The 144,179-nt window shown below is 45.6% G+C and overlaps 1 protein-coding gene across 1 annotated transcript; it reads right to left on the bottom strand.

The window, feature by feature from the left end:
* Positions 1-48,990: 48,990 nt before the first annotated feature.
* On the bottom strand, positions 48,991-123,504 carry LOC137355636 (asialoglycoprotein receptor 2-like). Its single transcript, XM_068021010.1, has 13 exons — positions 123,391-123,504; positions 122,833-122,923; positions 122,107-122,226; positions 116,882-116,956; positions 107,199-107,350; positions 99,213-99,322; positions 75,128-75,240; positions 74,348-74,467; positions 69,643-69,717; positions 57,188-57,259; positions 53,850-54,001; positions 51,453-51,562; positions 48,991-49,431 (listed from the first exon to the last, which is right to left on the bottom strand). Exons 1-13 carry the CDS (start codon positions 123,502-123,504, stop codon positions 49,302-49,304), a joined length of 1,434 nt encoding a protein of 477 aa, XP_067877111.1. The 3' UTR covers positions 48,991-49,301.
* Positions 123,505-144,179: the final 20,675 nt, after the last annotated feature.

Genomic DNA, 144,179 nt, shown 5'->3' with positions numbered 1-144,179 from the left:
CACTCTGTGCACATGAGGAGATTGTCTCCACTCCCTGTACATGTGGTGATTGTCTCCCATCTCTGCACATGAGGACATTGTCACCACTCCCTGTACATGAGGAGATTGTCTCCACTCTCTGTACATGAGGAGTTTGTCTCCACTCCCTGTACATGAGGAGATTGTTTCCACTCTCTGTACATGGGGAGATTGTCTCCACTCTGTGCACATGAGGAGATTGTCTCCACTCCCTGTACATGTGGTGATTGTCTCCCATCTCTGCACATGAGGACATTGTCACCACTCCCTGTACATGAGGAGATTGTCTCCACTCTCTGTACATGAGGAGATTGTCTCCACTCCCTGCATATGAGGAGACTGTCTCCACTCTCTGCACATAAGGACATTGTCACCACTCCCTGTGCATGAGGAGATTGTAGCCACTCTCTGCACATGAGTAGATTGTCTCCACTCCCTGTAGATAAGGAGATTTTCTCCACTACCTGTACATGAGGAGATTGTCTCCACTCCCTGTAAATGAGGAGATTGTCTCCACTCTCTGCACATGAGGAGATTGTCTCCACTCCCTGTACATGAGGAGATTGTCTCCACTCTCTGCACATGAGGAGATTGTCTCCACTCCCTGTACATGAGGAGATTGTCTCCACTCCATGTACATGAGGAGATTGTCTGCACTCTCTGTACATGAGGAGATTGTCTCCAATCTCTGCACATGAGGAGATTGTCTCCACTCTCTGCACATGAGGAGATTGTCTCCACTCCCTGTACATGAGGAGATTGTCTCCACTCCCTGTAGATGAGGAGATTGTCTCTACTCCCTGTCCGTGAGGAGATTGTCTCCACTCCCTGTCCGTGAGGAGATTGTCTCCACTCCCTGTCCGTGAGGGGATTGTCTCCACTCCCTGTCCGTGAGGAGATTGACTCCACCCCCTGTACATGAGGAGATTGTCTCCACTCCCTGTCCGTGAGTAGATTGTCTTCACTCCCTGTACATGAGGAGATTGTCTCCACTCCCTGTCCGTCAGGGGATTGTCTCTACTCCCTGTACATGAGGAGATTGTCTGCACTCTCTGCACATGAGGAGATTGTCTGCACTCTCTGCACATGAGGAGATTGTCTCCACTCCCTGTACATGAGGAGTTTGCCTCCACTCCCTGTCCGTGAGGAGATTGTCTCCATCCCCTGTACATAAGGAGATTGTCGCCACTCCCTGTACATGAGGAGATTGTCTCCACTCCCTGTACATGAGGAGATTGTCTCCACTCTCTGCACATGAGGAGATTGTCTCCACTCCCTGTACATGAGGAGATTGTCTCCACTCTCTGCACATGAGGAGATTGTCTCCACTCCCTGTACATGAGGAGATTGTCTCCACTCCCTGTACATGAGGAGATTGTCTCCACTTCCTGTACATGAGGAGATTGTCTGCACTCTCTGTACATGAGGAGATTGTCTCCACTCTCTGCACATGAGGAGATTGTCTCCACTCTCTGCACATGAGGAGATTGTCTCCAGTCCCTGTACATGAGGAGATTGTCTCCACTCTCTGCACATGAGGACATTGTCTCCACTCCCTGTACATGAGGAGATTGTCTCCACTCTGTGCACATGTGGAGATTGTCTCCCATCTCTGCACATGAGGAGATTGTCTCCACTCCCTGTACATGAGGTGATTGTCTCCACTCTCTGTACATGAGGAGATTGTCTCCACTCTCTGCACATGAGGAGATTGTCTCCACTCCCTGTACATGAGGTGATTGTCTCCCATCTCTGCACATGAGCAGATTGTCTCCACTCCCTGAACATGAGGAGATTGTCTCCACTCTCTGCACATGAGGACATTGTCACCACTCCCTGTACATGAGGAGATTGTCTCCACTCTCTGCACATGAGGAGATTGTCTCCACTCCCTGTACATGAGGTGATTGTCTCCACTCTCTGTACATGAGGAGATTGTCTCCACTCTCTGCACATGAGGAGATTGTCTCCACTCCCTGTACATGAGGTGATTGTCTCCCATCTCTGCACATGAGCAGATTGTCTCCACTCCCTGAACTTGAGGAGATTGTCTCCACTCTCTGCACATGAGGACATTGTCACCACTCCCTGTACATGAGGAGATTGTCTCCACTCTCTGCACATGAGGAGATTGTCTCCACTCCCTGCATATGAGGAGACTGTCTCCACTCTCTGCACTAAGGACATTGTCACCACTCCCTGTACATGAGGTGATTGTCTCCACTCTCTGCACATGAGGAGCTTTTCCCCACTCCCTGTACATGAGGAGATTGTCTCCACTCCCTGTACATGAGGAGATTGTTTCCACTCTCTGTACATGGGGAGATTGTCTCCAATCTCTGCACATGAGGAGATTGTCTCCACTCCCTGTACATGAGGGGATTGTCTCCACTCTCTGCACATGAGGACATTGTCTCCACTCCCTGTACATGGGGAGATTGTCTCCACTCTGTGCACATGAGGAGATTGTCTCCTCTCCCTGTACATGTGGTGATTGTCTCCCATCTCTGCACATGAGGACATTGTCACCACTCCCTGTACATGAGGAGATTGTCTCCACTCTTTGCACATGAGGAGATTGTCACCACTCCCTGCATATGAGGAGACTGTCTCCACTCTCTGCACATAAGGACATTGTCACCACTCCCTGTACATGAGGAGATTGTCTCCACTCGCTGCACATGAGTAGCTTGTCTCCACTCCCTGTAGATAAGGAGATTGTCTCCACTCCCTGTAAATGAGGAGATTGTCTCCACTCCCTGTACATGAGGAGATTGTCTCCACTCTATGCACATGAGGAGATTGTCTCCAGTCCCTGTACATGAGGAGATTGTCTCCACTCTCTGCACATGAGGAGATTGTCTCCACTCCCTGTACATGAGGAGATTGTCTCCACTTCCTGTACATGAGGAGATTGTCTGCACTCTCTGTACATGAGGAGATTGTCTCCACTCTCTGCACATGAGGACATTGTCTCCACTCTCTGCACATGAGGAGATTGTCTCCACTCCCTGTACATGAGGAGATTGTCTCCACTCCCTGTACATGAGGAGATTGTCTCTACTCCCTGTCCGTGAGGAGATTGTCTCCACTCCCTGTCCGTGAGGAGATTGTCTCCACTCCCTGTCCGTGAGGGGATTGTCTCCACTCCTTGTAAGTGAGGAGATTCACTCCACCCCCTGTACATGAGGAGATTGTCTCCACTCCCTGTCCGTGAGTAGATTGTCTTCACTCCCTGTACATGAGGAGATTGTCTCCACTCCCTGTCCATGAGGGGATTGTCTCCACTCCCTGTACATGAGGAGATTGTCTGCACTCTCTGCACATGAGGAGATTGTCTGCACTCCCTGTACATGAGGAGTTTGCCTCCACTCCCTGTCCGTGAGGAGATTGTCTCCATCCCCTGTACATAAGGAGATTGTCGCCACTCCCTGTACATGAGGAGATTGTCTCCACTCCCTGTACATGAGGAGATTGTCTCCACTCTCTGCACATGAGGAGATTGTCTCCACTCCCCGTACATGAGGAGATTGTCTCCACTCTCTGCACATGAGGAGATTGTCTCCACTCCCTGTACATGAGGAGATTGTCTCCACTCCCTGTACATGAGGAGATTGTCTCCACTTCCTGTACATGAGGAGATTGTCTGCACTCTCTGTACATGAGGAGATTGTCTCCACTCTCTGCACATGAGGAGATTGTCTCCACTATCTGCACATGAGGAGATTGTCTCCAGTCCCTGTACATGAGGAGATTGTCTCCACTCTCTGCACATGAGGAGATTGTCTCCACTCCCTGTACATGAGGAGATTGTCTCCACTCTGTGCACATGTGGAGATTGTCTCCCATCTCTGCACATGAGGAGATTGTCTCCACTCCCTGTACATGAGGTGATTGTCTCCACTCTCTGTACATGAGGAGATTGTCTCCACTCTCTGCACATGAGGAGATTGTCTCCACTCCCAGTACATGAGGTGATTGTCTCCCATCTCTGCACATGAGCAGATTGTCTCCACTCCCTGAACATGAGGAGATTGTCTCCACTCTCTGCACATGAGGACATTGTCACCACTCCCTGTACATGAGGAGATTGTCTCCACTCTCTGCACTTGAGGAGATTGTCTCCACTCCCTGCATATGAGGAGACTGTCTCCACTCTCTGCACATAAGGACATTGTCACCACTCCCTGTACATGAGGAGATTGTATCCACTCTCTGCACATGAGGAGCTTTTCTCCACTCCCTGTACATGAGGAGATTGTCTCCACTCCCTGTACATGAGGAGATTGTTTCCACTCTCTGTACATGGGGAGATTGTCTCCAATCTCTGCACATGAGGAGATTGTCTCCACTCCCTGTACATGAGGAGATTGTCTCCACTCTCTGCACATGAGGACATTGTCTCCACTCCCTGTACATGAGGAGACTGTCTCCACTCCCTGTACATGAGGAGATTGTCTCCCATCTCTGCACATGAGGAGATTGTCTCCACTTCCTGTACATGAGGAGATTGTCTACACTCTCTGTACATGAGTAGATTGTCCCCACTCTCTGTACATGAGCAGATTGTCCCCACTCTCTGCACATGAGGAGATTGTCTCCACTCCCTGTACATGAGGTGATTGTCTCCACTCTCTGTACATGGGGAGATTGTCTCCACTCTGTGCACATGAGGAGATTGTCTCCACTCCCTGTACATGAGGAGATTGTCTCCACTCTCTGCACATGAGGAGATTGTCGCCACTCCCTGTACATGAGGAGTTTGTCTCCACTCCCTGTACATGAGGAGATTGTTTCCACTCTCTGTACATGGGGAGATTGTCTCCACTCTGTGCACATGAGGAGATTGTCTCCACTCCCTGTACATGTGGTGATTGTCTCCCATCTCTGCACATGAGGACATTGTCACCACTCCCTGTACATGAGGAGATTGTCTCCACTCTCTGCACATGAGGAGATTGTCTCCACTCCCTGCATATGAGGAGACTGTCTCCACTCTCTGCACATAAGGACATTGTCACCACTCCCTGTACATGAGGAGATTGTCTCCACTCTCTGCACATGATTAGATTGTCTCCACTCCCTGTAGATAAGGAGATTGTCTCCACTCCCTGTACATGAGGAGATTGTCTCCACTCCCTGTACATGAGGAGATTGTCTCCACTCTCTGCACATGAGGAGATTGTCTCCACTCCCTGTACATGAGGAGATTGTCTCCACACTCTGCACATGAGGAGATTGTCTCCACTCCCTGTACATGAGGAGATTGTCTCCACTCCATGTACATGAGGAGATTGTCTCCACTTCCTGTACATGAGGAGATTGTCTGCACTCTCTGTACATGAGGAGATTGTCTCCACTCCCTGTACATGAGGAGATTGTCTCCACTCCCTGTACATGAGGAGATTGTCTCCACTTCCTGTATATGAGGAGATTGTCTCCACTCCCTGTACATGAGGAGATTGTCTCCACTCTCTGCACATGAAGAGATTGTCTCCACTCTCTGCACATGAGGAGATTGTCTCCACTCCCTGTACATGAGGAGATTGTCTCCACTCTCTGCACATGAGGAGATTGTCTCCACTCCCTGTACATGAGGAGATTGTCTCCACTCTCTGCACATGAGGAGATTGTCTCCCATCTCTGCACATGAGGAGATTGTCTCCACTCCCTGTACATGAGGAGATTGTCTCCACTCTCTGTACATGAGGAGATTGTCTCCATTCTCTGCACATGAGGAGATTGTCTCCACTCCCTGTACATGAGGAGATTGTCTCCACTCTCTGCACATGAAGAGATTGTCTCCACTCTCTGCACATGAGGAGATTGTCTCCACTCCCTGTACATGAGGAGATTGTCTCCACTCTCTGCACATGAGGAGATTGTCTCCACTCCCTGTACATGAGGAGATTGTCTCCACTCTCTGCACATGAGGAGATTGTCTCCCATCTCTGCACATGAGGAGATTGTCTCCACTCCCTGTACATGAGGAGATTGTCTCCACTCTCTGTACATGAGGAGATTGTCTCCATTCTCTGCACATGAGGAGATTGTCTCCACTCCCTGTACATGAGGAGATTGTCTCTGCTCTCTGCACATGAGGAGATTGTCTCCGCTCTCTGCACATGAGGAGATTGTCTCCGCTCTCTGCACATGAGGAGATTGTCTCCACTCCCTGTACATGAGGAGATTGTCTCCACTCCCTGTACATGAGGAGATTGTCTCTACTCCCTGTCCGTGAGGAGATTGTCTCCACTCCCGGTCCGTGAGGAGATTGTCTCCACTCCCTGTCCGTGAGGGGATTGTCTCCACTCCCTGTCCGTGAGGAGATTGACTCCACCCCCTGTACATGAGGAGATTGTCTCCACTCCCTGTCCGTGAGTAGATTGTCTTCACTCCCTGTACATGAGGAGATTGTCTCCACTCCCTGTCCGTGAGGGGATTGTCTCTACTCCCTGTACATGAGGAGATTGTCTGCACTCTCTGCACATGAGGAGATTGTCTGCACTCTCTGCACATGAGGAGATTGTCTCCACTCCCTGTACATGAGGAGATTGTCTCCCATCTCTGCACATGAGGAGATTGTCTCCACTTCCTGTACATGAGGAGATTGTCTACACTCTCTGTACATGAGCAGATTGTCCCCACTCTCTGTACATGAGCAGATTGTCCCCACTCTCTGCACATGAGGAGATTGTCTCCACTCCCTGTACATGAGGTGATTGTCTCCACTCTCTGTACATGGGGAGATTGTCTCCACTCTGTGCACATGAGGAGATTGTCTCCACTCCCTGTACATGAGGAGATTGTCTCCACTCTCTGCACATGAGGAGATTGTCGCCACTCCCTGGACATGAGGAGTTTGTCTCCACTCCCTGTACATGAGGAGATTGTTTCCACTCTCTGTACATGGGGAGATTGTCTCCACTCTGTGCACATGAGGAGATTGTCTCCACTCTCTGCACATGAGGAGATTGTCGCCACTCCCTGTACATGAGGAGTTTGTCTCCACTCTGTGCACATGAGGAGATTGTCACCACTCCCTGTACATGAGGAGATTGTCTCCACTCTCTGCACATGAGGAGATTGTCTCCACTCCCTGCATATCAGGAGACTGTCTCCACTCTCTGCACATAAGGACATTGTCACCACTCACTGTACATGAGGAGATTGTCTCCACTCTCTGCACATGAGTAGATTGTCTCCACTCCCTGTAGATAAGGAGATTGTCTCCACTCCCTGTACATGAGGAGATTGTCTCCACTCCCTGTACATGAGGAGATTGTCTCCACTCTCTGCACATGAGGAGATTGTCTCCACACCCTGTACATGAGGAGATTGTCTCCACTCTCTGCACATGAGGAGATTGTCTCTACTCCCTGTCCGTGAGGAGATTGTCTCCACTCCCTGTCCGTGAGGAGATTGTCTCCACTCCCTGTCCGTGAGGGGATTGTCTCCACTCCCTGTCCGTGAGGAGATTGACTCCACCCCCTGTACATGAGGAGATTGTCTCCACCCCTGTCCGTGAGTAGATTGTCTTCACTCCCTGTACATGAGGAGATTGTCTCCACTCCCTGTACATGAGGAGATTGTCTGCACTCTCTGCACATGAGGAGATTGTCTGCACTCTCTGCACATGAGGAGATTGTCTCCACTCCCTGTACATGAGGAGTTTGCCTCCACTCCCTGTCCGTGAGGAGATTGTCTCCATCCCCTGGACATGAGGAGATTGTCTCCACTCCCTGTACATGAGGAGATTGTCTCCACTCCCTGTACATGAGGAGATTGTCTCGCATCTCTGCACATGAGTAGATTGTCTCCACTTCCTGTACATGAGGAGATTGTCTACACTCTCTGTACATGAGCAGATTGTCCCCACTCTCTGTACATGAGCAGATTGTCCCCATTCTCTGCACATGAGGAGATTGTCTCCACTCCCTGTACATGAGGAGATTGTTTCCACTCTCTGTACATGGGGAGATTGTCTCCACTCTGTGCACATGAGGAGATTGTCTCCACTCTGTGCACATGAGGAGATTGTCGCCACTCCCTGTACATGAGGAGTTTGTCTCCACTCTGTGCACATGAGGAGATTGTCACCACTCCCTGTACATGAGGAGTTTGTCTCCACTCTGTGCACATGAGGAGATTGTCACCACTCCCTGTACATGAGGAGATTGTCTCCACTCTCTGCACATGAGGAGATTGTCTCCACTCCCTGTACATGAGGAGATTGTCTCCACTCTGTGCACATGAGGAGATTGTCTCCCCTCCCTGTACATGAGGAGATTGTCTCCACTCTCTGCACATGAGGAGATTGTCTCTACTCCCTGTCCGTGAGGAGATTGTCTCCACTCCCTGTCCGTGAGGAGATTGTCTCCACTCCCTGTCCGTGAGGGGATTGTCTCCACTCCCTGTCCGTGAGGAGATTGACTCCACCCCCTGTACATGAGGAGATTGTCTCCACTCCCTGTCCGTGAGTAGATTGTCTTCACTCCCTGTACATGAGGAGATTGTCTCCACTCCCTGTACATGAGGAGATTGTCTGCACTCTCTGCACATGAGGAGATTGTCTGCACTCTCTGCACATGAGGAGATTGTCTCCACTCCCTGTACATGAGGAGTTTGCCTCCACTCCCTGTCCGTGAGGAGATTGTCTCCATCCCCTGGACATGAGGAGATTGTCTCCACTCCCTGTACATGAGGAGATTGTCTCCACTCCCTGTATATGAGGAGATTGTCTCCCATCTCTGCACATGAGGAGATTGTCTCCACTTCCTGTACATGAGGAGATTGTCTACACTCTCTGTACATGAGCAGATTGTCCCCACTCTCTGTACATGAGCAGATTGTCCCCATTCTCTGCACATGAGGAGATTGTCTCCACTCCCTGTACATGAGGTGATTGTCTCCACTCTCTGTACATGGCGAGATTGTCTCCACTCTGTGCACATGAGGAGATTGTCTCCACTCCCTGTACATGAGGAGATTGTCTCCACTATCTGCACATGAGGAGATTGTCGCCACTCCCTGTACATGAGGAGTTTGTCTCCACTCCCTGTACATGAGGAGATTGTTTCCACTCTCTGTACATGAGGAGATTGTCTCCACTCTCTGTACATGTGGCGATTGTCTCCCATCTCTGCACATGAGGACATTGTCACCACTCCCTGTACATGAGGAGATTGTCTCCACTCTCTGCACATGAGGAGATTGTCTCCACTCCCTGCATATGAGGAGACTGTCTCCACTCTCTGCACATGAGGACATTGTCACCACTCCCTGTACATGAGGAGATTGTCTCCACTCTCTGCACATGAGTAGATTGTCTCCACTCCCTGTAGATAAGGAGATTGTCTCCACTCCCTGTACATGAGGATATTGTCTCCACTCCCTGTACATGAGGAGATTGTCTCCACTCTCTGCACATGAGGAGATTGTCTCCACTCCCTGAACATGAGGAGATTGTCTCCACTCTCTGCACATGAGGAGATTGTCTCCACTCCCTGTACATGAGGAGATTGTCTCCACTCCATGTACATGAGGAGATTGTCTCCACTTCCTGTACATGAGGAGATTGTCTGCACTCTCTGTACATGAGGAGATTGTCTCCACTCCCTGTACATGAGGAGATTGTCTCCACTCCCTGTACATGAGGAGATTGTCTCCACTTCCTGTACATGAGGAGATTGTCTCCACTCCCTGTACATGAGGAGATTGTCTCCACTCTCTGCACATGAGGAGATTGTCTCCACTCTCTGCACATGAGGAGATTGTCTCCACTCCCTGTACATGAGGAGATTGTCTCCACTCTCTGCACATGAGGAGATTGTCTCCACTCCCTGTACATGAGGAGATTGCCTCCACTCTGTGCACATGAGGAGATTGTCTCCCATCTCTGCACATGAGGAGATTGTCTCCACTCCCTGTACATGAGGAGATTGTCTCCACTCTCTGTACATGAGGAGATTGTCTCCATTCTCTGCACATGAGGAGATTGTCTCCACTCCCTGTACATGAGGAGATTGTCTCCACTCTGTGCACTTGTGGAGATTGTCTCCCATCTCTGCACATGAGGAGATTGTCTCCACTCCCTGTACATGAGGTGATTGTCTCCACTCTCTGTACATGAGGAGATTGTCTCCACTCTCTGCACATGAGGAGATTGTCTCCACTCTCTGCACATGTGGAGATTGTCTCCCATCTCTGCACATGAGGAGATTGTCTCCACTCCCTGTACATGAGGTGATTGTCTCCACTCTCTGTACATGAGGAGATTGTCTCCACTCTCTGCACATGAGGAGATTGTCTCCACTCTCTGCACATGAGGAGATTGTCTCCACTCCCTGTACATGAGGTGATTGTCTCCACTCTCTGCACATGAGGACATTGTCACCACTCCCTGTACATGAGGAGATTGTCTCCACTCTCTGTACATGGGGAGATTGTCTCCACTCTGTGCACATGAGGAGATTGTCTCCACTCCCTGTACATGAGGAGATTGTCTCCACTCTCTGCACATGAGGAGATTGTCGCCACTCCTGTACATGAGGAGTTTGTCTCCACTCCCTGTACATGAGGAGATTGTTTCCACTCTCTGTACATGGGGAGATTGTCTCCACTCTGTGCACATGAGGAGATTGTCTCCACTCCCTGTACATGAGGTGATTGTCTCCCATCTCTGCACATGAGCAGATTGTCTCCACTCCCTGAACATGAGGAGATTGTCTCCACTCTCTGCACATGAGGACATTGTCACACTCCCTGTACATGAGGAGATTGTCTCCATTCTCTGCACATGAGGAGATTGTCTCCACTCCCTGCATATGAAGAGACTGTCTCCACTCTCTGCACATAAGGACATTGTCACCACTCCCTGTACATGAGGAGATTGTCTCCACTCTCTGCACATGAGGAGCTTTTCTCCACTCCCTGTACATGAGGAGATTGTCTCCACTCCCTGTACATGAGGAGATTGTTTCCACTCTCTGTACATGGGGAGATTGTCTCCAATCTCTGCACATGAGGAGATTGTCTCCACTCCCTGTACATGAGGAGATTGTCTCCACTCTCTGCACATGAGGACATTGTCTCCACTCCCTGTACATGAGGACATTGTCTCCACTCCCTGTACATGAGGAGATTGTCTCCCATCTCTGCACATGAGGAGATTGTCTCCACTTCCTGTACATGAGGAGATTGTCTACACTCTCTGTACATGAGCAGATTGTCCCCACTCTCTGCACATGAGGAGATTGTCTCCACTCCCTGGACATGAGGTGATTGTCTCCACTCTCTGTACATGGGGAGATTGTCTCCAATCTCTGCACATGAGGAGATTGTCTCCGCTTCCTGTACATGAGGTGATTGTCTCCACTCTCTGTCCATGGGGAGATTGTCTCCACTCTGTGCACATGAGGAGATTGTCTCCACTCCCTGTACATGAGGAGATTGTCTCCACTCTCTGCACATGAGGAGATTGTCGCCACTCCCTGTACATGAGGAGATTGTCTCCACTCCCTGTACATGAGGAGATTGTTTCCACTCTCTGTACATGGGGAGATTGTCTCCAATCTCTGCACATGAGGAGATTGTCTCCGCTTCCTGTACATGAGGAGATTGTCTCCCATCTCTGCACATGAGGAGATTGTCTCCGCTTCCTGTACATGAGGAGATTGTCTACACTCTCTGTACATGAGCAGATTGTCCCCACTCTCTGTACATGAGCAGATTGTCCCCACTCTCTGCACATGAGGAGATTGTCTCCACTCCCTGTACATGAGGTGATTGTCTCCACTCTGTGCACATGGGGAGATTGTCTCCACTCTGTGCACATGAGGAGATTGTCTCCACTCCCTGTACATGAGGAGATTGTCTCCACTCTCTGCACATGAGGAGATTGTCGCCACTCCCTGTACATGAGGAGTTTGTCTCCACTCCCTGTACATGAGGAGATTGTTTCCACTCTCTGTACATGGGGAGATTGTCTCCACTCTGTGCACATGAGGAGATTGTCTCCACTCCCTGTACATGTGGTGATTGTCTCCCATCTCTGCACATGAGGACATTGTCACCACTCCCTGTACATGAGGAGATTGTCTCCACTCTCTGCACATGAGGAGATTGTCTCCACTCCCTGCATATGAGGAGACTGTCTCCACTCTCTGCACATAAGGACATTGTCACCACTCCCTGTACATGAGGAGATTGTCTCCACTCTCTGCACATGAGTAGATTGTCTCCACTCCCTGTAGATAAGGAAATTGTCTCCACTCCCTGTACATGAGGAGATTGTCTCCACTCCCTGTACATGAGGAGATTGTCTCCACTCTCTGCACATGAGGAGATTGTCTCCACTCCCTGTAGATGAGGAGATTGTCTCCACTCTCTGCACATGAGGAGATCGTCTCCACTCTCTGCACATGAAGAGATTGTCTCCACTCCCTTTACATGAGGAGATTGTCTCCACTCTCTGCACATGAGGAGATTGTCTCCACTCCCTGTACATGAGGAGATTGTCTCCTCTCTGTGCACATGAGGAGATTGTCTCCCATCTCTGCACATGAGGAGATTGTCTCCACTCCCTGTACATGAGGAGATTGTCTCCACTCCCTGTACATGAGGAGATTGTCTCCACTCCCTGTACATGAGGAGATTGTCTCTACTCCCTGTCCGTGAGGAGATTGTCTCCACTCCCTGACCGTGAGGAGATTGTCTCCACTCCCTGTCCGTGAGGGGATTGTCTCCACTCCCTGTCCGTGAGGAGATTGACTCCACCCCCTGTACATGAGGAGATTGTTTCCACTCCCTGTCCGTGAGTAGATTGTCTTCACTCGCTGTACATGAGGAGATTGTCTCCACTCCCTGTCCGTGAGGGGATTGTCTCTACTCCCTGTACATGAGGAGATTGTCTGCACTCTCTGCACATGAGGAGATTGTCTGCACTCTCTGCACATGAGGAGATTGTCTCCACTCCCTGTACATGAGGAGTTTGCCTCCACTCCCTGTCCGTGAGGAGATTGTTTCCATCCCCTGGACATGAGGAGATTGTCTCCACTCCCTGTACATGAGGAGATTGTCTCCACTCCCTGTACATGAGGAGATTGTCTCCACTTCCTGAACATGAGGAGATTGTCTCGACTCACTGTACGTGAGGAGATTGTCTCCACTCTCCGTACATGAGGAGATTGTACCCACTCCCTGTTCGTGAGGAGAATGTCTCCACTCCCTGTACATGAGGAGATGTCACCACTCCCTCAACGTTTGGAGAAAGTCCATCCACTCCCTGAACATGTGGAGAATGACTCCAATCCCTGTACGTGAGGAGATTGCCTCCACTCCCTGTGCATGTGGAGATTGTCTCCACTCCCCGAAAGTGAGCAGTCTGTCACCACTCTCTGTAAATGAAGACATTGCCTCCACTCCCTGAACATGAGGAGATTGTCTCAACTGCCCGAGCGTGTAGGAATTGTCTCCACTCCCTGTTCGTGAGGAGATTCTCTCCACTCTCAGGACGTGAGGAAATTGTCTCCACTCCCTGCAAATGAGGGGACTGTCTCCACTCCCTCAACATAAGGAAGTTGTCTCCACTCCCTGGACATGATGAGATTGTCTAAACTCTGTGGACACGAGGAGACCGTTTCTGCTCTCTGGATACAAGGAGATTGTCATCGCTCCCTGTGCATCACATCTATTCTCTTGAATCCTAAATCCTGTCTAGATTGACTCCCTGGATTCTTGTTATGACAGCTCCTCACCTGACGCCTGTTTTTTCTGGTGCTGCAGGGACATAAGCTACTTGCCTCATCAGTCTTTTTCAGTTCCTTCTGCTCAGTGTTGTTCTGTGATTTTCCTCACAATTTACACTAAATGTCACTTTAAACATCTTCCTTCCCAGTGTTATGACTGAGGTGGGAGTAATGCACTGTCAATTCAGTCCCATTCAGGTCACAGTTTATTATGAAAGTTTCCCATCTCCTGTAAATTAGCCAAATTAAGCACTTTATTAATCCCCAGAATAAAATGCACTAAACCAGGTATCTTTAAACAACAACAAATTAATTATTTATTATTAAGCTAATTCTTAAACAATCCAGAGATAAATCTACGTTTGAAAAGACTTTATAACTTCTTATTCCTCCTAATCCTCATGCACGCACACTTACATTCAAAAACCAATGGTTAACTGGTTCAAAAATGATGTTTTAAATTAGAATTGTTTCTTTGGACTAATGAAACAACTGGGTTGTACGTCCTGGTTGGTTACTTTCCTGGACCAGTGCAGTCCCAGAGCTGAATAGTCAGATGCCACTCCAGGTCTCCAGGCGAGTTTGAGGAACAATCTGGAATGGATATGCATTCATAGCACTTTGGCTGCAGCAGGTGTCACACAGATCTTTCAACAAGGAGTGTAACAACAGGTCTATTTAGATTTTGAATTCTGCTGAGAGAGAGGCAAATCCCCACTTCCTTCAAGGAGAGCACTCTTCGCTGCTCTGCCAGATCAAACTGGCTCTAGTCAGTCTTACACACAGTCAAACTGATAAAGTAGGGCATGTAATTGCCACACTCATGCTGTTGCTTAGGAACAGGCTTGCTGCTCGCACACTTTTCTCAGAAAAATACAACTCTCAAAGGCATAGAGACCGCCTGTGAGAACAGAATTTTCGAGAACAGAATAATATGGGGACATTTAAGGTGAAATAATTAATCAATCATGTATTATTAACAAACTAACCTCGGAGCTGCACAGACATCTTATCAATGGAAATAGACTAACAAGCTAAAAACTAACAGGATAGCTGCAGCCTGCCGTAGAGTAGCCTATTGTACAACAATCAGCCCAACATTCCAAGGAAATAGGAGGATGAGAAACTGCTAGAGTAAGGAGGTGCCAATTGACAAGGCAGTACCCCAATCAGGCCATGACACCAAGAAACTGCAGAGTTTGTAAACCAATTGGGAACATAAAGGGGGTGTCAATTATTTGTAAGAAGAACTATAAGAAAGGCTTGAATACCCTGCTCAGGCAGGAGGAGACAAGGGAGAGCCCAGGTGTTGTTGTTGTTTGCTTTGCTGATGATGTAACCAAGAAGTAATGCAATAAAAGTTTCTTAAAGCTACAGTCGGACTTCATCTCTCTTTGTGTAACTAATGGGATCCAACAACTTGGCGTAGTCGGCAGGATCGCTGGAGGATAAAGACTGAAGCCACAGACATCGGACCTATCGGCGCCCCCAGAGGTAAGGACTCCTCTTTATGTTAAAAGTCCTTGGTCGTTGTCTAAATTTCGGTTCCCTGCCACGCGATCCCAAACTTGGCGGTATTTGATGGAAATACCCTTTCTTGTGCGGCTTGAGACCCCCTTTCTAGACGTCTAACTTGGCGGTATTTGACGAAATACCTATTTGGCGAAAGGCCTGATGGCTCGAGACCTACTTCCCTACCTGAATGGATAAAATGACAGACGAAGGCAACCGACAGTTACCAACTAACGTCAAAGGTGGGCGAGCCCCACCTGACGTTCCCGAAGATGAAATACTTCGGCAGTTGAAAGAATATGTAGAGCAACAGTTAAATCTGGCTGAAGCGTACACCGAAATTGGGCAAAAATATGGCAACTCCACGGGACAGTGGTCCCTGGAAGATATAAAGAGAGTCTGGGGAAAAACAACCCGTTTAAAGGATAAAGAACGGACCCAATGGTCCCTAGCCGTAATGGGCCACATTCGGCAGCGCAATGAGATTATGCGACAAGCCCAATGTGATCGCGACCTAACGGATGCAAAGGATCAACTGAAAGCGGTCTGCGAACAACTGAAAATTGAAAAGCTTGAAAAGGAAAAGCTGGAGATTGAAATTAAAGAGCTTAAAAAACAACTACAAGACCAGCAGACGACCCAACCGAAGGAACTGGGACAGCTCTGCAAACCCCGCCGACCACCTCCAACTAACTTGTATCCGAGTTTGAAGTCGTTACAAACGGAACAACGGAAGATGCAACTGCGTGAAGCAGGTGTAGCCGAGTCTTCCAGTGAAGAAAGTAACAATGATGATGGGTTACCGTTTCCGCGACCAGCTCCCCTTAAACAGAAATGCGTTAAGGTCAAGACGGAAAAGAAGACTGTGAACGGTCGCGAGGTCACCACGGCCGAGCACAATGCGTACTGGACACACGTCCCGGCTTCCCCTGAGAAAATCGACAAGTGGTCCACAAGATTGCCCGACCCGAAGAAAGGGGGTCTGAAAACGTGGGAGCAACTGGAACGATTGAAGGGAATTTACGATCTCCACCCGTGGGACGGGGTACAGATTCTAGCCCTAATGGTGCCCGGGCGAGCGAGCCGAAAGCTAAGGAGAGAAGTCCAAATTGCTTTGGGTGAAGATGGACAGCTACTTGACGCCGGATGGATTGTGATTAACACGTGGTTGCAAGAGTTTTGTCCTGTAAAAACGGACTGGGGCAAAGTTGCAGCCTGTCAGCAGAAGAACTCAGAGGAAGTGCGGGAGTATGAAGAGAGGTTTAGGTCCACCTGGGTGGAATACTCAGGGATAGTAGACCCTACTCCAGAGGATCTGGACGACACCAGTTTTGGACCCTTAAAAACCGCTTTTGTTGATGGACTAAAGCCAGAACTGTCTAAAATACTGAAGGCCACTCTACCGGAGTGGGACGCGGTAAGAGTAAAATACTCAGAGTTAATTGACAGATGCGCTCAGCTGGACAGGGATATGGGAGTCAAACTTCGAGCCGTGCAGACGGATCCAGTACCGAAAGAGCCTGACAAAGAGCAAGTTAGGCGACCCGGCCCCTGTTATTACTGCGGGAAGGAAGGCTATTGGGCTAAGTCGTGTAGAGCGAGAGGACGAGGCAGAGGACGCCAAGGACGCAACTCGGTACCCAAACCAGCTCCCTCCACTGATGCCAACGACCTCTTTGAGAAGGTCAAACGGTTGACGCCCCAGCAACAGAAGGAGATGTCCTCCTTACTCGATGCGACAAAAAACTAGAGGAGCCCTCCCTCGCCCTTTCGGCGCCTCTCCTAGCGCTAGTAGAAAATAGAAAAGATGGATTGTATGTTACTGTGAGGGTGGGCGATCAAGACATTGACTTCTTATTGGATACCGGAGCCGAATTAACATGTCTACCTCAACAATACGGAAACTCCCTACGGTAAGACGAAAAGAGCTTCCGCAGCTGGGGGCAATGGGTTGGTAATTAAGAGGACCCAGCCCGTACGCATTAGTCTTGGTCCGCATGAATTGATAATACCAGTCTGGGTAGGTCCGGTGGACCAAGCACTTCTCAGTATGGACGTTCTCACTCAGCTGGACTCTTCGTTGCATTTCGAAGGCGGCCAGGTAACTTGGTCTATCAGAAGTCTGAAGAAAGAGCAGCTGAGGGAGCACCCAATATGGGCCCAGGATAAGAACGATTGTGGGCTACTTCAGATGGAACCGGTAACGTTTACGGGATCTGCTCCGCCCTGTACTAAGCAATACCCCATCAGTCAAACATCTATTGCAGGAATCCTGCCCGTGATTAGACAGCTAGAGGAGCGAGGCGTGCTGGTTAAAACACACAGTACCTCAAACAGCCCTGTGTGGCCAGTACGGAAGCCAAACGGGACCTGGCGGCTTACTGTCGACTATAGAAAGGCTAACCAGTGTATTGATCAAAAGGCCCCTCTGGTAGCTGACCCCTCTACGGTAGTTAACGCCCTGAAGCCGGAACACGAATGGTTCTCTGTTATCGATATGGCCAACGGATTTTGGTCGGTGCCACTGGCACCCGAAGTCCAACCGTGGTTTGCCTATACTGTACAACAACAACAGTACACCTGGACTCGCCTGCCACAGGGTTTCCACAACAGCCCCACGGTATTTCATATGGCCCTACAAAACCATTTGAGGGAGTTACCTTCCATGCACTCCACGGTCATTCAGTACGTGGACGACATTCTGTTAGCCTCTGAGACAGAAGAACAGCACGAACAAGATCTGCGTACCCTGCTGGACCACCTTCATCAGAGAGGACACAAAGCCAGTATCGACAAAGCACAGATAGCAGAAGGAGAGGTCGTGTATCTGGGACAAAATATTTCGAAAGGAAAAAGGGAACTCACCCAGGACAGGACTGCCGCTATTCGAGCTGCCAAACTGCCCACCACTATCCGGGAGCTTAGGTCCTTTTTGGGTTTAACTTCAACAGAAACTGGATCGACTCCTACACACAGCTGGCTCAACCATTAACCGATCTCTTGAAGGGAAAGCGGGCCTCGAAAGAATCAGTTACCCTAACCAAAGAACAACAAGAAGATTTTGAAAACTTAAAGAGGGCTTTGTGCTCAGCGCCAGCTCTGGGAATCCCCGACAACGGGAAACCGTTCACCCTGTTTGTGCACGAAAAAGAGGGATATATGACTGCCATACTGACACAGGAGCACGGGGACAAACAGAGACCTATTGGGTACTATTCGAAAAGACTGGACACCGTCGTCCTAGAACGGGGCCGTTGTTTAAGAGCTGTGGAAGCGACATGCCAAGCAGTAATGGCGACTGCAGGTCTGGTGTCAGATCAAAAGTTAACTGTTAAGTGTCCGCACACAGTCCACACTTTGCTATCTATGAACAGAGTATCCCAAGTGACAGCAGCCAGATGGACCCGATGGACAACAATGGCTCCCAATCTCCACATTATCCGGGCCAGCCCGGTAAATCCAGCGACTATGCTCCCGTGGTCTGAAGAGATGGAGGAAGAAGAACATGATTGTGTGGAGATTATGGAAGAAACAGAGGAGCTAACCCTAGCGGCAGAGGAAGCATTGCTCAACCCAGATTTAATCCTATTCACAGACGGCTCATCCTTTGTTGACAACGGTATATGGAAAGCAGGATGGGCAGTTACAACTCAACATGAAGTTGTGGAAGTGGGATGCCTGCCTTCAGGGACATCAGCCCAACAAGCCGATCTGCGAGCCCTGTTGGAAGCGTGTCGAATAGCAGAGGGGAAGACAGCTAATATTTACACAGACTCGCGGTATGCTTTTGGAGTCGCTCACGACTTAGGTCAGCTGTGGCGTAAAAGAGGATTTTTCACGGCTGCTGGTACACCTATTCGAAATGGGAAAGAGGACTGACTGGAGGCCATGCAATTGCCACCAAAGGTATCCATTTTGAAATGTAAAGCCCATACGAAAGACAACACCATAGAGGCAAAGGGGAATGCCCTAGCCGACAAGGCAGCCAAGGAAGCCGCCTCGCAAGGTGATCCCCCGGACGCACGGACGCAAATATGTAAACTGAATGCGTCCCGTCTGACACAAGATCTACAAGTGATGCAGAGTGAATGTTCCAAAGAGGAAAAATGGACCTGGATAGAAGCAGGGATGAAGATATGTGACGACGGCATATGGAGGCAAAGGGACACCGGGAAACCCGTCGCACCACAGGCGTTGATGCCCTTTTTAGCCCAGCAAATTCACTCCTGGGGACACCTGGCCCCGCAACATTAGAACATTACAGCGCAGTACAGGCCCTTCGGCCCTCGATGTTGCGCCGACCTGTGAAACCATCTGACCTACACGATTCCATTTTCATCCATATGTCTATCCAATGACCACTTAAATGCCCTTAAAGTTGGCGAGTCTACTATTGTTGCAGGCAGGGCGTTCCACGCCCCTACTACTCTCTGAGTAAAGAAACTACCTCTAACATCTGTCCTATATCTATCACCCCTCAACTGAAAGCTATGTGCCCTCGTGTTTGTCATCACCATCCGAGGAAAAAGACTCTCACTATCCACCCTATCTAACCCTCTGATTATCTTATATGTCTCTATTAAATCACCTCTCCTCCTCCTTCTCTCCAACGAAAACAACCTCAAGTCCCTCAGCCTTTCCTCATAAGACCTTCCCTCCATACCAGGCAACATCCGAGTAAATCTCCTCTGCACCCTTTCCAAAGCTTCCACATCCTTCCTATAATGCGGTGACCAGAACTGCACGCAATACTCCAGGTGCGGCCTCACCAGAGTTTTGTACAGCTGCAGCATGACCTCGTGGATCCGAAACTCGATCCCCCTACTAATAAAAGCTAACACACCATATGCCTTCTCAACAGCCCTATTAACCTGGGTAGCAACTTTCAGGGATTTATGTACCTGGACACCAAGATCTCTCTGCTCATCTACACTACCAAGAATCTTCCCATTAGCCCAGTACTCAGCATTCCTGTTACTCCTTCCAAAGTGAATCACCTCACACTTTTCAGCATTAAACTCCATTTGCCATCTCTCAGCCCAGCTCTGCAGCCTATCTATGTCCCTCTGTACCCTACAACATCCTTCGGCACTATCCACAACTCCACCGACCTTCGTGTCATCCGCAAATTTACTAACCCACCCTTCTACACCCTCATCCAGGTCATTTATAAAAATGACAAACAGCAGTGGCCCCAAAACAGATCCTTGCGGTACACCACTAGTAACTAAACTCCAGGATGAACATTTGCCTTCAGCCACCACCCTCTGTCTTCTTTCAGCTAGCCAATTTCTGATCCAAAGCTCTAAATCACCTTCAACCCCATACTTCCGTATTTTCTGCAATAGCCTACCGTGGGGAACCTTATCAAACGCCTTACTGAAATCCATATACACCACATCCACGGCTTTACCCTCATCCACCTATTTGGTCACCTTCTCGAAAAATTCAATAAGGTTTGTGAGGCACGACCTACCCTTCATAAAACCGTGCTGACTATCGCTAATGAACTTATTCTTTTCAAGATGATTATAAATCCTATCTCTTATAACCTTTTCCAACATTTTACCCACAACCGAAGTAAGGCTCACAGGTCGATAATTACCAGGGCTGTCTTTACTCCCCTTCTTGAACAAGGGGACAACATTTGCTATCCTCCAGTCTTCCGGCACTATTCCTGTCGACAATGATGACATAAAGATCAAGGACAAAGGCTCTGCAATCTCATCCCTGGCTTCCCAGAGAATCCTAGGATAAATCCCATCTGGCCCAGGGGACTTATCTATTTTCACACTTTCCAAAATTGCTAACACCTCCTCCTTGTGAACCTCAATCCCATCTAGCCTGGTAGTCTGAATCTCAGTATTCTCCTCGACAACATTTTCTTTCTCCACTGTAAATACTGACGAAAAATATTCATTTAACGCTTCCCCTATCTCCTCTGATTCCACACACAACTTCCCACTACTATCCTTGATTGGCCATAATCTAACTCTAGTCATTCTTTTATTCCTGATATACCTATAGAAAGCCTTAGGGTTTTCCTTGATCCTATCCGCCAATGACTTCTCGTGTCCTCTCCTTGCTCTTCGTAGCTCTCCCTTTTGATCCTTCCTGGCTAGCGTGTAACTCTCAAGCGCCCTAACTGAGCCTTCACGTCTCATCCTAACATAAGCCTTCTTCTTCCTCTTGACAAGCGCTTCAACTTCTTTCGTAAACCACGGCTCCCTCGCTCGACAACTTCCTCCCTGCCTGACAGGTACATACTTATCAAGGACACGCAGTAGCTGCTCCTTGAATAAGCTCCACATTTCGATTGTGCCCATCCCCTGCAGTTTCCTTCCCCATTTTATGCATCCTAAATCTTGCCTAATCGCATCATAATTTCCTTTCCCCCAGCTATAATTCTTGCCCTGAGGTATATACCTGTCTCTGCCCATTGCTAAGGTAAACCTAACCGAATTGTGATCACTATCGCCAAAGTGCTCACCAACATCTAAATCTAACACCTAGCCGGGTTCATTACCCAGTGCCAAATCCAATGTGGCATCGCCCCTGGTTGGCCTGTCTACATACTGTTTCAGAAAACCCTCCTGCACACACTGGACAAAAACTGACCCATCTAAAGTACTCGAACTATAGTATTTCCAGTCGATATTTGGAAAGTTAAAGTCCCCCATAACAACTACCCTGTTACTCTCGCTCCTGTCGAGAATCATCTTCACTATCCTTTCCTCTACATCTCTGGAACTATTCGGAGGTCTATAGAAAACTCCCAACAGGGTGACCTCTCCTCTCCCGTTTCTAACCTCAGCCCATACTACCTCAGTAGACGAGTCCTCAAACGTCCTTTCTGCCGCTGTAATACTCTCCTTGATTAACAATGCCACACCCCCCCTCTTTTACCATCTTCTCTGTTCTTACTGAAACATCTAAATCCCGGAACCTGCAACATCCATTCCTGCCTCTGCTCTACTCATGTCTCCGAAATGGCCACAACATCGAGATCCCAGGTACCAACCCATGCTGCAAGTTCACCCACCTTATTCCGGATGCTCCTGGAGTTGAAGTAGACACACATTAAACCAAGTTCTTGCTTGTCAGTGCCCTCTTGTGTCCTTGTAACCTTATCCCTGACCTCACTACTCTCAACATCCTGTGCACTGGAACTACAGTTTAGGTTCCCATTCCCCTGCTGAATTAGTTTAAACCCCCGCCGAAGAGCACTACCAATTCCCCCCCCCCCCCCCCACCCCCCCCCAGGATATTGGTACCCCTCTGGTTCAGGTGAAGACCATCCTGTTTGTAGAGGTCCCACCTACCCCAGAAACAGCCCCAATTATCCAGGAAACCAAAACCCTCCCTCCTACACCATCCCTGCAGCCACGTGTTCAACTCCTCTCTCCCCCTATTCCTCGCTTCCTTAGCACGTGGCACGGGCAACAACCCAGAGATAACAACTCTGTTTGTTCTCGCTCTAAGCTTCCTACCTAGCTCCCTGAATTTCCGCCTTAAATCCCCATCTCTCTTCCTACCTATGTCGTTGGTGCCTATGTGGACCACGACTTGGGGCTGCTCCCCCTTCCCCTTAAGGATCCCAAAAACACGATCTGAGACATCACGAACCCTGGCACCTGGGAGGCAACACACCAACCGTGAGTCTCTCTCGTTCCCACAGAACCTCCTATCTGTTCCCCTAACTATGGAGTCCCCAATGACTAATGTTCTGCTCCTCTTCCCCCTTCCCTTCTGAGCAACAGGGACAGACTCTGTGCCAGATATCTGTACCCCATTGCTTACCCCTGGTAAGTCATCCCCCGCAACAGTATCCAAAATGGTATACCTGTTGTTGAGGGAAACGGCCACAGGGGATCCCTGCACTGCCTGCTGGTTCCCTCTCCTTCCCCTGACGGTAACCCATCTACCTACTTCTTTTACCTGAGGTGTGACTACCTCCCCATAACTCCTCTCAATAACCCCCTCCGCCTCCCGAATGATCCGAAGTTCATCCAGCTCCAGCTCCAGTTCCCTAACGCGGTTCTCGAGGAGCTGGAGTTGGGTGCACTTCCCGCAGATGCAGTCAGCAGGGACACTCTTGGCGACCCTTACCTCCCACATTCTGCAGGAGGAACATTCAACTGCCTTAACCTCCATTCCCACTATTCTAAATTCCCAACAAATCTACTGAAAAACCAAAAAAAAAGTCAAAACTTGTTCGCTTAGCAATCCGACGGACAGAACTTTTTAAATAACAGATGGCAACACGGTTCCAGAAAAGCTGGTGGGGTTGAGGGTTCACGAAACACGCACAGCTGGTAGCTGACCGCTGTGTGGTCTGTCAGAAAAACAATCCAGGACCCACTACAATAATATAAAAGCAAAATACTGCGGATGCTGGAAATCTGAAATAAAAACAAGAAATGCTGGAACCACTCAGCAGGTCTGGCAGCATCTGTGGAAAGAGAAGCAGAGTTAACGTTTCGGGTCAGTGACCCTTCTTCGGAACGAAGACCCTTCCGAAGAAGGGTCACTGACCCGAAACGTTAACTCTGCTTCTCCTTCCACAGATGCTGCCAGACCCACTACAATAATGCCTCAACTAAAAGCCCCTGCTCCAGCCGGCCCATTCCAGTGCTTCCAAGTTGACTATATCACTCTCCCACCTTGCCAAGGATACACCAGCACTTTAGTCATTGTCGATAAATTTTCTAGATGGGTAGAAGCCGTCCCAGCCAGAAAAGCCACGGCCAATCACACCGCGAAGGTCCTGTGTAAGGAGTACATCCCCAGATGGGGAGTACCGGTCAGCATTGACTCTGACCAAGGAACTCATTTCACAGGCGCGGTTTGTCAGGAAGTCAGTCGACTACTAAACATTACGTGGGATTTACACTGTCCTCATCATCCCCAGTCATCAGGTCAAGTGGAACGAATGAATCAGACACTAAAACAGCGACTATCCAAGTATCACCAGGAAGGAATAAAGTGGCCTCAGGCGTTGCCGATAGTTCTGTGTAGTATCAAAGTGACCCCGAACAGAACTACAGGCTTGAGCCCATTTGAAGTAATAACAGGGAGACCCATGGCTTTCCCGGGAATAATTGACCTGCGTAAAGCTGATAGTCACTTGATGAGTAACGCTTTACTAGAATATTGCCAGAACTTAACAAATGCTGTCAGTTCTGCTTCCTCGCAGGTTGGGGTGACCCACCAGAAGGGGGCACGACATCATCCTGGGAATCTGGGTCTACGTGAAGAAAATACACAAAGAACCTTTGGGCGCCAAGTGGGAGGGACCTTTCCAAGTGTTACTGACAACCCAGGCAGCAGTTAAAGTCGAAGGAAAGAAAGCCTGGAAACACGCCTCTCACGTAAAACGAGCGACCCGTGATTCAACGCCGAATTGTTAATTGCTACCATGTTTAAAATTTGTATTATCTTCTTTGCATGTATTGTAAGTATTTGCTCATTTTTGTCTTACCAAACCTGTTCACATGAGGAAACGAATCGAGTGTCCGGAGAATTACATGTTAACTCTTTCCTTTACATGACCTTTACTTATGCCAAAGAAGCTAACCTCTCCCGCTGTTGGATATGTGCACATGTGCCTATCCAGTCCAGGGGAGGCATCCCCTTACGTCCCATTCCGTTTAATGCATCAGAGTCGGCGGAATGGATCGCAAGAGGGTCTCGGAACAGACGAGCCTTCATGGGGTGGTACCGGCCCCATTACAATCGGACCCAAGAACCTCCGTTCTTGGTCCTTACTAACACCTCAGGTGTGGGAAGACCACAGGGATTCATAAGCCTGGTTAGAGACCAAAGGGGTGGACGAGAAGTGGGACGAAGTAACTGCTCCCACTATTTCAATGCAACTCCAGGCGCCAAAGCTATTCTCCTGCGGGACCTTGAGGAACGAAAAGGATCGGGACGCCACCTGGCAGGTGGACCCCGAAACAACTAGAAACCCCATTGCCTATAATGGTACTTATTTTATTTGTGGCAATAAAGCCTATCCCTGGTTACCGAAATTCTGGACAGGATCATGTTATTTAGGTTATGTTACACCTTATATCCATCATTTGACCTCCCTGTATAAGCCACCTCAGGGACAAAGAAGGAAACGAGCTATCACTGAGACTGAGAGATTTTTCTCGATCATGTTCCCGTGGTATGGGTAAGAGAGCCAGGGAATCCATCAATATTGCTTCTGTCCCAGAAAATGTGGCCAATGACACCGCCGAAGCCCTTGATAAAATAAATGCAGAAATGGTAGCTACCTGCACCGTAGCACTCCAGAACCAAATGGCCTTAGATTTTGTCCCTGCAGAAAATGGGGGTACATGTGCCCTGATAGGACCCGAGTGCTGTACTTACATTCCAGATAGCTCCGAAGAAATTTCTGATCTGGCAGCACACATCCGAAAGGAGGTGGAAAAGCTAAAACAACCCCCAGCTTCCACCTTATGGGGCTGGGCGACCAGTTGGTTGGGCTCGATAGGGACTTCAGTGGTACAGGGTTTGGTCTTATTTCTAGTTATAGTTGTAATTCTGTATTTGATGTTTTTGCTTATTAAGTGCTGTTGTAAACAAGTAACTGAAGCCCCTGCAAAACTTATGCCTTTACAGAGCTCCCGCGGGCCCCTCCTGCGGCACAAGCAGACAACGTATTGAATGTGACTCCTCCGGGTGTTGAAGGCTGTTTCTAAACAAGTAGAGACCATTAAAGGCACCTAGGTGGGATCAAGGGAATGATTCTTAAAAGTGTTTTGAAGAATCAAAGGGGGGACTGTGAGAAATGAATTTTCGAGAACAGAATAATATGGGGACATTTGAGGTGAAATAATTAATCAATCATGTATTACTAACAAACTAACCTCGGAGCTGCACAGACATCTTATCAAAAATAACTTCATAGCTTCAGGGCTGCACAGACAGCTTATCAGTGGAAATAGACTAACAAGCTAAAAACTAACAGGACAGCTGCAGCCTGCCAAAGAGTAGCCTATTGTACAACAATGAGCCGAACATTCCAAGGAAATAGGGGATGAGAAACTGCTAGAGTAAGGAGGTGCAACAAATTGACAAGGCAGTACCCCAATCAGGCCATGACAGCAAGAAACTGCAGAGTTTGTCAACCAATTGGGAACATAAAGGGGGTGTCACTGATTTGTATGAAGAACTATAAGAAAGGCTTGATTTCCCTGCTCAGGCCGGAGAGGGCAGGAGGAGACAAGGGAGAGCCCAGGTGTTGTTTTTGTTTGCTTTGCTGATGATGTAACCAAGAAGTACTGTAATAAAAGTTTCTTGTAGCTACAGTCGGACTTTGTCTCTCCATTCCCAGGCTACTGACTCCATCACTTTCTCTGGCAACTGTCTGAGGCTGAACCTGATTGTTTGCAACCTCGTTGTCATATTTGACCTTGAGATGTGCTTTCAACCACCTATCCAATCTGTCATTAATTCTGCGTATCTCCGCCACCATAAAATGTCTTGACCTCCAGACTTGCCTGTTCAGACGTACTCCTGGCTAGCCTCCCACGTTCTACCATCCATCAACTTGAGGTCATCCAAAACTCTGCTGTCTGGGGTATAACTCGCATCAAGTGCCATTCACACATCACCCCTGTGCTCACTGTCTTACACTGACTCCCAGTTAAGCAACACTTCAATTTTTCACAACCCTCCTTGGCCTGCCCTTTTCCGATCTCTGTAATCTCCTCCAGCCCTACAACTCTCCATGACATCTGCACTCCACTAACTCTGACCTCTTGTGCATCCCCAATTTTAATTGCTCGCCACTGGTGGCTGTGTCTTCAGCTGCCTCGGCACTATGTTTTGGAACGCCCTCCCTAAATCTCTCCACCTCTCCACCTCACTTTCCTCCTTTAAGACATTCCTTAAGATCTTACCTCTTTCACCAAGGTTTTTGCCCTTTGCCCTAATACCTCCTTTTGTGGCTCGGTATCATATTGTGATGGAATCTACGGCTGTGGAACCAGTGGGAGAACGTGTGTGAACTGTTGTCTGGACAGGTGACTTATTGAATGTTCTGTTAGGTACAATTTCAAAGCTTGTTTTCTTTTTAGACAGACCCTAACTGAAAGAGAAACTAAAATTTCAGGTTTCTGGGGAAACAGAAGCTGGTTGGAACCAGATTAAAAGACAGAGCCATCAGGCTCTCATCATGCCGGTGTGGAGTCCAGGCAGGCTGAAGAAAGTAAAGCACAGATCCAGGAGCTGGCCACAGGCAAATACAAGTTGCTGCAGCTGTTTCTGTTACATAAGGTAATACTGGTAGATCCACACCATCAAGACTGTCTTGAGCTGAGGTGTTTCTCGAGAACAGTACAATTTTGGCAAATTCTGTACCCATGGAGCTCAGGGAGAAAAGGAAACTCGTGTCAGATGAGAATCAGTGGCTGCATCTTGGAAGAAAGGAGCTGGAGATAGATTGAGGAAGGTCAGAGCTTTGTAGAACTTTGTGACTCTAATTGGTGCCATTTATGCTGAATGGACTGTCCAGTAAATCAGTGAGATCTATCTTTGTTGTATCTGATAATTAATGTGTAACTGGTGTCACGGAACCATATTTATTTTCTCCTCTGATTAAAACAATTTGCCTTTCAGACTCTGCTAAAAACAGTGTACCTTTAGGACAGGGAGAAAAGTTTTGGATTTCAGAGGCACAGTGTGCCAGCTGCACCTGCTCCTCGGCCACAGCAGGAGAGAGAGGTCACATGGTGTATTGTAACAATTTAACTGTGTATAAAAATCAGCTGACACCAGTTTTGATAGACTCAACAGCAATGCATGCTGCTAAAGAAGAGCTGTCTATTTCTCTCAGCAAACATTTTACAAGGAGCTACAGACCGAGTTAATTGCCTAAGAATGAAAAAATATCTGAAGTAAAGTTTCGACTGAGAGACTGTCGGTTTTAAAATTCAAGTAGACCTATTGCTGTGCTCATCGTTGAAAGAACTGTTTGATGCCTGCTGCAGCCATAGTGTTTTGAATGCCTATCTACTGAGAGGCTATTTCATCAAATCCGCATAGAGACTTCGAGTGGCATTTGATTATTTTCACATTAGAATACCTCACCCATCAGAAACATAACCCATAAAGACTTATATGCCAGTTATTTATTTATTCTTAAGAAACAACTAATATTTAAAACATAATTCTTTTTTAAAAAGGAAGCCAGTTAACCATAATTTTTGAGTGTATGCGTGTGAATGGGGGAGGTTGGTTAAAATAAGCAGTTATAAGGTCTTTAGACAGGTTTATCTTAATAGTGTTTAAGATTTAATTTTAATAAATAGTTAATTTGATGTTGTCTAAAGATACCTGGTTTGGTCTGTTTTATTCTGTGGGCTGCTGGAGTGTTTAATTTGGCTGCTTTCCGGTTGGGTGGGAAAACTTAAATATTGTGCTACGACCTGTGGAGTGATGGGACTGAATTGACAGTGCATTGCTCCCGCCTCAGTCGTAATATTGGTAATACTTGGTAATAATTGTCCATGATTTGTCTGTTCATTCATGTTTAAACTATGTTGATTTTGGTTTGATTGTTAAAGTAAAGATTATAAAAGTGAATATTTTTCCTTTTTTTACTGGGGAAATGAGACAATTCAAAATAGAGAACATGAAATTGGAAAGGGAAAGAGAAGAAAAGGAAAAAGAAAGAGAAATGCAAAACCTTGAATCAAAATGAGAAAGAGAAAGGAAAAAGGAAAATGTAGAAAGAGAAACAAAAAAATGAGAAATATGAAAACTTGACTTAGAATAAGGAAAAGGGAAAGGGAGAACTTAGAATTGGCAAAGGAAAAGCTCAAAGTCTGTGAAGGTGCATTGGAGATGAAAAGTAAGGATCACCCAGAACAACCTCATCATAGTTACGATTTGGCAAAGAATATATACTTGGTGGCCATTTTTCGGAGGGAGTAGAAATGTACTTTGGGCCATTTGAGAAGGTGCCACCTAGAACATACAGTTTGTAAGATAAAGGTAGACACAGATGATTACGAATTGATTCACAGGAGCTAGTCACAGGCCCCAATTTGGAAACTTTCAGAGAATTTGAAGAGATAGGAAGTTTGATAATGAATAGAGATCTGGTTCTATTGAGAAATATGGCAAAGGTAAAGACACAAACACTCCTCAGGTTGGTAAAAGAGAAAGTCCGGCGGACAAGCTTGGTTCGAGGGGACCGACCTGCTATTTTTATCATAAAAAAAGACATGTGAAAGCTGAGTGTTGGAAATGGAAAAACGAGCCCGTGGCATGTTTGCAGTCAAATGGTGTCCCCCAGGATATACTATCCTAATAGGGTGACATTCATGACAAACAGATAGTTTCTCTCCCATTCCTTGACAGAATGAATCAGTTTGCTGGAAATTATAGATGTTTTCCGTTTGAGGGTGAAGTATCCCCGTGTTTGTCTGGTGAGACAGGGAAGTCAATTGTTATTCTTAGCGATACAGGGGCGGTACAGTCACTGATTTGTCAGGTGCGATAAATTTCCGTACCCCGCCCCCCCCCCCCCCCACCCCACCCCGATAGTTTTCTGAATGCGAAGGTGTTAATTCAGGGTATTGTTGGAAATTTACTGATATAGGGTTGATTTGAAATGTGACTTAGTCTTGTGTCTTGTGTCCATTGGTGTTGATCCTAGTTTGCCGACTTAAGGTTGGATTTTTTTTGACAGGAAATAACCTGGCTAGGGATAAGGTATTGGTGTCTCCGATGGTTTTGGGGAAGACAGCTGAGGCTGCGGAAACTGAGGTTTTGCAGGAAGAATTTCCTGGACTATTCCCGAATTGTGTTGTGACTGGGTCCCAGGCTCATAGGGTGAAACAAAATGAATTGGATACAGTTGTTGTGAAGGACAATTTGGATGTCTGGTTGGCTGAAGACTTTTTCAAGTACTTGGATGAGGATGTTGGTTTTAAAGGTTCCAAGGTTACCAATAATGAATTGTTTAGAAGATCTGATCTGTGAGGTGTGGAAAACATCTGGAAAACTCGACATCTAGATCTTCTTTGAAACTTGGCTTCAAAATTCTGGACTTATCTCAACATTGAGAAGAAGTTTTTGCTCTGGACTACACTGGTTATAATGCAAGGCCCAACTTTGTCTCTGAATTGCTGCTGTGTTGCGATATTTAAAGTAACTTTGATCAGTTTACTGTCCTTCCCCCACCACTGCTGCAATTGAGAGACTTCAATCTCTGGCTGAGCCTGTGACTGGCTACTGATTATACTGGTTTTTCTGCTTCAGCTTGGCCAGAAAATTGCCGGCGCTGAGTTCACTCCTAAGTGACCCACAGTGATCTCAGATTGACCACCTGAAGGCGTAGTAGTTGTAGAGTTCGGGGGATGGAGGTGGCAACCTGGAGGTGGGAAGCAGGGACCTGCAGCTGCTCCTTTTGCACACCAGGAGGACAAGATCACACCTACTTGTGTGCTGATCTTGGGCCCTGCTGGTCAGTGACTTCAACATTAACAACATCAAGGGCTAAGGGAGTAATCCTGACAAATTCTGGAGTGGAGTCCCATTCGGTGGTTAGTGGCTCCCTCAAGGGAGCACCTTCCAGCAACTCCTGCACCCGAATAGGCCCCAGATGTTTAGGCTTTCGTCTTTCCTCTGGGCACCGGCCACGAGGTTCGAGAGGGGGTTGAAGATGCTAGGCAAGTCTGCGCTTCCTGAAACCATGCATAGACTACACAGCAAACAAAGAAAGATAACCTTTCAGCTTGGAAGCTGGAACAAAGAACAAAGAACAAAGATAATTACAGCACAGGAACAGGCCCTTCGGCCCTCCAAGCCTGCGCCGATCCAGATCCTCTCTTTAAACATGTTGCCTATTTTCTAAGGTTCTCTATCTCTTTTCTTCCTGCCCATTCATGTATCTGTCTAGATACATCTTAAAAGACGCTATCGTGCCCGCATCTACCACCTCCGCTGGCAACGCGTTCCAGGCACCCACCACCCTCTGCGTAAAGAACTTTCCACGCATATCCCCCCCTAAACTTTTCCCCTTTCACTTTGAACTCGTGTCCTCTAGTAATTGAATCCCCCACTCTGGGAAAAAGCCTCTTGCTATCCACCCTGTCTATACCTCTCATGATTTTGTACACCTCAATCAGGTCCCCCCTCAACCTCCGTCTTTCTAATGAAAATAATCCTAATCTACTCAACCTCTCTTCATAGCTAGCGCCCTCCATACCAGGCAACATCCTGGTGAACCTCCTCTGCACCCTCTCCAAAGCATCTCCATCCTTTTGGTAATGTGGCGACCAGAACTGTACGCAGTATTCCAAATGTGGCCGAACCAAAGTCCTATACAACTGTAACATGACCTGCCAACTCTTGTACTCAATACCCCGTCCGATGAAGGAAAGCATGCCGTATGCCTTCTTGACCACTCTATTTACCTGCGTTGCCACCTTCAGGGAACAGAGGACCTGAACACCCAAATCTCTCTGGACATCAATTTTCCCCAGGACTTTTCCATTTACTGTATAGTTCACTCTTGAATTGGATCTTCCAAAATGCATCACCTCGCATTTGCCCTGATTGAACTCCATCTGCCATTTCTCTGCCCAATTCTCCAATCTATCTATATTCTGCTGTATTCTCTGACAGTCCCCTTCACTATCTGCTACTCCACCAATCTTAATGTCGTCTGCAAACTTGCTAATCAGTCCACCTATACTTTCCTCCAAATCATTTATGTATATCACAAACAACAGTGGTCCCAGCACGGATCCCTGTGGAACACCACTGGTCACACGACTCCATTTTGAGAAACTCCCTTCTACTGCTACTCTCTGTCTCCTGTTGCCCAGCCAGTTCTTTATCCATCTAGCTAGTACACCTTGGACCCCAAGCGCCTTCACTTTCTCCATCAGCCTGCCATGGGGAACCTTATCAAACGCCTTACTGAAGTCCATGTATATGACATCGACAGCCCTTCCCTCATCAATCAACTTTGTCACTTCCTCAAAGAATTCTATTAAGTTGGTAAGACATGACCTTCCCTGCACAAAACCATGTTGCCTATCACTGATAACCCCATTTTCTTCCAAATGGGAATAGATCCTATCCCTCAGTCTCTTCTCCAGCAGCTTCCCTACCACTGACGTCAGGCTCACCGGTCTATAATTACCTGGATTATCCCTGCTACCCTTCTTAAACAAGGGGACAACATTAGCAATTCTCCAGTCCTCCGGGACCTCACCCGTGTTTAAGGATGCTGCAAAGATATCTGTTAAGGCCCCAGCTATTTCCTCTCTCGCTTCCCTCAGTAACCTGGGATAGATCCCATCCGGACCTGGGGACTTGTCCACCTTAATGCCCTTTAGAATACCCAACACTTCCTCCCTCCTTATGCCGACTTGACCTAGAGTAATCAAACATCTGTTCCTAACCTCAACATCCGCCATGTCCCTCTCCTCGGTGAATACCGATGCAAAGTACTCATTTAGAATCTCACCCATTTTCTCTGAGTCCAAGCATAACATTCCTCCTTTGTCCTTTAGTGGGCCAATCCTTTCTCTAGTTACCCTCTTTCTCCTCATATATGAATAAAAGGCTTTGGGATTTTCTTTAACCCTGTTTGCTAAAGATATTTCATGACCCCTTTTAGCCCTCTTAATTCCTCGTTTAATATTGGTCCTACATTCCCGATATTCTTTCAAAGCTTCGTCTTTCATCAGCCGCCTAGACCTTATGTATGCTTCCTTTTTTCTCTTAGCTAGTCTCACAATTTCACCTGTCATCCATGGTTCCCTAATCTTGCCATTTCTATCCCTCATTTTCACAGGAACATGTCTCTCCTGCACGCTAATCAACCTCTCTTTAAAAGCCTCCCACATATCACATGTGGATTTACCTTCAAACAGCTGCTCCCAATCTACATTCCCCAGCTCCTGCCGAATTTTGGTATAGTTGGCCTTCCCCCAATTTAGCACTCTTCCTTTAGGACCACTCTCGTCTTTGTCCATGAGTATTTTAAAGCTTACGGAATTGTGATCACTATTCCCAAAGTAGTCCCCTACTGAAACTTCAACCACCTGGCCGGGCTCATTCCCCAACACCAGGTCCAGTATGGCCCCTTCCCGAGTTGGACTATTTACATACTGCTCTAGAAAACCCTCCTGGATGCTCCTTACAAATTCTGCTCCATCTAGGCCTCTAACACTAAGTGAATCCCAGTCAATGTTGGGAAAATTAAAATCTCCTATCACCACCACCCTGTTGCTCCTACATCTTTCCGTAATCTGTTTACATATTTGTACCTCTATCTCACGCTCGCTGTTGGGAGGCCTGTAGTGCAGCCCCAACATTGTTACCGCACCCTTCCTATTTCTGAGTTCTGTCCATATTGCCTCACTGCTCGAGTCCTCCATAGTGCCCTCCTTCAGCACAGCTGTGATATCCTCTTTGACCAGTAATGCAGCTCCTCCACCCCTTTTACCTCCCTCTCTATCCCGCCTGAAGCATCGATATCCTGGGATATTTAGTTGCCAATCATGCCCTTCCCTCAACCAAGTCTCAGTAATAGCAATAACATCATACTCCCAGGTACTAATCCAAGCCCTAAGTTCATCTGCCTTACCTACTACACTTCTTGCATTAAAACAAATGCACCTCAGACCACCAGTCCCTTTATATTCATCATCTGCTCCCTGCCTGCTCTTCCCCTTAGTCACACTGACTTCATTATCTAGTTCCTTACAGGCTTTTGTTACTACCTCCTTACTGTCAACTGACCTCAATTGGTTCCCATCCCCCTGCCACATTAGTTTAAACCCTCCCCAACAGCGTTAGCAAAAGCACCCCCAAGGACATTGGATCCAGTCCGGCCCAGGTGTAGACCCTCCAATTTGTAATAGTCCCACCTCCCCCAGAACCGGTCCCAATGTCCCAAAAATCTGAACCCCTCCTTCCTGCACCATCTCTCAAGCCACGCATTCATCCTGACTATTCTTTCATTTTTACTCTGACTATCACGTGGCACTGGTAGCAATCCTGAGATTACTACCTCTGAGGTCCTGCTTTTTAACTTGGCTCCTAACTCCCTAAACTCTGCTTGTAGGACCTCATCCCGTTTTTTACCTATATCATTGGTGCCTATGTGCACAATGACAACTGGCTGTTCACCCTCCCCCTTTAGAATGTTCTGCAGCCGATCTGAGACATCCCTGACCCATGCACCTGGGAGGCAACATACCATTCGGGAGCCTCGTTTTCGACCACAGAACTGCCTATCTACTCCCCTTACAATCGAATCCCCTACGACTATAGCCCTTCCACGCTTTTTCCCGCCCTTCTGAACAGCAGAGCCAGCCACGGTGCCATGGACCTGGCTACTGCTGCCTTCCCCTGGTGAGCCATCTCCCTCAACAGTATCCAAAACGGTATACTTGTTTTGGAGGGAGATGACCGCAGGGGACTCCTGCGCTGCCTTCCTGCTCTTTCTCTGCCTTTTGGTCACCCATTCCCTTTTTCCCTCAGCAATCCTAATCTGCGGTGTGACCAATTCACTAAACGTGCTATCCACGACCTCCTCAGCATCGCGCATGCTCCAAAGTGAGTCCATCCGCAGCTCGAGAGCCGTCATGCGATCTAACAAGAGCTGCAGTTGGACACACTTCCTGCACGTGAAGGAGTCAGGGACATCAGCCATGTCCCTGAGCTCCCACATTGAGCAAGAGGAGCATGACACGGGTCTGAGATCTCCTGCCATTTTTAATCTTAAGCTTAACTTAGTTAAATGAAAAAGGAACGAAAAGTTTTTACCAATCACGATAAAACCAGAGAAATAGAAAAAGCATAACCTTATAAACACCCCACCGATTCCTTTTTTTTTGGTTAGAGGAGGAGGGCGGGTGGGAGACACGACAAGTGTGGTGTCTCAGGTTCAGAAACCGCCCAAATATATAGTGTTTTACTTACCCAGCAGCCCCCTGGCCTCCGCCGAAAACAAAAGGAAATTAAGTTTACTTTCAAATTGACCTTCCCAGCTGCTCACTCGCTCACACTCTGCTCCCGAAAAAGCTGATGCAATGAAAGGAAAGTTATTTTAAACCGCCCAAATATATAGTGTTTTACTTACCCAGCAGCCCCCTGGCCTCCGCCGAAAAACAAAAGGAAATTAAGTTTACTTTCAAACTGACCTTCCCAGCTGCTCACTCGCTCACACTCTGCTCCCGAAAAAGCTGCTGCAATGAAAGGCAACGTGAGGACTATGTGCCCTGGAATGAACAACAAACTGCGCTCCACAGCTAGTGTACACGTGACAGCCTGATTGACCGTGAGCTGCACAGGTTTGGTGTCAACATTGCCACTCTCAAAGAAACCAGATTAGCTGACACAGGCTCTATTCGGGAGGCTAATTACTCCTGTTTAGGGGCTTTGATCATTGCAGATTCTCCAGATATTGCTGCTCCTTCAGTCAATGGAATTCTCCCTTGTGTTGCAGGTCTCGCTCACTCCCTCGGACCTAATCGATCTGCTGTGCTTCTGGGCATGTAACCTGTGTCAACCCTTGAACTGCAACAGCTCAACCTAATTCTTCGCCCTCCCAGTGACTGAGCCTCAGTCAGCAGCATAATATCCACTCTAAATCAGCACTGTCATTGCAAATGTGGTAAAGTGCCAGTGGGATTAGGTGGATAGGTGAAGGGGGAAAAAAATTGAATGGGAATAGACACTCAATGGAATGGAAATACACGCTCAATGGAATGCGAATACACACTCAATGGAATGGAAATACATGCTCAATGGAATGGAAATACATGCTCAATGGAATGCGAATACATGCTCAATAGAATGGAAATACATGCTCAATGGAATGGAAATACATGCTCAATGGAATGCGAATACATGCTCAATAGAATGGAAATACATGCTCAATGGAATGGAAATACACGCTCAATGGAATGCGAATACACGATCAATGGAATGGAAATACATGCTCAATGGAATGGAAATACATGCTCAATGGAATGGAAATTCATGCTCAATGGAATGGAAATACACGCTCAATGGAATGGAAATACATGCTCAATGGAATGGAAATTCATGCTCAATGGAATGGAAATACACGATCAATGGAATGGAAATTCATGCTCAATGGAATGGAAATACACGCTCAATGGAATGGAAATACATGCTCAATGGAATGCGAATACACGCTCAATGGAATGGAAATACATGCTCAATGGAATGGAAATTCATGCTCAATGGAATGGAAATACACGCTCAATGGAATGGAAATACATGCTCAATGGAATGGAAATTCATGCTCAATGGAATGGAAATACACGATCAATGGAATGGAAATACCTGCTCAATGGCATGCGAATACATGCTCAATGGAATGCGAATACATGCTCAATGGAATGGAAATACATGCTCAATGGCATGCGAATACATGCTCAATGGAATGCGAATACATGCTCAATGGAATGGAAATACACGCTCAATGGAATGGAAATGCATGCTCAATGGCATGCGAATACATGCTCAATGGAATGCGAATACATGCTCAATGGAATGGAAATACACGCTCAATGGAATGGAAATACACGCTCAATGGAATGGAAATACATGCTCAATGGAATGCGAATACATGCTCAATGGAATGGAAATACACGCTCAATGGAATGGAAATACACGCTCAATGGAATGGAAATACATGCTCAATGGAATGCGAATACATGCTCAATGGAATTGAAATACACGCTCAATGGAATGGAAATACACGCTCAATGGAATGGAAATACATGCTCAATGGAATGCGAATACATGCTCAATGGAATTGAAATACACGCTCAATGGAATGGAAATACACGCTCAATGGAATGGAAATACATGCTCAATGGAAAGCGAATACATGCTCAATGGAATGGAAATACATGCTCAGTGGAATGCGAATACATGCTCAATGGAATGGAAATACACGCTCAATGGAATGGAAATACATGCTCAATGGAATGGAAATACATGCTCAATGGAATGCGAATACATGCTCAATTGAATTGAAATAAACGCTCAATGGAATGGAAATACACGCTCAATGGAATGGAAATACATGCTCAATGGAATGCGAATACATGCTCAATGGAATGGAAATACATGCTCAATGGAATGGAAATACATGCTCAATGGAATGTGAATACACGCTCAATGGAATGGAAATTCATGCTCAATGGAATGGAAATACACGCTCAATGGAATGCGAATACACGCTCAATGGAATGCGAATGCATGCTCAATGGAATGGAAGTACATGCTCAATGGAATGGAAATACATGCTCAATGGAATGCGAATACATGCTCAATGGAATGGAAATACATGCTCAATGGAATGTGAATACACGCTCAATGGAATGGAAATTCAAGCTCAATGGAATGGAAATACATGCTCAATGGAATGGAAATACATGCTCAATGGAATGCGAATACATGCTCAATGGAATGGAAATACATGCTCAATGGAATGTGAATACACGCTCAATGGAATGGAAATTCATGCTCAATGGAATGGAAATACATGCTCAATGGAATGGAAATACATGCTCAATGGAATGGAAATACATGCTCAATGGAATGCGAATACATGCTCAATGGAATGGAAATACACGCTCAATGGAATGCGAATACATGCTCAATGGAATGTGAATACATGCTCAATGGAATGCGAATACATGCTCAATGGAATGGAAATACTTGCTCAATGGAATGGGAGTACACATTCCAGGTTGTGATGTACCTGCCATGAGCTTCTTCATTATCAGAGGAATTATGAATGAGCTGAAAACTTTGAAATCATCGATGAACAGTTTCACTTCTGAACTATAAATGGAGGGAGAATCATTGTTGAAGCAACTGAAAATGGATAGGCTGAGGATGCTGCTGTGAGGACCACCAGCAGTGATGCCTTGGGTTTGCAATGATTTGCAATGACCATTTTGATGTTGTTCAGATATCAACCAAGCCATAGGAACAATAGGAACAGGAAGAGGCCATTCGGCCCCTTGGACCTGCTTCGTCATTCAATTAGATCATGACTGATCTACACCTCAACTCTACTTCTCCGCCTTTGCTTCATTTCCCTTGATGCTATTCCCTAACAAAAAAATCCTATCAGTCTTGGAAGCTGCAATTGCCCAGCATTCAGAGCTTTTGGGGAGAGCGAGTTCCAAATTTTTACCCTTTGTGCCAAAAAGTGCTTCCTGACTTCGTTCCTGAATGGCCAAGTTCCAGCATCCACCCGATCAAATCCTTTTTATATTTGAAACGCTTTGATTATTTCACCCCTCAATCTGCTATAATCAAGGGAATTCAATGCTTGCATAATGTCCTCTCCTTCATATTCCAGCCCTCTTTGAAATAATGATCTTTGTGTGCATTTAAGATAGTATTCTGGTGCAATATGTTCTCGAACCAACATGACAGCAGGTCATACTAGGTTTTGTAATGAGCAATCAGCCAGATTTAGTTAATAATTGTACAGTTAAGGGAGCATTTATCAAACAATGATCATAATATGATCAAATTCAATGTTAGGTTTAAAATGGAGAAATATAACACAGTTACTAAGATTCTAAAATTTACGAAGGTATCTTTAATGGGATGAGGCAGAGATCAATGACAGAAGATTGGTCAAAACTGTTATCGGGTAAAACTACAGATGAGAAGTGTTCGAAACAGAAGTTAGCTTAATACAGGATCTGTACATACCTCGAAGGGGCAAGAACTCTAATTACAGAATATAACAGCCGTGGTCAAGAAAAGAGGTGAGAGATAATATAAAACTAAAGGGAAGAGGATATAAAAGTGCAAGAAGAGTGTTAATCCAGGGGTTCTGCAGAAGGGTCACTAACCTGAAACGTTAACTCTGCTTCTCTCTCCACAGATGCTGCCAGACCTGCTGAGTATTTCCAGCATTTCTTGTTTTTATTTCAGATTTCCAGCATCTGCAGTATTTTGCTTTTATTTTATGTTAATCCAGGGGACTGGGGGAAACATAAAGAACAGCAAAGGAAGACAAAAATGGTTGTAAGAGCTGTGAGAAGGGAATACAAATCGAAATTTGGGAAATTAACCATGGTTAACATTGGAGGCCAGTGACCAGTGGTGTGCCGTAGGGACCGGTGCTGGGCCGTCTGTTGTTTGTCATATATATTAATGACTTGGATGAGAATGTAGGGGGAATGATTAGTAAATTTGCAGATGACACCAGAATTGGTGGTATAGTGGACAGTGAAAAAGGTTATCTAAGGTTACAAAAGGATATAGATCAACCGGGAAAGTGGGCAAGGGTGTGGCAAATGAAATTTAACACAGACAAGTGTGAAGTGATGCATTTTTGGAAGTTAAACCAGGGCAGGACATATACAGTGAATGGCAGAGCCCTGGGGAGTGTTGTTGAGCAGAGAGACCTTGAGGTGCAAGTACATAGTTCCTTGAAAGTGGCAACACAGGTAGACAGGGTGGTGAAGGCATGCTTGCCTTCATCGGTCGAGGCATTGAGTACAAGAGTTGGGACGTCATGTTGCAGTTGTACATAATGTTGGTTAGGCTGCACTTGGAGTACTGTGTGCAGTTCAGGTCGCTGCACTACAGGAAAGATATGATTAAGCAAGAGAGGGTGCAGAAAAGATTCACAAGGATGTTGCCTGGTTTGGAGGGCTTGAGTTCTAAAGAGAGATTGGATAGGCTGGGTCTGTTTTCCCTGGAGTGAAGGAGGCTGAAAGGGGACATGATAGAGGTATATAAAATTATGAGAGGCATAGATAGGGGTAGATAGCCAGAGTCTGTTTCCCATGGTAGGGGTGACTAAAACTAGAGGGCATAGATTTAAGGTGAGAGGGAGGAGGTTTAAAGGGGATCAAAGGGGTAAATTTTTCACACAAAGAATAGTGAGTATCTGGAATGAGCTGCCTGAGGAGGTGGTGGAGGCAGGAACAGTAGCGACATTTAAGAGACATCTGGACAGGTACTTGAATGAGCAAGGCATAGAGGGATATGGAATTAATGCAGGCAGGTGGGATTAGTATAGATAGGCATTATGATCGGTATGGACGCGGTGGGCCGAAGGGCCTGTTTCTATGCTGTATGACTCTGTGACTCTATAACATAAAAAAAGTTAATCACAATTATATAGGAAGTAAAGAGACAGTCAAGGGTAACGTGGTCTCTTTAAAAAATACTGTGAGTAATATTGCAAATGAAAATAAGGAAATGGCAGAATTACTGAATCATTGCTTTGTGTCAGACTTCACAGTAGAGGACATTCCGGGGAAACTAATTACGTGGTGAAGTGGTGAGGTGGTGGTTTGTGGTATTGTCACTGAACTAGTAATCTAGAGGCCCAGGCTAATGTCCTGGGGACATGGCTTCAAATCCCACCACAGCAGCTGTGTGGAATCTCGTTCCACTATTGGTGTCTGTAACATTTGCTGCTGTTACCTTGTTGGCTCTCGACGCCGTCGGCCAGGGGTTGAACAATAGAATTTGGCGTCCCTGTGTTGTCGCGGATTGAAGGGTTAACTCGAATTTCCAGAGATCCCACCGTGTCCGAAACCTAAAACAGCTGTTTAAATATACCAATTATGCAAATAAGAAGGGGCCCAAATGGATGGACTACTATGCGGACAGTTTTGCGAGTCCAGGATCCATGTCCGAATCAATATGGACGAAGGTCCATGGGAATAACAGGAAAAGGAAAGCTGCGAAAATGCGAAAGTTTGCAGCAATTACTTGTTGCCTGAACGAATTAGAAGAAAGAGAAGCAGAAACAGTAGTTTTAAAATGTTGCCTGGAACAAATGGAGAAACAGGCTGACGAGTGGAAGGAAAAGGCCCAGCGCTGGGAAGAGCAGTGAGCCAATTATACGTTGCATGTGAGTAGTTTTCAGACTCAGGCCGAGCAGGCGGAGTCCAGTCACTGTAAAGCAGAACGAGACCCACACAGGCACGAGAAGAAAAATGGAAGGGAGAGCAGAAATGTACAGACCTCCAAGCTGCACTCCAAGCAGGGCTCACAAGGAGGCTCGACAGACTAAATGTCAGAAAGAAATCGACAGGCTAAGAAATCAGTTATTGGTCCAAAGAGGGATCATTTGTGCCTTTGGAGATAAATCTAAGGGGAGAGATTCGGGTAATGATACACCCGACAGGGGAGGATTAGGTGAGGAAGCCTGGCGATATGGCCAGGGCCATGATGGCTATGATTACGATAAACCACCCCCAGGAGACTCCCCCAGAGGACGCATCCGGCCCGCCTCCACCGCTTACACCAGAGCCGATGCATCCTCTGGTGACACGACGTGCAGCGGACCAACCCGCCAGTCAGAATCAGGGTGCAGGAGGGCAGGGAGGAGCTCAGGCTGTCCCAGTCTCACGAGGACAGCAACAACAACCACAAGCCGAACAGCCAGAGGCAGTAACGTATTCCACCCCACATACAATCACACAGCTGTCCAAAATGAAAAACGATATACCCAACTAAAATGGTACGGGAGACCCATACGCCACGTTTGGCACTTTAAAAAAAATTCATTTATGGGATATGGTCGTCACTGGCTATGCCAGCATTTACTGCCCATCCCTAATTGCCATTGAGAAGGTGGTGGTGAGCTGCCTTCTTGAACCGCTGCAGTCCATGTGGGGTAGGTACACCCACAGTGCTGTTCGGAAGGGAGTTCCAGGATTTTGACCCAGTGACAGTGAAGGAACGGTGATATAGTTCCAAGTCAGGATGGTGTGTGACTTGGACGGGAACTTGCAGGTGGTGGTGTTCCCATGCATCTGCTGCTCTTGTCCTTCGAGGTGGTAGAGGTCGCGGGTTTGGAAGGTGCTGTCTAAGGAGCCTTGGTGCGTTGCTGCAGCGCATCTTGTAGATGGTACAGACTGCTGCCACTGTGAGTAGGTGGTGGAGGGAGTGAATTAGATTAGATTAGATTAGATTAGAAATACAGCACTGAAACAGGCCCTTCGGCCCACCGAGTCTGTGCCGACCATCAACCACCCATTTATACTAATCCTACACTAATCCCATATTCTTACCAAACATCCCCACCTGTCCCTATATTTCCCTACCACCTACCTACACTAGTGACAATTTATAATGGCCAATTTACCTATCAACCTGCAAGTCTTTGGCTTGTGGGAGGAAACCGGAGCACCCGGAGGAAACCCACGCAGACACAGGGAGAACTTGCAAACTCCACACAGGCAGTACCCAGAATCGAACCCGGGTCCCTGGAGCTGTGAGGCTGCAGTGCTAACCACTGCGGGGGTGCCAATCAAGCGGGCTGCTTTGTTCCGGATGGTGTCGGGCTTCTTGACTGTTGTTGGAGCTGCACCCATCCAGACAACTGGAGAATATTCCATCACACTCCTGACTTGTGCCTTGTAGATGGTGGACAGGCTTTGGGGAGTCAGGAGGTGAGTTACTCGCCTCAGGATTCCTAGCCTCTGATCTGCTCTTGTACCCACGGTATTTATATGACTACTCCAGTTCAGTTTCTGGTCAATGGTCGCCTCTGGATGTTGATAGTGAGGGATTCAGCAATGGTAATGTCTTTGAATGTCAAGGGGAGATGGTTAGATTCTCTCTTGTTGGAGATGGTCATTGCCTGGCACTTGTGTGGCGCAAATGTTACATGCCACTTATCAGCCCAAGCCTGGATATTGTCCAGGTCTTGCTGCATTTCTACACGGACTGCTTCAGTATCTGAGGAGTTGCGAATGGTGCTGAACATTGTGCAATCATCAGCGAATATCCCCACTTCTGACCTTATGATTGAAGGAAGGTCATTGATGAAGCAGCTGAAGATGGCTGGGCCTAGGGCACTACCCTGAGGAACTCCTGCAGTGATTTCCTGGAGCTCAGATGATTGACCTCCAACAACCACAGCCATCTTTCTTTGCCTAAGTATGACTCCAACCAGCAGAGGGATTTCCTCCTGATTTCCATTGACTCCAGTTTTGCTGGGGCTCCTTGATGCAGATGCTGCCTTGATGTCAAGGGCAATCAGTCTCACCTCACCTCTTGAGTTCCGCTCTTTTGTCCATGTTTGAACCAAGGCTGTAATGAGGTCAGGAGCTGAGTGGCCCTGGCAGAACCCAAACTGAGCGTCACTGAGCAGGTTGTTGCTAAGCAAGTGCTGTCACTCAATTAAAATCTCTGCACGGCTTTGATGATGCAGAGGAAGTGAAACTGCTTGACATGAGCAAAAGTTCCATCCTATTTTCCATCCTATCACAAGATAAATACGAGAGGAGGGCCCCTGAGACAAGCTATTCTAAATGCAGCTGGCCTCAACAGAGGAGAGCCCGATGCTTATTTGAAACGGTGCCAGCAGGGACCACAATTTGCCAATCGCCTGTGGAATAATTTTGATTGGGTGTACAGGCCTGGCCTGGTAAGGGCAAATCTGCCCGTTGAAAAGCAAAGTACATGGAAGCGTACTGTCATAGTCCATGTTTTTTACTTTTAGCATATGAGATTTATCTTTGGAAAGAAAAGGGGTGATGTATGATGGTCTTTAAGAGGATATCCCGTTAAGATCTTAGTATGCTTATAAGCTAAGTGCTGAAAATAGTCATGTGACTCAAAGCCGGAGTCACTCTGAAACTGTAACACCTCGGGTAAGGTTCTATAAATAGTTAGCTCTGTACTGTATATAATAGTTTAGCTGTAATAAACCAATTTGAGATCTTCAACATAACTGGACTACACGCATCTCATTTATGGTGCATCAGACAACATAAAGAATGCATTACAATGCTATTAGCCTTTTTTGTATAGCTTAATTTACACATTTTCACAGAATTGTGTATTTGAATCTCCAGGTCCTTTCTGTTCATCCACAAACTTTCAGCATCTTTCTATTGAGTGTGTACTCCAATTCCTATGAGTGTGTACTCCAATTCTATTAAATGTGTACTCCCATTCCATTAAGTGTGTACTCCAATTCCACTGAGTGTGTACTCCAATTCTACTAAGTGTGTACTCCAATTCCACTGAGTGTGTACTCCAATTCCACTGAGTGTGTACTCCAATTCCATTAAATGTGTACTCCCATCCCATTGTGTGTACTCCAATTCCATTAAATGTGTACTCCCATTCCATTAAGTGTGTACTCCCATTCCATTAAGTGTGTACTCCAATTCCATTAAATGTGTACTCCCATCCCATTGTGTGTACTCCAATTCCATGAAGTGTGCACTCCAATTCCATTAAGTGTGTACTCCCATTCCATTAAGTGTGTACTCCAATTCCACTGAGTGTGTACTCCAATTCCACTGAGTGTGTACTCCAATTCCACTGAGTGTGTACTTCAATTCCACTGAGTGTGTACTCCAATTCTATTAAGTGTGTACTTCCATTCCGTTGAGTGTGTGCCCCCTTTCCATTAAGTGTTTAATCCAATTCCACTGAGTGTGTACGCCCACTTCATTGCCTGTGTGCTTTTATTTCACTGTGTGCATTCCTGCTCCATTGAGTGTGCACTGGAGGTTTTAGACAAATGTTAATATAAAATGGTGAAATACATTGACATAAAATGGCTGATATTATATGTCTTATGAGAAGTAGAAACAAGCCTGGGTTAGACAGACAGGAACTTCAGTGCAGATAGTTCATCGGGGTAACACTGATTAAACACCCATTGTGGTCAGTAAACAGGAAAAATTTAATGGGATAAAGAAATAACAGGAACTTGTCCATTATTAGGCACAAAACAATCTTCAGCCAGAGTGACTAATCAGATAGATTAGATTATAAAGTGGGATGTTTATAACTGTACTTGTGAAACTAAGATAAATAATATATTTAACAGTTGGCAAGTTGGTTTAGGAATAATGAGAAAATCACTGAAGGAAATTAATGAAAGGCCGCTCAATACCAAGGAATGTGTCCTCATAAAGCACAGATAAGAAATGGGACTATTTCCAGCTACAGTTTTGCTCTGTAACAAAGCATGTGGTCTGGGATGTCCTTGGGACTTGAGCAAGGTTTCGCCGAGTTTAGTATAAGATATGAGGCAAAGATTGAGAAACAAAGACTGCAGCAGCTGAACATAAAGGCTTCTCCTTTTATCCTGTTTCAATTTCACTTTCACTTTCACTCCACTTTGTTAGCATTTGTGTTCTTCAGCAGCTCCAAGTGTACACAAAGCAATTTCAAAACACTGCAACACTGCATCCTTCCCCTTCTTAGTAAATGAGAGACATAGCATGTTTCTAAAAATGGAAGCATTAATCTTCAACATGAATAGTTCACTTTGTAACAGAGCAACTTATGTATGGTGGACATATTCTCTCACAAGTCGAATATTATCTGACATCAGGTGTAGTCTTGTTTGAATTATGTTCTTCATCTGAGGTGTCAATGTTGGAATCAGATTCAATGCTTGTGTTTGGTGTTTTCAGTGTTTTGAAGAATGACTGGTTTCTTATGATGATTTGTGAACCGGGCTTTGCATTAATCATTGATTCTTTTGTGTGGTCACAACAAATGGGTGGACGTCATAAAGGTTTGTTTATTTTCCAATACGACCATCACGTTTCACAAGTACTTTATCTCCTGGTTTTAATGGTGTAGCTCTAAGTTTCACATTTCACTCTGCATGTATTTTCATTCAATCCTTCTGTTCTCGATCGCCTTCACGTACACATTGATCACTAGCTCCGCAGGGTAGCTCAGGTAAACGTGTGCACGTAGGATGTGCAAAGATGATTGTAGCTGGAGGTTTTCCAGTAGTCGAGTGAGATATTGCTCTGTAATTATGTTGTTTCCATGACTTGTTCTCAGCTCGAGCTGTACGTTATCATTTTTATCAAGGTTTGCATAAATTTCTCAACTTCTCCATCAGTTCTTGGCCAAAGGGGTGTGATTTTCCCATGAGTGAACCCGAGACAATTGACGAATTTACTGAACTCATGGCTGTTGAATGGGGACTTACTCTCTATGGACTGAAACATGACCTGTTGCACAAATCATTCTGGATTGTAGGACTCAGGGTAAACAATGAACCCCTTGTACCAATCAGATGGACTTTAGGGATAGCAATAATCACACTGTACCCTCCCAATATCTCGAACTGCTGATAAACAACACACGAACAGACCATGAGAAACCAACATTACATACCATCTTTGTGAAGAAATAAATTTACAAAAAGCACGATGAAAGCAAATGGCAGATTTCACTCGATTATAATATTTAAAGTTCTGGAAAACAATCTTGGAGTTTTGGAGTTACAGACCCAGCAATCTAATTAAATGGTCCAGGTACCAGAAAGCAAGTGGGCAGGAGAGGTGGGGCAAGTGGGAGGTGGGAAGCAGGTGGCGAGGTGGGTGGTGGAGGGCTGGGCGGAATGAAGGGTATTTGGGGGCAGAAAGTGGGTGGGTCATGGGGGTGGCTAGGGCAGAGGGAGTGGTGGGAGGTGAAGGATGATGGGAGTGGATGGGCAGGTGTGAGGTTGAGGAGGAGGTGGGGGGGGAGGTGAACATTGCAGGGCAGGTGGGAGGGGAACGGGCAGAAGGGGAATGAGGATGAGTCTGGACTCCAGTCGTCAGCTGAGATAAGATTTAAGTGAATTTAAGGCCATCGATTTTTCTGTCTACACTCTGATTGCTGAAGGGAGCAGGAACTGTTGAAAGCCCATTACATCCCTCGAAGGAAGAAGACACATGTCACTACAAGTTTGAGATTCCCAGAGCAGCTTTGTTCCAATGGGCCTGGGCTGGAGGGATGTGAGGAAGCAGGACATGCTAGTGTACACAGGGGTCCGCAAGATGGAGAAAGATGGATAGAGAGGGAGAGGGAGGGAGTGAGAAGGAGGGAGGGAAGAGAGAGGGAGAGAGGGGGCAGAGAGAGAGGGGCAGAGAGAGAGGGGCGCAGAGAATGGAGGGCAGAGAGAGGGGAGCAGAAAGACGAGGCTGAGAGATAGAAAAGGGTGGAGAGAGAGAGGGAAGGGGCAGAAGGAGAGAGAAGGGCAGAGAGAGAGAGAAGAGAGACAGAAAGAGGGAAGGGGCAGAGAGAGAGAGAAAGGGGGCAGAGAACAAGGGGGGAAGACACAGAGGGAGGGGGATTGACACGGAGAGGGGAGGATGACAGAGAGGGGGACACATAGAGCGAAAGAGACAGACAGACACAGAGGTCTGGATTTTGCCAGCCCCCAGACATCAAGGGTCATGGCAGGGCAGTCCAGAAAATGCCTCCAGGAGAGGCCCGCCATGGGCCACGATGCTGGGAAGGCCCTGACCCATATTACCAGCAGAGTGAGTCCTCTTGGCAGCACACCCGCCACTTGGTGACGGGAGCAGGATTTAAATATTTAAATTGGAGAATTAATGAGGCTACCTGCTCCCGTCGGCCGTCCCACTGACCTTTTCCGGTCAGTTGTCCAGACTCCTGCACATTCGTATCTCCGTTTGGAAATCCAAGGCGGCACACTTTTTGGGAGTGGGGAGCAGGTAAGTTTTCAGGTGGGGGTATGGGGAGAGGGGAAAACGATTGTGATTGTTGGAAGGGATGGTGGGAAGGAGTTAAAGGTAAAAGATAATAAGCTTTGGGAGGGAAAGGACGGGATCGCAAAGGAAGTTTTTGGGGGGAGAAGGAAATTAATAAACTGTTTAGTCATTAGGGGGTGGGAGAGGGGGCTTGAATTTTTTACTAAATGTTTTAATTTAACGTTAACATCTATTTAACTTTAAAAATTCAAATTACATGTAAGGCTTGAAGCCCTTTAAAAATAGCACTGCTGCCTGCGCAGTGGCACCGGACGCCATTTCCGGGGACTGAGCACTCGCCCCCTCCACGTCATCGGGGCGGGGGGCGGTCCGCCACAGCCATGTAAATCAGCTACCGCGTCTAATATCGCAGGAGCTCCATGGAGTCAAACATAGTGACCAGAAAGTAAGTCAATAAATTAGTCTTCTCATTTCAAGCTTCTTCTCAAAAATGCACCTTTGCTTTTTGTTTTTATTAATGGTAAGATACATTTTTAATGCCTTTATCTTGTTAAGATTGTCTCACTGGACCTCTATGTAAGATAAAAATTGTAATGTAGCCCCACCCCACCCCCCCATGAGAAAATGTTGGGCACCCCTGATTCAAGCCTTGTGTTTTAAAACAACCTCACAGCAAATGTAATTCGCATTGGCATTGTATACTATTTTGCTTGCTAGCTAGCTAATACAGTCGTGCTGCTCTCCATTGATATTTGCATCCTTAGCTACTTTATTTATAGGGAGAAATGTGTTTTAAATCGGACTGTGTTTTGATTGCATTAGATTGACTGTATACTTTATGTAAAGATTACTTGCCCCCATGTCCATGGCTGAATCAATAATTTTGTCAAATGTCCATGGTGCAACATGTTGGTGCCTAATCCTGGGTGTACAAACACTGACTGGCACATTTCAACATTCCGGAAAATTGGATTTGCTTCAAAACAGTACAGGGCAATAGGGATATTCTACCATAATAATATAAAAGCAAAATACTGCGGATGCTGGAAATCTGAAACAAAAACAAGAAATGCTGGATTCACTCAGCAGGTCTGGCAGCATCTGTGGAAAGAGAAGCAGAGTTAACGTTTCGGGTCAGTGACCCTTCTTCGGAACTGACAAATATTAGAAATATTAGAAATATTTTTCTAATATTTGTCAGTTCCGAAGAAGGGTCACTGACCCGAAACGTTAACTCTGCTTCTCTTTCCACAGATGCTGCCAGACCTGCTGAGTGAATCCAGGGATATTCTACCATGTGGGTCTTCATATTTCTGGATTATCATAAAATGGCAGAACAAAGTGTGTCGAGTTGGCTTTAGGACAGTTGCAGACAGGAGAGAGAGGGTGGGAGGGAGAGCCCCAGCCACACACCCACCATACCAATATCAGCTCAGGGCTGATTGCCCAGTGTACATGGACAAAATGTTGAAAAATAGTTTCACTTTCTACTTTGCACTGACTGTAACATTCAGGAAAATAATCATTGTGCTGACTTTTCACAGATCCAGTGTAGCTGATTACCACACGGCATATCATTCCACTTTCCAGAACCGAGCTCCTCTACACAGTCTTCATTGTTGGAATTATTGGGCTCCCCCTGATTCCAAAGTCTAAACACAAAAACATGATGAGAATAAAATTCTTTATAAGAATTCCAACTTCAAGCTGAAACTCAACAATTAACCAGGTCATGATATTCCAGTGAGAGTCAGGTGGAGCTGTTTAACTGCAGTGTAGTAATGTAACCAGAGATCATACAGCACCTGTTTGAGAGAAACCTGTTAGAATTGACAGATCCATGGTCGTTCAGTAAACTTGTATTTTTCTCGAGAATAAAGGGTTCATTTTACAATTGCACGTTTTGCTGGCAGTGTTTGCTGGAAGCTGTGCACACCAGAAAATGGGCACAGAGTCTGTAATGTCCCATTAATGTGCTGATAAGCAGCACTGATAACAAAGAATCTCAGCAATAACATGCTCCTGTAAACTGCTCCTTAAATCCTACTCCACTGTTAAATATCAAGCAGTGGTTCTTAATTTGAAAAATTGCTTTGCTAGATGTGTGGAAGCTGAAGAATTGACGGACGGAGAGTGAGTTCTATTCCTCCACATAGAACATGCCGGAATGGGACAGACTGGCACTGATTCAGGGGCAAAACATTAGACTTTGTGACATTGTCAGCTTGGCAGAGTGTCCCATGTGACCAACCACAGACTCAGCTGACAGAAAAAGGCAGTCTGCCCAGGGCAGCATTATGCTTTCCCAGAACTGGTACAATACATGGAATAGTCACCACACTCTGTGAGGGGGAGGGAAGGTGATGGTGGAGGAGAGTGTGAGAGTGGGAGGGGGCAATGGAGAAGGGGAAATTGAGGAGGCAATGCGGGAGGTGATAATAGACAGGGAGGGGCGATAGAGGTGGAGATGATGGCGAGGGAGGAGGCAATGAATTGGAATGGCCAGTGGAGTGTGAGGAATGATGGAGAGGGAGGGAGAAATATGGATCGAGTGCAAAGGGCGACGGAGAGAGAGAGAGTGCATATGGAAAGGGATAAGTGATGGGGGGAGGGGGGGTGGAAGGGGTCATCGACAGGATAGGGGATGCAATAGAAAGGAGAGAAGTTGTGTCCCAAAGTTGGGTCACCTTAGAGTTGTGTGTGATTGATCACATGATATTTCTTTACCACATCTGCAGCATTAATTTGACACACGTAAACTGCCAACATCATTAAACTTTGTCAATTATACTGACATCACCCTTTGAAATCACAACATTTTGAGATTTTGGGTCATTTGAAGGGGTTTATGGGAAGACAGGAGGACAGTGGAATTGCTCTTACACAGCTGACACAAGCATAATGGTGATAGTGTAAAATGGACAATTGTGCAAACGCGGGATATTGTCAGGACCCATAGCCCTTTGCAAGTATCCAGTGCCTTCAGCCATTCCTTGATGTCACGTGAAGTATCAACATCCTGGGGGTTACCATTGACCAGAAACTGAACTGGAGTAGCCATATCAATACCGTGGCTACAAGAGGAGGTCAGAGGCTCGGAATCCTGCAGCCAGTAACTCACCTCCTGACTCCCCAAAGCCTGTCCACCATCAACAAGGCACAGGTCAGGAGTGTGATGGAATACTCTCCACTCGCCTGCATATGTGCAGCTCCAACAACACTCAAGAAGTTCAACACCATCCAGAACAAAGCAGCCCACTTGATTGGCACCCCAGTCACCAACATTCACTCCTTCCACCACCAACACACAGTGGCAGCTGTGTGTACCATCTACAAGATGGACTGGAGCAACTCACCAAGGCTACTCTGCCAGCACCTTCCAAAGCACAACCTCTCCCACCTAGAAGGACAAGGCCAGCAGATACATGGGAACACCACCAACTGCACGTTCCCCTCCAAGCCACACACCATCCTGACATGGAACTATTTTGCCGTTCCTTCACTGTCGCTGGGTCAAAATCCAGGAACTACCTTCCTAACCGCACTGTGGGTGTACCTACCCCACATGGACTGCAGTGGTTCAAGAAGGCAGCTTGAAAACAAATCCAGCTTCCTCATTAATGTTCAGTGTCACTGATATTGTCCAGAATGTACAACTGAAAAGAGAACTCACTTTACAGAGGAAGTATAATCCGTTCCATCCACCCAGCGCCAGTCACCTTCAGAGATCGAATCACTGAGGCCAATCCAGGAACGTTTTGCAATCAATGTTCCAATAAATGCCTGTCATGTAAATAAAGTGTCACGACTGTATATGGAGCAATATAGATTTTCACAATATTCGTGACAAACCCTCCAGTTGACAATCTTCTGTCTGAGGCCTTTACCCATTTATTTTAAACCAGCTTCCCTCCCAAATGAATATGGGACAGAGGAATGTGTGATGATTGCAGTTTCAGCTTGGCTCAGTTGCACTTTCGACTGAGTCAGAAGATCAAGAGTTCAAACCCCCGCCAGGACTTTAGTCCATGTTCTAAGATGAGACTTCAATTCGACAGTGAGAACGTGCTGCCTTTTGGATGAGACATTATTGTAGTTGTTACTGTATTCGTAATCCAGAGATTTTGAGATCAAATCCCTCTATAGTAGGTTGAGAATTGGAATTCAGTTTAAAAGATCTTGAAATAAAACATTGCATTCATATTCTCTTTTCCCTTTATTAGTTTCTTCATTATCTGTTGCTGGATTCTAAATTGCTCCCAATCCTCGGACTTACTACTTTTCCTGACAATCATATAACCCACTTCCTTTGATCAAATGCAATGTTTAACTACTTTAGCCATGGTTGATTCATATTGGGTTTTTGTGTCTTACAGGAATGCATATTTGTTGCAGACCATGTAATATTTCTTTAAATACTAGCCATTGCCTGTCTACTGTCAAATCTTTTAGTGTATTTTCCAAATCCACCATAGCCAACTTGCCCCTCGTACCTTTGTAGTTTCCTTTCTTCAGATTTAAGACACTAGTTTCAGAATGAACGATATCATTTTCAAACTTAATGTAAAATTCTATCATATTATGGTCACTATTTCCCAAAGGCTCCTTTACAGAAAGGTTATTAATTAGCCTTTTCTCATTACATAATATGAAATCAAAAATAGCCCGATTCCTAGTGGGTTCTTAAATGTACTGCGCCCGAAACCCATCTCGCCCGCATTCCAGGAATTCATTCTCCATGGCATTCCTGCTGATTAGATTTACCCAGTCTATAGATAAATTTAAATTGCCCATTATTACTGTATTACCCATGTTAAATGCACCTCTAATTTCCTGATTTATACCATTTGGTGGTCTATAAACAACTCCCACCAATGTTTGCTGCCCATTGCAGTTTCTTAGCTCCACCCAAATTGATTGTACATCTAGATCCTATGATCTAAGATCCTCTCTCACTAATGAACTGATCTTGTCCCTTATTAAGAGCGCTAACCCACCTCCTTTTCCTTTTTGACGATCATTCGTAAATGATGAATATCATTGAATATTCAGTCCCAGTCTTGGTCACCCTGCAACCACGTCTCTGTAATGGCAGTTCAACCATACCCATTTATCTCTATTTATGCCTTCAAATCAACTACCTTCTTGCAAATGCTATGTGCATTCAGATAGAGTGCCCTTAACTTTCTCTTTTTATCATTCCTTCTTCTGATCCTATTTGATGTTTTCCTTTAGTTCGTCTGAGTTCTAATTTTGCTTACTATTTTTCTATATCCTGTTCCCAATTTTGCTTTCTTCCAAGCTTCGCTTCTTACCACTCTCAGATTATCAATTACCATATTTCTATATTGCTCTCCTGCCTTCTCCTCTCTCTCTAAATTATTACATCTTCTCGCACTTGATCCCACACCTCCACTATTTAGTTTAAAGCCCTCTCTACCATCCTAGTTATACAACTCGCCAGAACACTGGTCCAGCACGGTTCAGGTGAAGACCATCCCAACGTTACAGCTCCCATTTTCCCCAGTACTGGTATCAGTGCCCCATGAAACCCATTTCTCCCACATCAATCTTTGAGCCATGCATTTAACTGTCTAATCTTATTTACCCGATGTCAATTTGCTCGTGGCTCAGGTAATAATCCAGAGATTCTACTTTTTAATTTAACCCCCAGCTGCTCGTATGCAGAACCTCTTTCTTAGTCCTATCTATGTCGGGGATCAGAGGGGATCGAGCAGCTGAATGTATGCTGTCAGGGGAATGAAGTACAATGTTTTCATTCTAAGGCAGCAGAAGGTAGAATCATGATTTGGAACCCCAGAGATGCTGTGTGGTCAGAGATTATAACAACAATTAAAAAGCAATTAGAAAAATATTTGAACAGGAATAGAAAAGCATTTGATGAAAGGGCAGGGTATTTGTTTGGAGTAGATCGAGTTGAAGGGCTAATATCAGCACAGGAGTGAGAGCTGAATGGCCTTTGTCTCTGTCCTTCAGCTTTTATATCACCACTGAACATGCTGACAAATGATCAGCCATTGGTGAATTGGAAATTATAATGATCTCCTACCTGTTCCACAGCACTGTTGATGACAACCAGATTGGCGTCCATTAATGCACAGGATTTCTGGGCATCTGTCCAGTTTTTTTTGTTTGGTGAAAAGTAATAACAGTTTTGCCGGAACCATATCCATTGGGCAGGACACTGGAAATGAGGCAGATCTGTAAAGACATTTGAATAAATGTTAGAGGCAGCTGGGACACTCACAAACTTCCTTATTCACCGAGTTTTTACCCAGCATTGTAAAACTGCTGGTTACAGATCATCAAGTGTCTGACCCCAGGAGTTATCCAACTCAGAATATCACACTCCAGGGTCTGGTAATTGGATCTGGCCTGAACCAGACATAATTCCAATGGGCGGCACAGTGTTGCAGTGGTTAGCACTGCAGCCTCACAGCTCGAGTAGCCCAGGTTCGGTTCCAGCTACTGCCTGTGCGGAGTTTGCAAGTTATCCCTGTGACTGCGTGGGTTTCCTCCCACAGCCAAAGACTTGAAGGTTGATAGGTAAAATTGGCCATTGTAAATTGCCCCTAGTGTAGGTAGATGGTAGGAGAAATGGTAGGGAATGTAGGATTAGTATAAATGTGTGGTTGATAGTCGGCACAGACTCAGCGGACCAAAGGGCCTGTTTCAGTGCTGTATCTCTCTATGATAATGTGGCAAACGCTGCACGTGGATAAAAAGGACCATGGGAAATCAGTCCGCTGGGCCTAATGTTTTATTACCAGTGGACTTCAGACCCCAGTCATAATCGCAGAGGCAGCTCCACAGACCCAGGTACCAGACTCCAGAGACAGCTCAATGGACCCAGGAGCCAGCAAGATCATCTGGCCCAGCAGAGGCCTTTTGGAGAATCCAGGGAGGGGAGAAAGTCGGGGCAACAGACATGGGGGTGCAGGGAGCGGGGAAGGGGAGGTAGTTGACAGGGAAAGTAGTCAGTGATGAAGTAGAGGTGTTGGGGGAAGGTGGAAGGGATACAGTCTGGGAAGGGGAAGCAGTTGGATGGAGGACGAGAGGTGGATTGTGCAAAGTTGCCAGACTTTCTATTTGCATCTGCAAAGTGTCAAATGTATGTTTCAGCTGCATGTCCTTTCACAATCTGGGAAGCGCCGCACTTCCAGCACAGAATTAATGAACTCACCACCCACCATATTGGATCCTTCGGCACCTGTACAACAGGCTTAGCGCAATTCAATTTCTAGGCCAAGATTTCTTGAGTCACTCCCTAGCAATGAATAACTGAGGTGTTTGCTGTTGCCTTCCACACAGATGAGTGACCATAATATGATAGAATTCTCCATCAAGATGGAGAGTGACGTAGTTGATTCTGAGACTAGGGTCCTGAATCTTAATAAAGGAAACTACAAAGGTATGAGGTGCGAGTTGGCTATGATGGATTGGGAAATGTTACTTAAAGGGATGACGGTGGATTGGCAATGGCAAACATTCAAAGAGCGCATGGATGAACTGCAACAATTGTTTATTTCTGTCTGGCACAAAAGGGAAATTAGAGATAGCGTTAGATCCAAGGAAGAGGCATACAAATTCACCAGAAAAAACAACAGACCTGAGGATTGGGAGCAGTTTAGAATTCAGCAAAGGAGGACCAAGGGATTGATTAAGAAGGGGAAAATAGAATACGAGAGTAAGCTTGCGGGGAACATAAAAACTGACTATAAAAGATTCTATAGGTATGTGAAGAGAAAAAGATTGGTGAAGGCAAATGTAGGTCCCTTACACTCAGAAACAGGGGAATTTATTATGGGGAACAAAGAAATGGCTGCCCAATTAACTGCATACTTTGGTTCTGTCTTCACAAAGGAGGACACAAATAACATACCAGAAATGTTGGAGAACACAGGGTTTAGTGAGAGGGAGGAACTGAAGGAAATCAATATTAGTAGAGAAATGGTGTTGGGGAAATTGATAGGATTGAAGGACGATAAATCCCCAGAGTCTGATAATCTACATCCCAGACTACGTAAGGAAGTGGCCCAAGAAATAGTGGATGCATTGGTGGTCATTTTTCAAGATTCTATGGACTCTGGAACAGTTCCTGCAGATTGGAGGTTAGCTAATGTAGCCCCACTATTTAAAAAGGGAGGTAGAGAGAAAGCAGTGAATTATAGACCAGTCAGCCTGACGTCTGCAGTGGGGAAAATGCGAGAGTCCATGTTCAAAGATTTTATCGCAGAGCACTTGGAGAAAAGTGGTAGAATCAGACAGAGTCAACATGGACTTAAGAAAGGGAAATCATGCTTGACTATTCTACTAGTTGGTGGCACAGTGGTTAGCACCGCAGCCTCACAGCTCCAGCGAGCCGGGTTCGATTCCGGGTACTGCCTGTGCGGAGCTTGCAAGTTCTCCCCGTGACCGTGTGGGTTTCCGCCGGGTGCTCCGGTTTCCTCCCACAGCCAAAAAACTTGCAGGTTGATAGGTAAATTGGCTGCTGTAAATTGCCCCTCGTGTAGGTAGGTGGTAGGTGGTAGGAGAATGGTAGGGAATTTGGGATTACTGTAGGGTGGTTGTTGGTCGGCACAGACTCGGTGGGCCAAAGGGCCTGTTTCAGTGCTGTATCACTATAACTACTAGACTTCTTCAAGGATGTAACTAGTAGAGTTGATGAGGGGGAGCCAGTGGAGGTGGTTTAATTGGACTTTCAGAAGGCTTTTGACAAAGTCCCACTCCTTTCTGGAGTTCTGGGTTCTGGTCATTAACAAGGCCCTGACCCCAATACAGGCCTGGCCCCAGGCAGCAGTGGGGACCCAGCAGTGGAGTCAGAGAGCTGATGTAGGCAAACAGCACAGTTATGTATCTGGCTGCGAGGCCTCGTGTCCACTATACAAAAAGAGCCAAAGGATCTGATGGTTCCCTGTGGGGGATGAAGGCCACTGACTACTTGCTCCTGCTGCCTGTCTCCTGAAAGTTCCAGGCCCAAGGACAGGCCACATTATCTTTAAACACTCCGCACGCAACTTGTATTCAGAGAAAACTCAGACTCCGGGCTGGTGACCCCTCCCTTCAGATCCACACGATTGCAATGCCTGCACCTGTTATAGACACAGGAGCTCTGCCCCACCCCATTCCCCTACCGGGGTAGCTGGAAACCCTGGGGTAACCTTTCCCCTCCTGTCAGTTGGGGAATTCAGCATCTCCAGGAGCAGAGAGAGGAGGGAAATTGCTTGCTGATGTGATCACACCAGATACAAATGTATATAGTAACTGGAGTCAGTGATGAGTAGCTGTGCAGTATTATCAATCAGCTGATTCCAGTGTCAACATTCAGATAGTTTCCAGTATGAATAATTGGAGATTAAAGGTCTCTCTGATGATTATTTAACTTACTCTGCGGAAGTTGTGAAATTTTAGACCCGAGTTCAGTGAGGGAGCTTCTTGTCTCCTCAGACATTCCTGTAACTGAAAGAGGAAAACACTTTAGATCATGTGATACTGTTTCTCCAGAGATCATTATCACCTCTCTAGGCTTACTTTGAAAGGGCAGTGATACTCCTCAACACATTATCAATCTTTATATAAAAGTATAAAAACCTTGTGTTCAGCACATGTACATCACACTTCAAACAATCAGAATAGGCAAAGAGAGAAAGACAGTCACTTTATGCTGATCTTTTCTATCCAGGAAGCAGACATTTACAAGCATCTGCCAATCTACATGTTCTCTTGACCAAGAGCAATGATCTGCTGATGGATCTCAGGATATCCCGATGGTCAGTAACTAGACTGCAGCCTTAAAGGGACAGACCATTGAAACACAGAGCCACTTTTGCAGCAGAATATTACATGCCACATTATAAGTTACAGTGTTCCTGTGGTTATATCCAGAGTATGATCTGGCCTGCGATGCGCAATGCTACAGGAGGTCAGCTAGTGACATATTAAATGTCTCACCTGAAGCACATCAGATTAAATGTGCCCCTGGCAGTAATATCTGATTGGCTCAAATTTCCCAAAGACCAATCAAAAATGTTTTCCCTCTATCCACTTACTTCACTATTTCATGACATCTCAGCCCCAGGACATCTCTGCAAGAGTTCCTCACGGGAGCATCCATCTTCAGTCATTTCATCAAACTGACCTGACTTGACATCCGTCATGGTTCCCAAGTTGGTGGTCAATATCCTTGAATTCCCTAATGAACCCCATAGTGGGAAAACCATTGCTACGGGAATTGCACAGTTCAAGGAGGAAGTCCACTCTCACCATCTCAGGACAGCTAGTGATGGTCAATAAGAGTGCTTGCTCAGCCACTGAGAGGGAAGTTCAGAGTCAACCATGTTGTTATGGGACTGGACTCACATATAGACCAGAATGGGTAAAGACAACAGGTTTCTTTCCTTGAAGGACATTGGAGAACCAGTTGGTATATTTTGACAATTTGACAGATCCATGACCATGTTTACAGATTCCATATTTTTATTTGCAGATTTTCGAAACTGAAGTTAAATTTTCAAAGTGTCACACTAGGATTTCACCTCACACTCTGTGAATATTAGTCCAGGCCTCAGGATTATTGTCCAGTAAATACCAATGTTCTCCTCTTGACCTTGTCCTCATCCTGTTGCAGATGCATCTGTCCATAACAGCATTGGTAGGAGTGACCCTCGCACGGGCCTTGTGGAGGTTAATTCCAGTGCTCACACTGCGGGTACTCTCCATTGTGTCATGTGCAATGCCACCTTGCTAAGTAGGGTATATGTATAACAGAGCGAGAAGCTCACATCTGGGCATCCATGTGACTATGTGGGTCATCAGCAGTAGTGGATGTGTTTTCCATCACAATCTGTAAACTCAGCATCCAGCTTATCCCTCACTCCTCTACCACCATCAGCCAGATGGCCAATCCTATTTCAGTAAGGAACCTGGAAACACCTGTCAGTAGCAGCACCAGGGAAATCTGAGAATGTGTTCCTAGGATAAGCAGAGAGATCCTGGTGTCCATATACACAAATACTAGAGCCCCTATAAATAGATACAGACTGAATCTGCAGTGGCTGGGTTAGGAGATGTATACTTATCATGTGTAACTCTGTAAATGAATATAAAAGTGTGCAAAGATTGGCTCCAGTTCTATCCTTCACTAACTGACTTTCTGGTGTTAGAATATAGTAACATAAGATGGTTGCTTAAAGGTGAAGGTTGGAAAAAAAAGAAAAAATCAGACAGAAAACTACAATGCCAGTAATCATTGTGAAAAATTGCAGAAAGCAAGTATAAATTGTTGGGCTATCATTACACTCGGATGTTCTCTGAGGCTGAACAGTGTGACTGGTGAAGAATGAAGTGGATATATTGACACAGGTGACCTCCCTACCAAAGAGGAAACAAGGTATGGCTTTGGCATTGTCGCTTCCTGCCAGAAGTAAAATCAGAAATAAAGTATTTTGTGAGCTGGATGCCCATCAACTGGATAGTGATGAAGGTTTGGACCTTCTATTCGAGTGCTTGGGCAAAATGTACAAGAAAGATGATTTGTTAAATATCTATGAAGCACGGTCAGAATTTGATGGATTTCCAAAAACAGATGGTCATTTCATGGAGAAATATATCATGGACTTGAACTGATTGATGAAATTCAATTTCAGGATGCCTGCAGTTTTGGTCTCCTTACTTAGAGAGGCATATACTTGCATTGGAAGCAGTTCAGAGCAGGTTCACTGGGCTGATTCCTGGGATGAAGAGGTGCCTTATGAGGGAGGATTGAGCAAACTGGGCCTATACTCATTGGCGTTTCGAAGAAAGAGAGGTGATCTTATTGAATCATATCAGATTCTGAGGGGGCTGGACAGGATAGATACTGAGAGGATGTTTCCTCTTGTGGGGGAATCTAGAATTAGGGTGCACAGTTTAAGAATAAGAGATCTCCCATTTGAGATATAGATGATGAGGATTTTTTCCCTCAGAGAGTCATCGTTGGAATTCTCTTCCCCAGAGAACAGTCAAGGCTGAGTCATTGAATATATTCAAAGCTGAGCGAGACAGATTTTTGATCAACAAGGGAACCAAGGTTTCTGGGGAAGGAAAGTGAAGTTAAGGCCACAATCAGATCAGCCATTATCTTACTGAATGGCAGGGCAGGCTCGAGTGGCTGAATGGACTACTCCGCCTCCTATTTCTTATCATCTTATGCTTCAGCACTAACATTTAAATTGCTGGATTGTGCTGAGGTGTCTAATGTACAGGCTACTGGTTATAACTGGTGTTTGGTTCTCAGAGAGGGAGACCCTGTTGGATCAGATGTCTGCTGCCTTGAATGAATTCCTGGGAAACAATCATTTCCTTCATCCTTTGTGGAACAAATGGGACATTCCATGATGGCAAAAGAATAGAGGACTCAATGATTGCCAGATTTCAAAATGGTCTCGAAACTGGACACAGGCATCAAGACAATGGAAGAGTTAAAGACAGGCAGAAGGGGGATGAAAATACTTTTTTGCAGATCGGCCATTTTTGCAGAAGACAGGATTGGAACAGCAATATGAGAGAAATGAATTCCAGTTGGATTCCATCCCAGGAATGTCTAAGAAACAGTTAATAGTTTTATCAGCATTGGCTGAAAGTAGCTTCAGGCAGTGAACTGCTCAAAGCAGAGAGGCACATGTTGAAGAGAATTCTGTGGAAGAGGATGAAGATAGTGATGAATCTGAACCATTTATACTGGTCACAAGGACATTTAGTCCTGTGATCAATGTGTCAGTTGCAGACTCATTTACCTGTGCAGTGCTAGATATATTTTGCACTTCAACAGTATCGAGAACAGATTGATCATAAGAACATTCGAACTGAAGAGCTAGGAGCAGGAGTAAATAGACTATATGGCCTTGCGAGCCTGCTCCATGGTTGATCTTCTGCCTCAACTCCACTTTCCTGCCTGATCCCCATATCCCTCAATTCCCTGGGAGACCAAAAATCTATCTCAGCCTGAAATATTCTCAAAGTTGGAGCATCCACAACCCTCTGGGATAGGCAATACCAAAGATTCACAACTCTTTGAGTGAAGAAATTTCTCCTCATCTCAGTCCTAAAAGATCAGCCCCTTATCCTGAGACTGTGCCCCCATGTTCAAGATTCCCCAGCCAGGGGAAACAAACTCTGACAGTCTGCCCTTCCATGCCCTTTCAGAAACTTATATGTTTTAATGAGATGATCTCACATTCTTCTCAACTCCAGAGATTATAGGCCCAATTTACTCAGCCTATCATCATGGGACAACCTCTCATCCCAGGAACCAATCAAGTGAACCTTAGCTGCACTACCTCCAATGCATGGAACTTATTCGTTGATGCACTATTGTCACGGAACTGAGTTTTTTTCTGTTGTTTAAAACAGTATACCTTTGAGACACTGTTTAAAAACAGTGTGCCTTTAAGAATGAGCACAGTGTGCCAGCAGCTGCACCTGTTTCCTAAGCCACAGCAGGAGAAAGGTCACATGGTGTACTGTAACTTTTATTTGTGTGGATAAAAAGGCTAAACCGGTTTGAACTGGAAGATCGGCGAAGTGTGCTTGCCTGGAACGAAGAAAATTCTCTCAGCAGAAATTCTACAATGAGCTACAGTCTGTGTTACTTGCCCAAGGAGAAAAAAAAAAACCCTTGGAAGAGAAGATTTGTATTGTTGGAGGGAGCAAAATTCCTTTTCTTTACTTCCAATTCAAGAAGTCTTTGCTTCAAGATTGACCCTCTCCTGACTCATTGTGTTTTCTGGAATTTACAGTAAAGCTAAAAGACTACCAATTTTAAAATCCAAATATAGACCTGTCATTATACTCCATGTTGAAAGAACTGTGTGACACCTGCTTCAACCGAAGTGCTTTGAATGCCTATCCGGTACGGACTGTCAAATTCACCTGGAGACTTAGAGTGGCATTTGATTGTTCGAATCTGGGATACCTCATCAACCAGGAACATAACTTACCAGGACTTAAAACCCAGCTACGTATTTTATTTCTAAGAAACACTTTTTTAAAAACTGGTTCACCATTATAAGTTTTTGAATGTATGTGTGTGTGAATGGGGAGGCTTAGGTTAAATAAGTTATAAGATCTTTAGACATAGGTTTATCTTAATAGTGGTTAAGCTTTAGTTTATAAATAAATAGGGGAGGCAGTGGCCTAGTGGTATTATCACTGGACTAGTAACCCAGAGACCCAGGGTATTTCTCTGGGGACATGGGTTCGAATCCCACCACAGCAGAAGGTGGAATTTGAATTGAATTAATAAATCTGGAATTTAAAAAAAAGCTAGTCTAATGATGGCCATGAAACCATTGTCAATTGTTGTAAAACCCATCTGGTTCACTCATGTCATTTAGGGAAGGAAATCTGCTGTCCTTAACTGGTCTGGCTGACATGTGGCTCCAGACTCACAGCAATGTGGTTAACTCTTACATGCCTTCTGTAATGGCCTAGCAAGCCACTCAGTTGTACCTAACGGCTACAAAGTCAATAAAAAGGAATGAAACCGGACGGACCACCCAACATCGACCTAGGCACCGGAAATGACAATGGCAAACCCAGCCCTGTTGACCCTGCAAAGTCTTCCTCACTAACATCTGGGGGCTTGTGCTAAAGTTGGGAGAGCTGTCCCTCAGACTAGTCAAGCAACAGCCTGACATAGTCATACTCACGCAATCATACCTTACAGACAATGTCCCAGACACTGCAATCACTATCCCTGTAGAGGTGGCGGGACAGTGGTCTACAGTGGGAAGGAGTTGCCCTGGGAGCCCTCAACATCGACGCAGGACCCCATGAAGTCTCATGGTATCAGGTCAAACATGGGCAAGGTAACCTCCAACTGATTACCACCTACCGCCCTCCCTCAGCTGATGACTCAGTACTCCTCCATGTTGAACACCACTTGGAGGAAGCACTGAGGGTGGCAAGGGCGCAAAATGTACTCTGGGTGGGGGACTTCAATGTCCATCACCAAGAGTGGTTCGGTAGCACCACTACTGACCGAACTGGCCGAGTCCTAAAGGACATAGCTGCTAGAGTGGGTCTGCGGCAGGTGGTGGGGGAATCAACACGAGGGAAAAACATGACCTTGTCCTCACCAATCTGCCTGCCTCAGTTTCTTCTGTCCATGACTATATTGGTAGGAGTGACCACCGCACAGTCGTTGTGGAGATGAAGTCCCGCCTTCACATTGAGGATACCGTCCATCTTGTTGTGTGGCACTACCACCGTGCTAAACGGGATAGATTTTGAACAGATCGAGCAATACAAAACTGGGCATCCCTGAGTCGCTGTGGGCCATCAGCAGCAGCAGAATTGTACTCAACCACAATCTGTAACCTCATGGCCTGGCATATCCCCCACTCTACCATTACCATCAAGCCAGGAGACCAACCCTGGTTCAATGAAGAGTGCAGGAGGGCATGCCAGGAGCAGCACCAGGCATACCTCAAAATGAGGTGTCAACCTGGTGAAGCTACAATCTAGGGCTACTTGCATGCCAAACTGCATAAACAGCATGCAATAGACAGAGCTAAGTGATCCCATAACCAATGGATCAGACCTAAGCTCTGAAGTCCTGCCAATCCAGACGTGAATGGTGGTGGACAATTAAACAACTAACTGGAGGAGGTGGCTCCACAAATATCCCCATCCTCAATGATGGGGGAGGCCAGCACATCAGTGCAAAAGATAAGGCAGAAGCATTTGCATCAATCTGCAGCCTGAAGTGCCGAGTTCATGATCCATCTTGGCTCCCTCCTGAAGTCCCCAGCATTACAGATGCCAGACTTCAGCCAATTCGATTCAGTCCCCGTGATATCAAGAAATGACTGAAGGCACTGGATACTGCAAAGGCTATGGGTCCTGACAATATTACAGCAATAGTACTGAAGACCTGTGCTCCAGAAATTGCCGCACCTCGAGCCAAGCTGTTCCAGTATAGCTTTAACACTGGCATCTACCCGGCAATGTGGAAAATTGCCCAGGTATGTCCTGTACACAAAAAGCAGGACAAGTCCAACCCGGCCAATTACCACCCCATCAGTCTACTCTCCATCAACAGTAAAGTGATGGAAGGTGTCATCAGAAGTGCCATCAAGCGGCACTTGCATAGCAATAATCTGCTCAGTGATGCTCAGTTTGGGTTCCGCCGGGGCCACTCAGCTCCTGCCCTCATTACAGCCTTGGTTCAAACATGGACAAAAGAGCTGAACTCAGGAAGTGAGATGAGAGTGACTGCCCTTGACATCAAGGCAGCATTTGACCGAGTATGGCATCAAGGAGCCCTAGCACAACTGGGGTCAATGGGAATCAGGGGGATAACTCTCTGCTGGTTGGAGTCATACCTCGCGCAAAGCAAGATGGCTGTGGCTGTTGGAGGTCAATCATCTGAGCTCCAGGACATCACGGCAGGAGTTCCTCAGGGTAATGTCCAAGGCCCAACCATCTTCAGCTACTTCATCAATGACCTTCCTTCAATCATAAGGTCAGAAGTGGGGATGTTCGCTGATGATTGCACAATGTTCAGCACCATTCGCAACTCCTCAAATACTGAAGCAGTCCAGATAGAAATGCAGCAAGACCTGGACAATATCCAGGCTTGGGCTGAGAAGTGGCAAGTAACATTCGCGCCACACAAGTGCCAGGCAATAACCATCTCCAACAAGAGAGAATCTAACCATTGCCCCTTGACATTCAATGGCATTACCATCGCTGAATCCCCCACTATCAACATCCTAGGAGCTACCATTGACCAGAAACTGAATTGGAGTCGCTATATAAATACTGTGGCTACAAGAGCAGGTCAGAGGCTAGGAATCCTGAGGCGAGTAACTCACCTCCTGACTCCCCAAAGCCTGTCCACCATCTACAAGGCACAAGTTTGGAGTGTGATGGAATACTCTCCACTCGCCTGGATGGGTGCAGCTCCAACAACACTCAAGAAGCTCAACACCATCCAGAACAAAGCAGCCCGCTTGATTGGCACCCCATCTACAAACATTCACTCCCTGCACCTTCGATGCACATTGGCAGCAGTGTGTACCATCTACAAGATGCACTGAAGCAATGCACCAAGGCTCCTTCGACAGCACCTTCCAAACCCGCGAACTCGACCACCTCGAAGGACAAGAGCAGCAGATGCATGGGAACACTACCACCTGCAAGTTCCCGTCCAAGTCACACACCATCCTGACTTGGAACTATATCACCGTTCCTTCACTGTCGCTGGGTCGAAATCCTGCAACTCCCTTCCTAACAGCACTGTGGGTGTACCTACCTCACATGGACTGCAGTGGTTCAAGAAGGCAGCTCACCACCACCTTCTCAGGGGCAATTAGTGATGGGCAATAGATGCTGGCCTGGCCAGTGATGCCCACATCCCATGAATGAATTAAAAAATATAGTTAATTTGTTGTTGTCTAAAGATACTTGGTTTGGTGTATTTTATTCTGGGAGTTAATAACTTGTTTAATTTGATTGTTTTCTGGTTAGATCGGAAAACTTTAATAATATGCTGTGACCTGTGGAGTGATGGGACATGAATTGACAGTGCATTACTCCCACCTGGGTCGTAACACAATTACCATGAAACTTTCTGAACCTTCCTTTCCCATTCCGATTGTCTTTACCCAAATCACTGCACTGCTCTGTTGCCTCGACTTTTCTCTTAGATTCTAAATCTCCCTTCACCTGATCCCTCACCCCCTTTTAGTTTATTGACATGGTTAAGAAATTGGTCAGATGGTAGAACACAAAGTATAAAGATTGTGGGCTTGTACTCAAATTGGAAGGAAGAGACTTTTGGGGGGACTTTGATCTTGGTGGTGGGAAATCGGCGTCCAGGAAGAATGACGCCATGATCCCCACGTTCCTATTTCTCCAAAAGGCCAACCAAATCTGGTGCTAATCAGGCACTTAAGTAGACAGCAGTGGGCCTTCCACGGGATCAAGGACCTCATCAGCAGAAATCTCACCCTTGGAGAGTTGCCGGCCAATCAGAGGTCGGCAGAAGTAGTGCCATCATGGAGGCGGTGGTTGCTTCTGGAGAAGCACTGACCAGAGGCCGAGGAGCATCACTGGAACCAGGTCTCACGCAGGTCTGGGCGAGAGGGGTCTTCCGGATGGGGGTCAGGGAAGGGGTGGGGTTGCCAGCAAGGGAAGGGGAGTGGCTCTCAGTGGGATCCCCTTTCCTGATGCTGTGCCCATTGTTCAGGCACGAAGTGCCTTTGAATGAGATCCCCCAGCCCAGCAGCTGGGAAGCAGCCCGCACGGTCTTTCGTGCCGTGCTTCCCGTGTGGCGACAAGGCCACCCGCCGCATGGGTACTTGTGGCTGTGGCGTGAAGAAGCTCTTATTTAGGGATTAATTACCCAGTTAAGAGTCTCAATTGGCAGTGGGGTGGAAAGGCCGTTCACAGGCCTTCCAAAACCTTCCCAGCCTTGACTAAATTTTGTCGGAGGCAGGCTAATGGCTGGGTTCCCTTGTCCCCGCCACCACCATCCCACCTGATTTTATGCGATCCTAGCCTCCAAGCCCGTGGTGGGAGAGAGCATAAAATTCCCCCCGTGGTCTCCCACAAGGATTTGTGCTGGGGACTCAAGCAGGAACAAAACTCATCATGAGAGGTATAGACAGGGTGGATAGCAAGAAGCTTTTTCCCAGAGTGGGGGATTCATTTACTAGGGGTCACGAGTTCAAAGTGAGAGGGGAAAAGTTTAGGGGGGATATGCGTGGAAAGTTCTTTACGCAGAGGGTGGTGGGTGCCTGGAACACGTTGCCAGCGGAGATGGAAGACGCGGGCACGATAGCGTCTTTTAAGATGTATCTAGACAGATACATGAATGGTCAGGAAGCAAAGTGAGACAGACTCTTAGAAAATAGGCGAAAGGTTCAGATAGAGGATCCGGATCGGCGCAGGCTTAGAGGGCCGAAGGGCCTGTTCCTGTGCTGTAATTTTCTTTGTTCTTTGTTCTAATTAGACAGAAAGCCAGATATGCAAATCTGGTGATGACACAAAAACTGGTGGCATTGTCTGTATTTCAGGCAGGAGCATAAATTTACAAGGAAACATTGATAGATTAAAACTATGGCAGATGGATTTCAATGCAGGTCAGCTTAAGGTCAACCATTTTGGACAAAAAAGGATAGATTTGAGTATTTTCTAAATGGTGAAAAGGTCAGAACAGTGGAATTCCAATGTGATTTAGGGGTCCACTTACACAGATCACTAATAAATAATAGTCAGGTACAAAAATTAATCAAAGGGCAGGGGAGTGGAATGGAACATTAGCCTTTATAACGAGAGGGCTAGAATATAAAGGGCAGAAAGTTCTCCGACAGCAATACAAAGCATTGGCAAGACCACACGTGCAATACTGTGTCTGGTTCTGAGCATCACACCTTAGAAAGGATGTATTACCTTTGAAAGGATGTATTGAGTGCAGTGCAGATTCACCACAATGTAACCAAGACTTCAATAATGAAGAGAGATGATAAACATCAACCCATCCCCCACCAGTGCCCCGTGGCTGCTGTCTGCATTATCTAGAAGATGCACTGCAGCAATTCACCAAGTCTTCTTCGGGTTTACCTCCCATATCCACAAGCTCCACCAATCAAACAAGGTCAAGGGCAAGGGCTGCAGGTACATGGAAACATCATCACCTTGAAATTCCTCTCCAAGTTACACATCATCCCAACTTGGACATATATCACCATTCCTTCATTGTTGCTAAATTTAAATCTTGGGAATCGCTACCTAACAGCACTGTGGGAGCACCTTCACCACACACCACGGCAGTTTAAGAATATGGCCATCACCACCTTCTCAAGACCTTCTAGGGATGGACAATACATGAGAGCGATGCTCACATTCTGAGAATGAATTTGTAAAAATCTGGTTGCTTATGGAAACACCTTTTTGATCTCTCTCAATATCTACGCTATTTAAAGGAAGAGGAACTGGATGAACAGAATGGCCTCTTGGATGCAAGGGCAGTGAGGCATCACCAAAGGTGTCGGGTATCTTTATTCCGTAACCCTATTGTCAGAATATATAATTTATGATAATGTTTTTTACACCTTACAGAGGAGCTGTCTGTTCACAGGCTTTGGTTCAGCAGGAAGATAGCCCAGATCTTTGTGATGTCTAACTGCACTGTCGAACTGATATAGTGCTACCAGTGTCAGCAAAGCTCACCATATCTTGAATTTTTATTCCTCAAGGAGCCACAATCAACACAGGCAGTCAGCAATATGTCATAAATTAAAATTAATTTAATTATAATTGAATTTGATATGAGGTTTGAAAGGGAGAGTCACAAACCTGCGTTTGAAATGTAAGTGAAGCAAATTTCAAAGGGATGAGAATTGAATTCGCCACAGTAAATTGGCCTGAACAGTTAATGTTTAAACCTACAGACAGCCAATAGGAAACACAGCTCTAAAAGACAGACTCCACTCGGGTATGAAAGCAACTGTTGTCAATTAATTGAGATAAGGGACAGTATTGAGCTAAATGAAATCATTTATACAAATGGAAGGAAAAATGGAAATCCAGCAGACTGGGAGAGCTGGAAAGAGCAAGAAGTGAATACAAAGAAAGTAATAAGAAGTGCAAAAAGAGAATATGAAATAAGATCTTGAAAACAATACCAGAGCAAGCAGGGAAAGGTTTCACTGCCCTACGATTTGTTGACAAATTTCAAGATAGGGACCTTTAACATGGTACAGCCTTTAATTTCCATATTTAATATGTACACCCCTCAGGTCACAATACAGAACCTCCCCAATTCCCAATCTCCCGACACCCCCAATCCCAAAACCCCATCTCCCACCCAGCCTCACCCTGGAATCCCAGTCTGCCATCTAGACTCTCTGTTCACCCTTTCCCAGTCCAATCCATTCCAATCCCGCAAATCCCGCACTCCATCTTTCTCTCCCAGACTCCAGCTGTTCCCATTTCCTCCGACACCTTGAGCCGCATTCGTCTCCCTGTGACGGCAGGAGTGTGACATCATGCAGCCAGGATTGTGATGTCATATTGCGGGGATGTGATGTCAACAATGACAACAACTTGTATTTTTGTATCGCCTTTAATGTGGTAAAATGTCTCAAGGCACATCACAGGAATGTTATCAAACAAGAGGCTGGGATTGGAGTAGCACAGGGATCTTGGAGGGTTGTCGGCTGGACGAGATTACAGGCATAATGAAGGGCGGGGCTGTAGGGGAATTCGAAAATAAAGATTAGAATTATTAAATCGAGGCATTGCTTAACCGAGGGAGGATGTGAGGGAGTGATGTCATACAGTGGGGGGTGGGAGGCTGGTGTTGCACCATTGGGGAGGCAAGATGATGTAACACAGCAAGAGAGGTATTATCAAATTTCAAAGACCCAGCTCTCCTGGGCAGCTGAAAGAGGGCCCAGGAGATTTATAATCCATATCAGAGGAGTTGAAATCTCAAAGGACACTGTGGGTTGGATGAAACTATCCCACATGCCGTATGTTTCACTCCCCTGAGATAGAGAATAACAGCAAACTACATACCATCACATCAGTGCAGAATGGTACTAAGTTTTAGTTCCAGCCACAAACCTAAACTGGGACCAAAATATATAATTGTGTTGCAGTGACTTTCACCCAAATAGGACCATCCTCCTCAGTGGTAACTTCCACAGGAGGAGCTCGAACCCTCCAGACTTGAAAGCAGAACAAGATGGTGTCAGGGTGAGTGTCCAGAAATTGATCAGACCTTGTGAAAAACTGGAGAACTCTCTGAATTGGAGACTCAATAATTTGTCAGATTGGGATTTCACACTCACCATTATTCTTCAACTGGGAAAGTTCCATTTTCAAATCAGCATCCGACGTCTTCATTTCACTGAGCATCTGTGTAACTGAAATGGAAAGAAGGATTTGACTGTCGCACTTTAGAAATTGGAGGAGCACAGGTATCGAATGTCTGTTGAAGGGAAGTTACTGGAATCTATAATTAAGGACAATGACTGAGTAATTAGAGAAATTTGAGATGATTAAAGTGAGCCAACGATTTGTAAAGTCGAGACCATGTGCTGAATTTAATCATTGCGTCACACTTAGCGGCAGCGCACTTTGAACATGGCGGCCTTCCGAGACGCAAGCGCCACTGCAGATCCCCCGCGATATTACGCATGGGGGCTCATTTAAATGGAGGGGGTGGAAAGGCCACCCCCGATGACGTAGAGGGGACTTAAACGGCGTAAGGCGCCATTTTTAAAGAACTTCAAGCCCTTCAATGGAATGTACAGTTTTAAAGTGACATTAATGTAATGTTGATTGTAATAAATTCAATAAAATCTGGAAGCCCTTTACCCCCTGCCCCCTCCCCAACAATGACCACATTTCTGGTCTTTTCCCACCAGAAAAACCTTTATTGACAATCCGAACTTTTCCCCCTGAACTTGGCCAACATTGCCCTTCAACCCCCTCCCACCATCACCATAGCCAATGAAAAAGGTTTTTCTATTCCCCCCTCCCACCCTGATAAATCCAGTCCTCCCCCCTCCTCACCAGTGTCTCTGCACAGAGTTCCGAAGGCGTGCTAGTTGCCGCCAGCGGCCGTAAAATCGGCGTGGGGTGGCCATTGAGACCAGGTAGATTCATTTCCATAATTATTACTCTGATTTCAATATTTAAATTAAGGCCGCACTGAGACCTCACCGTCACTGGCAATATGTGGCGAGGCCTTCTCGGCATCATGGGTCATGACGGGCCTCCCCACCGCAATCCACAACATTGAGGGGCTGGTAAAATCCAGCCCCACATCTAATCAAACTAATCGAATTATTTAAGGAAGTAAATGAAGTAGTCAGCAGAGAAAGATCTATGGATGTAATTTATATGGAATTCTAGAAGGCATTCAATAAGGTTCCACATAAGAGACTGTGAGCTAAAATTAAAGCCCGTGGAATTGACAGTGAAGGGATGTGAATGAGGAAAGAGACTTCGGGGTTCAACATAATTCCTTGATGGTCAATAACTTCTGAAGATGTAGACTGAGAGGAGTACAAGGGGAATCACTAAACAATAATTTCATACAAGGCAATGGTTAGGCCATAGTTGAAGATCTGTTTACTCTTTGACCATCCCATTAATCAAAGAACATAAAGTAATGAGAGTGTTCGGTGTAAATTCATGAGGATGATGTTAGAGATAGGAAGCTATAATTATGAGGAGAAGTGTGAGATACTGAGACTATTTCCAGTGGAAATAGAGGGATATGGGCCCCGGAAGTGCAGAAGGTGTTAGTTTAGGCAGGCATCAAGATCGGCGCAGGCTTGGAGGGCCGAATGGCCTGTTCCTGTGCTGTCCTGTTCTTTGTTCTTTGTTCTTTGGAGCAAAGAAAGAAAAGATGAAATGCAATGGAGGCATTTAGAATTCAGAAGTTGAATAGCGAAAGAACATTTCCTCTGTCAGGGGACTGAGTGAAGAGCTATCATCAACTTAAAATTGGCACGCAGTCTGAGGAATGAGGAGAGAGTGAACAAAAAGGGGAGGATGGAGGGTAGGAGACGTTTCTTTATAGAGTGTTACAGCAAGGGATGATTTGGCACAGGGAGTAGTTCAGGCAGAGGCTAAGAGAAAAATGGATCCTCATTCAAAAAGAGGGGTACGCAGGGCTTTCGAGGAAGAGGAGAACAGTGGATTAGTTCTGAATTTCTCTGGCAAAGAACCAACATGAGCTGAATGGTCTCCTTCTATTTCCTTTGTCTTTCTATTGAGTTTACACTCCCTATCGCTGTATTCACCTCCAGCCATACAATCCTGTGAGATACCAGCGCTCCTCTAATTCTGGCCTCCAGAGCATCCCTGCTTTTAATTGCTCCACCACTGGTGGCCGTGCTTTCAGCTACCAAGGCCCTAAGGTCTGGAACTCCCTCCTTAAACCTCTATGCCTCTCCACTTGCATTCTCTCCAAGTGAGGCAGGTAAGGGGATAGAGAAGGCAGAATTGGAGGAGTCTCAGCCCTTGCAATTGTCCAAAAGGTTCGACGTTCTTGCAGCTTGTATGGATGAGAGTGGGATCTGCAGGGTAGGTGAGCTACCTGACCATGGCACTGTAGTACAGGAAACCATTCAAGCAGGGGGAGTAAATAGAAATTTAATGGTAGTAAGAGAGAGTATAGTCATGGGGATTGACACTGTTCTCTGCAGCTGGGAGTGAGAGTCCAGAAGGCTGTGTTGCCTGCCCAGTGCCAGGGTTCAGGAATTCTGCTCGGGGCTAGAGAGGAACTTGCAGTGGGAGGGGGAGGATCCAGTTGTCGATGCCCACATGAGCACCAATGACATAGGCAGAACTAAGAGAGAGGTTCTGCTTCGGGATTATGAGCAGCTAGGAACTAAATTAGAAAGCAGAACCACAAAGGTAATAATCTCCAGATTACTACCTGAGCCAAAAGCAAATTGGTGTAATGTAAATAAAGTTAAAAAGTTAAACACTTGGTTCAAAGACTGGAATGGGATAAATGGGTTTTTATTCATGAGGCACTGGTACCAATACTGGGGAAAGTGAGAGCTGTATTATAGGGATAGTCTTCACCTGAACTGTGCTGGGACCAGTGTTCTAGCGAGTCGTATAACTAGGACAGTAGAGAGAGCCTTAAACTAAATAGTGAGGGGCAAAGGATCAATTGATGAGAGATGTGATAAATTAAAGGGAAAGAATAAGGCAATAGTTAAAGGTAGAGACATGGGTAATGATAACCAGAGTGTGACAGGAAGACGCAGAATGTACAAACTTAAGAGTGCATCAGCAGATAAGGTCAGAATTTGCAAAAGTGGTAAAAAGACAGAATTAAAGGTTCTGTATCTGAATTCATTCAGAACAAAATGGATCAAATGACAGCTCAAATAGTAGCAGCGTAAAACAGCTAACGTTACCTGTTACTCAAACTTTTGGTCTACATTACCCATTAAAGGGTAATTGGAGGTAGACTGGGCACTGTCCAGGGCCGAGAAAGACGGCCTTCTGCCCATTCATAATTTTGTGCGATATACAGCAAGAAATGATCTGATCAGGGTAGCCATTGTCACACAGGATGTCTTTGATTCGCCCTATTTCAGCATCAAACTTGCATGGTGAGCAAATGGCTCGGGTCCTATTTATTAATTTGGGCAACGAGTAAAGCTAGCTGTTTCACGCTGCTACTGTGCAGTCGCAACACGTGTAGTGTTCACCACTAACAGGATGCTGCCATCAAGCCAAAAAGACGTCCTCCTATCACACAAATGAGTAATGTGATATATGAATTTCAATGCCGGTGTGATGCTAGGCAAATAGACCATACGTCCCAAAGAATGGTGGACCATATCAAACAACATGTCCCTTCTGCTGTTTGCAACAGGCAAGGTACAGGCCGTCCCCAACCAGCCCGTGGTTGCAAAACTCAAAACACAGTGTCCAACATTAGATGTGATTGTGTGATTGGACAACATTTACTAAATAATCCTCAGTGTGCTAGGAATTACCCTGACATACAATTTAAGATTGTCTGTAAGGCTCGCAATGCATTTGCACGGACTGGAAGATACATATATTAATACACAGGGCCCTGTTCTTTGCAGACAGAAATAATATGTACAAACATTGCACCTGTTTCAGCTGAACAAAATAAGTGACAGCAATTCGCTGGTTCATTCCTCAGGTAATGCCTTAACCAATCAGAGTCAAGCTACCTGGTTTAAATTTCAAACAAAGCTTGACAGTTAACTGTCAGTCACCGTAAACTAGTGCATTCTCCATGGCAAGGAATCTACCAATCAGAGTTCACTTGCCAACCAATCAGCACTCTCTTCTCATGCAGTATAATTTATTTTCCCTTTCATTGCTTATTCTTGTGGATTGTCCTGATGAGTATAAGACGAAAAGCTTCAAAAACATGTCTATTTTCAGCAATTGCCTGCATTATTAACATATGCTAACATAGTGACATTTCTGTAATAGCTTTGTTCATTATCAATGCTGATTTTACAACAGCGTCAGCCTCTTATACTGTTCTAATGAAGCTCAGTGTAAGTTTGAGGAACAGCACCTCATCTTTAGATTAGGCACTTTACAACCTTCTGGACTCAAAATTGAGTTCAACAGTCTGTAACCTCGCCCCCATTTTTTTGGTGGTATATTTCCTTTCCCATTTACACCTCCTCTCAACCCATTTTTTTTTCATTACTTGTCCCATTAACATCTCTTTTGTCCTTTCACCATCACCCCTTTTGTAATTTAATCTTTCATGCCTTCCACTCTATCACGCCCTTCCCTTTTGTTCTTTCCTCCCATTCCCTCCTTTCCCTGCCTTGCTTAAAAACTGTTCCATCTTGAAGTACTAGCAGTTCTGAAGAACGATCATCACCCAGAAACGTTAACTCTGTTTCTCTCTCCACAGATGCTGAGGATTTCCAGCATTTTCTGTTTGTATTTTAGATTTCCAGCATTCACAGTATTGTGCTCGTATCAGAACAATAAAATAGTTTAAAATGTCACGAAACTTACACAGTATAAATGCAGTGCCGAGCCCCACTCCAGACAGCAGAATGGAGAGAGCCAGGATAATGTAAATGACCAGAGGTGACCATTTTCCATGGACAGGCTCTGCTGATTGGACTCCAGGTTCTGTAAAGTGTAAGAGAAAATCATCAATGAAAGGATTAGAGGAAAGCGTTTTGTGAAAAAGACTGCAAACCCTTTCTCATTTGGTCCTGGAGAAGAGGCAGAGGAGCCGAGTGTTGTTGTCAGCACTGGACTATTTTAAACTTTGCACAGTTGGGCCAAACGAAGACACATTTCCTCAATTCAAGAGTATTCATTAACAGCAGGTTGAAGATATAAACTGAGCAGGAAATTGAAATGACTGCAAGTTATGCACAGTTACAAACAACGGACACAAAATATCATTTACTCCGGTAATCTGCAAAGTACAAAAATAAAAATCTCAGTCCTCATTATTTCTTCAATATTTTACCAGCCCTTATCCAGAATTTTTACTTCAAACTGTTCCTCACTGACTTCAGCGTGAGTCAGTAATGCTGGTCATGGCATTTTCCTGACTCCAATGCTTTATTTCACTACTTGTTAACATCACCATTGGTTAAAGGGATGGTCACAAAGGTTTCAGCTCTAAAATCCATCAGTTCTTCTGAAGAAGTGGAATCTCCTGACAACGAGAAATGACCTTTACACTGTCGATAATTGATCTGAAGCTCTTAAAGAATTCCTAGTCAATTAACTCAAATTGAACAGCCTGCACAGTATGATCAGATCACAGATGTGTACCTGGCTTCAGCTCTTCCTGTTTTCTTCTCTCTCCTTTGAATTGATCAGGATGCAAGTCATCAATATTTTCATAATCGTTTAGCTCCATGTTATCAGCTGGAGGAAATTTTTGACTGTGAAGAGCATGTGAGAGGTGCTTAGAGAAACAGTTCCTCTTCCTGCACTTTCAGTGCTTCTCACAACAACCACAACTATAAATTATGTTTGCTGGATGCCGAGATAATCTAGCACTTCTGTTTTTTGCAGATGAGTTGAAATGGCAATGCCCTGAACTTGAGGGGTCTGTCAGGCACTCCCGACTAAACATGCTCTCAGACTGGCAGGGGTTTTATATAGATCTCTCAGTGTTTGTAGATATTCGCTGTCGGTCGGAGCCCATGAGTGAAAGTGGTCTTCAGTATCTGGGCTGCTATTGAATACAATAAGTGTGCCATTAAAGAGAATGATTTCAAGTGATGTTAGGTTCCTGTCACAAAAACGAGCTTTATGTGAAATGATGATTTTTTTAATCCAATGTCTGGAAACCCGAATTGAAATAAAAAACAGAGACTAAAGGCGCACTGCCCTATTGGGCACCACATCATGGAGCTGCTGCGATTTCAAACACAGGGACTCATTTGCCACAGCGCCCACCCCCCTCCCCCCCATGATGACGGGGAAGGGGCAGGCGAGCCATCGCAGGCAATGGAGTCTGGCGCCAATGCGCAGTCACCGGTGCCATTTTTAAGAGGCTTACAGCCCTGACTGGACATTTAAAAATTAAAGGGTCAGGTAAGTTACGTTGCAACAAAACAGAATTACACGATCTTTGAATGCATTTTCCCACCCCATCTCCCAATGGCATTTCCGGCCATTTGTGCCTTTCCTCCCCTCAGAAGGCGAATAGAGAGAATTTTCCCTTTCCCGCCTCCAAAGTTCAGTAACTTTGACCTTTACCCCTTCCCATCAGCACCCCGACCAATAGAACATGGAACATTACAGCGCAGTACAGGCCCTTCGGCCCTCGATGTTGTGCCGACCTGTGAAACCATCTGACCTACACTATTCCATTTTCATTCATATGTCTATCCAATGACCACTTAAATGCCCTTAAAGTTGGCGAGTCTACTACTGTTGCAGGCAGGGCGTTCCACGCCCCTACTACTCTCTGAGTAAAGAAACTACCTCTGACATCTGTCCTATATCTATCACCCCTCAACTTAAAGCTATGTTCCCTCGTGTTTGCCATCACCATCCAAGGAAAAAGACTCTCACTATCCACCCTATCTAACCCTCTGATTATCGTATATGTCTCCATTAAGTCACCTCTCCTCCTCCTTCTCTCCAATGAAAACAACCTCAAGTCCCTCAGCCTTTCCTCGTAAGACCTTCCCTCCATACCAGGCAACATCCTAGTAAATCTCCTCTGCACCCTTTCCAAAGCTTCCACATCCTTCCTATAATGCGGTGACCAGAACTGCACGCAATACTCCAGGTGCGGCCGCACCAGAGTTTTGTACAGCTGCAGCATGACCGCAAGGCTCCGAAACTCGGTCCCCCTACTAATAAAAGCTAACACACCATATGCCTTCTTAACAGCCCTATTAACCTGGGTGGCAACTTTCAGGGATTTATGTACCTGGACACCAAGATCTCTCTGCTCATCTACACTGCCAAGAATCTTCCCATTAGCCCAGTACTCTGCATTCCTGTTACTCCTTCCAAAGTGAATCACCTCACACTTTTCATCATTAAACTCCATTTGCCATCTCTCAGCCCAGCTTTGCAGCCTATCTATGTCCCTCTGTAACCGACAACATCCTTCGGCACTATCCACAACTCCACCGACCTTCGTGTCATCTGCAAATTTACTAACCCACCCTTCTACACCCTCATCCAGGTCATTTATAAAAATGACAAACAGCAGTGGCCCCAAAACAGATCCTTGCGGTACACCGCTAGTAACTAAACTCCAGGATGAACATTTGCCATCAACCACCACCGTCTGTCTTCTTTCAGCTAGCCAATTTCTGATCCAAAGCTCTAAATCACCTTCAACCCCATACTTCCGTATTTTCTGCAATAGCCTACCGTGGTGAACCTTATCAAACGCCTTACTGAAATCCATATGCACCACATCCACTGCTTTACCCTCATCCACCTGTTTGGTCACCTTCTCAAAAAACTCAATAAGGTTTGTGAGGCACGACCTACCCTTCACAAAACCGTGCTGACTATTGCTAATGAACTTATTCTTTTCAAGATGATTATAAATCCTATCTCTTATAACCTTTTCCAACATTTTACCCACAACCGAAGTAAGGCTCACAGGTCTATAATTACCAGGGCTGTCTCTACTCCCCTTCTTGAACAAGGGGACAACATTTGCCATCCTCCAGTCTTCCGGCACTATTCCTGTCGACAATGACGACATAAAGATCAAGGACAAAGGCTCTGCAATCTCCTCCCTGGCTTCCCAGAGAATCCTAGGATAAATCCCATCTGGCCCAGGGGACTTATCTATTTTCACACTTTCCAAAATTGCTAACACCTCCTCCTTGTAAACCTCAATCCCATCTAGCCTGGTAGCCTGAATCTCAGTATTCTCCTCGACAACATTTTCTTTCTCTACTGTAAATACTGACGAAAAATATTCATTTAACGCTTCCCCTATCTCCTCTGATTCCACACACAACTTCCCACTACTATCCTTGATTGGCCCTAATCTAACTCTAGTCATTCTTTTATTCCTGATATACCTGCATCATTTTAACCTCACTACCCTCCACCCCCCGACAGAGAAATAATCTGCCTCCCCCCTCCCCACAGTGATCAAGGAGGCGACGAGACCCTCATTAAATCAGGTATGCAAATTTGTTTGCATATTTAAATGGGGGTCCCATCACTGAGCGGCGGGGCGGCCACCAAGAGGGCTCGCTGCTGACGCTGAGATCGGAACAGGGCCTGTTCATATACATGGACTTCAGTAAGGCGTTTGATAAGGTTCCCCATGGTAGGCTGATGGAGAAAGTGAAGTCGCATGGGGTCCAGGGTGTACTAGCTAGATGGACAAAGAACTGGCTGGGCAACAGGAGACAGAGAGTAGCAGTGGAAGGGAGTTTCTCAAAATGGAGACGTGTGACCAGTGGTGTTCCACAGGGATCCGTGCTGGGACCACTGTTGTTTGTGATATACATTAATGATTTGGAGGAAAGTATAGGTGGACTGATTAGCAAGTTTGCAGACGACACTAAGATTGGTGGAGTAGCAGATAGTGAAGGGGACTGTCAGAGAATACAGCAGAATATAGATAGATTGGAGAGTTGGGTAGAGAAATGGCAGATGGAGTTCAATCAGGGCAAATGCGAGGTGATGCATTTTGGAAGATCCAATTCAAGAGTGAACTATCCAGTAAATGGAAAAGTCCTGGGGAAAATTGATGTACAGAGAGATTTGGGTGTTCAGGTCCATTGTTCCCTGAAGGTGGCAACGCAGGTCAATAGAGTGGTCAAGAAGGCATTCGGCATGCTTTCCTTCATCGGACGGGGTATTGAGTACAAGGGTTGGCAGGTCATGTTACAGTTGTATAAGACTTTGGTTCGGCCACATTTGGAGTACTGCGTGCAGTTCTGGTCGCCACATTACCAAAAGGATGTAGATGCTTTGGAGAGGGTGCAGAGGAGGTTCACCAGGATGTTGTCTGGTATGGAAGGCGCTAGCTGTGAAGAGAGGTTGAGTAGATTAGGATTATTTTCATTAGAAAGACGGAGGTTGAGGGGGGACCTGATTGAGGTGTACAAAATCATGAGAGGTATCGGCAGGGTGGATAGCAAGAAGCTTTTTCTCAGACTGGGCGATTCAATTACTAGGGGTCACGAGTTCAAAGTGAGAGGGGAAAAGTTTAGGGGGGATATGTGTGGAAAGTTCTTTACGCAGAGGGTGGTGGGTGCCTGGAACGCGTTGCCTGCGGAGGTGGTAGACGCGGGCACAATAGCGTCTTTTAAGATATATCTAGACAGATATATGAATGGGCAGGAAGCAAAGAGATACAGACCCTTAGAAAATAGGCGACATGTTTAGATAGAGGGTCTGGATTGGCGCAGGCTTGGAGGGCCGAAGGGCCTGTTCCTGTGCTGTAATTTTCTTTGTTCTTTGTTGCCGTCGGGGTCAATGGTGGGCCTCCGCTGCACTGATCTTCATTGCAACCCACCCCCACACCGCAAATATTCCTGATGGCGGAGGGGCTTTCAAATCCAGCCCACCATGTCTGTAAAGATCCTTCAAGGACAATGACCTGGGGCATATGAGTGAATCATATACCCTATCCCCTTCATCTGGGCATCAAGGCAATCATCTGAGCTAAGTAAAATAATAAAATACGCTCCAACTTTCACACACACGCACACAAAAACACACCCTCAAAGTTCACAAACTCACACAAATAGATTACAGAGTGAGGGGATTGATAGATTAGTTAAATTAGAGACCAGAGAAATGAAAGAGATATACAGTCTGTGAAGGTCAGTGAATTGGCTGGCTTTAGGCTGAATTTGGTGGTCATGTGACTTTCTCTTGGTGGTCTCGATGTTTGCGATAACTGTTGGAGATGAACCACTAAATCTAATAGTGTGCACAATGGGACCCGAGCTGAGAGCAATTTCACAGATGTGATCTCATCAAGCTATAATGGAAATGTCTTAAACCCAATCATTTGAACAATGGGACCATAGCTGTGAGAGGGGATTCCCAGACATGAACTGGTCAAGTTGTAAGGAGGAATACACTAATAATGAACGTGTTTGAATTACTGGGTGATGGTCATGTGACTGGCCAACCCTTCATGTGTTAAGCTTATGCTTTCTATGCAGTAAAGACAAGCAGCTGAGTCTCTGACGAGAATAGACCTGAGTGGGGTCCCTCATTCCTCCCTCTCTGCAACCCACCTTGCAAGCTTTGAACCCTGTTTGCTGACCATGACAATCCAGGGATGCCCCTGCTGCAGACAGAGACTCCTTGAAGGAAATCACCCGTCTCCAGGAGAACAGTCAAATCAGCCATCTATATCTTTAAATCACAAGCATCAGGACCATCAAGAGAAAGTTGCATGACCACCGAATTCAGCCTGAAGCCAGCTGAGTCACTGACCTCCACAGACTGTATATCTCTTTTATTTCTCTGGTCTCTAATTTGACTAATCTATCTGCCCCTTACTCTGTTTTGTGAGTGTGAGTGTGTGTGTGTGTGTGTGTGTGAAAGTTGGAGCATATTTTATTATTTTACTTAGCTCAGTTTAAGTATAATAAAGCTAACATCTTTCTGTGTTAAACTCAAGAAAACCTGTCCGATTGGTTCTTCTTTGATCACAGTGCAGAAACAGTTAAACACTCACTGAATTGGCAAATATATCCTTTTCAAAAGAGACGTCAACCTGTTGCAGTGAAATAAGGAGAGCGAGAAGAGAAGAGACCTTCGATCCCTCCTTTCCTGATCGTAACAGTTCCCCAGCGCAATATAACCAGGTACAAACATCACAAACCTCAATGGAATTTCAAGGTCAATGGGTCATGGTTTTGCCAAGCATTTAACATCACAGCTTTGCAGGTCTCTGAGGCATGTCCAAGTCACCTGCGACATTGGTCTCGGACCTGAACCAACCTGGCCTGTGTACTCCCATTCCATTGAGTGTGTACGCCTATTACATCAAGTGTGTACTCGGGGGACTAGTTGCAGCTGCAGCTTTGCTCTGCTCTGTAATCAAGCATGTGGCCACAGGTCTGTCAGCTGATGTGGATTGTTCACTAAAGCATAAATAGTGAGAGTCCTGGTATCAGGGTTCAGATTGAGCCAGTGACATCAAGGTTCCATATGAATAAAGTAATAATTTTGCTGACACCAGGCTCTCAGACCTATTAGTTAGTAAGACAAGGCATCGGCTGGAATGTTACACTGCATTTTACAGTGATGAGTGAAGCCAGGAATCTAAAGTGAATTTTTTAAGCGTTCCCTACCTGTATCAGGAAGGACCATCCCTGGCAGACAGATAAATCATAATTAACTAGCGCTGGTAAAGTTTATCTAGGTTGGGGGTCTATATCTGGTGCTGCAGGGGCTAGGCTGTGAAAAAAAATCACCTGACCAAGGACAATAGCAAATGTCTGACTCAGTCTGGACGCTGTAAAGAGAAGGATTAGGTCCTGTTTTCTCTCTGTGAGATTCGAGGTCTAAATCGATGGGTTTTTTTTACAATCCAGCATCGTTTCTTTAAGTTTACTCAAACTCTGGCTGAGTCTGGAGTTGCTGTGCTGGAGCTGGCCCCGCCCCTTCCTAGTCAGAGCTGTAATGACATTATTGTCAATGACTGCGTCGACACAATGGCCCCGATAGAAACCTGGCTGAGGGGTGATCACACTTTCCCGCTATTTGAAGCCTCCCTGCCTGGCTGTACCTTTATCCACTTGCCTCGCCCAGACTGTTCCAATGGCGGTGTGGTGCTTATCACCAAATTTCACCTTGGCCTGAAGCCCTAGTCAGCTGCCACCTTCTCCTCCTTTGAGTATCTCCCCTGTTCCATCCCTCTCACCTCTCATTTCAAATCCTGGTTCTCTACTGCCTGCCCAAGTACAATGCCAATTTTCTCACTGGCATGCCTTCTCTGATTTCCTCCCTCAGCCTCTTCACCAAGCATCTTCTCATCCTCAGTGATTTCAACCTCCATCTCAACTCATCGTGTTCTCTCTCCTTTGAATTAACTTCCCTTCTACCCTCCATCGAACTCTCCCTCCATGTAAAATCCCCAACAGTTTCACCCCCTTTACCTTTGCCATTTCATGTGGTCTCGCCACTCCCATCATATCAAACACAGTTACAGCCATTTCTGATTATTTCCTTGCTGTTGCTGTCCACCCGCATCCTACTTTCCCCTCCAGATCCTTCTTCCCTCTGTGTCTGCTCCTGGAGATAACTCTCTCCCAATTCACTTTCAAATCCCAACTGTCTAACCTTTGGCCCTCCTTTCACCATAACACTTCTGCAGCTGCCGATCTGCTCAACCACATCCTCACCTCCACCTTTGATGCTCTTGTCCCCCATTAAACCCATTTACTCTCTCTCTCACCCTGGTGTAGCTTTCCTGCTACTTTCAGGAGTCAACTTAATCCAACAAGGGTGACTTGGCCGTGCCGACAACAAACCACTATGGCTACTGGTATATGTTGATTATAAGTGTAGCAGATTTATTAAGTAGTTTATATTTATTGCAGAGAAGTAATACTTAACAAAGACAATAGACACAGTCTATTCCTCAGACCCTCTGCAGTAGCCCTCGGAGTGACTGTGGCACCGTCTCCCTTTCTCTTTCTGTGTTATGTTGACTGAAGATTCCCTTCTTTCTTCCACTGGATTTTTCGTGCTGCTTCTCATGTCCAATAGCTGTTCTTTGATACCATTTTTTGCCAACAGACCACCTTGTAGTTTACCTGACGGTTGGTCCAGGTGCTCTGATGCCACTTGCTACCCTACTCAAATTGGGGCTTAATTGATAAAACATTTTACCAATAATTGAGATAAAAAACAATTACGGTTTATTACAGTTGTTCTCTCCTTGGACAGTATGAATTTGTACAGAAATTGATTTTCTTTTAGCCAACTTAATGAATATTATCAGGGCCACAATACTATTTCTGCTGCCTTTGTGTTAAAGTGACTTAGAAAATCCTACTGACACTGAACTTTCTTACAAGCTTAAGACTTAATTTTTAAACTTAATACTTTTAAGTTAAAGCCCATTCTTTCTAGCATGATCCTTAATTCAGTAATTACAACTCAGTCAATATCCATTCCTTCGTAAGCATTGTTTCTTGATGGGTAACTACTTTACATTAATTTGATTCATACAGTTGCTGATACAAGAAACATAAATGGCTTCTTTGGTCATGTGTTAGTATTGAGCTGGCTGACTTGACCCTGTTAGTTATGCCAGAGGATACAGTGTGAAAATGGTCAAGCTAAGCTAAACTCCAGCTACCCAAACCTACTTACACTGGCCATTCCCCTTGATATGGCCCTCAAGTCAGAATGATGCAGACTTGAACATTTATGGCAAACAACTAGTTTAGTTTTTGATTGCCAGATCTGGCTGGACCACAGAAAGCACCATCGGGTCCTGCTCTCATATGCTAACCATTCCAGGATCATCCTGGAATGCAAAGGTAACCGTCTGCTTCTTTTCTCTACTGAAAGCCATCTTCTTTTTTTTTTCATTCATGGGATGTGGGCGTCACCAGCCAGGCCAGCATTTATTGCCCATCCTTAATTGCCCTTGAACTGAGTGGCTTGCTCGGCCATTTCAGAGGGCATGTAAGAGTCAACCACATTGCTGTGGGTCTGGAGTCACATGTAGGCCAGACCAGATAAGGACAGCAGATTTCCTTCCCTAAAGGACATTTGTGAACCAGATGGGTTTTTACAACAATCGACAATGGTTTCATGGCCATCATTAGACTAGCTTTTTTTAAAATTCCAGATTTATTAATTGAATTCAAATTTCACCTTCTGCTGTGGTGGGATTTGAACCCATGTCCCCAGAGCAATACCCTGGGTCTCTGGGTTACTAGTCCAGTGATAATACCACTACGCCACCCCTTAAACCCGCTCCCCTGTTTCCTCCACCCTCACCTCCAACATAAGGGCGAGGAGCTCATGGAATTCTTTGTTACTAAGAATGAGAACATCCTTTCTACTGCCTCTGCTGCTTCCCTCTCTTCCAGCCCACCTGGCCAATCTCCCCATAAGGCTCCCCCTGCCCTAGTCCGTAACTTGTATCTTTCTCTAGTTTCTCTCCTATCTACCCTCTCGGAGCTCATTTTGTCCATGAGATCCACTTCCTGCCCCTTCAGCTCTATTTCCACTAAACTACTGACCACCCAACTTTCCTTCCTGGCTCCCAAGTTAGCTAACATTGCTATTGGGTCTCTCCTCAAGTTCCATCCTTCTATCCTTCAAATCTGCCATCATCACCCCTCTCCTTAAAAAAACACTCCTTGACCTCTCTGTCCTTGTTGATTTACCATCCCATCTCCAACCTCCCTTTCCTCACCAACGTCCTTGAACATGTCGCCTCCCAAATCCATTCCTATCTTTCCCAGAACTCCATGTTTGAATCTCTCCAATCAGGTTTCAGCCCCTGCCACAGTACTGAAACAGATCTTATCCAAGTCACAAATGACATCCTATGTGACTGTGACAAAGATAAACTTTCCCTCCTCATCCTTCTCCACCGGACTGCAGCCTTTGACACTTGACCACACTATCCTCCTCTCCACTGTCATCCCCTTGGTAGGACTGCACTCGCTTCGTTCCATTTTTATGGATCTAACCAAAACCAAAGAATTGCTATCAATGGCTTCTCTTCCCACTCCTGTCTCATTATCTTAAGTGTGTCCCAAGGATCTATCCTTGACCCTCTTTAATTTCCCATCTACATGCTGCCCTCAGCCATATCAACTGAAAACACATCAGTTTCCACACGTACACTGACGACACCGAGCTCTACCTCACCACCACCTCTCTTGACACTTCCACTGCCTCTAAATTGTCAGGCTGTATATCTGGCATCCAGTATTGGATGAGCAGAAATTTCCTCCAAATAAATATTGGGAAGACCGGAGCCATTGCTTTTGGTCCCCGCCACAAACTCCATTCCAGGCTACTGACTCCATCCCTCTCTCTGGCAACTGTCTGAGGCTGAACCTGATTGTTTGCAACCTCGTTGTCATATTTGACCTTGAGATGAGCTTTCAACCACCTATCCAATCTGTCATTAATTCTGCGTATCTCCGCCACCATAAAATGTCTTGACCTCCAGACTTGCCTATTCAGACGTACTCCTGGCTAGCCTCCCACGTTCTACCATCCATCAACTTGAGGTCATCCAAAACTCTGCTGTCTGGGGTATAACTCGCATCAAGTGCCATTCACACATCACCCCTGTGTTCACTGTCTTACACTGACTCCCAGTTAAGCAACACTTCAATTTTTCACAACCCTCCTTGGCCTGCCCTCTTCCGATCTCTGTAATCTCCTCCAGCCCTACAACTCTCCATGACATCTGCACTCCACTAACTCTGACCTCTTGTGCATCCTCAATTTAATTGCTCACCACTGGTGGCTGTGTCTTCAGCTGCCTCGGCACTAAGTTTTGGAACGCCCTCCCTAAATCTCTCCACCTCACTTTCCTCCTTTAAGACAATCCTTAAGATCTTACCTCTTTCACCAAGGTTTTTGCCCTTTGCCCTAATACCTCCTTTTGTGGCTCGGTATCATATTGTGATGGAATCTACGGCTGTGGAACCAGTGGGAGAACGTGTGTGAACTGTTGTCTGAACAGATGACTTATTGAATGTTCTGTTAGGTACAATTTCAAAGCTTGTTTTCTTTTTAGACAGACCCTAACTGAAAGAGAAACTAAAATTTCAGGTTTCTGGGGAAACAGAAGCTGGTTGGAACCAGATTAAAAGACAGAGCCATCAGGCTCTCATCACGCCGGTGTGGAGTCCAGGCAGGCTGAAGAAAGTAAAGCACAGATCCAGGAGCTGGCCACAGGCAAATACAAGTTGCTGCAGCTGTTTCTGTTACTTAAGGTAATACTGGTAGATCCACACCATCAAGATTGTCTTGAGCTGCGGTGTTTCTCGAGAACAGTACAATTTTGGCAAATTTTGTACCCATGGAGCTCAGGGGGAAAAGGAAACTAGTGTCAGATGAGAATCAGTGGCTGCATCTTGGAAGAAAGTTGCTGGAGATCTATTGAGGAAGGTCAGAGCTTTGTAGAACTTTGTGACTCTAATTGGTGCCATTTATGCTGAATGGACTGTCCAGTAAATCAGTGAGATCTATCTTTGTTGTATCTGATAATTAATGTGTAACTGGTGTCACGGAACCATATTTATTTTCTCCTCTGATTAAAACAATTTGCCTTTAAGACTCTGTTAAAAACAGTGTACCTTTAGGACAGGGAGAAAAGTTTTGGAGTCTGAGACACAGGGTGCCAGCTGCACCTGCTCCTCGGCCACAGCAGGAGAGAGAGGTCACATGGCGTACTGTAACAATTTAACTGTGTGTAAAAATCAGCTGACACCAGTTTTGTTAGACTCAACAGCAAAGCATGCTACGAAAGAAGAGAGCTGTCTATTTCTCTCAGCAAACATTTTACAAGGAGCTAAAGACTGAGTTAATTGCCTAAGGTTGAAAAAATACCTGAAATAAAGTTTTGACTGAGAGACTGTCGGTGTTAAAATTCAAGTAGACCTATTGCTGTGCTCATCGTTGAAAGAACTGTTTGATGCCTGCTGCAGCCATAGTGTTTTGAATGCCTATCTACTAAGAGACTTTTTCATCAAATCCGCATAGAGACGTCGAGTGGCATTTGATTATTTTCACATTAGAATACCTCACCCATCAGGAACATAACCCACAAAGACTTATATGCCAGTTATTTATTTATTCTTAAGAAACAACTAATTTTTAAAACATAATTTTTTTTAAAAAAGGAAGCCATTTAACTGTAAGTTTTGAGTGTATGCGTGTGAATGGGGGAGGTAGGTTAAAATAAGTAGTTATAAGGTCTTTAGACAGGTTTATCTTAACAGTGTTTAAGATTTAGTTTTAATAAATAGTTAATTTGTTGTTGTCTAAAGATACCTGGTTTGGTCTGTTTTATTCTGGGGGCTGCTTCTTTCTTTCTTTTGGGCCTCCTTATCTCGAGAGACAATGGATACGCGCCTGGAGGTGGTCAGTGGTTTGTGAAGCAGCGCCTGGAGTGGCTATAAAGGCCAATTCTAGAGTGACAGTCTCTTCCAGAGGTGCTGCGGAGAAGTTTGTTTGTCGGAGCTGTTGCACAGTTGGCTCTCCCCTTGCGCCTCTGTCTTTTTTCCTGCCAACTACTAAGTCTCTTCGACTCGCCACATTTTAGCCTTGTCTTTATGGCTGCCCGCCAGCTCTGGCGAACGCTGGCAACTGACTCCCACGACTTGTGATCAATGTCACAGGATTTCATGTCGCGTTTGCAGACGTCTTTAAAGCGGAGACATGGACGGCCGGTGGGTCTGAAGCCAGTGGCGAGCTCACTGTGCAATGTGTCTTTGGGGATCCTGCCATCTTCCATGTGGCTCACATGGCCAAGCCATCTCAAGCGCCGCTGACTCAGTAGGGTGTACAAGCTGGGGATGTTGGCCGCCTCGAGGACTTCTGTGTTGGAGATACGGTCCTGCCACCTGATGCCAAGTATTCTCCTGAGGCAGCGAAGATGGAATGAATTGAGACGTCGCTCTTGGCTGACATATGTTGTGCAGGCCTCGCTGCCATAGAGCAAGGTACTGAGGACACAGGCCTGATACACTCGGACTTTTGTGTTTCGTGTCAGTGCGCCATTTTCCCACACTCTCTTGGCCAGTCTGGACATAGCAGTGGAAGCCTTACCCATGCGCTTGTTGATTTCTGCATCTGGAGACAGGTTACTGGTGATAGTTGAGCCTAGGTAGTGGAACTCTTGAACCACTTCCAGAGCGTGGTCACCGATATTGATGAATGGGCTGCTAGAGTGTTTAATTTGGCTGCTTTCCGGTTGGGTGGGAAAACCTAAATATTGTGCTACGACCTGTGGAGTGATGGGACTGAATTGACAGTGCATTGCTCCCGCCTCAGTCGTAATATTGGTAATAATTGTCCGTGATTTGTCTGTTCATTCATGTTTAAACTATGTTGATTTTGGTTTGATTGTTAAAGTAAAGATTATAAAAGTGAATATTTTTCCTTTTTTTACTGGGGAAATAAGACAATTCAAAATAGAGAACATGAAATTGGAAAGGGAAAGAGAAGAAAAGGAAAAAGAAAGAGAAATGCAAAACCTTGAATCAAAATGAGAAAGAGAAAGGAAAAAGGAAAATGTAGAAAGAGAAACAAAAAATTAGAAATATGAAAACTTGAATTAGAATAAGGAAAAGGGAAAGGGAGATCTTAGAATTGGCAAAGGAAAAGCTCAAAGTCCGTGAAGGTGCATTGGAGATGAAAAGTAAGGATCACCCAGAACAACCTCATCATAGTTACGATTTGGCAAAGAATATATACTTGGTGGCCATTTTTCGGAGGGAGTAGAAATGTACTTTGTGCCATTTGAGAAGGTGCCACCTAGAACATACAGTTTGTAAGATAAAGGTAGACACAGATGATTACGAATTGATTCACAGGAGCTAGTCACAGGCCCCAATTTGGAAACTTTCAGAGAATTTGAAGAGATAGGAAGTTTGATAATGAATAGAGATCTGGTTCTATTGAGAAATATGGCAAAGGTAAAGACACAAACACTCCTCAGGTTGTTAAAAAAGAAAGTCCGGAGGACAAGCTTGGTTCGAGGGGACCGACCTGCTATTTCTATCATAAAAAAAGACATGTGAAAGCTGAGTGTTGGAAATGGAAAAACGAGCCCGTGGCATGTTTGCAGTCAAATGGTGTCCCCCAGGATATACTATCCTAATAGGGTGACATTCATGACAAACAGGCAGTTTATCTCCCATTCCTTGATAGAATGAATCAGTTTGCTGGAAATTATAGATGTTTTCTGTTTGAGGGTGAAGTATCCCCGTGTTTGTCTGGTGAGACAGGGAAGTCAATTGTTATTCTTAGCGATGCAGGGGCGGTACAGTCACTGATTTGTCAGGTGCGATAAATTTCCGTACCCCGCCCCCCCCACCCCGATAGTTTTCTGAATGCGAAGGTGTTAATTCAGGGTATTGTTGGAAATTTACTGATATAGGGTTGATTTGAAATGTGACTTAGTCTTGTGTCTTGTGTCCATTGGTGTTGATCCTAGTTTGTCGACTTAAGGTTGGATTTTTTTTGACAGGAAATAACCTGGCTAGGGATAAGGTATTGGTGTCTCCAATGGTTTTGGGGAAGACAGCTGAGGCTGCGGAAACTGAGGTTTTGCAGGAAGAATTTCCTGGACTATTCCCGAATTGTGTTGTGACTGGGTCCCAGGCTCATAGGGTTAAACAAAATGAATTGGATACAGTTGTTGTGAAGGACAATTTGGATGTCTGGTTGGCTGAAGACTTTTTCAAGTACTTGGATGAGGATGTTGGTTTTAAAGGTTCCAAGGTTACCAATAATGAATTGTTTAGAAGATCTGATCTGTGAGGTGTGGAAAACATCTGGAAAACTCGACATCTAGATCTTCTTTGAAACTTGGCTTCAAATTTCTGGACTTATCTCAACATTGAGAAGAAGTTTTTGCTCTGGACTACACTGGTTATAATGCAAGGCCCAACTTTGTCTCTGAATTGCTGCTGTGTTGCGATATTTAAAGTAACTTTGATCAGTTTACTGTCCTTCCCCCACCACTGCTGCAATTGAGAGACTTCAATCTCTGGCTGAGCCTGTGACTGGCCACTGATTATACTGGTTTTTCTGCTTCAGCTTGGCCAGAAAATCGCCGGCGCTGAGTTCACTCCTAAGTGACCCACAGTCATCTCAGATTGACCACCTGAAGGCGTAGTAGTTGTAGAGTTCGGGGGATGGAGGTGGCAACCTGGAGGTGGGAAGCAGGGACCTGCAGCTGCTCCTTTTGCACACCAGGAGGACAAGATCACACCTACTTGTGTGCTGATCTTGGGCCCTGCTGGTCAGTGACTTCAACATTAACAACATCAAGGGCTTACGGAGTAATCCCGACAAATTCTGGAGTGGAGTTCCATTCGGTGGTTAGTGGCTCCCTCAAGGTAGCACCTTCCAGCAACTCCTGCACCCGAATAGGCCCCAGATGTTTTGGCTTTCGTCTTTCCACTGGGCACCGGCCACGAGGTTCGAGAAGGGGTTGAAAATGCTAGGCAAGTCTGCGCTTCCTGAAACAATGCATAGACTACACAGCAAACAAAGAAAGATAACCTTTCAGCTTGGAAGCTGGAACGTGAGGACTATGTGCCCTGGAATGAACAACAACCTACGCTCCACAGCTAGTGTACACGTGACAGCCTGATTGACTGTGAGCTGCACAGGTTTGGTGCCAACATTGCCGCTCTCAAAGAAACCAGATTAGCTGACACAGGCTCTATTCGGGAGGCTAATTACTCCTGTTTAGGGGCTTTGATTATTGCAGATTCTCCAGATATTGCTGCTCCTTCAGTCAATGGAATTCTCCCTTGTGTTGCAGGTCTCGCTCACTCCCTCGGACCTCATCGATCTGCTGTGCTTCTGGGCATGTAACCTGTGTCAACCCTTGAACTGCAACAGCTCAACCTAATTCTTCGCCCTCCCAGTGACAGAGCCTCAGTCAGCAGCATAATATCCACACTAAATCAGCACTGTCATTGCAAATGTGGTCAAGTGCCAGTGGGATTAGGTGGATAGGTGAAGGGGGAAAAAAAATGAATGGGAATAGACACTCAATGGAATGGAAAGACACGCTCAATGGAATGGAAAGACACGCTCAATGGAATGGAAACACATGCTCAATGGAATGGAAACACATGCTCAATGGAATGGAAAGACACGCTCAATGGAATGGAAACACATGCTCAATGGAATGGAATACACGCTCAATGGAATGGAAACACATGCTCAATGGAATGGAAAGACACGCTCAATGGAATGGAAACACATGCTCAATGGAATGGAAACACATGCTCAATGGAATGGAAAGACACGCTCAATGGAATGGAAACACATGCTCAATGGAATGGAAGACACGCTCAATGGAATGGAAAGACACGCTCAATGGAATGGAAATACACGCTCAATGGAATTGAAATACACGCTCAATGGAATGGAAATACACGCTCAATGGAATGTGAATACACGCTCAATGGAATTGAAATACATGCTCAATGGAATGGAAATACATGCTCAATGGAATGCGAATACATGCTCAATGGAATGCGAATACGTGCTCAATGGAATGCGAATACACGCTCAATGGAATGGAAATACGTGCTCAATGGAATGGGAGTACACATTCCAGGTTGTGATGTACCTGCCATGAGCTTCTTCATTTTCAGAGGAATTATGAATGAGCTGAAAACTTTGAAATCATCAATGAACAGTTTCACTCCTGACCTATAAATGGAGGGAGAATCATTGTTGAAGCAATTGAAGATGGATAGGCTGAGGATGCTGCTGTGAGGACCACCAGCAGTGATGCCTTGGGTTTGCAATGATTGGCCCCTGATAACCATGACCATTTTGATGTTGTTCAGATATCAACCTAGCCATAGGAACAATGGAACAGGAAGAGGCCATTCGGCCCCTTGGACCTGCTTCGTCATTCAATTAGATCATGACTGATCTACACCTCAACTCTACTTCTCCTCCTTTGCTTCATATCCCTTGATGCTATTCCCTAACAAAAAAATCCTATCAGTCTTGGAAGCTGCAATTGCCCAGCATCCAGAGCTTTTGGGGAGAGCGAGTTCCAAATTTTTACCCTTTGTGCAAAAAAATGCTTCCTGACTTCGTTCCTGAATGGCCAAGTTCCAGCATCCACCCGATCAAATCTTTTTTATATTTGAAACGCTTTGATTATTTCACCCCTCAATCTGCTATAATCAAGGGAATTCAATGCTTGCATAATGTCCTCTCCTTCATATTCCAGCCCTCTTTGAAATAATGATCTTTGTGTGCATTTAAGATAGTATTCTGGTGCAATATGTTCTCGAACCAACATGACAGCAGGTCATACTAGGTTTTGTAATCAGCAATCAGCCAGATTTAGTTAATAATTGTACAGTTAAGGGAGCATTTATCAAACAATCATAATATGATCAAATTCAATGTTAGGTTTAAAATGGAGAAATATAACACAGTTACTAAGATTCTAAAATTTACGAAGGTATCTTTAATGGGATGAGGCAGAGATCAATGACAGAAGATTGGTCAAAACTGTTATCAGGTAAAACTACAGATGAGAAGTGTTCGAAACAGAAGTTAGCTTAATACAGGATCTGTCCACACCTCTAAGGGGCAAGAACTCTAATTACAGAATATAACAGCCATGGTCAAGAAAGGAGGTGAGAGATAATATAAAACTAAAGGGAAGAGGATATAAAAGTGCAAGAAGAGTGTTAATCCAGGGGTTCTGAGGAAGGGTCACTGACCTGAAACGTTAACTCTGCTTCTCTCTCCACAGATGCTGCCAGAACTGCTGAGTATTTCCAGCATTTCTTGTTTTTATTTCAGATTTCCAGCATCTGCAGTATTTTTCTTTTATTTTATGTTAATCCAGGGGACTGGGGGAAACATAAAGAACAGCAAAGGAAGACAAAAGTGGTTGTAAGAGCTGTTAGAAGGGAATACAAATAGAAATTTGGGAATTAACCAAGGTTAACATTGGAGGCCAGTGACCAGTGGTGTGCCGCATGGATCGGTGCTGGGCCGTCTGTTGTTTGTCATATATATTAATGAGTTGGATGAGAATGTAGGGGGTATGATTAGTAAGTTTGCAGATGACACCAGAATTGGTGGTATAGTGGACAGTGAAGAAGGTTATCTAAGGTTACAAAAGGATAAAGATCAACTGAGAAAGTGGGCAAGGGAGTGGCAAATGAAATTTAACACAGACAAGTGCGAAGTGATGCATTTTTGGAAGTTAAACCAGGGCAGGACATATACAGTGAATGGCAGAGCCCTGGGAAGTGTTGTTGAGCAGAAAGACCTTGAGGTGCAAGTACATAGTTCCCTGAAAGTGGCAACACAGGTAGACAGGGTGGTGAAGGCATGCTTGCCTTCATCGGTCGAGGCATTGAGTACAAGAGTTGGGACATCATTTTACAGTTATACATAATGTTGGTTAGGCCGCACTTGGAGTACTGTGTGCAGTTCTGGTCGCTGCACTACAGGAAAGATATGATTAAGCTAGAGAGGGTGCAGAAAAGATTCACAAGGATGTTGCCTGGTTTGGAGGGCTTGAGTTCTAAAGAGAGATTGGATAGGCTGGGTCTGTTTTCCCTGGAGTGAAGGAGGCTGAAAGGGGACATGATAGAGGTATATAAAATTATGAGAGGCATAGATAGGGGTAGATAGCCAGAGTCTGTTTCCCATGGTAGGGGTGACTAAAACTAGAGGGCATAGATTTAAGGTGAGAGGGAGGAGGTTTAAAGGGGATCAAAGGGGTAAATTTTTCACACAAAGAATAGTGGGTGTCTGGAATGAGCTGCCTGAGGAGGTGGTGGAGGCAGGAACAGTAGCGACATTTAAGAGACATCTGGACAGGTACTTGAATGAGCAAGGCATAGAGGGATATGGAATTAATGCAGGCAGGTGGGATTAGTATAGATAGGCATTATGATCGGTATGGACGCGGTGGGCCGAAGGGCCTGTTTCTATGCTGTATGACTCTGTGACTCTATAACATAAAAAAAGTTAATCACAATTATATAGGAAGTAAAGAGACAGTCAAGGGTAACGTGGTCTCTTTAAAAAATACTGTGAGTAATATTGCAAATGAAAATAAGGAAATGGCAGAATTATTGAATCATTGCTTTGTGTCAGACTTCACAGTGGAGGACATTCCGGGGAAACTAATTACGTGGTGAAGTGGTGAGGTGGTGGTTTGTGGTATTGTCACTGAACTAGTAATCTAGAGGCCCAGGCTAATGTCCTGGGGACATGGCTTCAAATCCCACCACAGCAGCTGTGTGGAATCTCGTTCCACTATTGGTGTCTGTAACATTTGCTGCTGTTACCTTGTTGGCTCTCGACGCCGTCGGCCAGGGGTTGAACAATAGAATTTGGCGTCCCTGTGTTGTCGCGGATTGAAGGGTTAACTCGAATTTCCAGAGATCCCACCGTGTCCGAAACCTAAAACAGCTGTTTAAATATACCAATTATGCAAATAAGAAGGGGCCCAAATGGATGGACTACTATGCGGACAGTTTTGCGAGTCCAGGATCCATGTCCGAATCAATATGGACGAAGGTCCATGGGAATAACAGGAAAAGGAAAGCTGCGAAAATGCGAAAATTTGCAGCAATTACTTGTTGCCTGAACGAATTAGAAGAAAGAGAAGCAGAAACAGTAGTTTTAAAATGTCGCCTGGAACAAATGGAGAAACAGGCTGACGAGTGGAAGGAAAAGGCCCAGCGCTGGGAAGAGCAGTGAGCCAATTATACGTTGCATGTGAGTAGTTTTCAGACTCAGGCCGAGCAGGCGGAGTCCAGTCACTGTAAAGCAGAACGAGACCCACACAGGCACGAGAAGAAAAATGGAAGGGAGAGCAGAAATGTACAGACCTCCAAGCTGCACTCCAAGCAGGGCTCACAAGGAGGCTCGACAGACTAAATGTCAGAAAGAAATCGACAGGCTAAGAAATCAGTTATTGGTCCAAAGAGGGATCATTTGTGCGTTTGGAGATAAATCTAGGGGGAGAGATTCGGGTAATGATACAACCGACAGGGGAGGATTAGATGAGGAAGCCTGGCGATATGGCCAGGGCCATGATGGCTATGATTACGATAAACCACCCCCAGGAGACTCCCCCAGAGGACGCATCCGGCCCGCCTCCACCGCTTACACCAGAGCGGATGCATCCTCTGGTGACGCGACGTGCAGCGGACAAACCCGCCAATCAGAATCTGGGCGCAGGAGGGCAGGGAGGAGCTCAGGCTGTCCCAGTCTCACTAGGACAGCAACAACAACCACAAGCCGAACAGCCAGAGGCAGTAACGAATACCACCCCACATACAATCACACAGCTGTCCAAAATGAAAAACGATATACCCAACTAGAATGGTACGGGAGACCCATACGCCACGTTTGGCACTTTAAAAAAAATTCATTTATGGGATATGGTCGTCACTGGCTATGCCAGCATTTATTGCCCATCCCTAATTGCCCTTGAGAAGGTGGTGGTGAGCTGCCTTCTTGAACTGCTGCAGTCCATGTGAGGTAGGTACACCCACTGTGCTGTTAGGAAGGGAGTTCCAGGATTTTGACCCAGCGACAGTGAAGGAACGGTGATATAGTTCCAAGTCAGGATGGTGTGTGACTTGGCCGGGAACTTGCAGGTGGTGGTGTTCCCATGCATCTGCTGCCCTTGTCCTTCGAGGTGGTAGAGGTCGCGGGTTTGGAAAGTGCTGTCTAAGTAGCCTTGGTGCGTTGCTGCAGTGCATCTTGGAGATGGTACACACTGCTGCCACTGTGAGTAGGTGGTGGAGGGAGTGAATGTTTGTAGATGGGGTGCCAATCAAGCGGGCTGCTTTGTTCCGGATGGTGTCGGGCTTCTTGAGTGTTGTTGGAGCTGCACCCATCCAGACAACTGGAGAATATTCCATCACATTCCTCACTTGTGCCTTGCAGATGGTGGACAGGCTTTGGGGAGTCAGGAGGTGAGTTACTTGCCGCAGGATTCATAGCCTCTGATCTGCTCTTGTCGGGTCACTGAGCAGGTTGTTGCTAAGCAAGTGCTGTCACTCAATTAAAATCTCTGCACGGCTTTGATGATGCAGAGGAAGTGAAACTGCTTGACATGAGCAAAAGTTCCATCCTATTTTCGGCCCTATCACAAGATAAATATGAGAGGAGGGCCCCTGAGACAAGCTATTCTAAATGCAGCTGGCCTCAACAGAGGAGAGCCCGATGCTTGTTTGAAACGGTGCCAGCAGGGACCACATTTTGCCAATCGCCTGTGGAATAATTTTGATTGGGTGTACAGGCCTGGCCTGGTAAGGGCAAATCTGCCCTTTGAAAAGCAAAGGACATGGAAACGTACTGTCATAGTCCATGTTTTTTACTTTTAGCATATGAGATTTATCTTTGGAAAGAAAAGGGGTGATGTATGATGGTCTTGAAGAGGATATCCCGTTAAGATCTTAGTATGCTTGTAAACTAAGTGCTGAAAATAGTCATGTGACTCGAAGCCGGAGTCACTCTGCAACTGTAACACCTCGGGTAAGGTTCTATAAATAGTTAGCTCTGTACTGTATATAATAGTTTAGCTGTAATAAACCAATTTGAGATCTTCAACATAACTGGACTACACGCATCTCATTTATGGTGCATCAGACAACATAAAGAACGCATTACAATGCTATTAGCCTTTTTGAATAGCTTAATTTACACATTTTCACAGAATTGTGTATTTGAATCTCCAGGTCCTTTCTGTTCATCCACAAACTTTCAGCATCTTTCTATTGAGTGTGTACTCCAATAACATTGAGTGTGTACTCCCATTCCACTGAGTGTGTACTCCCATTCCACTGAGTGTGTACTCCCATTCCACTGAGTGCGTACTTCAATTCCACTGAGTGCGTACTTCAATTCCACTGAGTGTGTACTCCCATTCCGTTGAGTGTGTACTCCCATTCCGTTGAGTGTGTACTTCCATTCCGTTGAGTGTGTACTTCCATTCCGTTGAGTGTGTCCTTCCATTCCGTTGAGTGTGTACTTCCATTCCGTTGAGTGTGTACTTCCATTCCGTTGAGTGTGTACTTCCATTCCGTTGAGTGTGTGCCCCCTTTCCATTAAGTGTATACTCCAATTCCACTGAGTGTGTATGCCCACTTCATTGCCTGTGTGCTTTTATTTCACTGTGTGCATTCCTGCTCCATTGAGTGTGCACTGGAGGTTTTAGACAAATGTTAATATAAAATGGTGAAATACATTGACATAAAATGGCTGATATTATATGTCTTATGGGAAGTAGAAACAAGCCTGAGTTAGACAGACAGGAACTTCAGTGCAGATAGTTCATCGGGGTAACACTGATTAAACACCCATTGTGATCAGTAAACAGGAAAAATTTAATGGGATAAAGAAATAACAGGAACTTGTCCATTATTAGGCATAAAACAACCTTCAGCCAGAATGACTAATCAGATAGATTAGATTATAAAGTGGGATGTTTAAAACTGTACTTGTGAAACTAAGATAAATAATATATTTAACAGTTGGCAAGTTGGTTTAGGAATAATGAGAAAATCACTGAAGGAAATTAATGAAAGGCCGCTCAATACCAAGGAATGTGTCCTCATAAAGCACAGATAAGAAATGGGACTATTTCCAGCTACAGTTTTGCTCTGTAACAAAGCATGTGGTCTGGGATGTCCTTGGGACTTGAGCCAGGTTTTGCCGAGTTTAGTATAAGATATGAGGCAAAGATTGAGAAACAAAGACTGCAGCAGCTGAACATAAAGGCTTCTCCTTTTATCCTGTTTCAATTTCACTTTCACTTTCACTCCACTTTGTTAGCATTTGTGTTCTTCAGCAGCTCCAAGTGTACACAAAGCAATTTCAAAACACTGCAACACTGCATCCTTCCCCTTCTTAGTAAATGAGAGACATAGCATGTTTCTAAAAATGGAAGCATTAATCTTCAACATGAATAGTTCACTTTGTAACAGAGCAACATATGTATGGTGGACATATTCTCTCACAAGTCGAATATTATCTGACATCAGGTGTAGTCTTGTTTGAATTATGTTCTTCATCTGAGGTGTCAATGTTGGAATCAGATTCAATGCTTGTGTTTGGTGTTTTCAGTGTTTTGAAGAATGATTGGTTTCTTCTGATGATTTGTGAACCGGGCTTTGCATTAATCATTGATTCTTTTGTGTGGTCACAACAAATGGGTGGACGTCATAAAGGTTTGTTTATTTTCCAATACGACCATCACGTTTCACAAGTACTTTATCTCCTGGTTTTAATGGTGTAGCTCTAAGTTTCACATTTCACTCTGCATGTATTTTCATTCAATCCTTCTGTTCTCGATCGCCTTCACGTACACATTGATCACTAGCTCCGCAGAGTAGCTCAGGTAAACGTGTGCACGTAGGATGTGCAAAGATGATTGTAGCTGGAGGTTTTCCAGTAGTCGAGTGAGATATTGCTCTGTAATTATGTTGTTTCCATGACTTGTTCTCAGCTCTAGCTGTACGTTATCATTTTTATCAAGGTTTGCATAAATTTCTCAACTTCTCCATTAGTTCTTGGCCAAAGGGGTGTGATTTTCCCATGAGTGAACCCTAGACAGTTGACGAATTTACTGAACTCATGGCTGTTGAATGGGGACTTACTCTCTATGGACTGAGACATGACCTGCTGTACAAATCATTCTGGATTGTAGGACTCAGGGTAAACTTTGGGGTGGCACATTGGCACAGTGGTTAGCACCGCAGCCTCACAGCTCCAGCGATCCGGGTTCAATTCTGTGTACTGCCTGTGTGGAGTTTGCAAGTTCTCCCTGTGTCTGCGTGGGTTTCCTCCGGGTGCTCCGGTTTCCTCCCACATGCCAAAGACTTGCTGGTTGATAGGTTAATTGGCCATTATAAATTGCCCCTACTATAGATAGGTGGTAGGGAAATATAGGGACAGGTGGGGATGTGGCAGGAATGTAGGATTAGTATAAATGGGTGGTTGATGGTCGGCACACTCTCGTTGGGCCGAAGGGCCTGTTTCAGTGCTGTATCTCTAAACTAAACTAAACTGAACAATGAACCCCTTGTACCAATCTGATGGACTACCGTGGCTACAAGAGAAGGTCAGAGGCTCGGAATCCTGCAGCCAGTAACTCACCTCCTGACTCCCCAAAGCCTGTCCGCCATCAACAAGGCACAAGTCAGGAGTGTGATGGAATACTCTCCACTCGCCTGCATGTGTGCAGCTCCAACAACACACAAGAACTTCAACACCATCCAGAACAAAGCAGCCCACTTGATTGGCACCCCAGTCACATACATTTACTCCCTTCACCACAGACACACAGTGGCAGCTGTGTGCACCATCTGCAAGATGCACTGGAGCAACTCACCAAGGCTACTCTGCCAGCACCTTCCAAACTCACAACCTCTCCCACCTAGAAGGACAAGGCCAGCAGATACATGGGAACACCACCACCTGCACGTTCCCCTCCAAGCCATACAACATACTGACTTGGAACTATTTTGCCGTTCCTTCACTGTCGCTGGGTCAAAATCCAGGAACTACCTTCCTAACCGCACTGTGGGTGTACCTACCCCACATGGACTGCAGTGGTTCAAGAAGGCAGCTTGAAAACAAATCCAGCTTCCTCATTAATGTTCAGTGTCACTGATATTGTCCAGAATGTGCAATTGAAAAGAGAACTCACTTTACAGAGGAAGTATAATCCGTTCCATCCACCCAGCGCCAGTCACCTTCAGAGATCGAATCACTGAGGCCAATCCAGGAACGTTTTGCAATCAATGTTCCAAGAAATGCCTGTCATGTAAATAAAGTGTCACGACTGTATATGGAGCAATATAGATTTTCACAATATTAGTGACAAACCCTCCAGTTGACAATCTTCTGTCTGAGGCCTTTACCCATTTATTTTAAACCAGCTTCCCTCCCAAATGAATATTGGACAGAGGAATGTGTGATGATTGCAGTTTCAGCTTGGCTCAGTTGCACTTTTGACTGAGTCAGAAGATCAAGAGTTCAAACCCCTGCCAGGACTTTCGTGCATGTTCTAAGATGAGACTTCAATTCGACAGTGAGAATGTGCTGCCTTTTGGATGAGACATTATTGTAGTTGTTACTGTATTCGTAATCCAGAGATTTTGAGATCAAATCCCTCTATAGTAGTTTGAGAATTGGAATTCAGTTTAAAAGATCTTGAAATAAAACATTACCATCAGTAAAAGTGACTATGAAATTGTCGGATGTTATAGGTTTAGGGTTAGTTATCACATCCTTTAGAATAGATTTTCCCTACTATGATGTCAAATTAACAGTTCTGTAGTTGCCTGCTTTCTCTCTCCCTCCTTTCTTAAATGCTGGGGTTACATTTGCCACTTTCCAGTCAACAGAAATCATTCCAGAATCAATAGAATTTTGAAAGATAACCACCAATTTATCTGTTAATTGGTTATTTGAAAAAGACCATAGCAGAGAAGTATCAGAAAGTATCTAACTCATAAATTTATATAAAGTAATAAAGTAATTAACAAAGTAGTGATGGCTGGGCAGGTGATATGCTGCAGCTGTATGATGTGGGAGCTGGCTGACCCCATTGTGAACGGCAGGGACCACATCTGCAGCAAGTGTTGGTTGCTGGAAGAACTCCGGCTCAGAGTTGATGATCTGGAATCTGAGCTTCAAACACTGCGGCACATCCGGGAGGGGGAGAGTTATCTGGACGTTTTGTTTCAGGAGGCAGTCACACCTGGTAGATTAAGTAATTCAAATTCAGTTAGTGATCAGGGACAACATGGTGTGATTGCAAGTGAGGGAGGTAGGGGGATCCTGAGTTCAGGTGTGGAGGAGCCTCAGCCTTTGACCTTATCCAACAGTTACGAGATACTTGCTCCCTGTGTGGATGAGGAAAAGGGCTGCGGGGAGGATGAGCCAACAAACCATGGCACCATGGTGCAGAAGGCCATTCAAGAGGGGGGAGCAAAAAGACAAGAGGTAGTTATAGGAGATTCTATAATTAGGGGGATAGATAGTATCCTTTGCAAGCCGGATCAGGAGTCCCGCATGGTGTGTTGCCTGCCCGGTGCCAGGGTGCAGGACATCTCTGACCGGCTTGAAAGGATATTGGAGCGGGAGGGGCAGGATCCAGTTGTTGTGGTCCACGTTGGGACTAACAACATAGGCAAGGCTAGGATGGAGGACCTGTTTGGGGATTATAAAGCACTAGGAGCGAAATTAAGGAACAGGTCCTCAAGGGTCATAATCTCCGGATTACTGCCCGAGCCACGTGCAAATTGGCTTAGGGATAAGAATATTAGGGAAGTAAACACGTGGCTAAGGGAGTGGTGTGGGAAAGAGGGGTTCCATTTCATGGGGCATTGGCATCAGTTTTGGAACCGGGGGGATCTGTACCGATGGGACGGTCTCCACCTGAACCGATCTGGAACCAGTGTTCTAGCGAAACGGATAAATAGGGTGGTCTCTAGGACTTTAAACTAGTGACTCGGGGGGGAAGGGAAAGGGAAAACGACAGGGAGTATGATGATAAATAAAAAGGTAAGCAGCAGGCTAACATGTGTCCAGGAGGGTTTAAGTTCAAGGCAGACTATGAAAGAAGCAGAAAGGAAGGTTAACTCAGGAGTTATTATTCGAGATGTTGGGAATCATGAGGGTAAGCAAGCCAGCATAAACGCACTTTACCTGAATGCTCGTAGCATTCGTAACAAGGTTGATGAGTTAACGGCACAAATCATCGCGAATAAATATGATTTGGTAGCCATTACGGAGACATGATTACAGGTTGGTCAGGACTGGGAGCTAAATATCCAGGGGTACCAGACTATTTGAAAGAACAGACAGGAAGGTAAGGGAGGTGGTGTAGCTCTGATACTCAAGGACGACATCAGGGCGGTGCTGAGAGATGATATAGGTTCGATGGAGAATGAGGTTGAATCCATTTGGGTGGAAATTAGAAACTCTAAGAAGAAAAAGTCATTGATAGGCGTAGTCTATAGGCCACCAAACAATAACATCACATTGGGGCGGGCCATAAACAAAGAAATAACTAATGCCTGTAAAAATGGTACGGCAATTATCATGGGGGATTTTAATCGACATGTAGATTGGTCGAACCAGCTCAGTCAGGGTAGCCTTGAGGAGGAAATCGTTGAGTGTATTCGTGATAGTTTTCTTGAACAGTATGTAATGGAACCGACGAGGGAGCAAGCTATCCTAGATATTGTCCTATGTAATGAGACAGGATTAATTAATGACATCATAGTTAGGGATCCTCTTGGAAGGAGTGATCACAGTATGGTTGAATTTAGAATACAGATGGAGAGTGTGAAGATAAAATCCAATACCAGGGTCCTGTGCTTGAACAAGGGGGACTACAATAGAATGAGGGAGGACTTGGCTAAAGTGGACTGGAAACAAGATTTTACGGTGGGACAGTTGACGAGGAGTGGAGGACTTTCAAAGCAATTTTTCAAAGTGCTCAGCAAAAGTATATTCCAGTGAAAAGGAAGGACTGGAAGAAAAGGGGTAATCTGCCATGGTGTCTAAGGAAATAAGGGAGGCTATCAAATTGAAAGAGAAGGCATACAAAGTGGCCAAAAGCAGCATGAAACTAGAAGATTGGGAAAACTTTAAAGGTCAACAGAAAGCTACAAAAAGAGCTATAAAGAAAAGTAAGATAGAACATGAGAAAAAACTAGCACAGAATAGAAAGACAGATAGCAAAAGTTTCTATAAATATATAAAACGAAAAAGAGTGGCTAAAGTAAACGTTGGTCCTTTCGAGGATGAGAAGGGGAATTTAGTTATGGGATATGATGAAATGGCCGAGGCATTGAACAGGTATTTTGTATCGGTCTTCACAGTGGAGGACATTAATAACATGCCAGTAATTGACAAAGAGACGAACGTCGGTGAGGACCTGGGAACAATCATTATTACGGAAGAGGTAGTGTTGGGCAAGCTAATGGAGCTAAGGATTGATAAGTCTCCTGGCCCTGATGGAATGCATCCCAGGGTACTAAAAGAGATGGCGGGAGAAATAGCAGGTGCACTGACGGTAATTTTCCAAAATTCGCTGGACTCTGGGGTATTCCCAGCTGATTGGAAAACAGCAAATGTGACGCCACTGTTTAAAAAGGGAGGTAGGCAAAAGATGGGGAATTATAGACCGGTTAGCTTAACCTCTGTAGTGGGGAAGATGCTTGAGTCTATTATCAAGGAAGAAATAGCAGGGCATCTCGATAGAAATTGTCCCGTTGGGCAGATGCAGCATGGGCTCATGAAGGGCAGGTCGTGCTTGACAAATCTTTTGGAATTCTATGATGACATTACGAGCAAGGTGGGCAATGGAGACCCAGTGGATGTGGTGTACCTAGATATGCAAAAGGCCTTCGACAAGGTGCCGCACAAGAGGCTGCTGCATAAGATAAGGATGCATGGCGTTAGGGGTAAAGTATTAGCATGGATAGAGGATTGGTTGACTAACAGGAAGCAGAAAGTGGGGATAAATGAGTGCTATTCTGGGTGGCAATCAGTGACTAGTGGTGTGCCTCAGGGATCGGTGTTGGGACCGCAATTATTTACAATTTATGTAGATGATTTGGAGTTGGGGACCATGTGTAGGGTGTCAAAATTTGCAGATGACACTAAGATGAGTGGCAGAGCAAAGTGTGCAGATGACTGTGAAACTTTGCAGAGGAACATAGATACATTGAGTGAGTGGACAAAGGTCTGGCAGATGGAATACAATGTTAATAAATGTGAAGTCATTCATTTCGGTAGGAGTAACAGTAAAAAGGATTATTACTTGAATGGTAAAAAGTTGCAGCATGCTGCTATGCAGAGGGACCTAGGTGTCCTTGTGCATGAATCACAGAAGGTTGGTCTGCAGGTACAGCAAGTAATTAGGAAGGCAAATGGAATTTTGTCCTTCATTGCTAAAGGGATTGAGTTTAAAAGCATAGAGGTTATGTTGCAGCTCTATAAGGTACTGGTGAGGCCGCACCTGGAGTACTGTGTGCAGTTTTGGTCTCCTTACTTGAGAAAGGATATACTGGCACTGGAGAGGGTGCAGAGGAGGTTCACTAGGTTGATGAGGGGGTTGGCTTATGAGGAGAGACTGAGGAGATTGGGATTCTATTCATTGGAGTTCAGAAGAATGAGGGGGGATCTTATCGAAACATATAAAATCATGAAGGGAATAGATAAGATACAAGTAGAGAGGATGTTTCCACTGGCAGGTGAAGCGAGGACAAGAGGGCATAGCCTCAAGATTAGAGGGAGCAGATTTAGGACTGAATTACGAAGGAACTTCTTCACCCAGAGGGTTGTTAATCTATGGAATTCCTTGCCCAGCGAAGTAGTTGACGCTTCTTCAGTAAATGTCTTTAAAGCTAAGGTAGATATATTTTTGAACAATAAAGGAATTAAGGGATACGGTGGGAGCGCGGGTAAGTGGATCTGAGGCCACGAAAAGATCAGCCATGATCTTATTGAATGGCGGAGCAGGCTCGAGGGGCCGGACGGCCTACTCCTGCTTCTAGTTCTTATGAGCAACGCATCCACTATCTCGATAGCCACCTCTTTCAACACTCTAGGATGCAGCTCATCTGGTCCAGGGCATTTGTCAACCTTCAACCCAGTTAACTTTTCGAGTACTACCTCTTTATTAATACTAATTTCGTTCAGTTCCTCATTTTCACAAGTTCCTTGGTTCACTCGTATTTCTGGGACATTTTCTGTATCTTCCTCCGTGAAGAGAGACACAAAGTAATTTTTAGTTTCTCTGCCATTTCCCTGTTCTCCATTATAAATTCTCCTGTCTCCGCCAGTAATGGAGCCATATTTGTCCTTGCTAATCTTTTCTTTTTCACATACCTAAAGAAGCTTTTACCGTCCGCCTTTATGTTTCTTGTTAGCTTGCATTCATATTCTCTTTTCCCTTTATTCGTTTCTTCATTATCTGTTGCTGGATTCTAAATTGCTCCCAATCCTCGGACTTACTACTTTTCCTGACAATCATATAACCCACTTCCTTTGATCAAATGCAATGTTTAACTACTTTAGCCATGGTTGATTCATATTGGGTTTTTGTGTCTTACAGGAATGCATATTTGTTGCAGACCATGTAATATTTCTTTAAATACTAGCCATTGCCTGTCTACTGTCAAATCTTTTAGTGTATTTTCCAAATCCACCATAGCCAACTTGCCCCTCGTACCTTTGTAGTTTCCTTTCTTCAGATTTCAGACACTAGTTTCAGAATGAACGATATCATTTTCAAACTTAATGTAAAATTCTATCATATTATGGTCACTATTTCCCAAAGGCTCCTTGACAGAAAGGTTATTAATTAGCCTTTTCTCATTACATAATACAAAATCAAAAATAGCCCGATTCCTAGTGGGTTCTTAAATGTACTGCGCCCGAAACCCATCTCGCCCGCATTCCAGGAATTTATCCTCCATGGCATTCCTGCTGATTAGATTTACCCAGTCTATAGATAAATTTAAATTGCCCATTATTACTGTATTACCCATGTTAAATGCACCTCTAATTTCCTGATTTCTACCATTTGGTGGTCTATAAACAACTCCCACCAATGTTTGCTGCCCATTGCAGTTTCTTAGCTCCACCCAAATTGATTGTACATCTTGATCCTTTGATCTAAGATCCTCTCTCACTAATGAACTGATCTTGTCCCTTATTAAGAGTGCTAACCCACCTCCTTTTCCTTTTTGACGATCATTCCTAAATGATGAATATCATTGAATATTCAGTCCCAGTCTTGGTCACCCTGCAACCACGTCTCTGTAATGGCAGTTCAATCATCCCCATTTATCTCTATTTATGCCTTCAAATCAACTACCTTCTTGCAAATGCTTTTTAACATCATTCCTTATTCTGGTCCAGCACGGTTCAGGTGAAGACCATCCCAACGGTACAGCTCCCATTTTCCCCAGTACTGGTACCAGTGCCCCATGAAACCCATTTCTCCCACATCAATCTTTGAGGCATGCATTTAACTGTCTAATCTTATTTACCCTATGTCAATTTGCTCGTGGCTCAGGTAATAATCCAGAGATTCTACTTTTTAATTTAGCCCCGAGCTGCTCGTATGGAGAACCTCTTTCCTAGTCCTATCTATGTCGGGGATCAGAGGGGATCGAGCAGCTGAGTGTCTGCTGTCAGGGAAATAGAACATAGAGCATAGAACAGTACAGCACAGTCCAGGCCCTTCGGCCCACAATGTTGTGCCGACCCTTTAACCTACTCTAAGATCAAACTACCTCCATACCCTTCATTCTACTATCATCCATGTACCTATCCAAGAGTCGCTTAAATGTCCCTAATGTATCTGCTTCTGCTACCACCGCTGGCAGTGCATTCCACGCACCCACCACTCTCTGTGTAAAGAACCTACCTCTGACATCTCCCCGAAACCTTCCTCCAATCACCTTAAAATTATGCCCCCTGGTGATAGCCCTTTCCGCCCTGGGAAAAAGTCTCTGGCTACCCACCCTATCTATGCCTCTCATCATCTTGTACCCCTCTATCAAGTCACCTCTCATGCTTCTTCGCTCCAATGAGAAAAGCCCTAGCTCCCTCAACCTTTCTTCAGAAGACATGCCCTCCAGTCCAGGCATTAACCTGGTAAATCTCCTCTGCACCCTCTCTAAAGCTTCCACATCCTTCCTATAATGAGGCGACCAGAACTGAACACAATATTCCAAGTGTGGTCTAACCAGGGCTTTACAGAGCTGCAGCATAACCTCGCGGCTCTTAAACTCAATCCCCCTGTTAATGAAAGCAAACACACCATACGCCTTCTTAACAATCCTATCAACTTGGGTGGCAACTTTGAGCGATCTATGGACGTGGACCCCAAGATCCCTCTGTTCCTCCACACTGCCAAGAATCCTGTCTTTTAGCCTGTATTCTGCATTCAAATTCGACCTTCCAAAATGAATCACTTCACACTTTTCCAGGTTGAACTCCATCTGCCACTTCTCAGCCCGGCTCTGCATCCTGTAAATGTCCTGTTGCAACCTACAACAGCCTTCCACACTATCCACAACTCCAGCAAGCTTTGTGTCATCGGCAAACTTACTAACCCAGCCTTCCACTTCCTCATCCAAGTCATTTATAAAAATCACAAAGAGCAGAAGTCCCAGAACAGATCCCTGCGGAACACCACCGGTCACCGAGCTCCAGGCTAGATACTTTCCATCTACTACCACCCTCTGTCTTCTATGGGCCAGCCAATTCTGTATCCAGACAACCAAATTTCCCTGTATCCCATGCCTCCTTACTTTCTGAATGAGCCTACCATGGGGAACCTTATCAAATGCCTTGCTAAAATCCATATACACCACATCCAATGTATTCATTCTAATGCAGCAGATTCATGGTTTGGAACCCCAGAGATATTGTGTGTTCAGAGATCATAACAACAATTAAAAAGCAATTAGAAAAATATTTGAACAGGAATAGAAAAGCATTTGATGTATTTGTTTGGAGTAGATCGAGTTGAAGGGCTAGTATCAGCACAGGAGCAAGAGCTGAATGGCCTTTGTCTCTGTCCTTCAGCTTTTATATCACCACTGAACATGCTGACAAATGATCAGCTATTGGTGAATTTGAAATTGGAATAATCTCCTACCTGTTCCACAGCACTGTTGATGACAACAAGATTGGTGTCCATTGATGCACAGGATTTCTGGGCATTTGCCCAGTCGTTTTTGTTTGGTGAAAAGTAATAACAGTTTTGCCAGAACCATATCCATTGGGCAGGACACTGGAAATTAGACAGATCTGTGAAGGCATTTGAATAAATGTTAGAGGCAGCTGGGACACTCACAAACTTCCTTATTCACCAAGTTTTTATCCAGCATTGTAAAGCTTTTGGTTATAGATCATCATGTGTCTGACCCCAGGAGTGATCCAACTCAGATATCACACTCCAGGGTCTAGTAATTGGATCTGGCCTGAACCAGACATAATTCCAATGGGCGGCACAGTGGTGAGCACTGCAGCCTCACAGCTCCAGTAGCCCAGGTTCGGTTCCAGCTACTGCCTGTGCGGAGTTTGCAAGTTCTCCCTGTGACTATGTGGGTTTCCTCCCACAGCCAAAGACTTGCAGGTTGAAAGGTAAAATTGGCCATTGTAAATTGCCCCTAGTGTAGGTAGGTGGTAGGAGAATGGTAGGGAATTTGGGATTACTGTAGGATGGTTGTTCGTCTGCACAGACTCAGTGGACCAAAGGGCCTGTTTCAGTGCTGTATCACTATGACTACTAGAATTCTTCAAGTCTGTAACTAGTAGAGTTGATGAGGGGGAGCCAGTGGATGTGGTTTATTTCGACTTTCAGAAGGCTTTCGACAAAGTCCCACTCCTTTCTGGAGATCTGGGTTCTGGTCATTAACAAGGCCCTGAACCTAACACAGGCCTGGCCCCAGGCAGCGGGGGGGACCCAGCAGTGGAGTCAGAGAGCTGATGGTGGCAAACAGCACAGTTCTGTATCTGGCTGTGAGGCCTTGTGTCCACTGTCCAAAAATCTATCTCAGCCTGAAATATTCTCAAAGGTGGAGCATCCACAACCCTCTGGGATAGGCAATACCAAAGATTCACAACTCTTTGAGTGAAGAAATTTCTCCTCATCTCAGTCCTAAAAGATCAGCCCCTTATCCTGAGACTGTGCCCCCATGTTCAAGATTCCCCAGCCAGGGGAAACAAACTCTGACAGTCTGCCCTTCCATGCCCTTTCAGAAACTTGTATGTTTTAATGAGATGATATCACATTCTTCTAAACTCCAGAGATTATAGGCCCAATTTACTCAGCCTATCATCATGGGACAACCTCTCATCCCAGGAACCAATCAAGTGAACCTGATCTGCACTACCTCCAATGCATGGAACTTATTTGTTGATGCACTATTTTGACGGAACTGATTTTTTTCTCTGTTGTTTAAAACTGTATGCCTTTAAGACACTGTTTAAAAACAGTGTGCCTTTAAGAATGAGCACAGTGTGCCAGCAGCTGCACCTGTTTCCTAAGCCACAGCAGGAGAAAGGTCACATGGTGTACTGTAACTTTTATTTGTGTGGAAAAAAAGGCTAAACCGGTTTGAACTGGAAGATCGGCGAAGTGTGCTTGCCTGGAATTAAGAGAATTCTCACAGCAGAAATTCTACAATGAGCTACAGTCTGTGTAGCTTGCCCAAGGAGAAAAAAAAAACCCTTGGAAGAGAGGATTTGTATTGTTGGAGGGAGCAAAATTCCTTTTCTTTACTTCCAATTCAAGAAGTCTTTGCTTCAAGATTGACCCTCTCTTGACTCATTGTGTTTTCTGGAATTTACAGTAAAGCTAAAAGACTACCAATTTTAAAATCCAAATATAGACCTGTCATTATACTCCATGTTGAAAGAACTGTGTGACACCTGCTTCAACCGAAGTGCTTTGAATGCCTATCCGGTACGGACTGTCAAATTCACCTGGAGACTTAGAGTGGCATTTGATTGTTCTAATCTGGGATACCTCATCAACCAGGAACATAACGTACCAGGACTTAAAACCCAGCTACTTATTTTATTTCTAAGAAACACTTTTTTAAAAACCGGTTAACCATTGTAAGTTTTTGAATGTATGTATGTGTGTGAATGGGGAGGCTTACGTTAAATAAGTTATAAGATCTTTAGACATAGGTTTATCTTAATAGTGTTTAAGATTTAGTTTATAAATAAATAGGGGAGGCGGTGGAGTAGTGGTATTAGGGCGGCACAGTGGCGCAGTGGTTAGCACCGCAGCCTCACAGCTCCAGCGACCCGGGTTCAATTCTGGGTACTGCCTGTGTGGAGTTTGCAAGTTCTCCCTGTGTCTGCGTCGGTTTCCTCCGGGTGCACCGGTTTCCTCCCACATGCCAAAAGACTTGTAGGTTGATAGGCAAGTTGGCCATTATAAATTGTCCCTAGTATAGGTAGGTGGTAGGGAAATATAGGGACAGGTGGGGATGTGGTAGGAATATGGGATTAGTGTAGGATTAGTATAAATGGGTGGTTGATGGTCGGCACAGACTCGGTGGGCCGAAGGGCCTGTTTCAGTGCAGTATCTCTAACTAACTAACTAACTATCACTGGACTAATAACTCAGAGACCCAGGGTATTTCTCTGGAGACATGTGTTCGAATCACACCACAGCAGAAGGTGGAATTTGAATTTAATTACTAAATCTGGAATTTTAAAAAAAGCTAGTCTAATGGTGGCCATGAAACCATTGTCGATTGTTATAAAAACCCATTTGGTTCACTAATGTCCTTTAGGGAAGGAAATCTGCTGTCCTTTCCTGGTCTGGCCTACATGTGACTCCAGACCCACAGCAATGTGGTTAACTCTTACATGCCTTCTGAAATGGCCTAGCAAGCCACTCAGTTGTACCTAATCGCTACAAAGTCAATAAAAAGGAATGAAACCGGACGGATCACCCGGCATCGACCGAGGCACCGGAAACAACAATGGCAAACCCAGCCCTGTTGACCCTGCAAAGTCCTCCTTACTAACATCTGGGGGCTTGTGCCAAAGTTGGGAGAGTTGTCCCACAGACTAGTCAAGCAACAGCCTGACATAGTCATACTCACGGAATCATACCTTACAGACAATGTCCCAGACACTGCAATCACGATCCCTGCAGAGGTGGTGGGACAGTGGTCTACAGTAGGGAAGGAGTCCTCAACATCGACTTCGGACCCCATGAAGTCTCATGGCATCAGGTCGAACATAGGCAAGGTAACCTCCTACTGATTACCACCTACCGCCCTCCCTCAGCTGATGACTCAGTACTCCTCCATGTTGAACACCACTTGGAGGAAGCACTGAGGGTGGCAAGGGCACAAAATGTACTCTGGGGGTGGACTTCAATGTCCATCAGCAAGAGTGGTTCGGTAGCACCATTACTGACCGAACTGGCCGAGTCCTAAATGACAGAGCTGCTAGAGTGGGTCTGCGGCAGGTGGTGGGAGAATCAACACGAGGGAAAAACATACTTGACCTCGACCTCACCAATCTGCCTGTTGCAGAGGCCTCTGTCCATGACTGTATTGGTAGGTGTGACCACCGCACAGTCGTTGTAGAGATGAAGTCCTGCCTTCACATTGAGGATACCGTCCATCTTGTTGTGTGGCACTATCACCATGCTAAATGGGATAGATTTCAAACAGATCTAGCATTACAAAACTGGGCATCCCTGAGTCGCTGTGGGCCATCAGCAGCAGCAGAATTGTACTCAACCACAATCTGTAACCTCATGGCCTGGCATAGTCCCCACTCTACCATTACCATCAAGCCAGGAGACCAACCCTGGTTCAATGAAGAGTGCAGGAGGGCATGCCAGGAGCAGCACCAGGCATACCTCAAAATGAGGTGTCAACCTGGTGAAGCTACAACCCAGGACTACTTACATGCCAAACTGCAGAAGTAGCATGCAATAGACAGAGCTAAGTGATCCCATAACCAACGCATCAGATCTAAGCTCTGCAGTCCTGTCAATCCAGACGTGAATGGTGGTGGACAATTAAACAACTAACTGGAGGAGGTGGCTCCACAAATATCCCCATCCTCAATGATGGGGGAGCCCAGCACATCAGTGCAAAAGACAAGGCAGAAGCATTTGCAAAAATCTGCAGCCTGAAGTGCCGAGTTGATGATCCATCTTGGCTCCCTCCTGAAGTCCCCAGCATCACAGATGCCAGACTTCAGCCAATTCGATTCAGTCCCCGTGATATCAAGAAACGACTGAAGGCACTGGATACTGCAAAAGCTATGAGTCCTGACAATATTCTGGCAATAGTACTGAAAACCTGTGCTCCAGAACTTGCCGCACCCCTAGCCAAGCTGTTCCAGTACAGCTACAACACTGGCATCTAACCTGCAATGTGGAAAATTGCCCAGGTATGTCCTGTACACAAAAAGCAGGACAAGTCCAACCCGAACAATTACCACCCCATCAGCCTACTTGCAATCATCAGTAAAGTGATGGAAGGTTTCATCAACAATTAAGCAGCACTTGCTTAGCAATAACCTGCTCAGTGAAGCTCAGTTTGCGTTCCGCCAGGGCCACTCAGCTCCTGACCTCATTACAGCCTTGGTTCAAACATGGACAAAAGAGCTGAACTCAAGAGGTGAGATGAGAGTGACTGCCCTTGACATCAAGGCAGCATTTGACCGAGTATGGCATCAAGGAGCCCTAGCAAAACTGGAGTCAATGGGAATCATGGCGGTGCAGTGGCGCAGTGGTTAGCACCGCAGCCTCACAGCTCCAGGAACCTGGGTTCGATTCCGGGGACTGCCTATGTGGAGTTTGCAAGTTCTCCCTGTGTCTGCGTGGGTTTTCTCCGGGTGCTCCGGTTTCCTCCCACAAGCCAAAAGACTTGCAGGTTGATAGGTAAATTGGCCATTATAAATTGTCACTAGTATAGGTAGGTGGTAGGGAAATATAGGGACAGGTGGGGATGTTTGGTAGGAATATGGGATTAGTGTAGGATTAGTATAAATGGGTGGTTGATGTTCGGCACAGGCTCGGTGGGCCGAAGGGCCTGTTAAAGTGCTGTATCCCTAATCTAATCTAATAACTCTCTGCTGGTTGGAGTCATACTTCACACAAAGGAAGATGGCTGTGGTTGTTGGAGGTCAATCATCTGAGCTCCAGGACATCACTGCAGGAGTTCCTCCGGGTAGTGTCCTAGGCCCACCCATCTTCAGCTGCTTCATCAATGGCCTTCCTTCAATCATAAGGTCAGAAGTGGGGATGTTCGCTGATGATGGCACAATGTTCAGCACCATTCGCGACTCCTCAAATACTGAAGCAGTCCGGATAGAAATGCAGCAAGAACTGGACAATATCCAGGCTTGGGCTGATAAGTGGCAAGTAACATTCACGCCACACAAGTGCCAGGCAATGACCATCTCCAACAAGAGAGAATCTAACCATCTCCCCTTGACATTCAACAGCATTACCATCGCTGAGTCCCCCACTATCAACATCCTAGGGGCTACCATTGACCAGAAACTGAACTGGAGTAGTCATATAAATACCGTGGGTACAAGAGCAGGTCAGAGGCTAGGAATCCTGAGGCGAGTAACTCACCTCATGACTCCCCAAAGCCTGTCCACCATCTACAAGGCACAAGTTAGGAGTGTGATGGAATACTCTCCACTTGCCTGGATGGATGCAGCTCCAGCATCACTCAAGAAGCTCGACACCATCCAGAACAAAGCAGCCCGCTTGATTGGCACCCCATCCACAAACATTCACTCCCTCCACCACCGATGCACAGTGGCAGGAGTGTGCACCATCTACAATATGCACTGCAGCAATGCACCAAGACTCCTGAGATAGCACCTTCCAAACCCGCGACCTCTACCACCTCGAAGGACAAGAGCAGCAGATTCATGGGAACACCGCCACCTGCAAGTTCCCGTCCAAGTCACACACCATCCTGACTTGGAACTATATCGCCGTTCCTTCACTGTCGCTGGGTCAAAATCCTGCAACTCCCTTCCTAACAGCACTGTGGGTGTACCTACCTCACATGGACTGCAGTGGTTCAAGAAGGCAGCTCACCACCACCTTCTCAAGGACAATTAGGGATGGGCAATAGATGCTGGCCTGGCCAGTGATGCCCACATCCCATGAATGAATTAAAAAATATAGTTAATTTGTTGTTGTCTAAAGATACTTGGTTTGGTGTATTTTATTCTGGGAGTTAATGAAGTGTTTAATTTGATTGTTTTCTGGTTAGATCGGAAAACTTTAATAATATGCTGTGACCTGTGGAGTGATGGGACATGAATTGACAGTGCATTACTCCCACCTGGGTCGTAACACAATTACCATGAAACTTTCTGAACCTTCCTTTCCCATTCCGATTGTCTTTACCCAAATCACTGCACTGCTCTGTTGCCTCGACTTTTCTCTTAGATTCTAAATCTCCCTTCACCTGATCCCTCACCCCCTTTTAGTTTATTGACATGGTTAGGAACTTGGTCAGATGGTAGAACACAAAGAATAAAGATAGTGGGCTTGTACTCAAATTGGAAGGAAGAGACTTTTGGGGGGACTTTGATCTTGGTGGTGGGAATCTCGGCGTCCAGGAAGAATGACGCCATGATCCGCATGTTCCCATTTCTCCAAAAGGCTAATGAAATCTGGTGCTAATCAGGAACTTAAGTAGACAGCCATGGGCCTTCCACGGGATCAAGGACCTCATCAGCAGAAATCTCACCCTTGGAGAGCTGCCAGCCAATCAGAGGTCGGCAGCAGTAGTGCCATCATGGAGGCGGTGGTTGCTGCTGGAGAAGCACTGACCAGAGGCCGAGGAGCATCACTGGAACCAGGTCTCACGTAGGTCTGGGCGAGAGGGGTCTCACGGGGTGGGGGTCAGGGAAGGGGTGGGGTCGGCAGCAAGGGAAGGGGAGTGGCTCTCAGTGGGTTCCATTCGTACTCATTAATGAATTAGACAGAAAGCCATATATGCAAATCTGGTTATGGCACAAAAACTGGTGGCATTGTCCGTATTGTCGGCAGCAGCAGAAATTTAAAAGGAAACGTTGATAGATTAAAACTATGGCAGATGGATTTCAATGCAGGTCAGCTTAAGATCAACCATTTTGGACAAAAAAGGATAGATTTGAGTATTTTCTAAATGGTGAAAAGGTCGGAACAGTGGAATTCCAATGTGATTTAGGGGTCCACTTACACAGATCACCAATAAATAATAGTCAGGTACAAAAATTAATCAAAGGGCAGGGGAGTGGAATGGAACATTAGCCTTTATAACTAGAGGGCTAGAATATAAAGGGCAGAAAGTTCTCCTGCAGCAATACAAAGCATTGGCGAGTCCACATGTGCAATACTGTGCATGGTTCTGAGCATCACACCTTAATTACCTTTGGAAGGAGTGCAGTGCAGATTCATCACAATGTAACCAGAGCTTCAATAATGAAGAGAGATGATAAACATCAACCCATCCCCCACCAGTGCCCCGTGGCTGCTGTCTGCATTATCTAGAAGATGCACTGCAGCAATTCACCAAGTCTTCTTCGGGTTTACCTCCCATATCCACAAGCTCCACCAATCAAACAAGGTCAAGGACAAGGGCTGCAGGTACATGGGAACATCATCACCTTGAAATTCCTCTCCAAGTTACACATCATCCCAACTTGGACATATATCACCATTCCTTCATTGTTGCTAAATTTAAATCTTGGGAATCGCTACCTAACAGCACTGTGGGAGCACCTTCACCACACACCACAGCAATTTAAGAATATGGCCATCACCACCTTCTCAAGACCTTCTAGGGATGGACAATACATGAGAGCGATGCTCACATTCTGAGAATGAGTTTGTAAAAATCTGGTTGCTTATGGAAACACCTGGGGCTCCTTTTTGATCTCTCTCAATATCTACGCTATTTAAAGGAAGAGGAACTGGATGAACAGAACGGCCTCTTGGATGCAAGGGCAGTGAGGCATCACCAAAGGTGTCGGGTATCTTTATTCCGTAACCCTATTGTCAGAATATATAAGTTATGATAATGTTTTTTACACCTTACAGAGGAGCTGTCTGTTCACAGGCTTTGGTTCAGCAGGAAGATAGCCCAGATCTTTGTGATGTCTAACTGCACTGTCGAACTGATATAGTGCTACCAGTGTCAGCAAAGCTCACCATATCTTGAATTTTTATTCCTCAAGGAGCCACAATCAACACAGGCAGTCAGCAATATGTCATAAATTAAAATTAATTTAATTATAATTGAATTTGATATGAGGTTTGAAAGGGAGAGTCACAAACCTGCGTTTGAAATGTAAGTGAAGCAAATTTCAAAGGGATGAGAATTGAATTCGCCACAGTAAATTGGCCTGAACAGTTAATGTTTAAACCTACAGACAGCCAATAGGAAACACAGCTCTAAAAGACAGACTCCACTCGGGTATTAAAGCAACTGTTGTCAATTAATTGAGATAAGGGACAGTATTGAGCTAAATGAAATCATTTATACAAATGGAAGGAAAAATGGAAATCCAGCAGACTGGGAGAGCTAGAAAGAGCAAGAAGTGGATACAAAGAAAGTAATAAGAAGTGCAAAAAGAGAATATGAAATAAGATCTTGAAAACAATACCAGAGCAAGCAGGGAAAGGTTTCACTGCCCTACGATTTGTTGACAAATTTCAAGATAGGGACCTTCAACATGGTACAGCCTTTAATTTCCATATTTAATATGTACACCCCTCAGATCACAATACAGAACCTCCCCAATTCCCAATCTCCCGACACCCCCAATCCCGAATCCCCATCTCCCACCCAGCCTCACCCTGGAATCCCAGTCTGCCATCTAGACTCTCTGTTCACTCTTTCCCAGTCCAATCCATTCCAATCCCGCAAATCCCGCACTCCATCTTTCTCTCCCAGACTCCAGCTGTTCCCATTTCCTCCGACACCTTGAGCCGCATTCGTCTCCCTGTGACGGCAGGAGTGTGACATCATGCAGCCAGGATTGTGATGTCATATTGCGGGGATGTGATGTCAACAATGACAACAACTTGTATTTCTGTATCGCCTTTAATGTGGTAAAATGTCTCTAGGCACATCACAGGAATGTTATCAAACAAGAGGCTGGGATTGGAGTAGCACAGGGATCTTGGAGGGTTGTCGGCCGGACGAGATTACAGGCATAATAAAGGGCGGGGCTGTAGAGGAAGTTGAAAATTAAGATTAGAATTATTAAATCGAGGCATTGCTTAACCGAGGGAGGATGTGAGGGAGTGATGTCAGACAGTGGGGGGTGGGAGGCTGGTGTTGCACCATTGGGGAGGCAAGATGATGTAACACAGCAAGAGAGGTATCATCAAATTTCAAAGACCCAGCTCTCCTGGGCAGCAGAAAGAGGGCCCAGGAGATTTATAATCCATATCAGAGGAGTCAAAATCTCAGAAGACACTGTGGGTTGGATGGAACTATCCCACATGCCGTATGTTTCACTCCCCTGAGATAGAGAATAACAGCAAACTACATACCATCACATCAGTGCAGAATGGTACTAAGTTTTAGTTCCAGCCACAAACCTAAACTGGGACCAAAATATATAATTGTGTTGCAGTGACCTTCACCCAAATAGGACCATCCTCCTCAGTGGTAACTTCCACAGGAGGAGCTCGAACCCTCCAGACTTGAAAGCAGAACAAGATGGTGTCAGGGTGAGTGTCCAGAAATTGATCAGACCTTGTGAAAAACTAGAGAACTCTCTGAATTGGAGACTCAATAATTTGTCAGATTGGGATTTCACACTCACCATTATTCTTCAACTGGGAAAGTTCCATTTTCAAATCAGCATCCGACGTCTTCATTTCACTGAGCATCTGTGTAACTGAAATGGAAAGAAGGATTTGACTGTCGCACTTTAGAAATTGGAGGAGCACAGGTATCGAATGTCTGTTGAAGGGAAGTTACTGGAATCTATAATTAAGGACAATGACTGAGTAATTAGAGAAATTTGAGTTGATTAAAGTGAGACAACGCTTTGTAAAGTCGAGACCATGTGCTGAATTTAATCATTGCGTCACACTTAGCGGCAGCGCACTTTGAACATGGCGGCCTTCCGAGACGCAAGCGCCACTGCAGATCCCCCGCGATATTACGCATGGGGGCTCATTTAAATGGAGGGGGTAGAAAGGCCACCCCCGATGACGTAGAGGGGACTTAAACGGCGTAAGGCGCCATTTTTAAAGAACTTCAAGCCCTTCAATGGAATGTACAGTTTTAAAGTGACATTAATGTAATGTTGATTGTAATGAATTCAATAAAATCTGGAAGCCCTTTACCCCCTGCCCCCTCCCCAACAATGACCACATTTCTGGTCTTTTCCCACCAGAAAAACCTTTATTGACAATCCGAACTTTTCCCCCTGAACTTGGCCAACATTGCCCTTCAACCCCCTCCCACCATCACCATAGCCAATGAAAAAGTTTACACTCCCTATCGCTGTATTCACCTCCAGCCATACAATCCTGTGAGATACCAGCGCTCCTCTAATTCTGGCCTCCAGAGCATCCCTGCTTTTAATTGCTCCACCATTGGTGGCCGTGCTTTCAGCTACCAAGGCCCTAAGGTCTGGAACTCCCTCCTTAAACCTCTATGCCTCTCTACTTGCATTCCCTCCAAGTGAGGCAGGTAAGGGGATAGAGAAGGCAGAATTGGAGGAGTCTCAGCCCTTGCAATTGTCCAAAAGGTTCGAAGTTCTTGCAGCTTGTATAGATGAGAGTGGGGTCTGCAGGGTAGGTGAGCTACCTGACCATGGCACTGTAGTACAGGAACCCATTCAAGCAGGGGGAGTAAATAGAAATTTAATGGTAGTAAGAGAGAGTATAGTCATGGGGATTGACACTGTTCTCTGCAGCTGAGAGTGAGAGTCCAGAAGGCCGTGTTGCCTGCCCAGTGCCAGGGTTCAGGAATACTGCTCAGGGCTGGAGAGGAACTTGCAGTGGGAGGGGGAGGATCCAGTTGTCGATGCCCACATGGGCACCAATGACATAGGCAGAACTAAGAGAGAGGTTCTGCTTTGGGATTATGAGCAGCTAGGAACTAAATAAGAACTAAATATGTGAGGAACAAGAGGATGGCCAGAGTGAGGGTAGGGCCGATCATGGATAGTGGAGGGAACTTGTGCTTGGAGTCGGAGGAGGTAGGGGAGATCCTAAATGCATACTTTGCTTCAGTATTCACTAGTGAGAGGGACCTAGTCGTTTGTGAGGACAGCGTGAAACAGGCTGATATGCTCGAACAGGTTGACGTTAAGAGGGAGGATGTGCTGGAAATTTTGAAAGACATGAGGACAGGTAAGTCGCCAGGGCCAGACGGGATATACCCAAGGATATTACGGGAAGCGAGGGAAGAGATTGCCGCACCTTTGGCGATGATCTTTGCGTCCTCACTGTCCACTGGAGTAGTACCAGATGATTGGAGGGTGGCAAATATTATTCCCTTGTTCAAGAAAGGGAATAGGGATAACCGTGGGAATTACAGACCAGTCAGTCTTACGTCAGTAGTGGGCAAATTATTGGGGAGGATTCTGAGAGACAGAATTTATGATTATTTGGAAAAGCATAGTTTGATTAGAGACAGTCAGCATGGCTTTGTGACGGGCAGGGCATGCCTCACAAGCCTTATTGAATTCTTTGAAGATGTGACAAAACATGTTAATGAAGGAAGAGCAGTGGATGTGGTGTATATGGATTTTAGCAAGGCGTTTGATAAGGTTCCCCATGGTAGGCTCATTCAGAAAGTAAGGAGGCATGGGATACAGGGAAAGTTGGCTGTCAGGATACAGAATTGGCTGGCCCATAGAAGACAGAGGGTGGTAGTAGATGGGAAGTATTCAGCCCGGAGCTCGGTGACCAGTGGTGTTCCGCAGGGATCTGTTCTGGGACCTCTGCTCTTTGTGATTTTTATAAATGACTTGGATGAGGAAGTGGAAGGCTGGGTTAGCAAGTTTGCCGATGACACGAAGGTTGCTGGAGTTGTGGATAGTGTGGAAGGCTGTTGTAGGTTGCAACGGGACATTGACAGGATGCAGAGCTGGGCTGAGAAGTGGCAGATGGAGTTCAACCTGGAAAAGTGTGAAGTGATTCATTTTGGAAGGTCGAATTTGAATGCAGAATACAGGCTTAAAGACAGGATTCTTGGCAGTGTGGAGGAAAAGAGGGATCTTGGGGTCCATGTCCATAGATCGTTCAAAGTTGCCACCCAAGTTGATAGGATTGTTAAGAAGGCGTATGGTGTGTTTGCTTTCATTAACAGGGGGATTGAGCTTAAGACCAGCGAGGTTATGCTGCAGCTCTATAAAGCCCTGGTCAGACCACACTTGGAATATTGTGTTCAGTTCTGGTCGCCTCATTATAGGAAGGATCTGGAAGCTTTAGAGAGGGTGCAGAGGAGATTTACCAGGATGCTGCCTGGACTGGAGCGCATGTCTTACGAAGAAAGGGAGCTAGGGCTTTTCTCATTGGAGCGAAGAAGGATGAGAGGTGACTTGATAGAGGAGTACAAGATGATGAGAGGCATAGATAGAGTGGATAGCCAGAGACTTTTTCCCAGGGTTGAAAGGGCTATCACCAGGGGGCATAATTTTAAGGTGATTGGAGGAAGGTTTTGGGGAGATGTCAGAGAGAGTGGTGGGTGCGTGGAATGCACTGCCAGCGGTGGTAGTAGAAACAGATACATTAGGGACACTTAAGCGACTCTTGGATAGGTACATGGATGATAGTAGTATGAAGGGTACGTAGGTAGTTTGATCCTAGAGTAGGTTAAAGGTTCAGCACAACATCGTGGGCTGAAGGGCCTGTACTGTGCTGTACTGTTCGATGTTCTATGTTCTAAAGCAGAACCACAAAGGTAATAATCTCCAGATTACTGCCTGAGCCACAAGCAAATTGGTGTAGTGTAAATAAAGTTAAAAAGTTAAACACTTGGTTCAAAGACTGGAATGGGATAAATGGGTTTTTATTCATGAGGCACTGGTACCAATACTGGGGAAAGTGAGAGCTGTATTATAGGGATAGTCTTCACCTGAACTGTGCTGGGACCAGTGTTCTTGAGAGTCGTATAACTAGGACAGTAGAGAGAGCCTTAAACTAAATAGTGAGGGGCAAAGGATCAATTGATGAGAGATGTGATAAATTAAAGGGAAAGAACAAGGCAATAGTAAAAGGTAGAGACATGGGTAATGATAACCAGAGTCTGACAGGAAGACGCAGAATGTACAAACTTAAGAGTGCATCAGCAGATAAGGCCAGAATTTGCAAAAGTGGTAAAAAGACAGAATTAAAGGTTCTGTATCTGAATTCATTCTGAACAAAATGGATCAATTGACAGCTCAAATAGTAGCAGCGTAAAACAGCTAACATTACCTGTTACTCAAACTTTTGGTATACATTACCCATTAAAGGGTAATTGGAGGCAGACTGGGCACTGTCCAGGGCCGAGAAAGACGGCCTTCTACCCATTCATAATTTTGTGCGATATGCAGCAAGAAATGATCTGATCAGGGTACCATTGTCACACAGGATGTCTTTGATTCGCCCTATTTCAGCATCAAACCTGCATGGTGAGCAAATGGCTCGGGCCCTATTTATTAATTTGGGCAACGAGTAAAGCTAACTGTTTCACGCTGCTACTGTGCAGTCGCAACACGTGTAGTGTTCACCACTAACAGGATGCTGCCATCAAGCCAAAAAGACGTCCTGCCTATCACACAAATGAGTAATGTGATATATGAATTTCAATGCCAGTGTGATACTAGGCATATAGACCATACGTCCCAAAGAATGGTGGACCATATCAAACAACATGTCCCTTCTGCTGTTTGCAACAGGCAAGGTACAGGCCGTCCCCAACCAGCCCGTGGTTGCAAAACTCAAAACACAGTGTCCAACATTAGATGTGATTGTGTGATTGGACAACATTTACTAAATAATCCTCAGTGTGCTAGGAATTACCCTGACATACAATTTAAGATTGTCTGTAAGGCTCGCAATGCATTTGCACGGACTGGAAGATACATATATTAATACACAGGGCCCTGTTCTTTGCAGACAGAAATAATATGTACAAACATTGCACCTGTTTCAGCTGAACAAAATAAGTGACAGCAATTCGCTGGTTCATTCCTCAGGTAATGCCTTAACCAATCAGAGTCAAGCTACCTGGTTTAAATTTCAAACAAAGCTTGACAGTTAACTGTCAGTCACCATAAACTGGTGCATTCTCCATGGCAAGGAATCTACCAATCAGAGTTCACTTGCCAACCAATCAGCACTCTCTTCTCATGCAGTATAATTTATTTTCCCTTTCATTGGTTATTCTTGTGGATTGTCCTGATGAGTATAAGACGAAAAGCTTCAAAAACATGTCTATTTTCAGCAATTGCCTGCATTATTAACATATGCTAACATAGTGACATTTCTGTAATAGCTTTGTTCATTATCAATGCTGATTTTGCAACAGCGTCAGCCTCTTATACTGTTCTAATGAAGCTCAGTGTAAGCTTGAGGAACAGCACCTCATCTTTAGATTAGGCACTTTACAACCTTCTGGACTCAACATTGAGTTCAACAGTCTGTAACCCCGCCCCCATTTTTTTGGTGGTATATTTCCTTTCCCATTTACACCTCCTCTCGACCCATTTTTTTTTCATTACTTGTCCCATTAACATCTCTTTTTTCCTTTCACCATCACCCCTTTTGTAATTTAATCTTTCATGCCTTCCACTCTATCACGCTCTTCCCTTTTGTTCTTTCCTCCCATTCCCTCCTTTCCCTGCCTTGCTTAAAAACTGTTCCATCTTGAAGTACTAGCAGTTCTGAAGAACGATCATCACCCAGAAACGTTAACTCTGTTTCTCTCTCCACAGATGCTGAGGATTTCCAGCATTTTCTGTTTGTATTTTAGATTTCCAGCATTCACAGTATTGTGCTCTTGTGTCAGAACAATAAAAATAGTTTAAAATGTCACTAAACTTACACAGTATAAATGCAGTGCCGAGCCCCACTCCAGACAGCAGAATGGAGAGAGCCAGGATAATGTAAATGACCAGAGGTGACCATTTTCCATGGACAGGCTCTGCTGATTGGACTCCAGGTTCTGTAAAGTGTAAGAGAAAGTCATCAATGAAAGGATTAGAGGAAAGCGTTTTGTGAAAAAGACTGCAAACCCTTTCTCATTCGGTCCTGGAGAAGAGGCAGAGGAGCCGAGTGTTGTTGTCAGCACTGGACTATTTTAAACTTTGCACAGTTGGGCCAAACAAAGACACATTTCCTCAATTCAAGATTATTCATTAACAGCAGGTTGAAGATATAAACTGAGCAGGAAATTGAAATGACTGCAAGTTATGCACAGTTACAAACAACGGACACAAAATATCATTTACTCCAGTAATCTGCAGGAAAAAAAAAGTCTCTGCCCTCATGAATTCTTCAACATTTCACCATCTCTCATCCAGAACTAACTCTGTTTCTCACAGACCTCAGTGAGAGTCGTTAACACCATCAGTTCAAGTGATGGCCATCGTGTCTTCTTGACTCCAATGCATTATTTCACTGTTCTGCTCTAAACTCCATCAGCACATGCTCTCAACCAGTGAGATATGATCCTTTCACTGCTACGAATTGTTCTGGAGGTTAATGAATTCTAGTTAATTAACTCAAACTGAATAATCTGCACAGTAATGATCAGATCACTGATGTGTACCTGGCTTCGACTCTTTGTGTTTTATTCTGCCTCCTCTGAGTTGAACAGGATGAAACCGAGCGGCATTTTCATAAACATTTAGCTCCACGTTTCAGCTGGAAGATCTTCTTTGAACAATATGTGACAAGTAGAGAAACATGAATTCGTTTGTCACACACTTCCTCTTTCTGTGCTTTTGGTGTGTCTCTGAAAAACCACAACTATATATGTATAAAAGCAAAATACTGCAGATGCTGGAAATCTGAAATAAAAACAAGAAATGCTGGAAATACTCAGCAGGTCTGGCAGCATCTGTGGAGAGCAAAGCAAAGTTAATGTTTCACGTTAGTGACCCTTCATCAGAACTATATATATATTTTTCCCGTACGTTGTAGACGGTACTAATGTGAGTGTCTAGCTCTCGGCCTGAACTGGAAAATTTCATCAACTTTGCTTCCAATTTCCACCCTTCCCTGCCTTCACTTGGTCAATGTACAGCCCTTTCCTTCTCTTCCTCAACTTCTCTGTCTCCTTTCTGCGGATAGGTTATTGATCAATATCTATTTTAAGCCCACTCACCCGCTTAGCTACCGTAAGTAAACTTCCTCCCACCCAATTTCCTCGAAGCACTCTATTCCGTTCTCCCAGTTCCTCCATCTCCATTACATTTGTTCTGATGCTGCCACCATTCATGTTAATGCTTCTGATGTATCTTCCTTTTTCCTAAATCCAGGATTCCCCTCCACCATAGTTGACAGACCACTCAGGTTGTGTCTGTTCATTTCTCACACTTCTGCTCTCACCCTTTCCCCTCTCTCCCAGAACCATAATAGAGTTCCCCTTATCCTCACCTTCTACTCCACCAGCCTCCAAATTCAATGGAGCTTGCCCCATTTCTGCGACGTCCAGCACCACTGCCCCGATCAGCCCAAGCGCCTACAACCAAACTTATCAAGGGGCACTTCACCCAAATTCTCCCTGCTATTTCCCAATGCACAAACAGTTTCACAATCTGTAACACTGTGCTTACAATCACCATTCAATTGTCCTCCTTCAATTCACAACAAAGAAAAAACAGCAACATCTAATCCAAAATAAAAAACAAATCTACCAATCACCTCAATTACATGCAAAGGTAAACAGAAATAATTAAGGATCTAACTAGGAGTCATAGTAGAAGTCATAGAAGTCATAGAAGAGCCTGTCACTCCAGAATTGGCCTTTATAGCCACTCCAGGCGCTGCTTCACAAACCACTGACCACCTCCAGGCGCGTATCCATTGTCTCTCGAGATAAGGAGGCCCAAAAGAAGAAGAAAGAACTAGGAGTCATAGTGTCATGCATGGATGGAGCCGTGAAGAAATAAACAATGAAATGGAGGAATTATGAAGTTAAAAAGTCAACTGTTAAAACTAAATCACAAGAACTTGGGCACTTGAATCATCGTCAAAATGGAGTACTGGCCACGTGACCCCTCCTGTACTGAAAAGAAACAAACTTGTCTGCAACAATGGAACTCGTTAACCTCATCTGAAATAGCTCCTGGAAAAGCCCATTGAAATTGAAAGGAGCACTATTGCATATTGATGACTTCTAGTCACATGAATTAACTAACAAAGGGTTTTGGAGGCAAATGGATTCAACACCCAAACCGAAAATGAATAGGTGTGAAGCCTTCTTTCTTTTTTGGCCTCCTTGTCTAGAGGTGGTCAGTGGTTTGTGGAGCAGCGCTTGGAGTAGCTGGAAAGGCCAATTCTAGAGTGACAGACTCTTCCACAGGCGCTGCAGATAAAATTCGTTGTCGAGGCTGTTACACAGTTGGCACTCTCCTTGCACGTCTGTCTTTCTTCTTGCCAACTGCTAAGTCTCTGCGACTCGCCACTCTTTAGCCCCGCCTTTATGGCTGTCCGCCAGCTCTGGCGATCACTGGCAACTGACTCCCGTGACTTGTGGTTAATGTCACAGGACTTCATGTCGCGTCTTTAAAGCGGAGACATGGACGGCCGGTGGGTCAGATACCAGTGGCGAGCTCGCTGTACAATGTGTCCCTGGGGATCCTGCCATCTTCCATGCGGCTCACATGGCCAAGCCATCTCAAGTGCCGCTGACTCAGTGGAGTGTATAAGCTGGGGATGTTGGCCACCTCGAGGACTTTTGCGTTGGAGATACGGTCCTGCCACCTGATGCCAAGGATTCTCCGGAGGCAGCGAAGATGGAATGAATTGAGACGTCGCTCTTGGTTGACAAATGTTGTCCAGGCCTCGCTGCCATAGAGCAAGGTACTGAGGACACAGGCTTGATACACTCAGACTTTTGTGTTCTGTGTCAGTGCGCCATTTTCCCACACTCTCTTGGCCAGTCTGGACATAGCAGTGGACGCTTTTCCCATGCGCTTGTTTAATTCCGCATCGAGAGACAGGTTACCAGTGATAGTTGAGCCAAGGTAGGTGAACTCTTGAACCACTTCCAGAGCGTGGTCGCCGATATTGATGGATGGAGCATTTCTGACGTCCTGTCCCATGATGTTTGTTTTCTTGAGGCTGATGGTTAGGCCAAATTCATTTCAGGCAGCCGCAATCCTGTCGATGAGTCTCTGCACACACTCTTCTGTGTGGGATATTAATGCAGCATCATCAGCAAAGAGGAGTTCCCTGATGAGGACTTTCCGTACTTTGGTCTTTGCTCTAAGATGGGCAAGGTTGAACAACCTGCCCCCTGATCTTGTGTGGAGGAAAATTCCTTCTTCTGAAGACTTGAACGTATGTGAGAGCAGCAGGGAGAAGAAAATCCCAAACAGTGTAGGTGCGAGAACACAGCCCTGTTTCACGCCACTCAGGATAGGAAAGGGCTCTGATGAGGCGCTGTTATGCTGAATTGTGCCTTTCATATTGTCATGGAATGAGTTGATGATACTCAGTAGCTTTGGTGGACATCCAATCTTTTCTAGTAGTCTGAAGCGACCACGTCTGCTGACGAGGTCAAAGACTTTGGTGAGATCAATGAAAGCAACGTTGTTCGCGGCATTTCTCCTCAGGGTAGACACGCTGAGCCAGATTCTGGAGTGTGTTTAAAACGACTCGAGCGAAGACTTTCCCCATTATGCTGAGCAGGGAGATTCCACCATAGTTGTTGCAGTCACCGCGGTCACCCTTGTTCTTATAGAGGGTGATGATATTGGCATCGCGCATGTCCTGTGGTACTGCTGCCTCGTCCCAGCACAGGCAAAGCAGTTCATGAAGTGCTGAGAGTATAGCAGGCTTGGCACTCTTTGATTATTTCAGGGGTAATGCTGTCCTTCCCAGGGGCTTTTCCACTGGGAGAGAATCAATGGCATCACTGAGTTCCGATTTTGTTGGCTGTTGGTCCAGCTCATCCATGACTGGCAGAGACTGGGCTGCACTGAGGGCGGTCTCAGTGACAACATTTTCCCTCGAGTACAGTTCTAGGTAGTGTTCCACCCAGCGGTCCATTTGCTTGCGTTGGTCAGTGATTGTGTCCCCTGATTTAGATTTAGGGGGGCGATCTTCTTGATGGTTGGCCCAAAAGCTCTCTTAATGCCATCATACATTCCTCTGATGTTTCCGGTGTCGGAGGCCAGCTGAATATGACTGCATAGGAGCTGCCAGTAGACATTTTCACAGAGCCTGGCTGTTCTTTGTGCAGCACTTCTGGCTACTTTAAGTGCTACGGATTTTAACTCGCTGGGGGCTTTCTTGTAGTTGAACGGTGCAGTGCGCTTCGTGGCTATGACAGGTTCCAGCTCTGCGAAGTGAGATTGAAACCAGTCTGCATTCTGCTTCTCACGTTTGCCAAAGATGGTCATTCCTGAGACATAGATGGCGTCTCTGATGTGGGCCCACTTCGTCTCTGCATCCCCTGCATGAGTGTTTTGAAGGGCTTTTCCAAGTGAATTTAGAAACTTATGTAACAGCTGTGGATAAGAAATTCTGTTAGTGTTGATGTGCGGGCGGCCCTTCTGCTTGGAGTGATGTAGCTTCTTTGGTTTGAGTCTAACTTTGCTGCACACCAGGGAGTGGTCGGTGTCGCAGTCCACACTGTGAAAGCTGTGTGTGATTTGGACACTGTTTATAGAGGCTTGCCTTGCGATGATGAGGTCCAGCTGGTGCCAACGATGTGATCTTGTGTGTCTCCATGAAACCTGGTGACAGGGTTTAGTATGAAAGAATGAGTAGGTGATGCAGAGGTGATAGGTACAGAACTCCAGCAGTCTCTGTCCATTCTCATTCATCCTTCCAATGCAGGAGGGCCATGAGTCATGGTCAGCCCCAACCCTGGTGTTAAAGTCCCCCAGCAGGAACAAATGTTCGGTATGAGGAATGATATTATGGAGTTCCTCGTAGAACTGGTCTTTAACTTCAGGTGGGGAGCAGAGTGTTGGAGCATAGATGCTGAGTAGGTTGGCTCTCCCTCTCTCCTTCGAACTGTCTCCAATTTGTAGGAACTGTTCCAGAGTCTATAGAGTCTTGGAAAATGAGCACCAATGCATCCACTATTTCTAGGGCCACTTCCTTAAATACTCTGGGAGGCATACCATCAGGCCCTGGGGATTTATTGGCCTTTAACCCCCTCAATTTCCCCAACACCATTTCTCTACTCATACTGATTTCCTTCTCTCACTCACGAAGTCCTGTGTTCCCCAACATTTCTGGTATGATATTTGTGTCCTCCTTTGTGAAGACAGAACCAAAGTATGCATTTATTTGATCAGCCATTTCTTTGTTCCCCATAATAAATTCCCCCGTTTCTGACTGTAAGGGACCGACATTTGTCTTCACCAATCGTTTTCTCTTCACATACCTATAGAAATTTTTACAGTTAGTTTTTATGTTCCCCGCAAACTTACTCTCGTACTCTATTTTCCCCTTCTTAATCAATCCCTTGGTCCTTCTTTTCTGAATTCTAAACTGCTCCCAATCCTCAGGTCTGTTGTTTTTGCTGGCAAATTTGTATGCCTCTTCCTTGGATCTAATGCTATCTCTAATTTCCCTTGTAAGCCATGGTTTGGCTACCTTTTCAGTTTTACTTTTGCACCAGACAGGGATAAACAATTGTAACAGTTTATCCATGCGCTCTTTAAATGTTTGCCATTGGCTATTCGCCGTCATCCCTTTAAGTAACGCTTCCCAATCCATCACAGCCAACTCGCACCTCATACCTTCGTAGTTTCCTTCACTAAGATTCAGGACCTTTGTCTCAGAATCAACTACGTCACTCTCCATCTTATATCATTATGGGGCATACAGTATTAAAATTGGCAAGTCATGCTGCATCTGGACAGAACCTTAGTTAGGCCACACTTAGAATATTGCGTGCAATTCTGGTCGCCACACTACCAGAAGGACGTGGAGGCTTTGGGGAGGGTACAGAAGAGGTTTGCCCGGATGTTGCCTGGTCTGGAGGGGATTAGCTATGAGGAGAGGTTGGATAAACTCTGATTGTTTTCACTGGAACAACGGAGGTGGAGGGGCGACATGATAGAGGTTTACAAAGTTATGAGTGGCTTGGACAGAGTGGATAGTCAGAAGCTTTTTCCCAGGGTGGAAAAGTCAGTTACTAGGGGACATAGTTTTAAGGTGCGAGGGGCAAAGTTTAGAGGGGATGTGCGAGGCAAGTTCTTTACACAAAGGATGGTGAGTGCCTGGAACCTGCTGCCGGGAGAGGTAGTGGAAGCAGGTACGATTGCGACGTTTACGAGGCATCTTAACAAATACGTGAATGGGAAGGGATTAGAGGGATACGGCCCCGGAGGTGCAGAAGGTTTTAGTTTAGACAGGCATCAAGATCGGCGCAGGCTTGGAGGGCCGAATGGCCTGTTCCTGTGCTGTACTGTTCCTTGTTCTTTATGGTTGCTCATCCCCAAGGGGTCTCGCACCACTAGATTGTCGATTATTCCTCTGTCATTACACAATTCCCAGTCGAGGATGGCCTGTTCTCTAGTTGGTTCCTCAACGTATTGGTCCAGAAATCCATTCCATTTACACTCTAGGAATTCCTCCTCTATGGTATTATGACTAATTAGATTTGCCCAGTCTATATGCAGATTAAAGTCACTCATAATCACAGATGTTCCTTTATTGCATGCATCTCTGATTTCCTGTTTAACGCCATTCCCAACATCACCACTACAGTTTGGGCGTCTATATATAACCCCCACTAACGTTTTTTGCCCCTTCGTGTTCTCAGCTCTACCCATACAGATTCCACATTGTCAGAGCTAATATCTTTCCTCACTATTGTGTTAATTTCCTCTTCAACCAGCAATGCAACTCCACCGCCTTTTGCTTTTTGTCTGTCCTTCCTAAATACTGAATATCTCTGGATTTTCATTTCCCAACCCTTGCAGCCATGTTTCCGCAATCCCAACTTTCTCATACCCATTTACAACTATTTGCGCAATTAATTCATCCACTTTATTGCGAATGCTCTGCCTGTTAAGGCACAAAGCTTTAAGGCTTGTCTTTTTAATATTACTTGTCCCTTTCCCACTATTTTTCATTGTGGCCCGTTTGATTCTGGTCCTTGATTTCTCTGCTTATCACTTTCCTTATTCCCCTTATTGTCTTATGTTCTTGTCTTTGATCCCTCCTCCTCTGACTCCTTGCAAAGGTTCCCATCTCCCTGTCATTTTAGTTTAAATCCTCCCCAACCACTCTAGCAAATACTTCCCCTCGGACATCAGTCCCGGTCCTGCCCAGGTGTAACCCGTCCAGTTTGTACTGGTCTGACCTCCCCCAGAACCAGTCCCAATGTCCCAGGTATCTAAAACCCTCCTCTTCACACCATCTCTTCAGCCACGTATTTATCCGATATATCCTGCTATTTCTACTCTGACTAGCATGTGGCACTGGTAGTAATCCTGAGATCACTACCTTTTGAGGTCCTACTTTTCAACTTACCTCCGAACTCCCTGTATTCTGCTTTTCTGACCTCATCCTTTTTTTACCTACGTCGTTTGTACCAATGTGTACCACGACCACTGGCTGTTTACCCTCCCACTTCAGAATGTCCTGTAACTGCTCTGAGACATCCTTGACCCGAGCACCAGGGAGGCAACACACCATCCTGGAGTCTCTTTTGTGGCCACAGAAACACCTATCTATTCCCCTTACAATTGAATCCCCTATAACTATTGCATTCCCACACTTTTTACTCCTCTCCTGTGCAGCAGAGCCAACCGTGATGCAACAAATTGGGCTTTTGCTGCTTTCCCCTGAGAGGCCATTCCCCACAACAGTATCCAAAGCAGTATATCTGTTTACCAGGGGAATAGGCACAGGAGATTCCTGAAGTGCCTGCCTTGTCCTCTTGCTCTGCCTGGTGGTCACCCAACCCCTTGCTGCCTGTGGAGTCTGAGCCTGTGGTGTGACCACTTCTCTATACGTGCTATCCACAATACTCTCTGCCTCGTGGATGCTCCACAGTGTCCCCAGCTGCTGCTCCAGCTCTGAAACCCGGTCCTATTACAGGATGACAAATCGGGCATAGAGAAGCCAGTAGGGTACTTTTCTAGAAAAATAAATCGCCACCAAGAAAAGTATTCCACTGTGGAAAAAGAAACATTCGGACTTTTGCTGCCTCTTATACATTTCGAAGTACATGTCTGCCAAGACTATAAAGAAATACTAATATACACTGACCATAACGTTTGTGGAAAACTTTAAAAGCCAAAATGCCAGAATATTCAGATGGAGCTTATTGTTACAGTCTTATCATTTGAAGTTTGGACATATTTCGGGGAAAAGCAATATTATCGCTGTTGCTTTGCCACAAATTTAACCTTGTTAAGTTACATGAATGGCGATGGTACAAAGAAAAATTCTGTTAATTATCAGTACAGTGAATGGGGGCATGAATGTGAAAATATGTTTTTTCAGTTTCTGTCTTGCATTGTAATGAAATGCATTCAAGAATGGCGTTTCATTTCACCAACGGCAGAGGTGTCATGGAAGTGTTACTTTTTTCTCTCTGTTTAAAAACTAATGGGGAGTGTTGGATCCCATTAGTTACACAAAGAGAGACGACGTCCGACTGTAGCTATAAGAAACTTTTATTACAGTACTTCTTGGTTACATCATCAGCAAAGCAAACAAAAACAACACCTGGGCTCTCCCTTGTCTCCTCCTGCCCTCTCCGGCCTGAGCAGGGAAATCAAGCCTTTCTTATAGTTCTTCATACAAATCAGTGACACCCCCTTTATGTTCCCAATTGGTTGACAAACTCTGCAGTTTCTTGCTGTCATGGCCTGATTGGGGTACTGCCTTGTCAATTTGTTGCACCTCCTTACTCTCGCAGTTTCTCATCCCCTATTTCCTTGGAATGTTCGGCTCATTGTTGTACAATAGGCTACTCTTTGGCAGGCTGCAGCTGTCCTGTTAGTTTTTAGCTTGTTAGTCTATTTCCACTGATAAGCTGTCTGTGCAGCCCTGAAGCTATGAAGTTATTTTTGATAAGATGTCTGTGCAGCTCCGAGGTTAGTTTGTTAGTAATACATGATTGATTAATTATTTCACCTCAAATGTCCCCATATTATTCTGTTCTCGAAAATTCATTTCTCACAGTCCCCCCTTTGATTCTTCAAAACACTTTTAAGAATCATTCCCTTGATCCCACCTAGGTGCCTTTAATGGTCTCTACTTGTTTAGAAACAGCCTTCAACACCCGGAGGAGTCACATTCAATACGTTGTCTGCTTGTGCCGCAGGAGGGGCCCGCGGGCGCTCTGTAAAGGCATAAGTTTTGCAGGGGCTTCAGTTACTTGTTTACAACAGCACTTAATAAGCAAAAACATCAAATACAGAATTACAACTATAACTAGAAATAAGACCAAACCCTGTACCACTGAAGTCCCTATCGAGCCCAACCAACTGGTCGCCCAGCCCCATAAGGTGGAAGCTGGGGGTTGTTTTAGCTTTTCCACCTCCTTTCGGATGTGTGCTGCCAGATCAGAAATTTCTTCGGAGCTATCTGGAACGTAGGTACAGCACTCGGGTCCTATCAGGGCACATGTACCCCCCTTTTCCGCTGGGACAATATCTAAGGCCATTTGGTTCTGGAGTGCTGCGGTGCGGGGGGTAGCTACCATTTCTGCATTTATTTTATCAAGGGCTTCGGCGGTGTCATTGGCCACATTTTCTGGGACAGAAGCAATATTGATGGATTCCCTGGCTATCTTACCCATACCACGGGAACATGATCGAGAAAAATCTCTCAGTCTCAGTGATAGCTCGTTTCCTTCTTTGTCCCTGAGGTGGCTTATACAAGGAGGTCAAATGATGGATATAAGGTGTAACACAACCTAAATAACATGACCCTGTCCAGAATTTCGGTAACCAGGGATAGGCTTTATTGCCGCAAATAAAATAAGTACCATTATAGGCAATGGGGTTTCTAGTCGTTTCGGGATCCACCTGCCAGGTGGCGTCCCGATCCTTTTCGTTCCTCAAGGTCCCGCAGGAGAATAGCTTTGGCACCTGGAGTTGCATTGAAATAGTGGGAGCAGTTACTTCGTCCCACTTCTCGTCCACCCCTTTGGTCTCTAACCAGGCTTATGAACCCCTGTGGTCTTCCCACGCCTGAGGTGTTAGTAAGGACCAAGAACGGAGGTTCTTGGGTCCGATTGTAATGGGGCCGGTACCACCCCATGAAGGCTCGTCTGTTCCGAGACCCTCTTGCGATCCATTCCGCCGACTCTGATGCATTAAACGGAATGGGACGTAAGGGGATGCCTCCCCTGGACTGGATAGGCACATGTGCACATATCCAACAGCGGGAGAGGTTAGCTTCTTTGGCAAAGGTATAGGTCATGTAAAGGAAAGAGTTAACATGTAATTCTCTGGACACTCGATTCGTTTCCTCATGTGAACAGGTTTGGTTAGACAAAAATGAGCAAATACTTACAATACATGCAAAGAAGATAATACAAATTTTAAACATGGTAGCAATTGACAATTCGGCGTTTAATCACGGGTCGCTCGTTTTACGTGAGAGGCGTGTTTCCAGGCTTTCTTTCCTTCGACTTTAACTGCTGCCTGGGTTGTCAGTAACACTTGGAAAGGTCCCTCCCACTTGGCGCCCAAAGGTTCTTTGTGTATTTTCTTCACGTAGACCCAGATTCCCGGGATGATGTCGTGCCCCCCTTCTGGTGGGTCACCCCAAGCTGCCGATACCTGCGAGGAAGCAGAACTGACAGCATTTGTTAAGTTCTGGCAATATTCTAGTAAAGCGTTACTCATCAAGTGACTATCAGCTTTACGCAGGTCAATTGTTCCCGGTAAAGACATGGGTCTCCCTGTTATTACTTCAAATGGGCTCAAGCCTGTAGTTCTGTTCGGGGTCACTCTGATACTACACAGAACTATCGGCAACGCCTGAGGCCACTTTATTCCTTCCTGGTGATACTTGGATAGTCGCTGTTTTAGCGTCTGATTCATTCGTTCCACTTGACCTGATGACTGTGGGTGATGAGGACAGTGTAAATCCCACGTAATGTTTAGTAGTCGACTGACTTCCTGACAAACCGCGCCTGTGAAATGAGTTCCTTGGTCAGAGTCAATGCTGACCGGTACTCCCCATCTGGGGATGTAATCCTTACACAGGACCTTCGCGGTGAAATTGGCCGTGGCTTTTCTGGCTGGGACGGCTTCTACCCATCTAGAAAATTTATCGACAATGACTAAAATGCTGGTGTATCCTTGGCAAGGTGGGAGAGTGATATAGTCAACTTGTAAGCACTGGAATGGGCTGGCTGGAGCAGGGGCTTTTAGTTGAGGCATTATTGTAGTGGGTCTGGCAGCATCTGTGGAAGGAGAAGCAGAGTTAATGTTTCGGGTCAGTGACCCTTCTTCGGAAGGGTCTTCGTTCCGAAGAAGGGTCACTGACCCGAAACGTTAACTCTGCTTCTCTTTCCACAGATGCTGCCAGACCTGCTGAGTGGTTCCAGCATTTCTTGTTTTTATTTCAGATTTCCAGCATCTGCAGTATTTTGCTTTTATATTATTGTAGTGGGTCCTGGATTGTTTTTCTGACAGACCACACAGCGGTCAGCTACCAGCTGTGCGTGTTTCGTGAACCCTCAACCCCACCAGCTTTTCTGGAACCGTGTTGCCATCTGTTATTTAAAAAGTTCTGTCCGTCGGATTGCTAAGCGAACAAGCTTTGACTTTTTTTTTGGTTTTTCAGTAGATTTGTTGGGAATTTAGAATAGTGGGAATGGAGGTTAAGGCAGTTGAATGTTCCTCCTGCAGAATGTGGGAGGTAAGGGTCGCCAAGAGTGTCCCTGCTGACTGCATCTGCGGGAAGTGCACCCAACTCCAGCTCCTCGAGAACCGCGTTAGGGAACTGGAGCTGGAGCTGGATGAACTTCGGATCATTCGGGAGGCGGAGGGGGTTATTGAGAGGAGTTATGGGGAGGTAGTCACACCTCAGGTAAAAGAAGTAGGTAGATGGGTTACCGTCAGGGGAAGGAGAGGGAACCAGCAGGCAGTGCAGGGATCCCCTGTGGCCGTTTCCCTCAACAACAGGTATACCGTTTTGGATACTGTTGCGGGGGACGACTTACCAGGGGTAAGCAATGGGGTACAGGTCTCTGGCACAGAGTCTGTCCCTGTTGCTCAGAAGGGAAGGGGGAAGAGGAGCAGAGCATTAGTCATTGGGGACTCCATAGTTAGGGGAACAGATAGGAGGTTCTGTGGGAACGAGAGAGACTCACGGTTGGTGTGTTGCCTCCCAGGTGCCAGGGTTCGTGATGTCTCGGATCGTGTTTTTGGGATCCTTAAGGGGAAGGGGGAGCAGCCCCAAGTCGTGGTCCACATAGGCACCAACGACATAGGTAGGAAGAGAGATGGGGATTTAAGGCGGAAATTCAGGGAGCTAGGTAGGAAGCTTAGAGCGAGAACAAACAGAGTTGTTATCTCTGGGTTGTTGCCCGTGCCACGTGCTAAGGAAGCGAGGAATAGGGGGAGAGAGGAGTTGAACACGTGGCTGCAGGGATGGTGTAGGAGGGAGGGTTTTGGTTTCCTGGATAATTGGGGCTGTTTCTGGGGTAGGTGGGACCTCTACAAACAGGATGGTCTTCACCTGAACCAGAGGGGTACCAATATCCTGGGGGGGGGGGAAATTGGTAGTGCTCTTCGGCGGGGGTTTAAACTAATTCAGCAGGGGAATGGGAACCGAAATTGTAGTTCCAGTGTACAGGATGTTGAGAGTAGTGAGGTCAGGGATAAGGTTACAAGGACACAAGAGGGCACTGACAAGCAAGAACTTGGTTTAATGTGTGTCTACTTCAACTCCAGGAGCATCCGGAATAAGGTGGGTGAACTTGCAGCATGGGTTGGTACCTGGGATCTCGATGTTGTGGCCATTTCGGAGACATGAGTAGAGCAGGGGCAGGAATGGATGTTGCAGGTTCCGGGATTTAGATGTTTCAGTAAGAACAGAGAAGATGGTAAAAGAGGGGGGGTGTGGCATTGTTAGTCAAGGAGAGTATTACAGCGGCAGAAAGGACGTTTGAGGACTCGTCTACTGAGGTAGTATGGGCTGAGGTTAGAAACGGGAGAGGAGAGGTCACCCTGTTGGGAGTTTTCTATAGACCTCCGAATAGTTCCAGAGATGTAGAGGAAAGGATAGTGAAGATGATTCTCGACAGGAGCGAGAGTAACAGGGTAGTTGTTATGGGGGACTTTAACTTTCCAAATATCGACTGGAAATACTATAGTTCGAGTACTTTAGATGGGTCAGTTTTTGTCCAGTGTGTGCAGGAGGGTTTTCTGAAACAGTATGTAGACAGGCCAACCAGGGGCGATGCCACATTGGATTTGGCACTGGGTAATGAACCCGGCTAGGTGTTAGATTTAGATGTTGGTGAGCACTTTGGCGATAGTGATCACAATTCGGTTAGGTTTACCTTAGCAATGGGCAGGGACAGGTATATACCGCAGGGCAAGAATTATAGCTGGGGGAAAGGAAATTATGATGCGATTAGGCAAGATTTAGGATGCGTAGGATGGGGAAGGAAACTGCAGGGGATGGGCACAATCGAAATGTGGAGCTTATTCAAGGAGCAGCTACTGCGTGTCCTTGATAAGTATGTACCTGTCAGGCAGGGAGGAAGTTGTCGAGCGAGGGAGCCGTGGTTTACTAAAGAAGTTGAAGCGCTTGTCAAGAGGAAGAAGAAGGCTTATGTTAGGATGAGACGTGAAGGCTCAGTTAGGGCGCTTGAGAGTTACACGCTAGCCAGGAAGGATCAAAAGGGAGAGCTACGAAGAGCAAGGAGAGGACACGAGAAGTCATTGGCGGATAGGATCAAGGAAAACCCTAAGGCTTTCTATAGGTATATCAGGAATAAAAGAATGACTAGAGTTAGATTAGGGCCAATCAAGGATAGTAGTGGGAAGTTGTGTGTGGAATCAGAGGAGATAGGGGAAGCGTTAAATGAATATTTTTCGTCAGTATTTACAGTGGAGAAAGAAAATGTTGTCGAGGAGAATACTGAGATTCAGACTACCAGGCTAGATGGGATTGAGGTTCACAAGGAGGAGGTGTTAGCAATTTTGGAAAGTGTGAAAATAGATAAGTCCCCTGGGCCAGATGGGATTTATCCTAGGATTCTCTGGGAAGCCAGGGATGAGATTGCAGAGCCTTTGTCCTTGATCTTTATGTCATCATTGTCGACAGGAATAGTGCCGGAAGACTGGAGGATAGCAAATGCTGTCCCCTTGTTCAAGAAGGGGAGTAAAGACAGCCCTGGTAATTATCGACCTGTGAGCCTTACTTCGGTTGTGGGTAAAATGTTGGAAAAGGTTATAAGAGATAGGATTTATAATCATCTTGAAAAGAATAAGTTCATTAGCGATAGTCAGCACGGTTTTGTGAAGGGTAGGTCGTGCCTCACAAACCTTATTGAGTTTTTCGAGAAGGTGACCAAACAGGTGGATGAGGGTAAAGCAGTGGATGTGGTGTATATGGATTTCAGTAAGGCGTTTGATAAGGTTCCCCACGGTAGGCTATTGCAGAAAATACGGAAGTATGGGGTTGAAGGTGATTTAGAGCTTTGGATCAGAAATTGGCTAGCTGAAAGAAGACAGAGGGTGGTGGTTGATGGCAAATGTTCATCCTGGAGTTTAGTTACCAGTGGTGTACCGCAAGGATCTGTTTTGGGGCCACTGCTGTTTGTCATTTTTATAAATGACCTGGATGAGGGTGTAGAAGGGTGGGTTAGTAAATTTGCGGATGACACGAAGGTCGGTGGAGTTGTGGATAGTGCCGAAGGATGTTGTAGGGTACAGAGGGACATAGATAGGCTGCAGAGCTGGGCTGAGAGATGGCAAATGGAGCTTAATGCTGAAAAGTGTGAGGTGATTCACTTTGGAAGGAGTAACAGGATTGCAGAATACTGGGCGAATGGGAAGATTCTTGGTAGTGTAGATGAGCAGAGAGATCTTGGTGTCCAGGTACATAAATCCCTGAAAGTTGCTACCCAGGTTAATAGGGCTGTTAAGAAGGCATATGGTGTGTTAGCTTTTATTAGTAGGGGGATCGAGTTTCGGAGCCACGAGGTCATGCTGCAGCTGTACAAAACTCTGGTGAGGCCGCACCTGGAGTATTGCGTGCAGTTCTGGTCACCGCATTATAGGAAGGATGTGGAAGCTTTGGAAAGGGTGCAGAGGAGATTTACTCGGATGTTGCCTGGTATGGAGGGAAGGTCTTATGAGGAAAGGCTGAGGGACTTGAGGTTGTTTTCGTTGGAGAGAAGGAGGAGGAGAGGTGATTTAATAGAGACATATAAGATAATCAGAGGGTTAGATAGGGTGGATAGTGAGAGTCTTTTTCCTCGGATGGTGATGACAAACACGAGGGCACATAGCTTTAAGTTGAGGGGTGATAGATATAGGACAGATGCTAGAGGTAGTTTCTTTACTCAGAGAGTAGTAGGGGCGTGGAACGCCCTGCCTGCAACAATAGTAGACTCGCCAACTTTAAGGGCATTTAAGTGGTCATTGGATAGACATATGGATGAAAATGGAATCGTGTAGGTCAGATGGTTTCACAGGTCGGCGCAACATCGAGGGCCGAAGGGCCTGTACTGCGCTGCAATGTTCTAATGTTCTAATGTTGCGGGGCCAGGTGTCCCCAGGAGTGAATTTGCTGGGCTAAAAAGGGCATCAACGCCTGTGGTGCGACGGGTTTCTCGGTGTCCCTTTGCCTCCATATGCCGTCGTCACATATCTTCATCCCTGCTTCTATCCAGGTCCATTTTTCCTCTTTGGAACATTCACTCTGCATCACTTGTCGATCTTGTGTCAGACGGGACGCATTCAGTTTACATATTTGCGTCCGTGCGTCCGGGGGATCACCTTGCGAGGCGGCTTCCTTGGCTGCCTTGTCGGCTAGGGCATTCCCCTTTGCCTCTATGGTGTTATCTTTCGTATGGGCTTTACATTTCAAAATGGATACCTTTGGTGGCAATTGCATGGCCTCCAGTCAGTCCTCTTTCCCATTTCGAATAGGTGTACCAGCAGCCGTGAAAAATCCTCTTTTACGCCACAGCTGACCAAAGTCGTGAGCGACTCCAAAAGCATACCGCGAGTCTGTGTAAATATTAGCTGTCTTCCCCTCTGCTATTCGACATGCTTCCAACAGGGCTCGCAGATCGGCTTGTTGGGCCGATGTCCCTGAAGGCAGGCATCCCACTTCCACAACTTCATGTTGAGTTGTAACTGCCCATCCTGCTTTCCATATACCGTTGTCAACAAAGGATGAGCCGTCTGTGAATAGGATTAAATCTGGGTTGAGCAATGCTTCCTCTGCCGCTAGGGTTAGCTCCTCTTTTTCTTCCATAATCTCTCCACAATCATGTTCTTCTTCCTCCATCTCTTCAGACCACGGGAGCATAGTCGCTGGATTTACCGGGCTGGCCCGGACAATGTGGAGATTGGGAGCCATTGTTGTCCATCGGGTCCATCTGGCTGCTGTCACTTGGGATACTCTGTTCATAGATAGCAAAGTGTGGACTGTGTGCGGACACTTAACAGTTAACTTTTGATCTGACACCAGACCTGCAGTCGCCATTACTGCTTGGCATGTCGCTTCCACAGCTCTTAAACAACTGCCCCGTTCTAGGACGACGGTGTCCAGTCTTTTCGAATAGTATCCAATAGGTCTCTGTTTGTCCCCGTGCTCCTGTGTCAGTATGGCAGTCATATATCCCTCTTTTTCGTGCACAAACAGGGTGAACGGTTTCCCGTTGTCGGGGATTCCCAGAGCTGGCGCTGAGCACAAAGCCCTCTTTAAGTTTTCAAAATCTTCTTGTTGTTCCTTGGTTAGGGTAACTGATTCTTTCGAGGCCCGCTTTCCCTTCAAGAGATCGGTTAATGGTTGAGCCAGCTGTGTGTAGGAGTCGATCCAGTTTCTGTTGAAGTTAAACCCAAAAAGGACCTAAGCTCCCGGATAGTGGTGGGCAGTTTGGCAGCTCGAATAGCGGCAGTCCTGTCCTGGGTGAGTTCCCTTTTTCCTTTCGAAATATTTTGTCCCAGATACACGACCTCTTCTTCTGCTATCTGTGCTTTGTCGATACTGGCTTTGTGTCCTCTCTGATGAAGGTGGTCCAGCAGGGTACGCAGATCTTGTTCGTGCTGTTCTTCTGTCTCAGAGGCTAACAGAATGTCGTCCACGTACTGAATGACCGTGGAGTGCATGGAAGGTAACTCCCTCAAATGGTTTTGTAGGGCCATATGAAATACCGTGGGGCTGTTGTGGAAACCCTGTGGCAGGCGAGTCCAGGTGTACTGTTGTTGTTGTACAGTATAGGCAAACCACGGTTGGACTTCGGGTGCCAGTGGCACCGACCAAAATCCGTTGGCCATATCGATAACAGAGAACCATTCGTGTTCCGGCTTCAGGGCGTTAAATACCGTAGAGGGGTCAGCTACCAGAGGGGCCTTTTGATCAATACACTGGTTAGCCTTTCTATAGTCGACAGTAAGCCGCCAGGTCCCGTTTGGCTTCCATACTGGCCACACAGGGCTGTTTGAGGTACTGTGTGTTTTAACCAGCACGCCTCGCTCCTCTAGCTGTCTAATCACGGGCAGGATTCCTGCAATAGATGTTTGACTGATGGGGTATTGCTTAGTACAGGGCGGAGCAGATCCCGTAAACGTTACCGGTTCCATCTGAAGTAGCCCACAATCGTTCTTATCCTGGGCCCATATTGGGTGCTCCCTCAGCTGCTCTTTCTTCAGACTTCTGATAGACCAAGTTACCTGGCCGCCTTCGAAATGCAACGAAGAGTCCAGCTGAGTGAGAACGTCCATACTGAGAAGTGCTTGGTCCACCGGACCTACCCAGACTGGTATTATCAATTCATGCGGACCAAGACTAATGCGTACGAGCTGGGTCCTCTTAATTACCAACCCATTGCCCCCAGCTGCGGAAGCTCTTTTCGTCTTACCGTAGGGAGTTTCCGTATTGTTGAGGTAGACATGTTAATTCGGCTCCGGTATCCAATAAGAAGTCAATGTCTTGATCGCCCACCCTCACAGTAACATACAATCCATCTTTTCTATTTTCTACTAGCGCTAGGAGAGGCGCCGAAAGGGCGAGGGAGGGCTCCTCTAGTTTTTTGTCGCATCGAGTAAGGAGGACATCTCCTTCTGCTGCTGGGGCGTCAACCGTTTGACCTTCTCAAAGAGGTCGTTGGCATCAGTGGAGGGAGCTGGTTTGGGTACCGAGTTGCGTCCTTGGCGTCCTCTGCCTCGTCCTCTCGCTCTACACGACTTAGCCCAATAGCCTTCCTTCCCGCAGTAATAACAGGGGCCGGGTCGCCTAACTTGCTCTTTGTCAGGCTCTTTCGGTACTGGATCCGTCTGCACGGCTCGAAGTTTGACTCCCATATCCCTGTCCAGCTGAGCGCATCTGTCAATTAACTCTGAGTATTTTACTCTTACCGCGTCCCACTCCGGTAGAGTGGCCTTCAGTATTTTAGACAGTTCTGGCTTTAGTCCATCAACAAAAGCGGTTTTTAAGGATCCAAAACTGGTGTCGTCCAGATCCTCTGGAGTAGGGTCTACTATCCCTGAGTATTCCACCCAGGTGGACCTAAACCTCTCTTCATACTCCCGCACTTCCTCTGAGTTCTTCTGCTGACAGGCTGCAACTTTGCCCCAGTCCGTTTTTACAGGACAAAACTCTTGCAACCACGTGTTAATCACAATCCATCCGGCGTCAAGTAGCTGTCCATCTTCACCCAAAGCAATTTGGACTTCTCTCCTTAGCTTTCGGCTCGCTCGCCCGGGCACCATTAGGGCTAGAATCTGTACCCCGTCCCACGGGTGGAGATCGTAAATTCCCTTCAATCGTTCCAGTTGCTCCCACGTTTTCAGACCCCCTTTCTTCGGGTCGGGCAATCTTGTGGACCACTTGTCGATTTTCTCAGGGGAAGCCGGGACGTGTGTCCAGTACGCATTGTGCTCGGCCGTGGTGACCTCGCGACCGTTCACAGTCTTCTTTTCCGTCTTGACCTTAACGCATTTCTGTTTAAGGGGAGCTGGTCGCGGAAACGGTAACCCATCATCATTGTTACTTTCTTCACTGGAAGACTCGGCTACACCTGCTTCACGCAGTTGCATCTTCCGTTGTTCCGTTTGTAACGACTTCAAACTCGGATACAAGTTAGTTGGAGGTGGTCGGCGGGGTTTGCAGAGCTGTCCCAGTTCCTTCGGTTGGGTCGTCTGCTGGTCTTGTAGTTGTTTTTTAAGCTCTTTAATTTCAATCTCCAGCTTTTCCTTTTCAAGCTTTTCAATTTTCAGTTGTTCGCAGACCGCTTTCAGTTGATCCTTTGCATCCGTTAGGTCGCGATCACATTGGGCTTGTCGCATAATCTCATTGCGCTGCCGAATGTGGCCCATTACGGCTAGGGACCATTGGGTCCGTTCTTTATCCTTTAAACGGGTTGTTTTTCCCCAGACTCTCTTTATATCTTCCAGGGACCACTGTCCCGTGGAGTTACCATATTTTTGCCCAATTTCGGTGTACGCTTCAGCCAGATTTAACTGTTGCTCTACATATTCTTTCAACTGCCGAAGTATTTCATCTTCGGGAACGTCAGGTGGGGCTCGCCCACCTTTGACGTTAGTTGGTAACTGTCGGTTGCCTTCGTCTGTCATTTTATCCATTCAGGTAGGGAAGTAGGTCTCGAGCCATCAGGCCTTTCGCCAAATAGGTATTTCGTCAAATACCGCCAAGTTAGACGTCTAGAAAGGGGGTCTCAAGCCGCACAAGAAAGGGTATTTCCATCAAATACCGCCAAGTTTGGGATCGCGTGGCAGGGAACCGAAATTTAGACAACGACCAAGGACTTTTAACATAAAGAGGAGTCCTTACCTCTGGGGGCGCCGATAGGTCCGATGTCTGTGGCTTCAGTCTTTATCCTCCAGCGATCCTGCCGACTACGCCAAGTTGTTGGATCCCATTAGTTACACAAAGAGAGATGAAGTCCGACTGTAGCTTTAAGAAACTTTTATTGCATTACTTCTTGGTTACATCATCAGCAAAGCAAACAACAACGACACCTGGGCTCTCCCTTGTCTCCTCCTGCCTGAGCAGGGTATTCAAGCCTTTCTTATAGTTCTTCTTACAAATAATTGACACCCCCTTTATGTTCCCAATTGGTTTACAAACTCTGCAGTTTCTTGGTGTCATGGCCTGATTGGGGTACTGCCTTGTCAATTGGCACCTCCCTACTCCAGCAGTTTCTCATCCTCCTATTTCCTTGGAATTTTGGGCTGATTGTTGTACAATAGGCTACTCTACGGCAGGCTGCAGCTATCCTGTTAGTTTTTAGCTTGTTAGTCTATTTCCATTGATAAGCAGTCTGTGCAGCGCTGAAGTTATGAAGTTATTTCTGATAAGATGTCTGTGCAGCTCCGAGGTTAGTTTGTTAATAATACATGATTGATTAATTATTTCACCTGAAATGTCCCCATATTATTCTGTTCTCGAAAATTCTGTTCTCACAGGCGGTCTCTATGCCTTTGAGAGTTGTATTTTTCTGAGAAAAGTGTGCGAGCAGCAAGCCTGTTCCTAAGCAACAGCATGAGTGTGGCGATTACATGCCCTACTGTATCAGTTTGACTGTGTGTAAGACTGGCTAGAGCCAGTTTGATCTGGCAGAGCAGCGAAGAGTGCTCTCCTTGAAGGAAGTGGGGATTTGCCTCTCTCTCAGCAGAATTCAAAATCTAAATAGACCTATTGTTACACTCCTTGTTGAAAGATCTGTGTGACACCTGCTGCAGCCAAAGTGCTGTGAATGCATATCCATTACAGATTGTTCCTCAAACTCGCCTGGAGACTTGGAGTGGCATCTGACTATTCAGCTCTGGGACTGCACTGGTCCAGGAAAGTAACCAACCAGGACGTACAACCCAGTTGTTTCATTAGTCCAAAGAAACAATTCTAATTTAAAACATCATTTTTGAACCAGTTAACCATTGGTTTTTGAATGTAAGTGTGCGTGCATGAGGATTAGGAGGAATAAGAAGTTATAAAGTCTTTTCAAACGTAGATTTATCTCTGGATTGTTTAAGAATTAGCTTAATAATAAATAATTAATTTGTTGTTGTTTAAAGATACCTGGTTTAGTGCATTTTATTCTGGGGATTAATAAAGTGCTTAATTTGGCTAATTTACAGGAGATGGGAAACTTTCATAATAAACTGTGACCTGAATGGGACTGAATTGACAGTGCATTACTCCCACCTCAGTCATAACACTGGGAAGGAAGATGTTTAAAGTGACATTTAGTGTAAATTGTGAGGAAAATCACAGAACAACACTGAGCAGAAGGAACTGAAAAAGACTGATGAGGCAAGTAGCTGATGTCCCTGCAGCACCAGAAAAAACAGGCGTCAGGTGAGGAGCTGTCATCACAAGAATCCAGGGAGTCAATCTTGACAGGATTTAGGATTCAAGAGAATAGATGTGATGCACAGGGAGCGATGACAATCTCCTTGTATCCAGAGAGCAGAAACGGTCTCCTCGTGTCCACAGAGTTTAGACAATCTCATCATGTCCAGGGAGTGGAGACAACTTCCTTATGTTGAGGGAGTGGAGACAGTCCCCTCATTTGCAGGGAGTGGAGACAATTTCCTCACGTCCTGAGAGTGGAGAGAATCTCCTCACGTACAGGGAGTGGAGACATTCCTTCACGCTCGGGCAGTTGAGACAATCTCCTCATGTTCAGGGAGTGGAGGCAATGTCTTCATGTACAGAGAGTGGTGACAGACTGCTCACTTTCGGGGAGTGGAGACAATCTCTACATGCACAGGGAGTGGAGGCAATCTCCTCACCTACAGGCAG

Source organism: Heterodontus francisci, chromosome 43, assembly GCF_036365525.1.
Source record: "Heterodontus francisci isolate sHetFra1 chromosome 43, sHetFra1.hap1, whole genome shotgun sequence".
NCBI classification, from domain to species: domain Eukaryota; kingdom Metazoa; phylum Chordata; class Chondrichthyes; order Heterodontiformes; family Heterodontidae; genus Heterodontus; species Heterodontus francisci.
The sequence above is the reverse complement of the archived record's forward strand: the minus strand, read 5'-3'. Positions and strand labels throughout refer to the sequence as shown.

Excerpts from the sequence above, each read along its gene's own strand:
- LOC137355636 (XM_068021010.1), bottom strand. The coding sequence starts at position 123,504 with ATGAATGGTGGCAGCATCAGAACAAATGTAATGGAGATGGAGGAACTG. Across the intron at positions 57,260-69,642 it reads TTCCCAGTTGAAGAATAATG|TTACAGGAATGTCTGAGGAG; the intron begins GTGAGTGTGAAA and ends TTCCTCTTTCAG. Across the intron at positions 49,432-51,452 it reads GATTATACTTCCTCTGTAAA|ACTTTGGAATCAGGGGGAGC; the intron begins GTGAGTTCTCTT and ends TTTTGTGTTTAG.